The sequence below is a fragment of the Lonchura striata genome, chromosome 6 (genome assembly GCF_050655825.1).
Source record: "Lonchura striata isolate lonStrDom1 chromosome 6, ASM5065582v1, whole genome shotgun sequence".
NCBI classification, from domain to species: domain Eukaryota; kingdom Metazoa; phylum Chordata; class Aves; order Passeriformes; family Estrildidae; genus Lonchura; species Lonchura striata.
The window spans coordinates 34,369,949-34,505,047 of NC_140708.1; the positions used below are offsets into that span (position 1 = coordinate 34,369,949).

General features: G+C 41.7%; 3 protein-coding genes across 7 annotated transcripts; 1 reads left to right on the forward strand and 2 right to left on the reverse strand.

The window, feature by feature from the left end:
• The first annotated feature begins 559 nt into the window (after positions 1-559).
• On the forward strand, positions 560-18,561 carry ENO4 (enolase 4). Of its 4 annotated transcripts, none has more exons than XR_014956184.1 (14): positions 560-710; positions 1,791-1,919; positions 3,094-3,284; positions 4,131-4,285; positions 5,907-6,076; positions 6,289-6,420; positions 7,819-7,884; positions 8,739-8,786; positions 10,595-10,762; positions 11,947-12,072; positions 14,340-14,535; positions 15,461-15,528; positions 16,061-16,647; positions 17,982-18,561. XR_014956184.1 is itself a non-coding variant. In XM_077784510.2 (14 exons), exons 1-14 carry the CDS (start codon positions 576-578, stop codon positions 18,068-18,070), a joined length of 1,791 nt encoding a protein of 596 aa, XP_077640636.2. In that variant the 5' UTR covers positions 560-575; the 3' UTR covers positions 18,071-18,561. The 4 variants fall into 4 exon arrangements, 3 of the variants coding, with proteins under 3 accessions (XP_077640636.2, XP_085439023.1, XP_085439024.1); XM_077784510.2 differs by having other exon boundaries at positions 16,061-16,178; XM_085582897.1 differs by lacking the exon at positions 8,739-8,786 and having other exon boundaries at positions 16,061-16,178.
• A 235-nt stretch (positions 18,562-18,796) lies between these two features.
• On the reverse strand, positions 18,797-73,817 carry SHTN1 (shootin 1). Of its 2 annotated transcripts, none has more exons than XM_021537277.3 (17): positions 73,643-73,817; positions 66,915-66,967; positions 60,455-60,515; positions 56,386-56,480; positions 54,164-54,332; positions 51,623-51,720; positions 50,606-50,687; positions 48,781-48,875; positions 39,872-40,018; positions 38,418-38,571; positions 37,281-37,386; positions 35,438-35,520; positions 32,432-32,544; positions 31,749-31,802; positions 28,917-29,037; positions 27,892-28,075; positions 18,797-20,713 (listed from the first exon to the last, which is right to left on the reverse strand). In XM_021537277.3, the coding sequence occupies exons 1-17, from the start codon at positions 73,698-73,700 to the stop codon at positions 20,503-20,505; spliced, it is 1,884 nt and encodes a 627-aa protein (XP_021392952.3). In that variant the 5' UTR covers positions 73,701-73,817; the 3' UTR covers positions 18,797-20,502. The 2 variants fall into 2 exon arrangements, with proteins under 2 accessions (XP_021392952.3, XP_085439021.1); XM_085582895.1 differs by having other exon boundaries at positions 32,432-32,541; positions 73,643-73,802.
• A 44,115-nt stretch (positions 73,818-117,932) lies between these two features.
• On the reverse strand, positions 117,933-122,779 carry VAX1 (ventral anterior homeobox 1). The gene is made up of 3 exons (XM_021537268.4): positions 121,992-122,779; positions 120,077-120,264; positions 117,933-118,569 (listed from the first exon to the last, which is right to left on the reverse strand). Exons 1-3 carry the CDS (start codon positions 122,227-122,229, stop codon positions 118,033-118,035), a joined length of 963 nt encoding a protein of 320 aa, XP_021392943.1. The 5' UTR covers positions 122,230-122,779; the 3' UTR covers positions 117,933-118,032.
• Between the last annotated feature and the right edge of the window lie 12,320 nt (positions 122,780-135,099).

Consider the following 135,099-nt stretch of genomic DNA (forward strand, 5'->3'; position numbering starts at 1 on the left):
AAAATGGAGGCCTTTCAAACGTAGGAGTTACTGCGGGCGCTTTGCAGCGTCGTCTTCACCAGACATTTACCAAACCACAGCCTGTCCCTCTTTCAGGACCGTAATCTTACAGAGCTTTGTCGCTCGAGGGCTTTTAAAAGCGAGGAGCGCTCGGTCGGGGCGTCCTGACTGGGAAAGCGGTGACAGAGCTGAGGGCGAAGAGCGAGAACGACGGGGCATGAGGAGCCACAGCGGGACAAAGCGAGCCAGCTGTGCCCCAACCCGGGCTGCTCCAGGGACCAAAGTGGGCCAGACCGAGCCAGCTCTGCCCCAACCCGGGCTGCTCCAGGGACCAAAGTGGGCCAGACCGAGCCAGCTCTGCCCCAACCCGGGCTGCTCCAGAGGGAGCAGAGCCTCGGGAATGCGGGGCCGGGCAGAGCGTCCTGAGGCGCCGCTGCCCGCCCCTCGCCCCGCCGCCCGCCCCTCGCCCCACCGCCAGCCCCGAGGCGCCTCCGCCCGCCCCGAGGCTGGCGGGCAGCGGGGCGAGGGGCGGGCGCTCCCCGGCTCCGTTGCCCGGCAGCGGCCGCAGCGCCGCGATGGAGGCGGGCGAGCGGCGGCGGCTGCGGCGGGAGGCGGCTGAGTATTACCGAGGGCAGCGGGTGCCGGAGCGGATGGAGGACGTGCTGAACGCCCTGTTCCCGCTGCCCCCCGCGGATCTCTACGGGGAGCTGGTAGCGCGGGGTGCGGGAGCCGCCGGGCGGGGCCGGAGCTGTGAGGGCGCCCGCCGTGCCCGCTCCGGGCTCTGCCCTCAGCCCGGGCCTCAGTGTCTCTGTGGTGGCAATTCAGGGGTTGTCCCCTGGCCCGGGCAAGCATTGCCGTGGTTCTGGGTTTGTGGCCGTGGCAGCTGGGTGCTGTGCTGGCCGGGCTTCACAAAAACAAAGTATTGCACAGACGGAGTGCTGTTTGTCCCTAACAAAAGTGCTGCTCGGCAGCGATGACTCCCTGGCCAGCGGCTGTTCACTCTGCGGCTGCTCCTGGCTAGCAAATGGGCCCCACTGGAAGGGTCAAGAATCAGACCAATTTTATCTGTTCCCACTTGGCAAGGTGTTGTTGATAGTAGTCATAATGAAACTTCATCTGGAATTGCCAATACTAGAAATAGTGAGCAGAAAAAAAAAAAAAAAGAAAAAAGATTTCTAGTATGGTCTTTGATGGGAGAGCAGCTGTGGAATGGAAATATTTAATTCCATTTTACACTGTTTCCCATCTCCCAGTGTTTTGCATCATCAGTGGAAGGGGCTGGAACTGGTAACACCTTTCCTTGCTTTGCTTGGTAGTTGACGTGTTCCCCTTCTTCATAGCCCCAAGGGTTTCGTACTTTCCCCATTTGGTAACCTGTGGTTTGGTGACTCTCCAATTACCAGATTAAATAATGAAACTAGTAAGGAAGTATGTAGAAACCTCAGGTAAAAACATAATCTTTTTTCTAAATCAACATTAGATCATTAAATCATCATTTATTAACTACGAACACAGACCCAAATATGATATAATATTATGATAGTTCATCAGGCCAAATAAAGACCATGGTGGAAGAAGAATGAGGACTCTGCCTACCAGAAGTCATGGTTTCCACTTCCTCTCAAAGCTTGCTGGAACATATCAATAATAGAATAATAGAATATCCTGGGTTGGAAGAGATCCATAATGGATTTGTTTAGTGGTGGATTTTATTGTAAGGTATTTCATAGAATAAAAGCCTCATTGCCTGGAAATTGACTTTTAATTGAGTTCTTTCTCTTTCATTTAAGGCTAACTACTTTTCTAAATTTTCAAAAGCTCCCGTAATATGCAAATTAGTTGGAAGAAAAGTTCTTGATGGAGTTGGTCAGCCAACACTAGAAGTGGAAATATACTGTACAGTTAAAAACTATGAGAAGGTATGAGCTGCTTTTGTTTTATTTATTTTATTAGGACAATATCCAGGAGAGGTACTATTCTTCTCACGTCCTAAGGAACATTTTATTTTCCATCTTTATGACAAGGCATAAATCCCAGTTGAGTGTTGTAACTTGGGAAAAAAAAGTGTTGTGAAAAGTTAGACAGTGGCAGCAGCTATGAAAGCTTTATTTTCTAGGAATTAGACAATATTTTGTGAGTAGGATCTGATAGATATCTCTGTATATTAATTTTTTTTATCTTAATGATCATGTAGGTTTTCCTTATACTCCATTTCACTTTCATTTCACCTTTTTCTTTAATTTTCAGATTTTTCTATTTCTCTTTGTGACACTTTCAGAAAAATACAAGTGAAAAACAGTATAGATAGAGGCACTTCTTTTACACTGAGCTAATAGGGTGACAGTAAAGTCAAACATACTCATTTAGTACCTGCAGTGCAGAATTGATGGCTCATCTCTTCCCCAACCTGAAATATTCAAACTACATCTTTGCAGCTCTAGCTATTGTGGAGTAATTATTTCTACTTTCCCTCAGCTGAACTCTGGTTCACTTAATTCTTGAATTACATAGATATTCACAGGAAATAAAGTTAATACTGTTAGTGCAGGCAACTGTGGGAAATTTGTAAATTGTGTCTTCCTTAAGTGAATTTTCTTAATATCATTTGTTGTTAATCAGTACAGAAAGATAGGTCTGAATTATCTAAGCAAGACAAAAGTAATTGATTATGAGGGATGGCATTAAGCATGAATGCTGAAGAATCATGGTACAACAGGCTACCAACAGCTGCAATAAAAGGTGTCCTAATGATTGTATGGTCCTTAAAATAACTCCATTCTGTTCTGATAGCATAATATGTGTATAAAGCAGACCTGTCAGAGGGTTTTTGCCTATGTAGTTATAATTTTAGGTCAAAAAGCTTGAATAATGTCTGCAATTACTAAAGTGTAAGAGCCTAAAAAGAAGGTGCTGGATGAAAAAAGACAAGTGGAGCAAATAGATTTGGAGATATGTACTTGTAGAGTTGGTAAGGGGATACCTCTTAGTCTTTCAAATGTCATTTCCAAGTTAGAAATTAAATAGTATTTTTAATCTTTTACATTGTTTTGGTTTTGGTGGTATTTTTTTGTTGGGTTATTTTTTTTTCCCCAGAGGATTTGTTCAACTGTAATGGCTACTCATTCTCAAATACCTGAAAATGCTTTACCTGAAACAATTGAAGCTGATGCAAAAGAAAGAAATGACTCTGTTCATACTGCTGTGCAATGGGTCAATGAAGCACTGAACACAATGTTAAGGGACTTGGACCCTACTGACCAGTGTCAAGCAGATAAGATGCTTGGGTAGGTCTTGCATATTATGAAAATGATTTCATTTGAATATTTTAAATATTCACCATTAATTTATATTGTAATGAAAGACATATCTAATATTAACTGTTTTCTAATTTTTAAAAAGCTATTTTTAGGCTATAATGTCTGTCTCAGACTCATTTCACTACATTATTGGCTGCTATTCATAATTATGATATAAAAAGCATGCTGTTTTGGGCTGCAACACTGAACACAGACTGTAGCACACAGACCTAATTGCTTTCCACGTGGATTTGGGGAAACCTTGGTAATGGGAATAAGGACTCAGTTGGAAAGTGGGTCTAAATAAGATTTTAATGCATTGTTTGCACTACTTTATGTATCTCACTCAGTTTGCCTGGATTGGCTTTATGTGATCCATGGGTGAAGATTTCACTTCATGCATGTAATTGAAATTCAGCCACCTCTGAGTTTGCAGCCACACAATAGCCACTGTACAACTCACCTATTGTCTTAACCCAGGCCAGGCTGAAGGATGTCATGAAGCTATGACAGCATCTGTTAGTACCCATGCAAAGGAAATAAATCCTTCATGCTCAGCTGACCTTCAAACCAGAGTGATTTACAAAGCTTGTACCAAGGTTTGAGATCGTTGTGGTCCTTTTTATTTACTCAGTGCTGCAGATGGCTACCAAAAAAGAATGATGTGATAAAAGTATGGACTTCTCCAGCTCCACACAGGGAATCTATGGCAGAAGCTCAAACACAAGCACTTAATCTACCTCCTAGCATGTTCTTTAGCCTGCATCACATCTACCTATTTGTCATGTGTCTAACAAATTTTTGACCCAGTAATTTTTATGCATCCTCCCTCAGTGAATATTTTGCAAACAAGATAGAAGAAAAAAAGAAAATTGAAAAGGAAGAAGAAGAAAAAAAAAAGGCAGAAGAAGAAGCAGCGAAAGCCACTCATGCCTCTCCTTCGTGCCCTTCAGCCTCACCACCTAAGCAAAAAAAGGGAGGAAAAACAGGTTTTACTTCATTTAATTTTAATATCTTTTGCAATATAGATATTGGTAAAGGTCCTAAAAGACATCCTGTCTCATCTTCAAAGGGTTTGGTTACTCTCTCCTGACCTTTTTGATCACAGTAGTTTCTGCAGTAAAATGAGGGAGGGGAAAAATACAGTTTCCTCATCGTTCACAAGCATTGGTTGAACAGTTTCTGCCTTTGTTTTACAGTTGGTTTAGACAGGAGGTTATTATTCTTCAGAGTGAGGAATAAGAATGGAGGAGGATGCAAATGAAGAATGAAAATGATAAGGAAAGAAAAGGAAATCATAGAACTGAGTAGTAAAAATGAAATAGAATTAAGATAGAAGATGAAAACAATTGAAAGAAGAAAGTTCCTTCTAACACTGAGAAAAGGAGGAAATACAGAGAAAAGAAAAAAGAAAAAAGAAGAGGGTGAGATGGGAGTGAGGGGTAGTATAGATTAAAAGGAAGTAAGCAAACATTTTACTAGAGGAAGAAGGAAAAAATGGTGTGAGACTAGAAAAACAGGTGAGACTACACAGCCAAAACCAAACAACCCAAAGAAAAAGACACCATATGTTATCTACATCTATACATTAAACTCAGACAAAAAAGGGTGGTTGTCATTTGTTGGAAGGGCAGAAAATGTTGGCAAATTATTATTTCTTATAAGTTTAGCTGCAACTATCATATACTGTCAGTAAAAAAACCTCCCACTTCATATGTTGGATGTGTGCACAGTAAGTTCACCTTTCGCCTGAAATTTAACTTCTGCAGTTGTCAGGTACTTGCAGATATCATCATGGTGTCTTTGATATTTGAGACAAGCTTCTGCTGATACATCTATTATGTGTTTTTACTAATTGTGGCATTGACTGTAACATTATTGTTATACTCATATATATATATTGTTATACCTGACAATTTGGAGCAAATATCAAACAGTCCCCTGTGCATTGGTTCTTGGGAATCAGATCAATTATTGCAGCTTCAGCAGGTGCTCCCTGTAAGTGTTCATGTAAGCACTATAGGCAATAAATATGGTAGTGGGAACTGCTTGGTTTAAAGCATTTTGTACAAAGTTATTGTATCTGAAAGGGAAAGAAATCCTTATGAAAATGTAATGTGTAATAATTAAAAGACTGTTTTCCCTTTGGGAATTCCAATTGTAATACACCTGAGTTTTTCTCACATTATTAGAAGAAAACAAGTATTTGTACTCCCAATCAGGTTATAATGTTGTCTTTCATTTTTTATACAAAATCTGAGCATTTGAAGAGTGTAATCAAGAAAACATGCTTTTGAAAAGAGCCTGAAAATGATATACTGTTGTTGGATTCAAACACAGACAAATAAAAATACATATTTCAGTGACTGAAAGATCTCAAAAAGAAACAGACTTGAAATGCGTTTGAAACTAGAGTGAGGACAGGTGCTCTTCTTACTTGTAAGGTCATTCCATATAAAACAGCTGACACAATTACGTTTTAAAAAATAAATTATTTTTAGTGCATTGAGTACACACTGAAATGACAATACCATATTTACTCACATAACTCTGATCCACAAGCATATATTTAGAACCAAGAAAATGTTTAGCTCCTACTCTGTGTTGTAGGAAAGAAGGTGTCAGCAGAAGTGAATCCCATCCCACCTGCAGAACCTGCTGAACCAGTGCTGCGTGGCAGCTTGGCCATTGGGGGAACATCACTTGCCATAGCAAAGGCTGGGGCCACCATTAGCCGTGTCCCGTTGTACTTACATACTGCACTGCTGAAACACAATCAGGTACGTGTGGCTTTTGCCATTTGGTTTATTTCATCCCATTACCATAATTATTGCAGCCACTTGTGACAATTTTATTAAATTTGCCTCATGGAATGTACCCATAACACCATTGCCTGTGTTAACAGCTTCTGAGCCCTGTAAAATAACTAAACTATATAAGAAATTATTTTAATTTTTACATTTTTATTTTCACCTGCCACTCCCAATTACAGGAGTCACCTAAAGAAATGACTCTACCACTCCCAATGGTAACTGTGTTGAACTGTGAGAAAAAATTACCTACAAAACTGAAATTAGTCAAAGAAGTTATGCTTATACCACCAGTTGAGTTATCACTCCAGCAGGTACTGTTTCCTTTTTTTAAATAGATGTATTCTATAGACACCACACTAACTACATTTGTACATAAGTATATAAGTCTTTTCAATATAGTCCTTACAAACTATATTTTTCATTTTTTGTTAGCTTACAAGGCCAAAGTTTTAACAGATGTTAATGCAGAATTATAACACTAATAACATTATATTAAATAAAAATATGATTTAAAAGAAGAACCATGAAGACTTAAGTTTAAAATGGATGTTTGTATAGAGGAAAAAATCAGTGCATTGACGAAGATGTCAAGGAATTGTGTTACACAATAATTGATCTTGCATGAATAGATTATACGTATTAGCAGTTGTTTGATACAGCATAGAAAACAACAAAGCCCATAACAAATTCACAGGAAAGAAGGAAATATTTGGGAGTAAGTTGCTTTAAAATGAAATTGTGATGCTAGAAGGGAATACAAAGAGCGAGAAGGATGGGTGAGACAGATGGGATCAGCCCTCTCTCTTTTTGTTTAGCCATGCGTTGCATTAAAGAATGTATCTGCACAAGATGCCTCCATTAGGGCTGTGATTTCTAATTTGTGTGCTGCTGACCTGAACAAATAGCTGAGCTCGATTCTCTTTCTTTTTGCTTTTCCTTTAACTTTCCTGGATTGTCCCCCGGAGCTGTTAACAAGGTCACTAATTCTGCCCCATTCAAAGCCAGGATGCCTCCCAGTGCCCATGGGAGAGGAGCAAGGTGTGCACTGCAGTGCAGAGCTCGAAGCTGTTTGTCCTGTGCTGTTGCCAGCTGTGACAGACTTCTGCCCCCTTCAGTATTCCTTTACTGGCTCAATTTGAGAAAATCTGAAATGTCCTTTACAAAGTTCACGCTCAACATTTACTAGCTCAGCTGAAGAGGAAAAAGAGCCTTGCATTAAAAGCAATGAATTCATTTAATTGGAGTGTTGCCCAATGTTTAAAATCAAGACAGTGACTTTTTTTTCCTGCTCCTTGGAAGTATTCTGAAGGTAAATGCACTCAGTCTTGTAAGAGTTTAGGAAGTCTTAAGCAGAGCCACAATTAGGAACAGAGATTATCACCTTCCCACTTCTTAGATATAAATGCAGACCCAGATATTTTTTACTCGTTAGGTATCTGAAGGGATACTTTTGAGGTGGGGACTGCTTTCCTTGACATCCCATAATCAAATACTCCTGCTCATTCCAGTGCTAGTAACCCTTTATAGTTGGACGTGACTGCATTTTGTGGATGGAGAGATTGTGTTAAGGAATCTGTTATGGTTTGGGCTTTTTTGAAGACTTTATATTTAAATTTGCATTTTGAATAAGGGTTGTCTCTCTTCTGATTCAAGCTGCTAAAATGTATTAATATAACTTTCTTTTGAAGTTGACTGTTATTTAATTTCAGGGCATAGAAAGAGTTCTGGATATTCAGAAAGAAATCACAAGACTGTTTGAGTCTCCAGCCAAAAGGGTACAGTAAGAAATGTGTTCTTACAATGAGACATACTTCATTTGATCTTTTTACTACTCTTATCCTTTCAAACATCCACATGGAACACTTAGCCTGTTACAAGTTCATGACACAGAACAGAGAATGTATTTCTCTGACAGATTAATAAAACATTGGCCATTTGGTGATACTAAACTAGAAAATGTAGAACAAATCATTGTTCTAAGCATAAGGCTTTCTGTTTACCTGAAGAAATATACTGGGAGTGAATGGTATCAGTGGCCATATACAATACATATTGTGACCTTGCTACACCTCTCACATAGAACATATTTTATTCCAGGTACTACTGCTGTAGCAGTAAATCAGTCTTGATGTGTGCATCTGCTTTTTGGAAAGCAATGTTGTTGTGTTTGTCCAAGTACAGAGTCTAGATTCTCATTTTTGAGATCCACTGTATTTTTGATGGGCTGGAGAATGTCTTAAAAAACAAATGATGGTTGGACAGATGTCCACATAGAAACAAACATTTTAAATTAGTAATCACCACAAAATAAAATTATTTCCTAACTGAAATATTTGGTCTCTTTTGACCAAATTTCAGTCAACTTTCCTTTCCTTTCCTTTCCTTTCCTTTCCTTTCCTTTCCTTTCCTTTCCTTTCCTTTCCTTTCCTTTCCTTTCCTTTCCTTTCCTTTCCTTTCCTTTCCTTTCCTTTCCTTTCCTTTCCTTTCCTTTCCTTTCCTTTCCTTTCCTTTCCTTTCCTTTCCTTTCCTTTCCTTTCCTTTCCTTTCCTTTTCTCTTTTCTTTTTTCTTTACTTTGTCATCTTTGTATTTTTCCATTGAATTTATTTCTATATTCTTTCACTCCAACAGCTTGGTTCACAAGGAGACACTAGGAAAGGAAAACCACAAAAAGCTCCGGTAAGAAAAGAGATTTTAACTCTAAGTTTTCAACAAGGTATTAAGAGCAGCAGGAAACTTAAAATGTTTTTAAGAAAGGAAGCATTAATCTACATCACCATTTTGGAAAGGTCAAAGCAAGACTTAAATGTTCCAAATGCTCATATTCTACATAATAAATTCTTCTGACTATACCTTCCCTTTGGGGCAGTAGAGGAAATAGGGGGAAATTTCTGGGATCTGATAATTTTTCTCATCTAGAAATCCTGGTAATTTATCCAAATGAACATTTTTCAGGCCTGTAGCACCAGCAGAGAACTTTTGATCATGTAGACCATAAAACTGTTACCTGGTAGATTTGTGGATTGTGCTGTTTCCTAACCCTTGGAGCAAACTCCCCTCTGGATCCTGCTGCATTCAGTGCCCAGGCCCAGTCTGAGGTTATAGATAATGGCAGATACAAACCAGTAGCTAAAGGGCAGCACTCACAATATAGCACAGGACATTATTTTGTATGGCTCAAATGATCTTTTTTATCCCTTCAAAATTGGTAGTTTGTTGATAAGTTTTCCAAGTAGTGGGATCAAATGCCATGCAGGTTTTCCTCTTCATTCTGAGGTGATTTAAATATTATCAGATGAGAATCATTACTGTTGTGAAGTATAAAAAAGAAAGGATCAACAAAAGCTTTCCTATTTTATTGTTGCTAGAACAACAAAAACTCATCATCATTAAGATGCTGGCCAATGTTTTCCTGGTGGGTAGTTTCCATATCAGTACCACAATATGTACTGCAATCATAAGGTACAATATTTCTGTAAGATTTACACAAGGAAACAAAGCATTAGATTCTCTGGAAAAAAATTCCATTTATTTCAGTAGGAGAAAACTACAGGAGACAGTAATGAAACTGAATTTAAAACTGATGAAGGCACCATGTTACTTTGAACTTTTTTGTGAGGGGAAAAAAGGAGAAATTACAAAGTAGGCAGTGAAAAATAACTTATTTAGGTTAAGGAAGTGAAAACTAAACAGAGAAAAAAAATTTTTATACAGATAGACAATGCTTTTAATAGAATATATCAAGGCACAGCATATGGACATCTTGAAAACCACATGAAACTTCAGATTTAACCTCTATCTGAAGTGCAGGAAGACTGCAGCATCTTTTGCTGTCTATTGGTGCATCTTTATAATCCAAAATTCCCAGACTTCACAATTAAAAACCATTGTTTGGAAAACCTACAGAAATACTGACAACAGAAGAAAATACATGAAATATTTGCTCAATATTTGCAAACATAGCTGATGGCCAGTAATACTGTCCCTGAAGCAGACGACAGTGTGCAGCTGGGCTGGAGGTATTTCCCCTCTATGAAATTTGTTCCTTCTGGAAGTCTTGGGGTATTCTTGAGGTTTCTTGAATCCTCCCCAGAGTCAATATCAATGTTGTAGTTGAGGATTAAAAGCTATTTAGAAGTGGAGGATATGTTTTTGTGGAAAAGGTTGGTCCATAGTACCACAGCATTTATGGCAACCCAGTGGTTGTTAAGAGTGCCTTTAATACAATTTTTTAAACCAATGCTAGCCCTACAAGACTGAGATCTGCATGACTAGACCTACTTCCAAGGACTATTGCTCTCTACTCATTAGCACTTTCCTAATTCCTCTTTCCTAGGGAATTGTCCTTACAGCTGCTAAGGAGATTTCTGAGAACAAATCTATAATTTGATGACTAAATGCAAACTGAAATGACAATGAAAGAAACCTCTTAAATATGTATAAAATACAGGTGTGTAAATAAAATGAATATTTTGTTCTGCTTTCAGCCACCACCCTTAAAAAGAATATCACATTTAGGCTGCCTGACAATAGGATATGATAATCTAGAACAACTACTACTCCAATTGCAAACAGCTTGCAACAATATAGGTCTGGAGCTGGGAATAGACATGTACTTAGCAATAAATTTTGCTGCTCATGAATTAATGGATTATGTAAGTTATTTTTCAATTTTTATTTTCTTGGGTTTTAAAATAAATGTAGCTGTTTGTTAACATCATTAATATGTTGCAAACTCACCTACAAGCTCCTAACTCTTTTTTTTAAGGTAGCAATCAAGCAAACAGAAAAAATTATCTCTGCATTTATAAATTCTGGCTGAATCTGCTTGGTTTTCCATTATATTAAGCTACATCTCTTTTTTTCTTCAAGCTATCCTAACATCTGCTTGTATTTTTACTATGATAGCTTTATATACACATTAGTGCCCATCTCATTGTGCATCAACATTAATTTTTTAACTTCAGTTTTTTAATGTTTTTATTTGACAAAATCTATCTCCTGACAAAGTCTTACAGTTCTTGCCCCTTATTCCAAGATCAAGCAGGTTTTTCTCTAAGCAGAAAAAGAAACTTCCAATTCTATTTAGTACCTCATGAGCTTTTGTGTGTTTGGGTGTTCTGTAGTGCCAAAGCTTCCATTACCAATATATTTTGTGAAAGCAGTTGCTCTCCTGGCTGTGATATCTGTATCCTGTACCAGAATGTGCAAAATCTTAACTATTGAATTACCAGTAATTCTGTAACTTTCTGTTAAAGCCACTAAAGCAGTGGATATCCTGGCACAGTCTCACAGCTTGCTCTTAAAATTCCTCCCAGGCTGCAGTTTGTGCTTCCCAGAATGATGAGTCTATTTTTTATTTTTTTTTGAAAGGGAAAAGAAGCAAGGAAAGGCAGTATCTTGCTTTTGGGCACTGAAGGTGCACCCTTTGCCCCAGCAATATTTTCTTTATGAAAGCGAGGGGAAAAAAACACCTTTTTTTTTAAGAGAAAAATTGTATTTTTTTCACACGAGACTCAATAAAAATGTCGAATATTGCTAACTTCATGCTGCAATGGTGTCAAACTGGCAGCGTTGCCTAGAAAATGCTGAAATAGATCTCTCTTCCTTTGGCAGTGGCATTGTTCAGAGACTTTGGCAGGAGCCCACTGGAACCCACGGTGTCATTTTAGGTAGAGTTTTCTGTAACAATGTGCTGACAACTCAAACACAGAGTGAGGCAGATGAGTGAATGCCTCCTGATTGAAGCACACACAGCCCACTGCCTTTACAGAGATGCATACACTCTGCTTTTTGGGCTCCTACCTTCCCTGTTCATGCTTTTTACTTTGCTTTCTAGGGTAAAGGAAAATACGAAATACTCACTGGAACATTCAAAACTCCTGATGAAATGGTTGCCATGTATGTGGAAATGATTGATAATTTTCCTTTTATTATTGCATTAATAGATCCCTTAAGAAAAGAGGTAAGATACCAAGTGCAGTCCTCTAAAGACTGGTGGTACTCTTCAGTGGCATATCACTGACCTTTTCTCATTTTTACAAAACATATAAAATTAAAAGCTTCTGATTTACAAGTTTTTAAGCACAAAAATATCACTAGAAAATGCATCTAACAATTTCTTTGAATCTATTTTATTGGTAATGTCTAATTTTTTTAGTATTTTTTACGTAATTTCAGATGGAAAATCCTGGCATTGACAGAATATGGTCAGTACACATACCTTAAAGAATTACAAGAATTTGCATTTTTTTATCTGATTCTACTTGTTAAACCACTGTTATTTTGATTACATTTTTGTCTTTACGTACACTATTAAATTATAAGGTGAAATTATAAGGTAAATTTCGAGTGTATTACAAAAAATTGATGTGTAATGCAATATTAATATTAGGCTGGAGAAGCAAACATTTGAACATTCTTGTATATTCAGCCAAAAAATCACCAGAATATGTTATTGCTGCAGTTCTTTGTGATGGATATTTATAACCAAAGTCCTCTCACTGGCAGAATTGCTCGGCAGAATTTTTCAAGTGGGAGTAAGACACACTGCATTTACCTCTGTTATCAAAGTTGGAGGAGTTAATTAGTGTGGCCAATCAACTACAACAATAAAGCACAATAATATTAAGCATGTTATCAAGCTATAGATGAATAAAAGAGATTGTATAACCTTAAATATTCACATTTATACATGAGGTTAAATTTCCATGTGTTAAAAAAAGAATAAAAACTTAATTGCTGGAGAACCTACAGTTGTAGACTGAGATTCTGCAGTTGCACAACTTAATACAAAATTTGCTTTTGGTGTCAAATTTCGCTTTATCTTCTTAAAAATAAACACAGGGAGTTCATTTTCATGAACAAAACACAAAGACTGTGATTGAAGGGAGAAGCAAAGTGATGTTGGCTCTGTGAGTCTGCCCAGTGCCTGCATGAATAATTCTAAAAAAACAATGTACTGCAAAATCCATCTGATTTTGTCCTTAACTGGAACTTTAAATATTCGTTTTTTGCATAACTGTGTTTAGTATTACCTCACTCTGGTTAGCCTTGCCTCCCTGTGTTGTTTCAGTCTGACTCTCTGAATTACCATGTTCCAAAACACCAGGTCATTCTCCACTCCTGCTAGGGCTGCAAACTTCCTTGTGAATTCTTATGAAGGAAAATATTGCAAGATGAGAATCAGCAGGAGAATTACAGCACACAGTGAAGTGCAGTTGGGAACAGAGTACAGAGTTAAGGGAAATGCCTTTTCTTCTCCTCCTCCTCCTCCTCCTCCTCCCAAATCTCCAAGGTTTACCCATGCCACATCTTTGCCCTGATAATTAGATCCTTGAGGATTAGCTCTGGTACCAATTCAATAATTCGTTGCCAGACACCAGACCACTTTGGTGCTTAAATTTTAACATTTGCTCTGGTGTCAAAAACTTCATTTTCTCTTATGCACAGGATTGAAATCCATACAGGAATGGCACCTAATGTTGATTGCAAGCACATAAGTACAAAAAACTGATCCACAGACCAAGAATAACCACTGGCAGAATGATGAAGTAGACATGTTTTTAGTGTGAGAAATTTGCATTCTGTGGATACAAAGCAAGCAAATTAATTTGTAAATTTCTTCTTTAAAATTCTTTACATATCCTTGTCCTTTATTTAGCCTGGACCATGTACCATGTGGACAATACATTAAATAAAGAAAGACACAAAGACCCTGAAAAATGGAGCTTTGCTAGAAAAGAGAGCATTGTATTCTTCTGTTCCCTATGGGTCTTGCCATTGAGCCCATGTCTCCTGTTCATTATTTTATGTTCAAACAACTATGACACTTGAAATACTAACACAAAAATGAGTCATTTGAATAAAACAAGGAAAAATTATTTTATGTTCTATCAAAATGAAGTAAATTTCAAGAGGGAAATCAAAATAGCAGACCCGTACACTTAATTTAATTTAAATATTTTAACTATATTTTTTGCAGATAGTGTTGATTAATTTCAGATTAAAATTTTTGTTTTCTAGCAAAATCTTAAAACTCAAGGAATATCCAAGTGGCATGTTTTTCTTAGGCAGACAGATTTAAAATACAGTATAAAATGTAACATGTTTGTATGAAGGGCATATTTAGGATTAAACCCAGATTATTATTTAATTTTTATCTCCTCAGTTAGAGTTTCCATTCAGTTTAGTTTTTTAAACTCCAGTTGTTTGCTCAATTTGTTTGTGCAGGACAGAGACCAGTGGAGTAGCATCTGTTGTGCCCTTGGTTCCAAATGCTACCTGATTGCTGAAGATGCTGCCACACAAATTTCCAAACTCACAACCGACCAAAACATAAACATAGCAATGTGCAGTGGTGTTGTCCTAAAATACACGAACCAAACCAAGGTGTCAGACCTCATAGAACTCACTGGAGTTCTGCACGGTGAGTCGAGGGGGAAAGGCTGAAACCAAACTCTGCAAGCCACACCTGTAAATATTACGTGTTTTCATTTAATTATCCTAATTAAATAAATTATAATTTAGAAAGCACTTGCCAGAAGAAACTGAAATTCATGTTTTGATTCACAAATCCCTGTCAAGGGCCTTAAACAGCAGTCAAGGCTTCAAGTGCTGTCAGTTAATACACTGTGAATGGTTTGTACGTGGGTGCCCTTTGACACTGCAGCTAAGTGTCATGCAGTTAGATATCAGAATTAAAGAAAATAGGAGAGATGCGAGTAATTAATCTCAATTTTGAATAATTTTAGCATTAATAATTTAAAAATTCAGATGTGCAAACTGTTTAAAATTGAATTTAGATTATTGACTATATATTGTTGAGCCTTTGTTGTAAGTATGAAAAGCCTGTGCAGCTTCATATGTAAAATTTCTCTTTGTATCAGATTTTCTTTATTAATTTTTATACCTGAGGAATAGATGGACAAATTTAATATAGCTTAGTTTTTTTCTTATTCCTTAAAAACACCGACACTCAGTGTATCAAAGCGAGTAAATGGCAACTAAAGATTCCATTCAGTCAGGATGGTAAATTCTCTTTTGAATAGAAGAAAAATAATTACTATAGTGAGGATCACATTTAATATAAATAGCACAGTCTGATCAGACAGATCAGTGAGAGGCAGAGACCAGGACAGGATGTTAGATATTCCCTTATCCATCTGAAAATAAAACAGAACACTAATGTAGCAAACTAAAACAGTTTACATTTTTATCAGGTGGGGTTTACTCCTGTTTTTATTTAAGCTTGGATAGCCCAGGGGTAAAAAAAGAATGAGACATCCAAACAATTTCTGTGTCAAATATATAAAATATACTCTAATGAAGGTGTTCCCTCCCGTTATGTATAGGTCAAAGACGTGTTACCATATTAGGAAGTCCAGATAGAGAATCTTCAGATGAGAGCCTCGTGGATCTGGTAAGTATTGAAAGCTGTTCAATTGCAGAATTGCAAAAATACTGCTTTTAACATGTACTATTTTTTAAGGAGAAAGCCTTTTTGTGCTTGAGAAAGAAACATTTTACAAAATAGGCTTTTTCTAGCGGGTTGGTTTTTTTCCCCACAGAGAGTTGTTATTCTTTTGCGTTTAAAGAGAGCACAGAGGAAATTTGCCAAAGCAGGGAGTATATTCAAAAGTGTGTATGATCCATTTGCTTGCATTAGTTTATAAAAAAACTGTGAGTTACTTACAACATTCCTGCGTAGTAACAACATTTTAAACAAATATCCTTAACACTATTATATTTAATACTCTGCAAATAAAATTTCACTTCATATGCCAGCGAAAATTACTGTTTGCATCCGGCAAGTCTTTCACGGAGAGGTTTTATTTCCCCGTTTTTCTCTGCGGAGAGACGAGGGTGTTAAATCAGACTTGGGACACGGTGTTTAATTTTTGGGAATGACTTCAGTTGGCCGAGTGAGGAGTTTCACCACTCTCTCGTTGCAGGCTGTGGGCCTGGGTGCCAGGTTCCTCAAGTTGGGAGGTCTCTCCCGCGGAGAAAGGGTGGCCAAATACAACCGGCTGCTGGCTATAGAGGAGGAACTGGCCGCGAATGGAGCGCTGCGTACGAGCTTCTTTCTTACTTTGTTTTCAGCCTGCCATGAATACGGGCACAAAGATTGGAGGGAGAATGATTGAAACTGCACCCCAGGAGGGAAGCGGAATCAAAAGGCTATAAATAAGGGCTGACAAAAAAAGCCTAGGATAGCACTTGCCACAATGTATATTGTTGTCCTAATGGATTATCTGTTTACTGAATGTTAAAATAGACCCCTTCTTGAGGAGTAGCCTACATTAAGCTTTTTTTTCCCAGAATTAATTGGTTGGAGTCTTGAAGCCCACGGTGCAAAAGGAACAAAACAAAAAACCGTGCATATAATGTGTCGAAAAGCTGCCAAAATGGAATTTTAGGCCAAATACCCCACCTCCCTCGAGGCCCAGAAACATATATTGCTAACAAAACTTCATTTCACTACCCTCTTTTGTACGTTACATTTCCAGCAAAATGTGTTTGGAAAGCTACAATTGCGTGGGTAAGCCTTAAATAAAATCCAAGAAAACCCCAAGTTGACGATGCACATTCAGCCTTAGCCACTTGTATGCATCTGCCTGCCCGTTTCAGGATCTGCATCTTCTTTTTACACGGTACCAAGGCACTGTTAAATGCTTAACAGTTCATTAGAGCCACTTCTCACTTGCTCAGGTATCAATCAAGCCAGAATAAAGACATGCAGTCTAAAGGGGAGGCAGAGAGACAAGGAGAGGAAGAAAGGAAGGAAAGGGTTTGCAGGAATTGCATTATTCCTAAGAAAAGGAAACACGAAGAAGAATTAAGTCATTTTACCCTCTTGTTTGTTATAATTTCCAGTGCTCTACACATAGGGTAGCAGCACTTGACATGCACACTATAGAACAAAGTTTTTAGTTGAAATGTTTTTAAAATTGAATGTATGTTGAGCTTTTTGAAATCTTCCCCTTGCTCATAACCATTGTAAAACACAGAAACATAGAAATTTTTTTTGTGCTAATAGTTTTGCAGAATGCACTTTTCAAAAATAAGATGATTACAGAACTATGAATTTTAACTGCCTCAGCAGTATTAATATACTGCCTCCTCAAATAATATAGTCTAAGCAAAGGCTCTCGAGTCTGACAAATATTTAGACCTATATCTGATGAAATGAAACGTCAACAATCCCCGACACCGTTAATCACTTGGCAGAAATAAGATCCAGTAGCTAAATCAACAGCAGGGCAGCAGTGAGAGCAGCTCTGAGCTGCATACCAAGCTCCTCATTTGCGGGCTGGAGCTGGGAATAGCCGGGAGAGCCCGAGCCAGGGCACCCGGGGCCATCAGGAGAGCCCCGGGGCCGTGCGGGGCCAGCTCCGGGCTCGGGAGACCGAACCTGGGCTCGGCATTGCCCGCTCGGCTGGGCACACACAGCGGCACCGGCACCGGCACCGGCACCGTGTGTGCGGTGCTAAGGGCAGGGCTGGGGAACGAGTCACAGCTGGGAAAAAGCAGAGAGCTGCTGGTGGCAGGAACAGGGAACTGCTGGTTATGGGACCAACGCTGGGACAGCAGAGTCAGCTGATGGGAACCTGGCAAGAGACCAGTGCAGGGGGAAAACAGAAGGCAGCACGGTGAGATGGTCACTGGAGAAAGGGATGCAGTAAATATCCCAGCTCAGGCTGCAGTGCACCATAAAATCACAGTGTTCCTTCATTTCTAAGCAAAGACCGGACTTTTAAAGGTGTGTCCGGTCTTGTAACCATCATGTGGCATTTTCAAAACATCTCTGTGCACCAGAGCACAACAAACCCCATTACAGCAAACATGAGCTGTTTTTTCCTTCTTCTATTTCAGGTGAAGCAAAACTTGAATTTGTTGATTTTGCTGAAGACTCACAGCCAGAACAACTTCCTGATGTGCTTCCTGCCCCAGAGCAGGATTAGCTGCCTCCACAGCTCTCAGCCAGCCCTGCAGATTCACAGCCTGCCTGCCCAGCTCCCAGAAAACAGCACATTAACTAGGCTGTCATCATTACTTTGGGATAAATTTCTAAGAAAAAAATATTTTACTAAAAAAAGTTACATATTAACATTTGTCACATATTAACTATTTAATAGTTAATATTTATGTCACATATTAACTATTCCTAAATCAATTTCTTTTCAAGCAGTTCAGCCAAATATCTCCAAGAGATTTCAAATACTGGCTTCTCTTTTCCCAGGGCCCATTGCCTTCAGCTGAAACCAAATTAACTGAGCAGTGACTATAGTGTGAAAATACCACAAAATTCTGTGCTGCATTTACAAATTGACAAAACAAACACTGCTGTGTTAAGTCCAAAACTAAATGTTTGTTTTGAGAAAATCAGAATCTCCCTCCATACAAAGAGCAAGCTGTTGACAAACAGTAAAAAAAAAACAAAACAAAACAAAACAAACACCACAAAACAAACAAAAAAAACCACAGACCACCACATTTTACAAAAAAAAGAAGAAAAGGTCTTGAGTGTTATGCTGCTCCATCCCCCCAACCCCTCAGTGCTGCTCTGAGATCCAGCCTGAAAAGAAGATTTTGCTCCATTTGTAGCCCTCAAGACAAGTGCAAACCCCAAATGTTGGGCACAGAGCTGTGACTGGCATCAGTGAGTAACAAGTCAATTCCACAAGGTCTGGGAAACTTGTCAGGAGTCTTTTTAATAAGCAACAATGAAAAGTTGAAGAAATAATTTATGTTCTAGGTAACAAAACAGTTTAAGTAAAAGAAATGCTTCTTGAAAAACTTCTGGGTTTTGCATAATTTGAAAATCTGAACATATAATACAGCAGCAATAATTTCAGGAAAAAATACATATAAGAAATTTTGCATTTTAAGTTCAGTGTAACAGACAACTAAGTAAAAAAATTAACAGCCAGAACCAACTGCCCCCAAGAAATGAAAATATCAGTGAGAGACAAATTTCCCCAAGTTTATGAACTGTATGCAATCCAGTCATTAGATCAAGTCCAAGGTTTTCGTAGCAAACATGCAAAAACCACCAAAATAGATGTGAAGCCACCACACTCATTACTATCATTTTATTTTTAGGAAAAGCACCAGACAGTTGCATGCAGAGCCAAACCAACAAACTCAGAACATTCATCCTTCAATACTATCACTGTTTCAAATAATTAAATAAAAAAGAATCCAAGTGCATTCAAGTACGTGCCCACCCAATTTCAGTTACACCAATCTTTAGGTAAATCCCTGATTCCATTTGTTGATTATAAAAGAATGAGATACTGTGCTGAATTTAAAGAGACTGCAATGGAATGTGAATTGGCAGTGGAGCAAATCAATGATGTTCCTATCTCACCGTTGTCATAGGGAATAAGGGTGGAGGGACACTGGGATTTGTGTTATCAAATACAGACACCTGAAGTGTCACCTCATAAAGAAATTAATGCCACCAGTGTGTGCCAGGTCCAAAGCAAGGGCTCATTTGCTAGCACTGTGAGCTTTCAGCTGGGAGTTCTCAGAATGTTGATGATTCCCAATAACTTGCAGTCCTAGAATGAATCCCAAATGCAGCCCATATCCACTGGAGCCTAAGACAAGTTATTTTTGTGCAGTAAAACAGACTCCAACTGCAGCAGTTCCAAAAGCTGCTGTGTAACATTAAAACAAAACCCAGGAGCAAGTCCTCCTTTGCAAAGCTTTTAACCCAAATGAGTCCCAGTCCCCAAACCCCTGACTCTGGCTATCACTGCCAAAAATCTTGGTACCAGAATGAGATGCTGCACTGCCTCTGCAATTTAGTCTCTGTCCCCTGACAATCTGAGACAGAAGGGTTGTCCTTGTGCTTTTCATTTCCTCCCTATGTGGGGACAGCAGGCAGGGGACCAACAAGATCTTGGTTTAAGCAGGTATCAAAACATTTTTGGAGCAATGTGTCTAAACACATTTTTATTAATAATTAGTAACACCCCCATACTGAAGCTTATGAGGGTGTAATCACTTACAGGGTCTAACCCAAACCTGTCCAGCTCAAGAGGGATGGATGCAAGGGTCTTCTGGCAAGCTTTGGAACAGACCTTCAACAAGGCATCTTCTCAATAAAATAAGAGTTTAAAAAGCCTCTTCAAATCCATTTTTAAAGGTAACTGTCACTATCTAAGAAATTAATACCCATACCTGCAAAATTAAAATGGGAAAGGGATTTTGAGTGACACACAGTTATTTAACACTTCAGTGCATGTAACAAAAGCTGCATACAAAAGACCATTTCAATCTGTAATATTTCTGTCTGGAGTACAGACCGTGGCCCCTAGTAGCACACCTAAGCAATTCACATGTTCAGATAATGATTCCCAAAAGTTACAGCCTTGCAAAGTAACAATTAACAGCTAGAACTATCTGTTTCTTTTATTTTCCCAACGTTAGTTTCTTTATGCTGTGGCTTGCTTTTTTCTTCTTTCACTTTGTTCTGGTTCATGGCATTTTCAGACATTTGATCCCCACTGGTGGACACAGGATCTAAAACTACCACGGATTCTGTCTCTTTTTCACTGCTAGAAGCTTTTCTTGTCAATTCTGTGTGACTAGTTGATCTAGAAGAAAAAGAATAAATATATAAATACAAATGACAGTTCACATAGGCAGAAGAGCATAGAAACACAGAAAAGCATTTCTATTAGTAGCACACATGACTAAGACAGGTCCGCTAAGCTAATAAATAGATGTATGGATTTAACAGCTGTTATATACAGATAGCAGTGCACAAAATCAAACAGTCACATTCCCTCTCCTGGATCATTTGTTAAACCAGGCATGGAAGATAAAAAATGAACTCACAAGGCACTGAAAAATGGCTTCTCCACTTCTCTATCCCAGAGCCACCTGCCTGGGGCTGCACTGCAGGACTGAGGCACAGCATAACCAGGTGCTCCCTGGGCTGCTGCTGGTCTCACTGGGAGCAAGTGCTGATGATTTCTGGAAATTCACCTACTGGCTCTGCTGAACTATCAAGGGTGTTTGACCCACGCTCTGTGCTGCAGAAATGGGGTTACACCACCATTGTTTGCAGTACAGGGATTCGTGTGGATAAAAAGCCTTTGAGCAGGGAGGAAGGAAAGGTCAGAGACACCTGGGTTATTTGTCAAAGCTGGCATCAGCCTATAAACACTAAAAGCACTTGTGTGTATTCAGCAGCTTTGTACTGGTGTTGAAAACATGCAGGCAAATCCTTAGATTAGCTGGAATGCACCAGCAGAGAACATGGCAAACACTGGGACTGCTCAATGTGAACAAGAGGCAGATGGGGGTGTTCCCACTGCCACCTTAATTCTGCTGGGTGGGCAGAGAGCCTGAGAGCACAGCTTGTGCCTCCTGCACCCTGCATTCCAGAGCCTGTGCCCCCCAGAGCCTGATCCCCAAGAGCCTGATCCCCAAGAGCCTGATCCCCCAGAGCCTGATCCCCCCAGAGCCTGATCCCCCCAGAGCCTGATCCCCCAGAGCCTGTGCCCCCCAGAGCCTGATCCCCCAGAGCCTGATCCCCCAGAGCCTGAGCCCCCCAGAGCCTGAGCCCCCCAGAGCCTGATCCCCCAGAGCCTGAGCCCCCAGAGCCTGATCCCCCAGAGCCTGTGCCCCCCAGAGCCTGAGCCCCCCAGAGCCTGAGCCCCCAGAGCCTGATCCCCCAGAGCCTGATCCCCCAGAGCCTGAGCCCCCCAGAGCCTGAGCCCCCAGAGCCTGAGCCCCCCAGAGCCTGATCCCCCAGAGCCTGAGCCCCCCCAGAGCCTGATCCCCCAGAGCCTGAGCCCCCCAGAGCCTGAGCCCCCAGAGCCTGATCCCCCCAGAGCCTGATCCCCCCAGAGCCTGAGCCCCCCAGAGCCTGAGCCCCCAGAGCCTGAGCCCCCCAGAGCCTGAGCCCCCAGAGCCTGATCCCCCAGAGCCTGAGCCCCCCAGAGCCTGTGCCCCCCAAGAGCCTGAGCCCCCCAGAGCCTGATCCCCCAGAGCCCCCAGCCCAGGGGCTGTGGGCTCGGAGCCCTGCAGGCTCAGGGATGGCAGCTGCACTGCACTGCACTGGCCCATCCTTAGGCTCAGCCTTACAGGCCACTATGGATGCACAGACCACACCCACAGAGCCCAAACTGGGCAGGTGCTGAAATCCCTCAAGCTCCTACGTGCACTGTAGGCTTGTCCAGAGCTTTTTTTTCTCCCCACTTTTCCTTTTTTTGAGTTCTAAATTGTCATGTTTATTTTTAAGGAACAGTCTTCCATTCTGACAAGGTAACACCCTTGAGAGGAAAAGGCAGAATAACTGGAGGCCAGAGAAAGAAATTCAGCTACAGGATCCATCTAACATGAACTGCCCTTTATTTTGACAGTCTTTGTCCTAAAGAAAATGACAAAGAAAAAAGAGGTCACCTCACTCAACAATTAGAACACTGGGTGGGGACTGCACCAGCTCCCACCTGATGGGAAGAGAGTAAATGAACAGGTTAAAACAAAAAAATAATCACAGAAACAACAGTTGCTGCACTTTCCATTTCAGAAAGAATTTACTCAGCTCGCTGCTGCAGCACTGGATAGAACAAATGAAATTCCACGTTCAAGCTTTAATTACAAGAATTGCCTCTAACATTAGAATTTTGGTATAAGTTAATTAATGCAGAAATTGGCACTAATAGATACAGTTTCAGACTCATTTGATTATCATCAGAAGCTAGTGATTTCAAAAGGAAAATAATGCTTATTTTATGCAAAAGTTGTCAATCATTCCAGAAAAATACAAGGTGGAGTATTTTTAACGTTACAGCAAATTAAACTTTTTAAAGCAGTGTAACCAGAAGAGGGTTATTTTAAAAAGTGCTACTTTTGAAAAGCTGATTGCCCAACACTATAAAAATGGTCAAAGCCATAAATGCCAAGTTCATTTTTATTTCACTTTGGAGGTAACTATCTTTCAAATCCCAACAGCTGGACTATTTAATACAATCTGGTGAATCAAAGTATAATTCTTCACTGGGCTCACAGTGGGGAGTCTGCATTAGTGTATGGCAGCATTCCAACAACTGATGCACAGCCAAACGCTCTGAAGTCTCTTTCATTTATAACAAAAATGGATAAAATGGCAATCATATTTACCACCTTCAAAGGACAGAAAAATGAAAGATGTCGATATAAAGTAGTTTAATGGAGAAAACCGGTGATTAAATCAGTGTTTGCAGCATAAAAATAAGAATTACTATCCGAATTTGTTGTACCAGTATTGCCTTCTTCAAATCCTTCACACTGGTGCAGCACCAGCTTGACAATGCTGCTATTACAGCTGAGGCATTGTTAAAAATTATTAACCCTATTTATCAGTTATTCACAGTTTACTTTCAACAGTTTGTCAAGAGCAGAATGTTTCAGTGTGAAGAATGAACATAATTTTGGTGCTCCTTTTCAAAAAACAGCATCTACTTGTACAAATAAAGCTGGAAAAAGCAATGAGCAAAGACAGAGCTTGCCACAGTTCTGGAAAACTCAATTTTGTCCAGCCAAGGTATTTGCATTTTGTTCTGTGCATAGCTCTTCCCTCACTGAGATTGTGAATGCTGTTACCAATATTCTTGTTTTTGTCCAGCTATATATTTAAACCAGAAATTGAGACCCTAGCTCCATTGTACTCATTCACACACAGTTGCTCACAAGTCTGCATGTATTTTTTTTAGGACTAAACACATCAAATCTGTACTGTGAAATATGGATTTAGATGATAAATGCATTTGAGGTTAATTCTATGGGATATATAATATTCCATGCTTTGTTATGTAAGATTATCAGAAGCAATCTGTTCTGTTTATATAGTTACAGAACCCACAGAAGGTGTAAATACTAAAGGGTTACTAAAGCCTGTAATGTAGTACTGCTGTGACCTTTGCATAAAATTTACAATAGGAGTACAAAAGGACAAACTAAGGATCAGATTGTCAACTGAGACTTGGATTTTCTTTGTTTTCTCTGGTAATATTAGAATCTTGGCATTATTTAACCTGGGTCGGTGTTCTATTCATGAAATCATTGTAAAATCATAGTAATATGTATCCATTAGAAAACAGAATTTTATGTCAGTATTCATTGACAATAAAAGCAAAAACTGCTTATATGTCTATAATTTCAGAATTCTTAACAAGGTAGGAGAATAAACCAGAAGAGCACAGGCTAATACTGAGCAACAGTAAAAAACATACCAATTCCAAGTTTGGAAAGTCTGAGATGAACAAAGAATTCCATCACAGCACTACCAGTATTTGTCCAGCAGTGATTACAGGGAATATAAACAGTGGCACTGGTGAATTAGCCCTCTGTTCCCTACTGAAATACCAGTGCTATCTGCAACACCAGACATCTGTGAAGAAAGTGCAAGAAAACTTCTCCATTTCAGAATGCCCCTGCTAAACCCAGCTGAGTACAAAGGTGGTCAGCATAGCAGCCAGCAGGACAGAACTGCAATCTTTAGCATGGAGATTGTTCCCACTTTCAGGTGCTTCTTTTGAAAAAGCTCAAAAAGATCAGAAAATTTACTTAAATGAAGAATCTTGGAGAGCTTCTGCCTGCACTGAGACGGCACACGAAGAGTACAAGCTAAGAAAAATGCCTCAGTAGCTTTTAAAACACTTAAAACTGAGGAGGCCTCCAACTTGCAGAACATCCCATTGTTTTCTTCATCTGTTGTTTAAACTAAATTTCCCATGTTCAAGCCTCAGCTCATTCCAGCTGAGGCTGAGCTGCTCCCTGCAGAGCTGGTAGATGATTTGGGGTACTAAGATTACAGCTGGGAGAGGGAGGACAAATCCTTTAATTGTATAAAATCATCAGATTAAGACTAACCCTCTCTGTAGTGCACTGTGTCAGCAGAGAACTCTGCACCCCAGAAACACAATGTTTACCAAGTGCTGAAAAAAAACCTCACCAAACAACCAAAAAACCTGGGGGTCGAGCCAGACACACCTTTCCCTTCTGTGCCCTACACACTGCAGGGGGTCACGAGAACTCGCTTTGCTGCCAAGGAAGGTAAATTGTCACCTCTTCTATGCAGTTGTCCCAGAATTACACTCAATGCTGGGTTAAATACTGGGGAAGAGATCTGCACAGGAAGTTACCTGCACACTGAGGTGAGGCCTCAGTTTCTCTGCAGGACAAACATTACTGATGTCTCCCCCATAAGAACCACCTGAGCAAAATTTCACATTCCAAACCATCTCCTTAATGGCTTCAGACACACAATAACCTCTTGCACTGAAATAACACCTCACCTAGGGGCTCTAAACTCAGGTTTTCTATAGCAAGCTGTATATTAAAATCTAGGTGAAGAAAACAGAATAAACCATGCTCTGCAAGAGACACCTGGCAATTATGAGACATGCAGTGCTCCCCTGTGATGGGAAAGGTTTGCTCAGCTGCTGCAAACAGATTAAGAAGTCACACCTTGGTTAGATTCCAAGGAATTGCAAATGATGGGAGCTGCTGATTCCATCCTTCAACCTCAGGTGGGAATAAGGAGAAGAGGATTTCTCATGCAGGGTATCCAGTCCAGGCAGGGCACTGTTTGTCCAGTTAACACAGGCCCCTTCAGGGAATGGAGTGGTGCAACAGGAGCAGAGTGTGGAGGGAAGCAGCCCCTGCTGCAGAGCTCAGGGTGATTCACTGTGTGGCCCCCAGGACATCCAAAACCATGGATGGATCACATGCCCTGGTTTAGCTTCACTCATGCAATGAATCCAGGGATCCAGGATGCACTAAGGGCACTCCAGATTACAAATCAAAGCATAGCAAACAATAGTGAGATTTGCTTCAGAAGTGCTCTGCTGATCCAAACTAAGCTGCTTGCAGGGCAGGCCAGGAAAGTGCCTAATGACAGAGCTGAGTTGTCAGAGCTGCTGGCCAGAGGAGCTCCCCTCTGCTGCCAGCTTCCAAGGAGCCCTGCTCCAGCACTGCTTTCACACCCCAGAGTCTGGAGGGCTGCTTCTACCAACCCCTGCTGCAAACAGCACCCTGGAGAGAAAAGAAAAGCAATTTCTGTAACGTGGTGTGGGGCCTGCAGGTTATCCCTGCTCCTCCTGCCAGCCTGGCACAAGGGTAGGAGAGCCCCAGCACCTCCTCTCCTGCTGGAAATCCATCCCTGAGGATGAGTGTACACCAGTGACTCAGGGCAAGGAAGCCCTGCAGCACTAAGGACTCTGGCCCACCACATTTGTTTTAATGCTTTAAACAGATAAATTAAAGTGAAATGTGTCTTTCGGGATGTCACTGAATAAGGCAAGCTGAGAAATAAATTGAGCTTCACATATGCTTTTATAACACATAACAACTGTGACTGTCAACACAAGATCCTTTCCACAGTCAATTCACCACGCATTCTGTGAGACCTTGGGGCCTGCAATTATTTAATTTCCTTTCTTGTAAATGCGATTTCCACTTAGTTTGGCGGAATAAAGGTACACAAAAGGTGGTGGGAGTTGCTTGTATTTTCTGGTTTGTTCAAAATCACAGAAATCCACAGACTACAAACACAATTTTCAGGAACAACCTCACCTTTCTCTCAAGGGTATGTGTTCAAGAAAATGCAATGTCATTGTTCCTGCCTAAACAACTGCTGAAAATATCTTCATCTTTCTGATTAAATGAAAATGACGATCATTTTTCTTCTAAGGATACTTAAATGAAATAAAAGGGGGAAATACATATGATTGAAAATGGCATTCTGCTTTTAATTCTCTGTGGGAATTAAATACAACTGTAGAGCACAAAAGGAAATTGGGTTCTTTATGCACTCTAAAATAAATGATGAAAGTAACTGCATAAGAGTGAAATATCAGTTCATAAAAACAGATGCAAACTCAATATTCAGCTCATTTGTCATGACTTCCTCCTCTAAACAAAGCAATGGAGACCTGCTAGAATTGGTACTGGTGGTATTTTCTAACTGACAGAGCAGGAAATCAGAAGTTTAATTAGCCATAACTACATAATTTTGCCAATTTGATTTGTCTCATCTCTTTCCTTTTCTTGAAATGACAAACTGACAAGCAACCTGGCAAGGCAACAGAAGCAAGTGCACATCCTTTTTCCAAAAGGAGCCTGGTATCATTGGAGAACAAACCAATCCTCCAGGGAATCTCAAATGAATATTGCTGAAGTAGGTTTAACTCTGATGCTGGTTTCAGGTCTTCAATTTGCTGTGATGAAATATTCTGCTGCCCATCTGTCCAAACACAGCACCTTTTTTTTTTTTTTAAACTTGAGATTTCAAGGTAATTCAAAATTTTTACCAACAAATTTTTAAGAGTAATAGTCAGGACTTGTTTTTGTTCAACAGAAACTGCCCTGCACACCAGCAAGATGTATAGATCAAGATGACTCACATGACTGCATGTTTTAAAGTATTTCCAGAACTACTTTTAATCAAGAGTTAACAATATAACTATCATCCCTCTTCACGATATGGAAAAAACTCTCAACCTTGTTATTCTTCAAAATCTCTTGAGGGCTTTTTTTTTGACAGAGAAAATGAGCGTTTTTTTGAAGAATGTTCACAGGTTTTAGAGGAAAAGAACTTTATTAAAGAGAATTTAATTTCTCCTTTCACATGAGACTGCAAATTATTTGAGGAGTCAGTGGTAACCATCTGCAGACTGTACATGTATCTTGTTAACCAAAACTGATATTAAATCACTTTCCAAACACACCAGCTAAACACATCTTGTACTACAATATATCTAGAAATCCATATTCTACTTACTGTAAAGTAGGCTTGGAGCCTGTAGCACCCTTAGGCTGGCTGGGGACAGGACCTGAGTTGGGTAATTTGGAAGTGAAATCTGTCTCCACATCTTTCTTGTTTGGTGCTGCCTGTGGGGCACTGGCTCCTGAACCCAGCACAGGCAGAGACTTTGATTCTGATGTGGCCAAAATTCCAGTGGGACCTAAAATCCAAAGAAAGTTTAATGCTTCTGTTACCCAGATTGGCCTAGAAACAACACAAGAGCAGAGCAGAATTCAAGCTAACTGCAGAAATCAAAATGGAATTTTAATGAACAGCATCCAGTGCAAGGGAATATCAAATACTGCACTTGCAGCTCCTGCTCTCCCCACTGAGATTTTCCCTTTCTTGTACCACAGGCAGCACTTGCTGTGTTGACCCTCCTGCCTTCTGGGGGCCAAGTCCTGCTGCCCACCAGCCTTACCCAGGCACAGCTTTGCTGCTCTCCCAGCCTGACTGCAGAAAAGCCTGCTCTCAGTTCTGATGAGTCAGGGAGCTGTCTGCAATGTCCAAGATAAAACTCTACAGATGCATTCAAACCAGCCACATCTGCACCAGCTATGGCATGGACTTACACTTGCACAAACTCAATAGTTTCTTACAGAAAAGATGACAGAAAAGGACAGCATAAAACCTGGAGACCCCCTGCAGAGGAGGGTAATTCAAATCACCTATCCTACATCTCCTTTCTCTGGCTAGCATTACTTTCAAGAATATTTTCACAGTAGATTCAAGCAGTAAGTCCAGCAATAACATCTGAGCTCTCCAGATAGAAAGAGCAATCTGAGTGTATGTGTCTGTGTTTGCAGAAAATCCAGACAGAAGCATCTCTTGGAGAAAACGGGATGAAAAGCAACAGGTGAGACAGGGAAGAGGGTCACTGTAGAAGAAAGTGAAGTTCTCCATAATGGCTGCAATGGCAGTGGTCTGGGAGAGAATGTAAAGCTTCAAGAGTCACTTAAAGCAGGGAGAGGAAGAGGACTCCTCTGGAGTGCAGCACTTACTGCCACTGTCCTGGTCAGTGGTGACTTTCCGGCGTCGCAGGACTCGCTCCAGCTCTGTTTCACCACTGTCTGTCTCAAGGGACTTCAAGCTTCGGGAACTGGTGGATTTATTCAGTGTTTCCTACAGCAAGAGAAAGGCATGAGAAACTCTTTGAGGACAGATTATGCCAAGCAGCTGATGTGCACAACTTCAGAATCTTCCACACTGCAGTTCCAGAGCAGCGTGCCAAGCTCTCCATGGGGACAACAGGAGCAGCTGGGATCCACTCACCATCCCACCTGTACCTGGATTCATGATGTAGGGCTAAACCACACTCACTACACATGAGGGGGCTGATATCAGGCTGAAAAGAGATGCCCTGATCCTGCCACTGATGAACAAATTCTGATGTTTGAGGCAAACTGCCAATTTCCTCTATCTTAACATGTGAAGGATCTTAAGACACTGCTAGAGAGTTACCATGCACATTAATTAACCTCCGTTAACAAAAAGCCAAAGATTCATCTTTCACTTCTCCAGTGGGATTTATATTTTAGTATGGTCCTGTGTTGCTGCATCCTAGTATATACATGTATCTGCAGAAGTCAGTATTTATCAGCTACAACTGCAGCATATTATATCCTATAAGGTAGCTGATCTGCCATTAACCTGACCCTATGTCTACAGGGTTTCTCTTTTGCACAGAGTTAGACCTCAAGCTGAAACACTTTTTTATACATACAGAACATAAATAAATGCTATTACTGCCTTATGCCAAGGCTAGCATGTGGTATCAGTGAAGCTGCAAGTCCATGAGCACTTTTCTTAAAGTGGGAGGAAAATGCCTGAAACATCACAAACTTGCCTACAGGAATTTAAACATGCATTTAGTGCTTACTGCATGCATTTCCCAACTTGTGACAATCAGTTGCTGGATTGGAACCTACTTGATTGTAAAATTTGCCCAAATGTTTATAACACAACTGGAAATTTGGTACCCATATACTATTTCATTCTCCCTCTGAGTCTTCCCATAAATCTTGTTTATTCAGCCTTCCAAAACATGTCAGACTCATACAACATTTTTCCAGACCATAAATAACATTCTATTGACATATTTTGTTGATAAGCACATAACTTTTGACCAGAAATAGCCAAGGAAAAAGGAAATAGCACTGCAAGATGCAAAAGCTGTGCTATTTTCAGGAGCCATGCAAAGAAGCTCTTAATTCTTCACTCCTGCCTAGAAGTTAAAAAATTTTCTTTCAAAACTATTTGGAATTTAACTGAGCAGGTTATTCATTAGTAGTATGCTCCAGATCTGTAAAAATGTACATGTACAAAAGCAACTTAAAAAAGGGAGTCACTCAAACTCTGGAATTTGCACAACATAAATGTGTTTTGTTTGTAACAATTATATGGAGGTCTACACAAAATGCATAATTAGCATGGTAACAACAAATGTTTACTCCATCACATTCCACCCCCATGTTTGTTGTCTGACTGTGCATAATCACTGCTCTCAAGAATAGACTGGAGCTGCATTTTATACAGTTTGTCTTGCACTGCAAACACCCTGAAAGGCTCAAAATCAACGAGCCTGACACAGGAGTGCAGAGCCTGCAGTTCCTCCCTGCTCCCTGTGAGTGCACAATCAAGTGTCCCCTGATGTCAGTGACACAGCTGAAGGAATAAAACAGCTATTAGAAAATGAAAGGGTGCTGGGCAGGATAGCCCTGTCCAACCCTCACTGCTGCAAACAGCACACCACATCCCACTACTCCTGTAATTATGGAATTCTGCTTAAAGCACTGTCTCAGTGTTGCATTTTCTCCCTTTCCTATTTACTGCTAGATTTAATTAAGTGTCCCTCTAATTAGGGCTCAGTATTAGGGTCCGGTGACTCTCTAGACCATTTCTTTCCTTCTTCCCCTGCTTTCACATGACTGGAGAACAGCACCTTTAACACATCACTGGTGATTTTAAATCACAGCACAGGCTGTGGCTACACTCTGCTGCACTGCCTTGCATCCCCCCAAACACCACAGAACTGGTTTTTGCACAGGCTGTTTAACCACAGGATGATGAGAATGATTAGTTTCACCTTCTGTAAAGTCAAAGTGAAGCACTTTGCTTCAATACTGACAGAATTTCATCTGATGTGCCAAAGTGGCACTTCAAAAGTTTCAGGGTTACAGAAGTCAGGGAGCAAGAACTACAGCTCCTTCTGACACAATTTTAGTTCTTGTGCCAAAGAAGCAACCAGTTAAAAACAAACAATGCAACACTTGAACAAAGAACACAACAGGAGCAAACCCAGCACATTGCTCTCAGCTGGACCAAACATGTCTAATGTTTTCATTTTGTGATAAGGGGTTACATGGACAGCTATTCAGAATCCATTATTTCTACATATAAATGCAGACAGACCAGAGTTATTGCTTTATTTAAACTTCACCTATGCTAACAAGAAATCTGCTGCCACAGGAAAAAGACCAGTTGATGAGGACAACTCTACATCTACTGTATGTGCAGTCCAGGGGCTTTGCTTTGGACAAGGTACAGATACTCAGCTGCCTCTCCAACCCTAAGCATCCCCACTGGGAGTATTTGGAATGTTTCCAAAGAATCTATGGCAGACATAGACCACAAAATCCCCTCTAGTGGCAGGAGCACACAAACCCAGAGAAAAGTGCAAAAACAAATTCTCCTAGCTTAAGTCAAACCAAAGTCAAAGGTGGAATTGGGGGATTTGTTTCTATGGCTTCAACCCAAAATGCAGAAGTTTCCACAGAAGGCCCCGTCAGCTCAATGAGAAGAAAATGAAATATAATATGAAAGTTTCCTCTTACCAGAATCCCTTTTAGTTCTTTCATTGCACTTTCAGAGGGCTTTGGTGTTTCTGGCTGTAAGCAAACACAACACATAAATGTTAAAAGACACATGAAATGGCCCAGGACAGACTCTGTGGCTGCAGGCAGACCTCACACAGGGGCTGCTGCCCAGGCCTGTGGCTGTGTGACATTCCTCTGTCCCCTCCTCCTGTGGCACAGGGCTAACATTCCATCTATTGCCTTACTCAGATGAAGAGAAGAGCCTCAGCTCTCAGCACCGTGAATCACAGACTACAAATAAAGATTATGCTCTTGTGGAGGTAAGCAATGCTCTATAGTAGCCACATTCAGGTATTAGGTGTAAGTGTTGCATAAAAGAAAAAAAGTGTTAATGCAGTCTACTTGTTGATCATCCCCTTTAACCACTTCAGGTATTCTCTCTGTACTTTTTGTTTCTCAGCAGCTGCTTGTTTACAAGCTTCTTTTCTGTGTCAAAGAAACTGGCCTTTATTTACGTACTGCTGCCTTCTTTTTTTTTCCTGTTCTTCAGGTATATGCTGCTCTAATTAATTTTATCCAAAATCAAGTAAAGTAAATGAGGGGAGGAAAATGTATTATTCTCAACATCTAACAGAAAAGGTTTTTTTCAGTGTAAATTACTGTACTTAGCTAAAATTAATGGTCTGCTACTTATTCCAAACCTTTGTTCTAGGCCTGCTTGACTGGTTGACTGGTCTCAGGTGAACACCCTTTTTAATCCTGTCCATCATTTCTTCCACAGCTTGCCTCTTCAGATCTGTAACTTCTTCGCCTGCTAAAAAAGTCAAAGAACAGATCACATTTCAGACAGGAACTGCAGAGAAATGGTACAAGGTAAAAACCACATTCTCATTCTGGATACAGGGATCTCTGCTATCAGCTCAGCTGTCCCCAGCTCCTCAAGGATAAAATGCCACTCTGCACTGAGGATCCTGACTTTGCAAAGCCCAGCTGCAGAAATTTGGACAGAAGCAGAGTCCTCATCCTGAAAACCACAAAAGTTCCCAGGAACTGCTTGGGAATTGCAAAAGCTCAGTGCTCTAGGCTGAAGCAGCAGGGACTGAAAGAACACAGCTCTGCTTCCACTGTGGCTCAGCAGAAATTTCCACAGCTGCACTGACACAGGAGAAGCTGATAATGCCCCATGACAGGGACTCCCAGGCACATCTCTCATTTCCCAGAGGTTTGAGAACCTGGCAGGAAGAGCACACCAACACCTCAGCCTGGACTAAACCCACCCTTCACAAAACACTGCATCAAGTTAAAGGGAAAAACTGAAATACTATGATAGGAAGTGGCTGCTTTTTCAAGAGATTTGGTATCAGGACTGGGAAATATTCAGATGACATGGGAAGCCCTGTGATGGACCTAAATAATACCTGTTAACGTATCAGCATTCTGGATAACAAAAGAAAAGACCCTCAACATACCAGAAAGGGGAGGGGGGTAAGAGCACTTAAAGCAAATACTTGGAGAAATAGTCTTGATGCTATTCAAAGCTGCAACTTTGTACCTTATGTAATAGGAATTTTGACAAGACTTTTGCTCTCTCACTTGTCAGGGTACTATTGATGATTCATACAGAAATGTGGTTTCTGTATTCTAAGCTGATTTAATGTCAGGCTTTAATTTCATAAATAGGCTGTTTCAAATATAAAAGCTTAATTGGTGGCATGGGATAGAAACCACTCATTCTAAGTCCTTGACAGGGATTAAAACAAGCCTCAAGTTTGATATAATAACTAGATCAAGAAAGAACTTTCTCCCTTTTTTTTTATTTTTATTTTAAGAACAGCTCAACTAAAACAGTTTATATGTAATCGAAGAAAGGTCAGAACTGTTAGTTTAGTAATAAATTATGAAAGAATGGGGAGTAGAGAACTTAAGAGTGAATTTCACAGTATTTCCTGCAATCACTGCTTGTGACAGTCTCAACAAAAAGGTGTAATCAAAACATCTAGGATGCTTCAAGGTAAGGAACTCTGACAAATCAAGGCACCATAATTGGACTTCTTCTGAAAGATAAGATTGACCCTTCATCAGAGATCTCAGACAAGGTCATCTCTCTAACTATTCCATCCAGACCAACAACCTTCTTTCTCTCAGACTGGTAACCAGTTCCCAGAAATTCCCCCAGGGACCTGCCCAAGTCACTCCATTCCCCAGTTCCCCACCTGAAAATGGGAGGAGTAATACTCTCTTTCCCCCACTTCCTGCCTGTTGGTTCCATGCAACAATCCAGCCTGACTTACATACCATTAGTCTGCTAACAGCAGGGGGGTTTTTAACAGTTATATCCTGTAATTTCAGCCAGGTTCCCTTCTTTGTTTAAGTGGCAGCAAATGAGTTAAGCAATTCACTAAAAACAAACTCCTGCTGTTTCAGAAGGAAGAGAGAAACAGCAAGAAAACCCTTGGTTATTTAACTGGCAATGCCTGTCTAACTAGCTCTGACTCCTCAGGCACTCACAGTCATTTGCAAATCTGTACTTAACTCCTGTTCTCAACCTACTAAGTTTCCAGCTTCCATTAACAACAATAAAATGCAATTTCAGCTGTTACTTTGCATGCAGAGCCACCTTAATGCAAGACTGTTTTGTTTTAGGTTTTCAGTGTTATTAAAGGATTAGAATTACAGTCAACTCTGAGTGGTAATTTCACAAGATATGAATTGAGGGACGAAAACTGAAGTATTTAACAAACAAGCTCTGTGGAGAGGCTCTGGACAGAAGAAATTGCCATGTGGAAGTTCAGAAATTTCCCTGTATTATGCTGAATATAACCTGCTCTCTGTTTAGTGCTCATAGGTTTGGACTTCTGCCTCTTCCAGGTAACCTGTGGAAGCACAAAGCTCTGCACAAGCTGCAGCTCAAGCAGGAAGATTAGAACTTTTCTCCAGTTACAGCAAGTGCTAGGTGTTCCCTTGAGCTTTTTGACCTGCAGCCTCCAAGAATGTTCATACTCAAATCCTTTTGGAAGAAGTAAATTGGATGCTGATGACCAGCTCAGTTGTGGAGGCAGAGGTGCCTATGAGTGCCACACAAATTTACTTGGGATCTCAAGAAGTTTGCAGTAGAATAGAACAAAATGTTTCAGCTGGAAGAGACCTGCAGAGACCATCTGGTCTGACAGTCTGACCACTTCACAAGTTAGAGCATGTTCTTATGGGCCTCAAAAAATTACAAACTTGGGGCACCAGCCACCTCTCTGGGAGGCCTTTTCTAGTGTCTGACCATTCTCACCATAAATAAATTCTTCCTTATGTCCAGTCTAAGCATTCCTTGATGCAGTTTTAAACACCCTCATGTGTTCTGTTTCTGGATCCCAGGGAGAAGAGCTCAGCACCTCCCTCTCCCTGTCCCTTCCTCAGCAGCTGTAGAGAGCAATAAAGTCACTCCTCAGCCTCCTTTCTCTGAGCCCAGAGTCCTCAGCCGCCCCCCTTCTAGGAATACCAAATCTGTAGTACCAAAGATGCTACTTCCCATCTTGGTGCACATATTCCTGGGCTGCAATCCCATTTCTGGCGTGCAAGGCAGAGGAATGTGCTGGACATGAAGAGCTCTGTTCATGCTGACAATCAAAAGCATCTGAACCACCACCTTCCTCCCCAGCTCCTTTCCTGCAGTCCCAGTGGAGAACCTCCATGGCCTGAGGAGGGAAGAGCCATACCTGACTCCTGCTGAGGAGGTTTCTCCTTCTTGCTCACGTTGGTGTTGGAATGAGATCTCTTCCGAATCATTGACATGAGAGACCTTGGGGGGAAATGAAAGTGCACATTGTCACTCTGTCCTGGGTCCCCACTGTCACTCTGTCCTGGGTCCCACTGTCACTCTGTCCTGGGTCCCCAATGTCACTCTGTCCTGGGTCCCCCAATGTCACTCTGTCCTGGGTCCCCACTTCAAAATGAGCCTGAACATGACACACTACCAGCCTGCTTACACCTGATTATACAGCCACTTACAAAAGACTCATTTAATGGTTCTTGAATGCAGATGCACTGAATTACCCCCCACAATGCCTCCCATCAAAATGCACCAGAGAAATTTATTTCTTTTTAACAGACATTAGGCACAAATCAAAACATTCCAGATTTGAATATTAAAAGCCAGGGTCTCATTGTGACACACGACAAACAGAAGCTGCTCTGGCATAATAAACAGAAAGAATTGTAGATGTTGAAGTATTGTTCTCCAGAGGACACTTAAATATGGTGATCAGTATCTCCTCACCATTTCCAAGTTTGTAACCTCTTACAGTGTCAAATAATTATCCCCTCACTATATTCACAATGTACAAGTCCACATCAGCAAATGATTCATCTTCAAGAACAAGTACAAGCTCCTGTGCACATCTCACGTGTCAGTAAGGCCAGTCACTCCCTACTGAACATCATCCCTTACACAGCAGAGTGACATCCCTGCCTAAAATGTCAAAACTCTGTCCCAGAAAAATGCAGCATCCAGTGCCTATGTTCAAAAACAACTTCTATCCACAAACATATCACAGTGCATGAGAAAATAGCCCTGTGCTACGACAGGGCTCAAAATTAATAGTTTCACCTATTCCAAACAGTAAAGGGCACATATTTAAACAAAAAAATCCCACAACACTCCTACACAGTTAATTCATGCTATCCATCAGTGAGAATGGAGCAAACAGGCCAAACGAGTTAATGGACATAAAAGAAGCAAAAGGCCAAACACAATCTTTCTGAACATGTTTTGTTTCTAAAAACAGTGTAAGATGCACAAAGGGATGAATTCTCCCCAGTAATCACATCTATTCATATGTTTAACAGAGTAGTTAACAAGACTCCTGGATGTCATTTCTATTACAGAAGGTTGCAAGCTGTCATCAAAGTCCATTTATTTTTAAAACCAAGCAGACAACATGAAGAATAGCTGAGTTTTTAAAATTAACTAAGCACCCTTTAGTGTTTAGTTAATTCATTTGGGTCTAATGCCTGATACATCAGCATAGACTGGTCATCCTCTTTCATAGTCCTTTGCAGAAATCAAGCCAAATTTTGATAATTTTGCCCAGAAATGCTTGATGACTGGGTGGTGGTTTTCGTTTGTTATTTTTTTTTTCCTCCTTTTAAACTTATGAAAGTCATTGAATGGAGTCTGCATTTTCATCATCAGTATCTGACATGAAGGGACACACAATAATCTAACATATCCTTTGGTTCAAAGGAGTTTTCTTGGCAATAGAAAGCATTTCACCACTCTATAATTACAGCTATCAGGTGAATAGAAAAAAAAAAACCAATCTCCTAAATGTAGAGGAGACAGGTATCCCTCCTCCTCCAAAGTCACAGTCTAGACAATCTCTTAGGCTTGGCAAGGCAGGCACTGCTCAGAATTGCTCAGGGTGTTAAGTCTGGGGGCACCGAGCGTGTCCTGCAGCTCAGGAGCCCCAGACAGGTGGAAAAAGCCTTTTTTCCTTTAAAGCCACTCTTCCTGCTTGGATGGCAGTGAGTAAGGACTCTGCCCTGGCTGTGGGCACTCACCGAATGGGGTTGGGAGGAGGAGGAGGAGGCAGAGGCGGCGGCGGAGGCGGCGGAGGCGGCGGGGCAGGATTTGCCGACTGCTGGATCCGCTTCTGAAGTTCATCAACTGCACAGGAGCAACAGAACAAACCACAGTCAGCTCTTGGGCTCTCTCATCCCCTCTAAAAACCAACTTCGATGCTTTGAGAAAAAAAACTCTAATTAACTAAAGAACAACAAGACTAAACCACAAAACTGCCAGAAGTCCACTTTTTACCAAGAACAATGCACATGATTCCCATTAAAACAGCTACCTCCAACATGAGTTACTACTCTCCCTCACACAGGATTCTTCATATAAAATGACAGGGCATTGAAAACTTGATCCCATTTCTGCAACAGTCTATCTAAGGTTGTATTTGAAAATGAACTAACAAGAGATGAAAAACTGACAATTACAACCTCCAGACCCATCTCCATCTTCTTGATGGTGTGGGCTTTCCCCATGAAAGTGGTCGAAATTTGGTCATGGCAGAATGGATTTTTTTTCTCTCCTGTTTCATCTCAGATTTAAAATGAGGAAATTGCTTTTCTACACTTGAAATGCTGTCAAATATAATTAAATGGGGAGGGGCAGAAACAGAGAAAAAAAAAATTCCCGAATTTCTTTTAGTTACAAAAATCCTTAGCAACTGTTTTGTGTGCAGTAGGTTATAGCAGAAGTAAGAGTATGAATGCCAAAGTGGATATGGTTCTTGCAATGATGGATTCAAATTCAAATTGAACTATTTTAAACTTGTTTTTAAAAATTAAAAGGTAAAAAGAATTAAAAATCAATGGAGTGACTTTGAAGTCCAGGTATAATCTTTTGTGTCTTTCCCACAGACACCTATTCCCATATATTTATCCATCTGTAACACTCAGGGCAACCTAACCACAGGATTTTTGTTCCTCACAGAAGTTTTACAAGGTTATTCATTCACACACATGTTGGACACAGTTGTTCTGTAGCTGAAGGCAGTTGCTGTACTTGGTCTAGTGAAGCAAAAGTCTGGATCACTGCTACACAAAATCTTCTAGGGTGTCAAATGTAGATGTGCACCAACCATCCCACACACACCCTTCACCCCTAAAATTAAAGTTATTACACAATTTTACCTGAATGCTTTAGGTCTCTAGCTTTTTCTTCTGCATGCTGACACTTCAGCTCCAGTTCTTTTTTATCTTCTTCCAAAAGTTCTAGTTGCTGTTTAAGGCGACTAATCTCCTTATGCAGTGACTGATTCTCTAGCTGCTCTTCTAATTCTTTAATCTGCAGTTGGCAAACAAGAGCATTCGTCACAATAAGAGGCATTTTCTGTCCCTCCTGTTGGCAAATAACCCACTAGGCACAGTTATGCCTGAAAACATCACATTACAGTACAGGAGTGAAGCACAAGTCCCAGAAAAAGGAAAATTTTTGAATGAGAGCTGGAAAGATTCTTCTGAGAGATGTCAGGATTTTCTGTTATGATCCCAACTTGCTTTCTCTCTTCTTTAAAATATGTCTTTAGCTCCAAAGTACTTAAGCTTTACGTTGTTCCCTTTTCTTTTTATAGAGTTTTTATCACATAATTAATTTCAGAACATTTCCTCATTTAATGCACAAGAACATTGACATTTTTGTTCTCTTACTGCTTCCACTGACAGGTTCATTATTTAAACTCCCTCGTCTCAACTCATGCAGATACCAGTGGGGAAATTATGGAATATGTGAATCAGAGGCAGCATTCAGATGCAGAGCAGCAGTAACTTCACAACTCCCTAAATCTATACATTTTGCTCTAGACTTTGAAGTAGCCAAAGATGCAGAGGTTTTCTATGAATTGGAAATGATTCTTCCAAAATACTCATTTAGAGCATCTGAGATTGCATAGTCCTAGTATTGCTGCACTGATGAAAGGACAGGAATTGTTTGCCTCTCCCTACTATTACTCTGCTAACAGTTTTAGGAACAGGCCTCAGGGCTAAAGCAAAACTCATTTTCAGGCTTTCCTGGGAAGCAATGGTGATTTCTTCCAGTAAAGAGATTGATCTAGTCTAGTTTCAGAGAATGAATTTGTCTATATCCTATCAGTTTAGACCCCCTCACAGCACTTTGAAGATTCACTTACCCCTCCCTGCTCCAGTGTGTCTGTCTGGCTTTCCCCCATCCATGTGTCCAGCAAGACCCAAACCACTAATGTGCAGTACCTAACTCTCACCCCCTGTTCTTTCCTTAAACCCCCAAGACACCCTTTGTATTGCTCAATGTCCAAAATATTCTCTTGCCATCTCTTCACTTAATGGAACCTGACTCACTGCTTGTAAATGCACTTCACTGGCACCCAGAATAAAATACTTGCCTAAACCAGAGCCTTGAGGCTCAGGAGGTTTTGAGTTCTGTACTCATATCTGAACAGTGACTCAGAAGAGGAGAATCACAACCTTCTCTGAAATGCAGTTCTTAAACTCAAAGCTCTTACAGGAGATATGATTTCAATTAATTCTGATCGTAATTAAGACACAGCACTCCTTAAATTCAGGAGGTTTTCAAAGTCTTCCAGATGAGATTATAAGAAATTCTGTTTTACCTTTTGCTGATGTTGAAGCCTCTCTTCTTCTAATGTATGGGTTAGCTTAGCATTGTCATCTAAAGCCTTCAAAAGCTGTTGATCAGGAGCAAAATTTTGAAGAAGCAACTGACTCTGCCTTTTCATCTTGTTTTGTTCAATAAACATCTGCCAAAACAAGCCCAAAAAAAAAAACAACAGTCAGGCAAGCACAGCCTAATGCTAAGATGGCAACTGGAAAGAAAATGAGATACTAACATCGTGTTAATGTGGTAGAGATAATGAGGAAGAAGTTGAGAAGGAAGGGGAAAGGAAATGGAAAGGAAGAGAAAAGGAAGTTTGAGAGCAAAATTCACAAGAGCTAAGCTCACACTGAAAGGAACCAGGTGTTTGCTCAGAACCACCCACTGCTACACCTCAATTACCCACATGTTGGCAGCATTCAGAATTTAAACAATTCTCTCAATTCTGTTTCCTGGAAATGGGAACAATCTGAGCCCTGTTCTGGGAGCTCTGGAAAGACTAAAAGAACTCTAGGTGGAAGATAAAATATCTATGAATTCATAGGCTATCTCCTCAAACACATCTGCAAGCCTTGGCATTAAGCCACACACTTGAGGGTTAGCTGGATATGTGAATGACAGAAATTAATTTCTTCTGAAAATTAATTTCAGTCCATGACTGTGTAATAAGTGCAGGCTCTTGCCCTGTGAAAAGGCTTTTTAGGACAATTTCAGCCATTTAGTTCTGATCCTTATGTTTCTTCCTCTTCCCAAGTTATACTTTTGATGTGGCAAATGAATACATTGCAGAGAGCACGCAAAAATCAAAAGGTCTAGAAACCTGACATTGACAAAAAAATCACACACACCACTAGGCTTCACTTAAGAGGTGCAGAAGCTGTCAGCATATGCAGTTTCCCTGAGAGGTCTGTTCCTCCCAGACTGTTTGGGAACTAGGAAAAAAAAAAAAAGATTGCTTCCCAACAAAAAAAAAAAAAAAAAAAAAATATCCTTGTGAATTTGTTCTGCAGCTTGCCATCTCTTTCAGGTAGATTTTTGCCCCCAGGCAACAAGGGTTTCCACCTGATGAACTCAGCTGTGCCTGTTCTTAGAGCAGAAACAGGGACTGGGTCATGCTGAGGTTTCACGTGGTGAGTGTGCACAGGTCAGCAGAGCCACTTCTGGCAGCAGAACAGAGAACAGCCTGAGAATGCAGGTACTCCCTCAGACTGCAAAAACACTGTTGTAGAGCTCAGCAAAAGCAAGGAGATATTTTAAGAATGAAGTATCAGAAGTACAAAAGTGCCATGACGTCTTTTCAGATTCCCATCCTGTTTATGCACAAACCAGAATTACAGATATGACATGTGGTTTCTTCCCCTCTGGTGCCACTGCAACGCTCTGTGATTTATTTCTTTTAATACAATTAGATATTAAGTACAAGCTGATGCTTGTGGCAAGCATTCTTTGCACAAACACTTCAGCTGAGCCTTGCCAGCAAGCAGCTCTGTGCATACAGAGCAAGAAAACCACTGACCGTGCTGAACTTTTACCTCCCCTGGCAGTCTGTGTGACCCTGCATGCCAGGAGGAGTCAAGTGATGCAGCCCTAAAACCAATAAAACCTGCAGTGAACACTCCACTGGGCAAAGCTCTGCCACGGGGGCAGGCAGCAAAGGTCTGGAAGCATTTGATGGAGAGGAAATGATGAATGGGGGCACTTTGTTATACAGCAAACGGGGACAAACTGCTGACAGTGCAAAGTCAAATGTGCACTGGACATCAGCTGTCTGTCCCCAAATCCTGCCAGTCAAACCAATTTATGCTCAGGTTATCTTTTACTAGTAGGGCTGTGGCAAAAACAATTCAAGGGCAAAAGAATTTTAGAATCAGAGCTACCCACAACAATCCATTAAGGTTTGCCTTTGTACTGCAACTCATTTATTTAACATTTCATATTCTTAAAAGAAACAGCATCTTTGAACATTATACTTGAGAAAGTACAATCTAAATCACTGCAAAACAACTCAATACTGTCTCAAAAGTTTTCTGTGTTCCTGTCAAGTCACTCACAGAAGTTATTTAACCCTGAGAGAAAGCAGCCTCTCTCAGAAGCCAACTTCAGCAAACATCACAGTTTACCCACTCCGAACTTTCTAAGCAAACTGAAAACCTGGATTTTTTTTTTAATCTGAAAAATAGTTGAAGGCGATCAATTTCAGATTTTTATTCACCGAGTTTCTGCCACTAAATCCAACCAGAGTTGTTCCAGCCTGAGGGAGCAGAAAGCTGCCAAAACAAGAAGAAATCAAGTAGAGCAACTTGATTTCTTCAACTTGAGCAGATACTTCACCAAGTGTAGAAAATTCATATTCACTTTGTTTCATGTTCTTCTGCAACAAAATGATAAGAAGCCTTTTGAAGACCTGGATGAAAACTTTTTTCATTTAGAAGCATTCACGTGAAGTCCTGCATTTTCAATTAGCTTTATAAATTGCTTTAGTGATATTGCAAATATTTTCCTGCTACCAATAGGAAAGCATGTTCAACATCACAGAAGAGTTAATTTTTACGAAGGCACATGGGAACCAAATTCTCACGAGGAGTCCAAACCATCTCGGAAGTTACTTACATAATTTCTCTAAGTGCCAACATATTAAAAGAGGAAGGAACAAAACCAGACAGGACAGTTGTGTCAAGCAAATTGGTGGCACTGATTCCAAGTTTTTGAGAGGCTGCACTGTTTGACATAGGACAAAAAAGACCCTTGCAAATTAATTCTAACTTAAAATTTAAAAAATCAATTCCTGCTTCAGCAGGGTGGAAACCTGACTGTCTGAACAACCCTGAATATTAATTAAAGTGACTGCTGAAAGGGCAAAACAGCTACTAACAAGATTATTTGGACTAGGTGGAATTTAACCAATTGATGGATTAGTTCCGACTTTGCCACCTGCTAGACAATTATCTGCAGAGCATCCCAATCAATGCTGGAAACACAAGTCGATAGTGCAGGAATCTACTGAAAACCACGTCTGCAGCTGAAGGCAGACCACAAAGAAAAACAGTTTGCTTACACCAATCAGTCTCATTTTTTAAATTGTTGTGCAAAGCAGTTATGTATCTTCCTCTCCCCTAGTTCAGACAGAGAAGCTGCAAAGTACAGGAAATCTGGGAGCTGGCCACTTTCCATCAGCAGAGTTTTCACAAGAGCTGGGGAGGTGGAAAGAAGGGGGTGAAAAGAAGAGAAGGTTTTCCCTCGACCTCACTGAGGCCATGGCTCATTCTCAGCCCCTTGCTCTAGGCCCTTACCCAACAGAGCGCTCACTGCAGCTGTTTTTTGTTTACAGCAGGGCTGAAAAAGGAATTCTTCCTCATTAAAAAACTTAGAAAGCAACTCTGTTAGTGTCAAATCCCTGGGAACACCAACCCTTGTTCAAGTAAGGTTCAGGATAAAACTGGATATTTTCCAACCAACCCTTCTCCCAGGAGCAAAACAACGACAAAGGAAATTCTTTAATATCCATATGGGCTGCACTTCCATTGCCATTCTTGGGTATTTTTGTCTTAGTTACAGTTTAAGGGAGAAAAATGTCCCAATACAGCAGGTGTTGTTCTAATAAGGTAATCAATGGTTGCATGAAGTAAAATAAAAATCAGTGGCATGCTGTCCATTATAAATAGAGTAAAAAAAAGGTAAGTAGCAAGGCAGAGTCAAACTTGGGAAGTGACAAAGAGGTGTCAGAAGAGAACATCACTCAACTGAGCATCTGGTCCTTTTTCCAATCCTCAGCAGCACTGCCCCATCCCTTCCACAACCCAGTGAGGAATCAGTGAGTCACAGGAGGGTTACCATTCACATCTGTCACAGGTTACACGAGCTGATGCCTTCTGCATTATGTGTACCCCAAAGCCTTACAGCTTGTGTTCAGACCTCAACTAAGTCCCAAGAGAGGAAGGACCAAGGTATTTGTATCTCCCGAAAAGAATAGGCTGTTTGAAAGATTTTATTTGATGGGCAGGACAGAGTGATCATGCCCAATTATGGCCTGACAGGGCACTAAATGGCTCTAAAATTAGGATTAAAATACAACTCCAGGCATGGTTTTTAGTTCAGTGGCTAATCAGGGGAAAAAATGAACTCTTTTAGCGGAGTCAAAGTCTAATCTAGCTGTATTAAGTGAGCAGTGTGACCATGAAAAAGGACATAGGCATAATATGGACAGCCAAGTCACTCATAGATGGTTCATAATATTTCTGACCAATAAAGATAAAATCCAGTTGATTTTAGTTACCAGGTTAATTGCCAGGCTGCTTCTGAAGGGACTGTTCTGTAAGAGCTCCAAGCTGCAGCATTTTTAAGTTTTGTGGCTCAAAAGAAGAGTTCTAATTCAGTCAGAATGGAAGAATTGGAGTAGATGAGTTAAGCCTATTTTTTGCCCATCATTTGCTTCTCACCACAAAGGTGCTTGGAGCATGTACTTCTGAGTGTGAGCAGACTGTACTCCCATCAACAATCCTTAAAAACAGAGCATTATTTATTTTACCAGCCTGTTCTGTACAAAAGGGTTTCTCAAACTGCAGCACTCTTCCTTCACTTATGAGGCATTACTGCATGAAATACAGAGGAAATACAATCTCTATTGTTATTTATTTCTTCATTTCCTGCAGTTTTCTTTTTGTCATGGTAGAAGCATAGTGATACATTCTATAATGCTCACAGCCTTACAGCATTTAGACACCATCTAATGGATTCAGAAGTAGATCATACACCACATGAAAAAAGAGGAAACATCTTCACTTTCTTTCCCCCATAGATTAATTGCCTGAACAAAAAGAGATGGGAGGGAAAGAGAAAGAGACCAAAGAGTTTCCTGGAGCATACATCTGTTACCATTCCCTAAGCCTCTTCCCAGGAAAAAAAGCTTGATGAAGCAAATTAGCATTACATCATGTTTCAAAAGTGGTAACATCCAAGCTCAGGAGAATTCAAGTACTAACTACTTATGTCTCTTTAATTATTAAATCCAGCTCAGTCAGCTGGACTGCAAATTAATTATCTTCAGATACCAGTTGCAGTTGAACTATCTTGGGTAAAGCACAGAGCGTGGCACTTGCAAACACAGAGTTGCTTCTCCAGTGCTGGTTTTGCAGTATCCACTCACAGATGTAATATGCTAATGCAAAAGTCCTCACAAATTAACCCAAAAGGTCACAAAGACATCTCAGGAAGAGGTCTTTGGGAGCTGATGTCATCAAGATAACCAAACCCATTGCATTCAACCTCATGAGTAGTGCAGACACCTCCTAAGAGTGACAATGATTTTCCCCAAGTTGACAGCTACCTTTTATCTTTCAACATGGGAAGATTCACTCCCAGAGTAAGTAAAGTCAGCTGTGCACTGGCCCAGGTATGGGACGTAGGTATTTTGAGGAAAAACAAGTTAAATACACACATTTTATTGTGCAATAGTTACTTAAAAGCACAAACAGCTGTAGGACAGTGTAAGCATTGAGGAGGGAAAGTCGATGAAAAGATGAAAGATGCACATTAGAGATTCACTGAATTGTTTTAATTCATCTGGGTCATATTTCCTCTCAATGCAGCCTTTCAACTTCATAACTGCAAATGGTTTTACAGGCTACCATAAACACTTGGGAACCTTTATTTTATTTTTCCAGTTGTGCATTTTGAGCAAAAAGCCTGCACGAGCCTCAGAAGTGAAAGGAACCCCAACAAACTGCTCAGCAGTCTGACACTTCATTTCTATTTGTCCAAGATACAGAGGGCAGGGAGAAAATCAGCTCAATGTCAACTTTGAGAGCACACTGCTTCTTCTCCATGAGATTTCCAGAGCACTTCAGGTGCAGGGATTCTCTCTCCACTAGCATACACTAATAATAAACTATTCACTTCTGCTGGTTTTGGCTGGAAGATTGAATTTTCTTCACAGCAGCTGGTATGGGGCTGCGTTTTGGATTTGTGCTGAAAACACCATTGATAACAGAAAGATATTTTCATTATTGTTGAGCAGTACTTGCATGGAGTCAAGGCCTTTTCTGCCCCTCACCCCACCCCACAGTGAGAGAGCTGGGGGTGCACAAGAAGCTGGGAGGGGACACAGCCAGGACAGCTGAGCCCAACTGCCCACAGGGATAGCCCAGACCACCTGGCATCATGCTCTGCATGTAAAGCAGGGGGAAGAAGAAGGAAGAGGGGGATACTCAGAGTGATGGTGTTTGTCTTCCCAAGTTGTACCTAATGGAGCCCGGCTTTCCTGGAGATTGAGCATCTGTCTGCCCACAGGAAGCAGTGCATTAATTTCTCTTTTTGCTTTGCTTTTGGGTGCAGCTTTAGCTTTACTTAGGAAACTGTCTTTATCACAACCCATGAGTTATCCCATTTTTAACTTCCAGTTTGCTCCTCCATCCTACCGGGGGAAAGTGAGCAAGCAGCCGTGTGGGGCTGAGTTGCCAAACTGGGCTTAAACACCAACATCACTTTACAAAATACTGTTTCAGGGCAGGATGTATGTTTAATAAATCACTTATGCAAGATTATTTTGTTAAACTCATGAGATTTTTGCATGGCTAGGAGTTTCAATTCGCTCTCACACTGTGTTCTTCTGCTTTTGGCTTGCTTTGGCTGTATGTACTGTATTTTGCTCATCTTTGTGGGAGAGTGCTTTTCAGGGCTACCTCTATATTATTGCAATGGCCTTCAAGATACTCTCTGCCTTCCTTTGTTTTCTTATAAACTGCTTCACAAACAACTGAGAGATCTTCAAGTGTCTCTTAAAACCTGACACTAGAATTCTGGTTAAGCTTGCCAAGATTCCTGTGTTAACAACCCTGTTTTATTCAGGTAGGTACAGATTTTTCCATGCCTCCGCCCCTTACACACTCTATTTATTTAGTTCTTTTATGCAGATTCCTGTACCTTTCACAATGGATTGTGACTCACTTCAAAACCTCTCTCCTTTTCCTTCCCCCTCTCCACACCACGGCTGACAATATTTACTCAGTTTCTTTAGAATCTCTAAAGAGCATGAATTCTAATGTTTGAAGTTGGATCACTTTTGATTAATTAAATATATATTATGGTGGTGCCAGCAGCATGACTATAATTAAAGCTGTATTGGGCTCTTTTTTTTTTTTTAAATTTTAATCAAAAGCTCTGATTTTCAAGTGTTCCCTCACTCCTATATGTGCCTGCTCCCTCCCTCTCTTGCTCCATGTCTCTGCTCTCCCCCATCTGTGCTCGCTTCTGCACACAGGCTCACCTGCCCTTCCCTCTCACACCTGCACTCCCAAGAGCTCCTGATCTGTGCAGAATCCTCCTCACCTGTCAGAAGGGCAGGAGGCCAAGGGCATCCTTTGAAAAGCAGCCCCCACCAGCCACTCCCCTGTCCCTCCCAGGCAGATGAAGCCATGCCATGGGGAAAGGGCTGAGTCTGAGTGCATGGGCTAACCACACCATGAAACTTAATGTGCTTCAGCCCCTTGGACAGACAACGTGCCCAGCACCACACAGACACCTCCACAGGCTGTAGTTCTCAATTTTACTGAGCTAAAACACACATTTGGTTGTTTGAGACATCACAAACACTAATACAATACACTAAGATGTGCCATTTCTCAGCTGCAGTGACAGCCACATTACTTGAAGCCTTTTTCCTTTCTCCAAGTGCTCCAAACAAATCAAGAACAAAGCACTGCACATGCAGTGTTGCTTTTTATTCAAAGCTCTTCCTTCTGTTGACACTGCACAGCTTATCACAAGCAACTACTGTGGCTTTTGCAAAATCCAAGCGAAGATCCAGCAGAAATTTTGAGGTTTAAAATAAACATTTTATAGAAACAGAGAAAACAGGCTAATGAAAGCAGGCAGAAAATCCCTGAATATCCTCAGCATAATCCAAACACAACTACTGTAAGCACATCCTAGAAAATTTAGCTCTCCAAACACAGCTGTGACCTTGCAGCACGATCCCTGTGAGATGAAGCTGACACGGCCTCACTCGAGCAGAAAGCTGTGCTGCTGTGGAGGCAGTTGTGGCCAGAGCCTGTCTAATGTCTCAGGTCACTCAAGGGACACCATCAGTGTGAAACTAGGCCAGTGATAACAGTTTTTTTAAGTAATTTTAAATATTGGTTCCCCAAACGTGAATCAGCAATGCCTTTGTTGTCACATGGTCATGTATTTTAAGAACTGTTCTAAAGCTCTGAGCAGCACAATACTACAGGAAGACAAGCAGGTACAGAAAGGAAAGAATAATGCAGACATTGAGTTCACTGCTGTAGTGATTTCATTTTGGATAATAGAACTTTAGGAATTAAAACCTTCCAACTGAACAGCTACACTGACAATCTGCACCAACAGTGGCCCATATTCTGGAAGAGGCAACAACTAAATAATGACAAAACCCAAGAAATAACTGTTTACAAATAATCAGCATTTCTTTGGCATTGTACATAAGTTGCCTGTCAGCTCATTAGTCAATTACAAAAAGTACTTTCCATATAATCTTTCAAAATGTGTCCCTCAATTGACACTGTAGTTTTCAACAGCTTTTCTAGGAGTTCACATGTTTTTCAGGAATAAAAAACAGTCCTTCAAATTATATCACTAGAAAGACAGCTAATCCCTCCCAGTTCCAACCAGTACATATTTCACACTGGGATGTTGTAGCAAACTAAACCCATGACAAATTTAAAGCCTTGCCTTGAAAGGGGGCATAGGTAACACTGTACAAATAATTCCAAAGTGCTTCATAAATGCTTGTTGAAACAGTAAACTCGTTTTTATGGATGAAATACAGACGTTACCTGAGAAGTCTCTGTGGCTGGACGAGAGCTGAAAACTGAAATCAAGTCATCCAAGCTGGTAAGGTTTTGCAATGTCCTAATTTTTCCCTTGACTACTCACCTCTTGTGCAAATGACTCTGCCTTCTTCCGCAGATTTTTTTCCAGCTCAAAGTTTTCATGAAGCTCTTCATATTCCTCTACTGCCAGCACAGACACTGTTTATATGAATTAAACAAGATCAGAAGGAGAAGTGGAACAGATCAAAAGATGAAGTACTGTTTGATTTACCCAGATAAGCTGCTATTCCCTAGTGCCATGGATCCTTGACTGACAGCATGACCTAGTTTTACATTTTCATATGCAATCTTCTTTGCAGTATTTGTCCTAAACCTCACCACTTATATACACAATTACTTATCTTCTAAATAGAGTAATACTCCTCTTCCTCCTCTTCTGACTCAAAATCTCCAGTAATGGGCATCAAGTACCACAGACCAGATTTTACTTCTCTTTGCCTCAAAAGAGCTTTGCTGAATCTATCAAAGATTATATTATTCTTGAGAAATTCATATTTCTCAAGAATAACATAATCTTGTTTTTACCTGGTTTGGAGATGAGCACAACATTTTTTAAAGGTAAGTACAGTAAGTGGTAATTTAGATAGTGGGATACACATCCCAGCATACCTGACTCTCACAAGTGATGCTAACTTAAAAAAGCAAATAAACAAAAAAAACACCACACACACAAAAATATCCAACAAACAACCCACATACTTAGAAAGATTTACAATCAATTCATCAACTCTGACTGAAATGCACTGGAGTGCACAGCTCCAACACAGTGCCACATAAACACAGGATACAGGAGGAATTGAATACTTTGGTATCTTACTTCATGCATACAAAAAAAAAATCTTGCTTTAATGTAACACTTCCTTCCAGGAAAACAAGCAAATGTAAAACTAAGGGTGGATCTTTCTATAATGCTTATTAAAAAGAAATTTTTTCAGAAAATTTCATCTGCCACACTATCCCATCAAAATCTTCAAGCTAATCTGTTTAATCAACTATTCCAAAGTTTTGTGTTGTAAGAGCCTTCAAGTACAGCCTATCACAGGTTAAGAAATGCAGACATATGGAAAGGTTAAGACATGGACACCTGGAGAAAGCTTACAGGATATGCCCAACCATATCTCAGCCACTTCATGAAAATGGAAAACACTCAATGAGGTTTTTTACCAAACAATTTTTAGTTTCTTAAGGTTCAGTAAGCAGCAAGAGGAAAGGGCAGAGTAATCTAAAAACTAAAAAATTTTCTCTCTCCTCTAAACTTCTTTGGGATCAACTATTACTTATGTAGAAGCAATCACCTTCATTAAGCAAAAGCTTTCCTTTTTTGAGCCATGTCTCTTTTTAGTCTTTCCCTGCCCTGGTTTTACCTCTCTTCTCTTCCAGTAAAGGAAAATCCATTATTTTCTTCCATAAGTTGGAAATCTTATTTCTCATTCTAGCACTCCTGCCTTTTTCTCATCATCCTTTGAACCTGAAACAAGTTTCTCCCAAGACCTTAGACATTCAAAATTAGAAGCTGCATCCCCACAAAAAGGAAGACTGGTGTAATGATTTAGGAAAGCAGGAGATTATGGTTCAAACTCCATTTCTGTGAAGGACTGTGCCCCTGCCCTGGTTTCCCACTTGTGGCACACAGGAAAAGGTTTCCATATTCTCACATAACACCTGCTATTCACACTGTCACATTTTCCTGGAGTACAGAGAGTGGAACAGTCCATGAGTTGATGGAGCGCCTGCAGCCATCAGGTCAAGTGTCAGATCTGGACCACAGTCACTGTGCTGTAACCTATTCTTTGTGCTGCAACAGAAAAGCTCTGCAGCTTCTGCAAAGGATGCAGCAAACTCTTAGAGAGCCTGCTGAGACTACACACCTCTGTTACATTTCTCCAACAGTTTTTGCTGCTTATTAACTTCAGTCGTCAAAACAGCCTTTTCTTCTTTCAACTTATTTACCTAGAAAATTATAAAGAGCACATGAGAACCAAGAGCATTTCAGTTAATGGCAAAAGGCACACAGCACATAGATAATTCAAGCAGTATTTTGCTGTTTCCTAGGTTTGGCTTGATGCTGGGGTTTCCAGTGGGATGGAAAGCATTTTTACTCCACCTTACAGATGTTGTAACAGATGTCATAAAAAGGTTATGAACTAATCCCCCATGGCACATTCCAGTCACAGCTGCAAATACATGATCTTTGGAACCTTTCAGGACCAAGTGCCGTAGCACCTGGCTGGAAAGTTACTTGATTGTTTGCATTTTAATATAGTCAGACCCCTGTTTTGGTTGTTTTTTTTTTCCCTGGGCTCTGTTTATTGTCCAAGTGCTGTCAGCTGTGTCTTTCTGAATGCAAGTGTTGCATAGACAGGAAGAGCCACTAAGTCCTGATTTGCATCAGTACATGGCTTATCCAGTTTTCAAGCAGGAATGAAACTCTGCTGGCTTGAAAAGCCAATTTGCTGGTCTAATTATCATGACACAGCACTGCCAATGGAACTTAAGGATATACTCAATGAAGTAGACCAGTGATTAAACTATGTATCCTACAGAAGTATTTCTTCCACATCTATGAGTTTAAGGAAATCCAAAAAAAACCCTGCAGGCTGTGACGGGTGAGGAGCTGTCAGGAAAGGGAGATAACAGTTGTAATATGGGCTTTAGAACAGATCAAACAGGTAAGGAGAAGTCATGTGCCAGCTGCAGTGGCAGACTGGACTGTGACCCTTCCCTTCCAGGGACGTGCCCTAAGTGATCCATCACTGGCAGGACTGGAGAATAGATAGTATTCAATTAACTTCACGACTGAGTGTTTTTAGCAAAATAAGCTAAAAGTTACAGAAAGCACAGACTCCACACTAACATGGTCTCGCCTTCCATGGTACAATACATACTTCTTCAATTACTTCTGCAAGTTTGCACCTCAGGTTTTCCAGTTCAATGGCCAAGGTCTTCTTTTCCTCATGAACAGATACGATTTGATCTCGCAGCTCTACAGTTTGAGGAAGGAAATGAAGAATATATTTTATTTGAAAAACAACAACAAAGGAAATGTCACAGCAATGCAAGTACAGCTCAGTATGAAACACCTGAACTACATATCAAGCATCATTTGTAATCAAGAAACATCCTCAATAATTTATGAGCTTTGCATAAGTGTCAGGTAACAGATCTGTAACTGGGCCACAGTTTCAGATTTACTCCATTGAGGTAAGCTCCTTGTTCAGTCCTGCTGCCTTTATTTGCATTTTGAATGATTCATTTCCTGCTATAACATGGCAAATCCTGCCACCACAGAGAGTCCTCAGTCCTGCTCTTGAGACTGTCACATCACAGTGACTCTGGTATGGAGGCAGCAGAAAGCAATTTTTAAGAAGCATCCTTTAAAACAAATTAATGCACTTCAATTCTTTTTGGATTGTGAGTTCTTGTCACAAGGGAAATAAACAAAACAACAGGCAGTTAATACTTGGGAGGTTTTCACAGAAGAAATTGTCCTAAACAGCTGCCAATTTATAGCCTTTGTAACATTATGTGAACAGAGTCAGAATATAACCTTTACTGATGGAAGAGCTAATGCTTGTAATTTTCCCCACAGAATTTTTGTTCCTTAATTATTAAAATATGAAATAAATTAAATTCACAATGGAATAAAACATTTGATTATAATCACTTCTTAACAGGAGATCAGTTTGCATACATAATATATCAAGGTTTAGGTTAACATAAAAACACCACAAAAATCAAAATTTATTGATGTATATTATCTTTAGTAAGTGCTCTCATTCCCCACCTGCTTCCAGTATTTCACAGCATTGCTGTTCATTGAATACCAGCCACAAGTTGAGAAAATTGTGGCTAATCAATTGCAGATGATGATGACATGCTGGATGCCATTCTGGGAGGTTTCACATCTTGAAAACGTCCATTCTACACCAGCATCCCCCCTCCCAGTTCTGGAGCCTCAGATTTATTTTCCTCTAAATTAAAAGCATACACTTTCTAAAGTAAATAAAAAGACCTGTTTTGCCAGAAGATTCTTGGTACACCTTGTCCATTTTATGGATTTGTGCTCTCCAGAGAAATTAACGGGGAAAAAAAGTCTCACTGAAATTTAAGGGACTTGGATTAATTCTGGTTTTACAATACATATACCAGCCTCACTATGCAGAGAAGAAAGCATATCCACATACCACAGAGAGCCTCAGGTTTTACTACCTTATTTGTGTATCCCTACAGAAAAGTGGTGGGAGGGAAGAAACATTCCAAGAAATATCCAATCCTTTCTTGAATGGTGAGAAGGCTAAAGGATCCCCAAAATACCACTTTTCATGCTTTAATGAATTGTTCATCAAGACAGAAAGCAGATACATCAAAACCTTTCTTCAAAATTTCTCTAATTTGACCCTGCTACCCTCCCATCTGATCTGCAGCCAGTGTTTATTCTCTAAATATATTCTTGACACCTTTCTCCAGTAAAGGCAGGTGGTACTCCAAAGTCTCATTTCCTATTCAGATGGGCTGCATGGTGTGCATCACACCCTTCACTGCCTTTTCCTACATCTAGAGGATGGAAAACTGATTACAGAAGGGTACTATGATGCCCTATTTCTTCAGTGGTATTGTTGCACAAGCATTTTTACAACACACCCCATTTTTCCTCAGTGATACTTTGTACCACTCCACTGTGGCTGCTGCATTCAAAAAGACAATTAACAAGGTCAAACTGAAAGCTCAAAGAAGTTGTTCTTAAACATTATGTGCTGCTCCAAGTTACAATCAAATAAAAAGTGAAAGCCTTTTTTTTTAAGAAGTTAAACATTTAATTTTGTCATAAATATGACACAATAATATAGAAAATCACAATGACTTCATCACAGGGATGAGAAATCAGGCTGATTTTGGACAATGGAAATATTAACTGTGTTTCAAAAAAGAACCAGAAATTTCAGGGGTGAAAAAAGAAAGCACAGATCTGTCTTATCAATATATTTCCATATTCTCCAGGTTTGCTTTTTTACCCAGTACAACAGTCCCTCTTTAGGCTGCTTGTTTGGTAATAGCTCTGGAACATGAATGAAGTTTGTGCATACAAAGGAACATCATAATGGAAACAGAAATGGAGAGTTCTGTCTGACAAGCTCTGAAATAATGACATGGCAGTTGAAGGTGACCTTGTCCTTCTACTTCACTTTTATTTTTTAAAGGGTTTTAGGAAATGTTTCTTTTACTGATTCAGTAGCATTGAAATCTCTTAGCTGGGTAGATGACATTTTCCTATTGCATTTAATGTCCTCTGCAGGCTATATATCCCCCACCATGACCACTCCCAGAAGCATGACTTGGAACAAGACCAGTCTCTGGTCCAAACCAACACTGCTGCTCTTCTGACAACTTCTGCCTTGCAGCTGGTGTAGGATCAGCAAAATGCTCACCTTTTATCTGCTGCTGACAGTGCACAGAATTGCATGACCCAGAGGTAGCTTCTGCATCTGTGGATGACTCATCCTCATCAATGTTAATCTCTTCAGTGATAATTTCTGGGCCCAGTTTGGCCATACAAAGCATACTAATTCTTTTCAAGGTTTTATTTTCTTTGTTCAGCTGAAAGGTGAGAAGTATAAACAGTAAGAAGTTAGTTAGGCTGCCTTTAAGCTGCTGGGCAAGAAAAAAAGTCAACTATTTTTTATCCTTTATCATTAAAAGACAAAAGAAACATTAGACTAAGTTCCATTCAACATTAGAATGGTCTGAAGATGGGGTGCTTATCCACTTTTTCCTCTGAGAAGCTTGAATGCAACCTGATACTTTATCCATGTCTTTTTTCCTCTCTGCTACTCCTGTTTAATAAGTATTGTGTAGGTTTAAATAAATTAAATCAACTATCAAGCTGACTTAATGCTACACAGGCTTTGTGATAGCTGCTTCAGCTCCTCACCTTTAAATGTGTGCCAGGAGTCCCAACTGAATGACCTGAAGAAGAGTTTGTGCCTCTGAAAGCTCATCTCGTTTTCCAAGTTGGATCAATTGGTTAAATAAAAATCCTTACCTTCTCCTATGCCCTATTTTGCTTATAAACTACTAATACTATCACTACTGTATTCCTAGTCACAACAGAATTATCTCAAAATACATTTGAGTTATTACTGTAGAGTCAACATACATAAGATGAGAGCCATCTCATGAGCCAATTGTTCATGGGTCAGAGCACAAGTCAGAAACCACTTTGGGCTGGATGCCTGAACACAAGACTGGTTGGTGGATGGTACAGAAGAGATTCTACAAGGTATCTCTGTCTTGATCAAGAAAAACTGAACAGAAGTCCCTGCAAATATTTAATTCTCATAATTTCTTTCACTGTCCTGCATCCAGACACCCCAGGGGTGTTCAGGTAAATGTCAGGGGGACTGCCCACCCTCCAGACAAGTATTCCCTATGCTCAGATTTAAGAATGAAATTCAATTTCCTGCTAATGACACATCACATTACAAAGTCAACACAGACTTCAGAACTCCAATATGCATCTTCAAAGAAAATGTACACTGCACAGTTCATCTGACCCTGAATTTTTACCTAAGCATTCATCTCTGATCCACTTTATCCTTAGCCCTTCAACCATGGGAGATTTATTCAAGAATTTCTTATCTCCTTCCCAAAGAATGAAAGTGAGAAAGTGGGGAGAGGTGCTGTGAGGAGCCCTACATGGTGCAGTCAGCTCACAAACAGCCCCACGGAGCAAAAGCAAGTCTTTGAACTGCCCTTGTCCCTGCATTACAGGGAAAGTGCAGAGAAGAAGACAAGTTGCATAAATGTGTTCATTTTCTTACTCATATGCTGATTGTCTATCTTATGAATTCTAATATAGTGTCATTATGCAAACAATTAAGTAAATACCTCCAGAAAGTACATTGCTAATGCATCTAAATTAAAGTGATTTCTTGCTGGTGTGATTTTTACCATGTCTAAGGATGTACTTTGGGCAGGGAATGGGGAGGGAGGGGGAAAAAAAAAAAAAGAAAAAAAAATGGCAGTCAGCATTGCTAATGAAATTTGGTTCAAAATTGCTGTAATCCATTTTCTGATGAAGTGGCTCAGATGCATTTTACACAACCAAAAATATATAAGAGAGATAAAAACATTCTTTAATAATAATGCACTTCTGATGAGATGGAATATAGAAAATTACACACTTGCTAAATTCATCAGACTAGACGCAATCAACAGAGCAGTGGAGGTCACCTTTCCCCTGCCCTTGCTTTGCTTTCATAAACAATCACCTGAAATGTAATGCAGTGGTTGACTTTTTCCATTTGATTTAGACGCTGAAATGCTCATTATTGTTTTCACACAGAGGAGTTCTAAAACTTATTTTCCATTTAACCTAAATGCATATGAAAACTAGAGATCAGAATGCTACTCCATGAAAATAGAAACTACATTAAAATGTTGTTTTTTTTTCTTAAATGGCAGGAATGGTATCTTGCATCTCACATCTGGCTGTTACGTTTTTTGCCACTTCCAAACTATTTCACAGCTCCACAAGATTATACAGAAACATATAAGGTCATGCATGCAATGTCAAGTTTTAAATAGATAAATAAATAACCAGGTGAGTAAACAGATTAAAAAAAACCAGCATCATTATAATTCTTCTCACCTTAGAAGCCAAAGCCTCAGCACTTTCACGGCATGTCTTCTCAATTTCAAGATGGTTCTGAATACAGTTCACTTCCTCAATAACCATGTGAGAAACTAAGGAAAGAGTTCAAAAATTAGTCAGTATTTTCCTGAGATTGACACATGCCTCCCATGATTAGAAATAGCATATCTCCTTTTGCTAACTTCCACTGTGAGCATTTCAAACACAGGGAAGTACATACTTAGATAATCTCCATAGACAGGAATTGTTCTGAGCATTGAATATTTGAGTTGTCCCTTTAAGCAATTCTCTCATGTTTGCAGCTTTAGAGGGGCAACTGTAGAAGGGAGCCTAAACTTATGGAAGCAGAAGACCAGCAAGAGCCTCCTTGAAAAACCTCACTCATCATCATCTTGAGGAATCAGAATGACACCTTTAGGATAATCCCTTAAGAGATGTATTATAAAGTTCCTTTTCACTTTCTGGTCTGTTTCTCATTCAGAGTCTCTCTGTGCTTGAGCAGGCCCCAAAATGAGCACCATGGTCTCACCTACCTCCAGTATTCACAACACAGATTTCAACACACTCACAAACTCTTCCCTGAAACCAAGACTGGGCTTACTGCAGCTGGAATGCATGGCTGTACATTTGATGTCACAGCTGGAAGAGCAAGTGACACATCTGTCCTCTGCACTTGGAGAATCCCTATTACAATTGTGGGTACACATCACTCTGTCAAAGACAGGCAAAAGTGTGACCAAAAAGTTCTGAAACAAATCTAATTTTGTAACATAGGAGACCAATGCAAATCTGAAAGAATTTAAAAGTACAGATACATTTTATCTTGCTATTCCACTCATCTTCCAGCAGTACATATGTACTTTAGTAGTGTTCAAAGTCTAAGGTATAGGTTTAAGGCTGCACAGTGGAGCAAAGCAGAAAACCCAAGAATGGGTTTCCATTTCTCAGGCTTATTGATGCAATTACCCCTTGGCTTCTGGCACCCTCATCCAAACCCAAACAGCAGCCTGAACCCTAATTCTGCAAATCATTGCATGGCACAATTTCCTTCTCAGCCCAGTGTCAGGATTTCAACACACAGAAGGGAACTACTTGAGCTGAACAACACTTTGGAGCAGGAAAAAGGCTGGAAAATACAGAGCACTTTCTTCCTAGTATTTCCTTTCCTTTTCATCAGGATAACCTTTAAAACCTAGGGATTTTATACCACTGGGTAGAAAACCCTCCTTGCCCTCTTCCAAGAGTTTTGACCAAAGACTGAAAAGAGATATTTAAGCCATCTTTGATATACAGAGGTCATCTTAATAACTACAAAACAGGACTTCATGATAGGAAAAAGAAGGTCATTAAAAAATGTTATTTATGTAGCTTTATATTTAATATCAACTGAAGTCTTCATTAGTGAAGTTTTGTTGTTACCAGAGGAAACTAGCAACAAGTTGTGTTGCTGTGCAGCTGCACAAAAGAGCCAAAATCTACAAAAAAGAAAAGGCAGGGCAGTGTCTGGTTGATCTTGATGTAAAAACTATATTCACATGAAGTCTTCTACCACCAGTGCAACGAGACTTCTTTCTTGGATTGTTTTTTTATTTCCATTTAACCTATGGAGAAATTATCCGCTCCAAATGTGTTGTACAAGCTGCTACATACAATACATACAATTTGAGAGAGGAAAAGTTTCAAGCAGTACATCTCCCTGTGTCTTCTGGTTTTATTCCACTGAGCCCTGGGAGCTTTGAGCAGTGAGATGCTTTGGGCTGGATGAGGGAGCAATGGAGATCCAGAGCTGCTCCCATTTTACAGACGGGAATCAAAGGGCCTCAAGCAAGGCCAAAGTTAGGAAACAAGGATCGGGCTCTTATGGCAGAACTAGGGATTACTCTTGGTTCATTTAAACTTAATTAACCTGCAATTATGATTAACTCAGGGGAAAAAAGTCTTTCCAAATTAAATACAAAAAATATATTATTTCCTAAGTCTGTCCAAAGTTCTTATTATGTTAATATTAATATTCATAAAGAAGCACTAAGTGGCCTGAAACATCTCTAACCTTGACAGTTTTTTTCAGGGGTAATAATAATCCGCAGCAAATGCAGGCCAACCAAAAACCACTTAACTAATTAGTAGTTGCAGTCACCGAGAAAACATGAATCAACACTGTTATTACAAGTGGCACATTTGAGTGGCATCTAATTATGACTTGATGAGCACGATACTTGCATTATCAACATTACTACTGCATCCCATCAGGGACTAAAAGCCGCTGATGGCATTGACTGCGAGAAACTCCCCCTCAATGGTACCGCAGCACCCAACAATCTCCTTGGCAGGGGCACCCTCACTAAATGACATGTTAAGCATAATTACTGGTAGACATTGTAAATAAACAGGATTGGAAGTGAAAATTGTACCAAGTGCATAAGACACAATCTGACACATTGGAAGTGGCAGCCTTAATTGAGAGTTTCTTTGACTGCTCAAGATCATTTCAACTGCATTTCTCGGAGGACAGTGATTATAACTGTGGAGACAGACGGCATAATGGTATCAGCACTGCTGACAGAGCAGTGAATTAAATTGTATCTGCTGTTGTGTGAAAGCCTTGATGAGAGGTACAGATCCTTAGTGGTCTTATCATTATAACACAATGGTCATGTTGTCATCAACCTTGCTGGCTCCAATTGAAAAGAAATGATTGTGTGTTGAAGCTTTCCCCCCCACCACCACCTTCTATCTCTTGTGCTCAATAGAACCAATTTTCAGAGAGCTATGAAATCACGCAATAGGGCCTAAAATGCAGCTGCTTGGCATACAAACGGGGCCCCATTAAACTGGAATCACACACAATATGTGTTTATGCCAGGAGAACAAATAGAAGCTGAGTACAGGCCAAGTTTATTCACAGACACAAAGCCAATGTAGCTCTTCATCAATATAATTGCCTTTTATATTGTCGTTTAAATAATGGGCTCTATTATTGCTTTAAAATCCTAATATTCCTGGCATTTTATCACTATGTTTACAAGGTATGTCCTTTAAAAATGTGAAAGGAAGATAAAAGAAACCTATAAAATCTTACAACATCAAATATTACCTCAAATTTTAAGTCTTAACTACTTGACATTTTCTGCCACACTCCAGTATTCCTCATATCATAACAAAAACAAAACAGGCAGCCATTTTCCAGAGGAATTGTACTTCTTAGAGAACATTCTTGGCTACCTAGGATCATTCAAGGTAGTAGACAATTCCTGTTGATTTCAGATTATCTTCCACAATTGTATCACACCAACTATTATAAAACAGAAATGAGCAAATTCCTCTTTAACACAATAACATAAAAGTGCAGACCATGTGATTTCCTTCTCCTGCATTAACTTCATACACATTTCTGATGCTCCATCGTGCAGTTCACTGTACTGGCACAAAGCAGACATAACAGACCACAGTCCCATTGTAATTGTCTCTTCTAAGGAGCTATTCCACTAGGATACTTCCACTCCCATTAGATGTGCTTTGCTGCTTCCAGACACCATAGGGTTTCAACAGAACCATTACCATAAAAGTGCAAAACTGAATATTGACGTTCTCACAGCCCAGGCAAGATAGAACTTGCTCTAAAAATTAGCACGTGAGAGCAGTTAGTCCTAAAAACTTTTCCTGGTATGTCTATGCTTACAGTGCTATTACTCCTTCATGAAAAGAATTGCCATTATTATAATTATTATTAATCTCAGCAACAGCATTAAATCCCACTCACTTCAAGCATGCATCATTCCAAAAGTCACTTGCAGAATCCAGGTGAGATACAGCCACATCTGCACCACTGTATTTTCACCACGTTTCACCTTAAGAATGACTACCCTTGCCAGAGAGTAGAAATGCTGTAACAGCATTTATTCTGACTGTGGGCAAAGTTTTACTGGATTAGCTCCTTAAAATCAGCTTTCAAGGAGAAACAGCAAGTGGACCTGAATCTCAGCATTCTTAACACTGCTGCAGAGTGTGCAGAACTATGTTTGTAATTGTCTACATCAAGAAAATCCCACTGACATTGTCAACTTACTTTTCTGAAACTCCTCCAGCTTTTTGACAGCCTCATCTCGTTCTTGCTTGATTTTGTCACACTGTAGGAGAAGAGAAAATTGAAATGAAACACTGATCCCAGTTATTTAATTAGCAGTCAGTCACAACATGGAAAATCAACCCAGATCAATTGCCAGCACAATAATGTACAGAAGCCTATCAAAGCATTTCTTTTTTCTTTCAGCAATGTAAGACCAATGGAAATTATGCATAAAAAATTCATTACTCAGAGTACTTCCTAGCCAAACTGGCACACTGTACTTGATTTAGGTTCTGATTCAGAACTACTCTGAAAATATTTTAAAGAGACACATTATCCAAAACTGATATAAGCAGTTATCCATGTTACACCAACAGGAGAACTACTCCTTTGCATGTCAAAAATAGGCTTTGAGTCTAGTTTCTTTAGCACAAATAGACTCAGCACAGAGGCCTACATTTCTCTACCCACCCTGTGCAGGGAAAACCTCAAAGCCAATCATCAGGGACATGCTGTTTAATTTCATTACATCATGAGTAAAGTTTCAGCTTTGTAGAGAGAAAGGCAGTCGTGTTCATGTTTTAAGGAGCTCCCATCACCTAGTTTTATTAATTTTGTGATTATTGCTAACACTGCACAGGCTTGCAATCACTGATCTTATGACGGAACAGTTTCTTCAAAAAGAAAAAATAAAACAGATGTTAAATAGATTTCTCTAAGAAAACCCATTTTGTAAGTAAACAAAAGAACTCAAAGAAATAAGTAAAATTCACAAGAGACACAGTCAGTGATTAACCACAGTGTGAAAGCACATGACCCAGGGGGAAGTATGACTGGCACACAAGGCGCCTTACACACACATCCTTCCTCACATGCGGCTGGGCATGTTCAGAGCAATAAATCAACCTAAGACCATGAGTTAACTTCTGGAAGAGATCTGTGTGACTGAGCTCCTTACAGTGCAACTCCAATTACAAGGATGCTGGCCACTGGAACAGAACTGGGTAAAAAAAAAAAAAGAAAAACCAACCCTGAAATGATTTTGCTCGATTTTCAGTTTTTCCACATGAGGAGCCACTTTGAGTTAGTTGGGAAAGGAGCCTGCTGTTAAGCAACAAGAAGGGGGAGAGTCTGATTCAAAGGCAGCCAAATTCAAGAGAACTCTTCTATCAGCTACAGAGGACCTTGGATGAGACCCAAAGAAGGATCTGCTCTTGGGCAAGGCAAGGATGCCACTGGTGCTGGCTCAGGGGCAGCTGATGGCTATCCGTGGGAGCAAAAGGAGCTGCCCTCAACAAGAATTCTCTCTTCCCGTGGCATGGCTGATGAGGCTTCAAGGGACAGAAGCTAAGTAGGAGGACAGGTCAGCACCAGCTGCTGTAAGGACTGTGAAACAAGGCAGAGCTGCAGAAAGAGCAAAGACATGCTGAGCAAGCAGCACCGGACGAGGACTCACCTGGGGCCCTGCTAGCAAAGAACCAGTGAAGAGAATCTTGCAGAGGAGAGGTGGGGAAGGGAAATCTCTGCATGAATCTTGCTGCCCGCTGCCCTCCCTCTGTTTCCTCAGCAAAAATTTGTGTAACCTTTGTGGCAGAAGTGCAGTCTTAGAGCAGAAGGCAGTGAAAGGTGCAGGAGGTGTTTCTGGCTGCTCTGCAGAGCACAGTTCTGCCACAAAAGGGGAACTGGTGGGAGCTGCTGCCTCCTTGGATTTTCCAAGAAAGACCCTGGAGCCACACTGACATATTTCACCCACACATGATTTTTCTGCACACTGCAAGCTTTCAGCCCACTGCACATTAAGTGAGCAATTTAAAAACCAGAACATTAGCATTTTAAGGATCTCATCTATTGCCTGTGGAAGTCAACAACTTTTCTACTGATGGAAACCTTGATGTAGAGGACATAGACACTCCCTTATCCCAAATGACAGGAAAAACTCCTTTTAAAATCCTCCAGGCAGCAGGCTGTAAGGCGAAGCAGCTTTCCCTGTGCAGTGAAAGGGGAAGTTAAATGACCTATTCCACTTCACCTCGAGTGCTATTTGCAGAGAGAGCTCCATTTGGACCACGGCAAGCTGACTATTCTCCTGTGACATTTCTCTGCACAATCAGGGTCTCTAGGCTTGGGTCTCTGCGGAGCAATTCCTGCTCCCAGTTGCAGTTCTCTCAATACCTTCCTTTTGCTGCTACTGTGCTTCAGAATGAAAGAAGAAGAAGAAAAGGAGAGTGGGAGATTGCTGCCCTTGCTGAAATGATCAATGGAAAGCACTTTGCCTTCTGTCTTGCAATCAGAGACATGCAAGCAGAGCTGTTACAGGTCCTTCCAAAAAACTCTAGTTTATCTTCTAGAATTAGAAAAAAATTGGTATTTTCTTTAACTACTTGAACTGTTTCAAATTTGAAATTTACATGAAAATAAAAAGCCTATAAACAATGTTTAACAATAAAAAATACTGTCATCTTTAAAATAAATTGACCTTACCTTTAAAACTGAAAACTTTAAAAATCAAAATTTAGACATGAGCTACTCATAAAATGCTCCACAGAAGTCTTAAAAGTTCATAACCATCTCCCTTTTCAAAAAGGCAATTTGAGGCATATACAATAGAATCATTAATAGACACAAGTATCACTATTCTTAAATATTAAAAGGCAAATAGCATAACATTACTATAAAATCTACTGTTCACTTTCCACATTCAAGCAACTACTGAGGAGAAACAGTTCTCATGTATTTACTAAACTTCCCCTTTTCAGTGTTAAGGGATAGCTCCAAACTAAAGAGTACCTTGAATAAAAATTAAAAAGTTTGTAGCTCCTGGATTGCCAGTCAATTTTCTGTTAATTTAATTAAGAGTTTCAGCTTCTCTGCAAAGTAAAATAAGCATTTATTCTATTTTATTTTATATATCTAGTAGTAGTAATCTAATATTTATACCACCATTATCTCACTTATAAAAACTTCAACAATATACACAACAATACTGCAGTCCTGAATTGGCTACAGGGCTCAGTGATAATCTCCTAGCAGTAAAAATACATTGCACCTGTATTTTTAGAAAGTAACAGTCCAGTTGCCAAATTTCATTTTGTGAATAACTCCATATATTTTTCATCTTTGCAGGCACAAGTTCAGAAGATTTGTCAATCTCATTCCTTTCAGATTTTAGCCTTCTAGGTAGCCAATACACAAGGAAATACTTTAATTTCTAGTTTCTTGTTTATGCTCTACTAACAGGCTTCTTTTTTGCCAACTATTTTGCACACAAGCTCCTACAGACTTCAATAAAAGGCCTTCAAAGGGCAAAAACAACAGGGAGATTGTTCAGTCCAGATATTAGATGCAAGAAGTTCACGTAGTAGTCATATAGTCAATTAAACCATTGCTAAGCAACACAAGAAACAATTCTTTCCCATTTACACAGATTGTGAAATGTATGCAGATTTAATGCTCCTTCTAAAACTGTGAGTTTGGTGCAGTGCTCAAAAGTAACCAGTGGCATTTGCAGTACTCTACTTAGAGAAACAATGAGGATGTCATCAAGGCAGAATCCCTTCCCCATTCCCACTCAGTGACAAAACATAAAATCCACTCCATCCATGTGCTTTAGCAGAGCACACACCATGAATGATGTATCAGAGATACAGTATTACACCTACTGTTTTGGATAGCTGTCTTGCTTTTTTTCCCCCTACTGGCAGCATGACAAAACACTGTCAAAACCAGCGTTCAGAGTCATTTCTGTCTGATTAGCAAGTAGTCAAATATTTATTCATGATCTGACTCTGAATATGTCAGAACTGCATATTAAGTTACCCACATTTGTGTGCAGCTGAACGTTAGTTATCCATTTTTTTGGGGCTGGTATGAGTGTTTTGTTGGCTACATCAATAAGAAAAGGTGACTTAAGAGACGTAATCTGCCAATATAATTTTGGCTCCATTGTTCCTAAAAGTATTTAAAAACACTAACAACAAATGTCTGGGGAAATGTCTGAGCCTCCACCAGTGTCTCCAAATTGGCAGTTTTGCAAGGCAATGAGGAAGAGACACTGTGGATAAAAGATCTTGTCTTTTGCTCCTGAATTTTCATGGTTATTAGCATCCCTTTCAAAGCAGCAGTGCTTTGAACAAAGTAACCCACATAAAAGTCAATTTACTTCCTAATTTTAAGAAAAAATAAGGAACAAAGAGCATACATTTTCAAAAATTAAAATGATATCTTATGTTAGCTGCCCATTATCCACTAAGTTTCATGTGTCTAATTGAAACTACGACAATTTCTGCATGCACAGCTCATCTTTCAGAGCCACACTAGCACAGGAGTGACTTAGGAAAGTATTCCAAGTGTACCAAAAGCACACAGACACAGACTGCTATTTAATCCTCTGTGGCACTTTCTACACACAGTCTGCAAGTCACCTGCTAAAAAAATTAACATCTCATTCTCCTGTTGATGCAATTGTGTGACCACAGTGGAAGCTATTCACAGTGACAGAAACAGGAACAGAAGCTCCCACACCCACAGGCAGAGAAAGCCTGTGCTATATTTTTCCAGCAGCAGGTTTGATCCTGCAAAACACAAACTAAGATACAAAGCAAGAGATGCTAAGGACCTTTAGGATTAAGATTACTCTGCCCTGCCATAACACAGGGAATAGTTTCTTCCAGTATTAGCACTGGAAGCAAATATAATCATGATCTCTCTATCAGTAGATTTTTTTTTTGTGGTTTTTTTGTTTGTTTGTTTGTTTGGTTTTTTTGTGGAAGAAATGCACTTAGAGCCTCACACTTAACCACTTGAGTCCAAGCACTTGAACAATGAACCATGACTGTTTAGACAAGCACACCAATTTGCAGGATGGAGTTTTTGGAGGGAGAAACCTTGCGTAACAACTGAAAATCCAACCCTGAGCACGTGTTTAACTGATTTGCTCAGCTGGGAATGTAATCCACATATGCTCAGGCTTGGGGGATTTTTGGGTGTTATGCAAGGATTCCAAAAAAGTTCAAAGCAGCCTCCAGGTGAAATACACAAGAGTAGTTATATATATGTAGCTGTAGGAAAGAAGCCTTGTAAGAAAGAGGAGCAAGGAGGCAAGAAGAGCAGAATGGAAAAAACAACCTCAGAACATCTCATTCCATCTCAATTTCAAAAATAAAATTTTTCATTGACATTCCCATTGAAGGAAAAAAAAATTAAATAAAAATGTAGCTCAAGGGAAGTCTCCCCATTCCTCCCCTTCCCAAGCTAAACAAAGCTTTGCTGAAGAAACACCAAAGCTGGTATGACTTGGGTTCAGGGCAAAGCTGGGGAGCCTGTTTTTCATGGGATGTACACATGTCCTGGCATGGCACTCCCTACATGTGACAGAAGCCAACAGCCAGCATGGGAAAAACTAAAGGAACAGAGCAGGGCAGGATGCTGAAACCACTCCCCAGGCTGCAAATGGTTTGGAGGCTGCAAGAGAAACCTGCCCAGGTGTAAAACATGCTCCCACACGCCTCCCTTTCTGCTGTCAGACACTGCATTATGGGCTGGATGGAGTCTTGGTCTAAGCCAGTTTTATTCTCATTTTCTTCTGAGCATTTCTTCCAAACAGCAAAGAGAGAGAGGACAGATTTCCTGGGATATCTGAGATGCTGGTGAAGGACAGAAGAACAGGAATGCAGCAACAACCAAAGTGAAAAGGACAAGGAGGTCAGAGGATAGGAAGGAATGAAGCACAATATGCTGACCTCAGTAGAAATACACATAATCTTTGCTGAAGCATACGTAAACATAAGTATCAAATTTTCTTCAACAATAAGAAAAGAGTTAAGGACAAGGTCTTCTCAATACAGCCTTGAATTGAAACATTTGTAACTAAAAATGGCCATTCCAAAATTATTTCAGAAGGAGCTGAATTAAATCTACATGTCTTGGCAGCTAACAGGGATTTAAAAACTAACAGATTTCTTACATCTTCAGCTCACTCGTACTGGAGAAAGGAGAATTTTGCTTACAATACAGTGTAGCACTGACTCCCCTGCATTCCTCCCTACCTTCAGAAATCATACTCCTACATTATGAATATTCAGAAGCTGAGGGAAGTTGTTGTCTTTTCTTTCTTTCCAGTAATTAAGTCCCATGTGCAAATGAAGTCATAATAAAACAAGGCTTACATCAAAGAGAAACAATTTTATCAGAACACGTGACTTGGTCTATGCTCCCACTGTTATCACGGGCAAACCTGGTAAAGCAGCAATCACTTATAATATATTTACAGGAACTTTTCTAGAGTGGGACAGCCAGAATAGTTGTGAGAGTTCATTCATTGCTCCATAAAACACATAGGTACAAGTAATATTAATATTAAGTAACAGTGAACTCAAAAAAGCAGTCAACAATCTGCCACAGTCCACAAGGTATTCTGGTACTTAGCATTTTAGTATTAAATTTATAATTGATTCATACAAACCTCTTCCTTCGTTTTCTTATTTTCTGCTCTAAGCTCTTCATATTCGCCAATAGCTACACAAGGGGAAAAAAAGTAAAAAAGTTAATATAGCAGTACCTCTCCCCAAATTAGCTCTCCATTTGATTAAATTGAAAACTCTTGTTTCTCTATGCAGATTTCTTAAATAACATGGATCATAAACTTCATTAATAGCCTATTAATATCCTATGAACTGGATAGCCTTCTAGAATTGAAGCAATTAGGAAGTGTCTGAAAAAGGTGGTAGCTCCCAAAACAATCAATTACTGATCAATGTAGAGCTAAACAACCTTATTGAATGAGTTCAAAAATTACAAGGTGAATAGGCTGGTTTGCAGTGACCATTTTAAACCCAGACTGGCTCAGGTTACAGATCTATCCTAGAAAGAATGGTTGGTGTGATATATGGGTACCTGCAGAGTAGCTGATCCGTACACCAGTAAAACCAAGGTCTCCCATCAATCCCTTTACTTTGTCCCCACTTCTTATGTACCCAAAATTCCTACCCACCACCCACACCCAAGAAGCAGAAAAAGTAAAAAAACCAACAAAAAACCAACAGGTAGATGAACAAACAAGAAAACACAGTGGTGAAATAATGTACTTCCTACAAAGGAGCACAAAGGCTGTGCCTCTTAAGAGGTCACTGCTCCACTGCCAAGCTATTCCCTGTTCCCCTAAAGAAAATATGAGAAGAGACTTCTACCATCCAGATGCAAGAACAGGAATGAAAACTGTACCAACAGATGTAATTCAAGTTTCTTCACACTTGAAAACTGCTCGTGTTAGCTCGCCTTTAAGGCGAAGTTATTCTTGACATTCTGTACTTTACAAATAACTGAAAAATGTAAATACAGATTTGTTCCACCCTCGACAGCTCTCTTCATATGCCTCATGAACAGAGAACTCTGACTCATTAGCCCTGAAGGAGAAAATAACAGAATATTCTGGGCTATAGCTCTTAACCTACCCAAAATGTATTCTCAGCCACCCCTGCTCTTTCTCACAGTAAAAGAGTAAAACCCCAAAACAGCCAACATGAGTGAACACAGCATGTTCCTTCACAACAGTGGTCTCACTTACTCACCAGCTACTCACTCCCCAGCTCAGCTGGCCAGAAGGGACTGTCTGGAAACATATCAATGCCCTTAACCAGCATTAAATTAAGCAGATAACTTTTATGCAGAAGGTCCTTTAATTATAAATTTTGATTTTCAGTTGTGGACCTGTGTCTCCTGAACCTGAATTTGCTAACAAAACGTAAGTATTACCTAAATTAGATATTTTATATATTAGGTACTTGCTATGGCTGAATAGGACTTATTACTAAAACAAGGCCATAAGGGTAGAAGTATATCATGATTATAATTCACAATGAACAACAGGGAAGACACCTTCATTTACACAGAGTGAGATGATGACTCTTCCTACTCTTTTTATTAAAAAATTAATCAACCCCTTTCCTAAAGCTGCATATTAAAAAACACAAATCAAAGAAAAAAACACCAAACTTTAAAAATGTTACATGCATATACTTCAATATTTATATTGCAAACCAGGGCAGCCAATTGAGAGTCAACTGAGAGCCATTCCATGCCAAATCAGTAGGTAATGCCACTTCAGGATTTAAAATCTACTTATTTACTAAAAAAAAATAAGTAGAACTGCCCAAGGAAGCAAGTGTCACTCCACTGTTTTTGCTTCCATACCATGGACCAGGCATGTCTTTACTGGTACAGGCAGGAGAAAGAGCTGACAGTGCAAGAAGTCCTCTGCTCCAGATGAAACAAGCTAGCCCAATTAAGTCATATTTTGTTGGTAGAAGTAAACTATCACCTGGCTTTTTGGATGTATCATTAGAGACAGAATTACCCCTGTCAGCACCAGAAGATTTAATGGAATTGCTGCCACCACATAGCTCCTCCCAATATACCTGAAATAGGAAGAATCAAGCCAAGAATGCTGTGAAAAATCTTGAACAACAGTGGCCTCCTACATGTACAACACGCACAAGACTGTGAAGTGCTGCCAAAAGGATAAAAAAAGCCAAAAGGGGTCATTTTTTCCCTTGTTCACCATTCTAGGCTCAAAGGTCTCTTCTGCTAAATCCAACTTATCAGTATTTCAACAGGATTCAGCAAGGCACCAGCAGCACCAGCCAGGTACAAACTATTTTCAAATACTGCAATTATTTTCAAATAATGCCTTGGGTAGCACTTTTAATCCCTCCTTCTGTTAAGGGGAATCTATGGGACAGCATTACACTCAGCACCTTACAATGACTCCAAATCTTCACACACAGTACACAAACCTATTATCAGGCCTAAAGCTTACATGGGCAAACCAAGCTTTGGTCAGGTATCAGTTGCATTTGCTGAAACCAGCACAGCTAAATTATCTTACAGTCCTTTAAAAAATAAATAAAAATCACCTGGGTAAGTACACAAAGATAAGTGTTAGGTACAAACACTGTAAGTCAGCTCCTGCATCTGTGTTCCCATATGCCTTAATTTTATTAAAATCTGTGAAAGTGTGTACAAGTAAATTGAATTAAACCCTGAATTTGCATCAAGTCTTAGAGCTTCCTTGAAAAAACAGGGCAGGAAAACTAAACACACCACTGCCTGATAAAGACCAGCTACTAAGTTCACACCGAAAGATTTCCCTTCACAAGTTTCTGAAAAAAAAATAGGGTTCAATACAAGAAACTGAAGTGGGAAAAACATCTGACCTCTAATACATTCAAGCAGGATGGGTTCTGCTTGGGAATAATGGCTGCTGTGTATTAAGATATACACACAGGTACACAGGGAACAAATAAATTATAGAGCAGGTGACTATAGAAGGGAAGACAGCAGCCAAGAAGGTGTCCTAAGAAATTCCACTGGCCATAAAAATTAACCATCTGTAGATTGAATTTGTCAGACCACATTAGGAGCTTGTCAATAGCATACATTTAAAAGGTACTTCTCTGAGATATTGCTGTCAGGTTGGCAGGCTAGTCTGTTCCTAAGAAGATACATGTATAAGATGTTCCCTTATTGAAAGGTGCTGACAGTATAAGAAAAAGTTTTTAGTGATCAAATAGATCATAATTTAAAAAAAAAGTATACAGACACATAGTGCTTAGGACTAGAGATTGGAAATCATCACACTTCATCAAATCCAGCCAACAAACACAGAGCAAAGTTAGACCTTTCAAAAATGAAGGGAAAAATCCAGGCAATATAAATACTTTTAGTATATGTGTGGTTAGCAGCAATTGTTAACCACTGTAATTTAGCAAAGTGACCAGAAATGTGGCTATGACAGTGGCAGTGCTGAAGTGTAATTTTACTTAGTTTATAACTCCAGACACTTTGACCACTGGCTCCTGTTTTCAGCTGAACAAAAAAGGGACTATTGCAGAAGCTGACTCTGTCTTTAAGGGCAAGGTACCAGTAGTACCAATAAAACCAAAGACAAACAAGGCAATCTTCCAGACAGGTAATCAACTATTGTTATGATTCAGCTGTTAGTCAAGTTTGCTACCATTCCTCAGGTTCTAAAACCAACCACTAATAATACAAAGTTTTACCAATTTGCTTTTTTTTTTCTTTTTTTAGCCATAGGAATATAAGGGCCAGTTGAATAGAAGTGTGCATCACTGGAAACATCACTTAAAATACAGTGAGGCAATAGTAATATTTATAGAGAGACAGCTTTATTAAACCATGACATTTCAGAAAACTATTTGAGGATTAAAACTCAAACAACACTTTTAAGTCCAAAATACCATCAATACAGAGATCCTGTTTCTTCATGATGCTCACCTTAAACTCACTAATGGAGCAAGCTGAAGAATGATCAGTATCAGGTATCTGAGTCTAACACACAGGACTTGGAAAATTCAGCATGGGTGAAAGATAAGAGTATCTTGCACACAGATGGCTTCAGTGTCCTTTTTGCTGCTCAGAGCTTTGCCAAACAGCCAAGCAGCTTTGCCCAAGCCCCAGAGAGCTTCACAGCTGCCACTGAGAATTGAGTGGGCAGCTACAAAACACCTGCCTCAGGTTCAGTCTCCCGACCTTGGTGAGGAGAGGTAAAAGCAGCAGTTGGAATGTGACAGCAGCCAGCCACAGACGCTGCTACCCCACCTACGGCACCACTTCTCAGACACTGCATTTACCTGGTGCCAGGCAAGCCTCTCAAGACTAAAAAAGCATATCCTGAAAAAGAAACCAAGCCAACAGCTACTGAATGAATGTCTTCTGAAACCTTTCCAAACCCATTTGCATTTTGCAGAAATCTGACTACACATCAGAATGTTACAAAAACCTGAAGACTTACACCACTCTGAAAAAATAAAGATAGGACGAGTCTGTGTAGCCATTACCCCAGATATTCAGATCCAGCAGATCCTTCCACCAACTGCATTTATTTCCAAGCAAATACTGATATCTGCATTTGGAAGCAATAAACAAGAAAATTAAGAGTCTATGTTCAACAGACCATCCTAAAATAACCTGAGGGAAGTTGGTAGTATCTAAAATAGCCTTGTTTTGCTATCAATTAGAATGGAGGGGACACTATTCCAAATTACAGTACATAAAGAGTTAGCAAATTTACTTATCTACAGTAACAATATCTTTTATTTTACAATTAGAATAATTTCATTTATCTCATTACCTTTTCACTGCTTGAGTTTTTCACTCTAGGAATCAGACTCAGTCAACACAACTACTGATTTGCGCTACCATATTTTTTGCATAGTTTTAGATGTAAAACAGAAAAGTATTTTAATTTTTTTCTACTAGGTAACTTTTTGCCTACATAAAACAACTTTCTCACCAGCCACAGCATCACAAAAGCGTATGTTAGCCTAACAACACCCCACTAAAACTCCTGTGTTTAAGGATGAGCATCCACCAAGAACAGAGCCTTATAGGACTGGGTCTGCCAAGTACAGCTTCTATTTCAACAGCTCAGGTGATCTGGGACAGCCAGTCCTCAAGTTACAGTAACTTTCCTTTGCACTAATTCCTCTAGTCCAGTAAAATTTCCTTAGACATTAAAGGATACCCAGCACATTGGAGGAGAAGACTTTCAGAAAGCAGAACTGAAGCCCTGCTCTAAACAATTTCAACAGGCTCAGTTTTCTCTAAAGAATAACACAAACTTCTCTTTTTTGCAACTGGTCATTGTCATTTTAACAAATGCTCTCTTGGAGGCAACAGTACTAGAGGGAAGCAGTCAGTCAGTATGAGAACCAGATTTTGAGCCTTAGTTTCAGATTCCCAAAACGCTCAGCTGTAAGATTATCATTTTACACCTAATGCATCCTTCCAAAGGAGAATCTATCTTGTGTCAATAGTAATCAGGAATTTCCTAAGCTGAGCGTACAGGAAAAACCCAAAAAGTGACAAAGGAGGTCATAAATAGTCCATTAATACTCAAATGAAACGCGGTTAGGAAAAGCTTCTGCTGTACAGCAAAAGTGATGGAGCACATTTTTGGTCAGAATGAATGACAGAAAAATGGGCACTGATCACAGCCCTGTAATTTCACTCTTTTACACAACTTTGCCCAATAGTTCCTTTCCAAATTGCCCCTCCCTGGCTCGAGGGAGATGAGGAAAGCTCAGCTGTGGGAACTGCCACATGTGAATTCCAGCGTGGCTCCTTCACACCTCCTGCACATGCAGCTGTGGTACAGGAGGCAACACGGACTGCTTGGTGCACGGAAGATGTTCACAATTCAAACAGATCTTCAAACATTTGAATGTGCCCACCTGACTAACTAAGGCTGCAGCTTTGCTGGGTCAACCTGGCTGAGAGGCAGACTGACCACAGGGGAGTTCAAAGTCGCTTATGAGCACCCCAGCTCTTTTCCATGTGCAATCTTGCAGAGGATTAAATATTACAGTGCTCTGGTTTCTGAGTCAGACTATGCAGTCCTGAAACGGAACATGCTGAAATTCTGGCCTTTCCTACTAAAGCACCGAAAGTGACTCACACACGAACCAAAGCAGCCCAGGATGCCACAGAAACCGAGAGCGTATCGGCACAGCCCTGAGCCATCAGCGGGAAGTTTGCCCGCTGATGGCGACTGGGACCGCAGGACGTGGACGGTCGGGCCAGGATCGGACCCTGCAGCACGGAGCGGGAGATGGGACAAGCTGACAGGCTCGGCACGGCCTGGCCCAGCTCCAGGTCAGGCCGAGCTGCTCGGACGGACAGCGAGGCGGACAGCCTGCCAGCCCTGGAGCTGTCCGGTCCCGCGGGCTCGGGGCTCCCCGCGCCCACGGCCCATGTGCGGCCCCGCCACCGCCATCGGCCCCCGCGACGGCCGCGCTGGCAGCGCCGCTCCAGCAGCCGGGCTGGAAAATCCCTCGGAGATCACCGGGACCAGCCCATCTGCAGCCACAGCGGGCACCTGCGGGGCGGCCAGGCAGCCGCGGCGGCGCCCACCTGGGGAACAGCCAACACGTTCCGCTGCCCTGCTTTATTCCATTAAGGCTTTTATTATCTCCCTCTGCACGGGCAGGACTAGGGGCCTGGCAGCGGGGTCGGGGACGCCCAGGCCGCGCCCGCCGCGCCGCGCCCCGTCCCCCCGGCGGGCGCGGAGCCCTCGCCCCGCGGCGGCCGCGCTCCGCCGGCCGAGCCCGGGCCCGCGGCGGAGCGGGGGGAGCCGCTTTCTCCAGCGCCGGAGGCGGCGCCGCCCGCCCCTACCTTGGTCCTTCAGGCTGGCGAGGAGCTCCAGCTGCTTCTCCTCGTCGGAGCTGTTCATCCTGCCCCGCCGCTGCCGCGCTGCGCTCCGCCCCGGCGAGCGCGGCTTCACCTGGCAGCGGGCGGGCGGCGGCGGCCGCGGCCCCGGGGCGCGGCGGGCGCGGCGAGCGGCCCGGCCCGCTCCGCTCTGCACATGCCCAGACTCCCGCGGCGCCCCAGTGAGCATGTGCGGGTGCGGGCACGGCGGCCCGGCCCGGCCGCTCCGCCGGGCGGGACGCGCCGGGAGCGGCGTCCCGGCTGCGCGGGGAGCCCCGGAGCCGCTCGGCTGGAATGGGCTCCTGAGGTCACCCAGCGCAGCCTGTGACCCAGCGCATCCGTGCCACCAGGCGCCACGTTCAGGCTTCCTTTGGACGCCTCCAGGGATGGTGACTCCACCACATCCCTGGGCAGCCCATTCCAATGTCTAACGACCCCTTCTGTGAAGAAATTCTTTCTAATGTCCAACCTACACCTCCCCTGCCTTAAGACTGTGCCCCCTTCTCCTGTCAGTGGTTGCCTGGGAGCAGAACCTGACCCCCATCTGGCTCCAACCTCTTTTCAGGGAAATGTAGAGTGAGAAGGTCTCCCTGGAGCATCCCCCAGGCTGAATACCCCTGCTCCCTCAACTTCTCGTCATGGGACATGTGCTCCTGACCCTCCAGTAGTTCGTTGCCCTTCCGTGGATTTGCTCCGTCACCTCAATGTCCTTCCTGAATTGGGGGGCTCGGAATTAGACACAGCGCTTACGGTGTGGCCTGACCAGTGCCGAGAACAGGGCAAGCATCACTTCCCTGGGCCTGCTGCCCTGCTGTTCCTGGCAGACCAGGACGCCTTCTTGGCTGCAGCACGGCCAGGTCCATTCCCCTGGGCCGCTTGCCAGCCGCCCTCCGCAGCGTTTACCCCAGCAGGGCTGGTGTGGCCCAAGTGCAGCGCTGCCCTTGGCCTTGCTGAGCCTCGTGCTGTTGCTCTCGGCCCATCGATCCAGCCTGTCCAGGTCCTGCTGCAGACCCCAGGCAAGGTCTCCCACAGCATCAGTCCCCCATGAGCTGGGATTAAGCCCTCCTGCTCCACTCCCACCCAGCTGCTGCTGTGTTGCTGCATTTTTAATGTGCCCTTTTGCACAGCTAGAATAGCACAGCTTTCCACTGAGGAGCCCTGACCCGGAGAGTGGTGGGACATTAAATGGCTGTTTGAGTGCCTTGATACAAAGAAAGCTAAAGGGGTTTTAAAAACCCCCGGAAGCTTTTTGCATTAGTGTTTGTAAGAATCCATGGGAAAACAGCTGCATTCCAGTGCCCAGCACTTGAAGGAAACTTTGGTAGAACATCAGGGCAGAGGGCTTTGACAGAGACCTGCTGTGCTCACCTCAGAAGAACACACTGCTATTCTCTGATGATCCCTTTCTGAAAAAGGAGGAGATCCAGTGATAATCTCTGTATTGAAATTGTTACCCTACCCAGCTTACACCAAGGCTGACAGTAAGTGCAATGCAGAGTTTGTCTCTGTTTATATATTTTGCTGAGCTCCAGCAGCAGTCAGCTGAGCAGCAACTATCTCCAGACTGGCATGGGCAAAGGTACACTTCATATGCCTCCCTCCCTCCCTCCTTCTTTGCAAACACTCATCAACCCCTGTGGCAGGCAGGTCAGAGCACACAGATGTGGCAACATTAGTTAGAAATATCAGAGTGAAAGGCAAAAGACCCTACTACAAACAGTTGCTCGGTCCTCCTGCCTCCTTCCTCCCGTACAGTATCCTCTAGTTTCCCCATTTTTTTCTAGTAAGCCTTTAAAACATGGAGAGACTCCATATGGATGATTTACAGCACTTTCTGTCCCACAGGTAGTTAATGACACGTGTAACATCCTGGAGAGAAGCCATAAGAACCATGTGAGCTGTGCTGATGTCTCAGAAGCATGGTATGCCTCCTGTAAGGCAAAAGAGGCAAGTTTATAAAAAAATAAGTCAGCTTATTTTGAATTAGTCAGCACAAAACACCTTTAACTGTATTAAATGCAAGGTTATGAATTTGTGCTCCGAGTCATATGCAAAGAATGGGAAATGACCTTGGAAAACGAAGGCTCTGCAGAGGAAGTGGGAGGCAAAGTGCAAGCAATGATGTAAGTGCTGTTGGAAAGTTACTGCTGCAAAAGAATGGGGGTATGCTGACAGCAGGGTAAAAAGTTTCTTCTGTAACACTGACAGGACCAAAATAAATTTTTGGTATCCAGGTCTTCAAAAAAAAAAAAAAAAAAAAAAAAAAAAAAAAATTAATTAATTTGGTACAAAAAATTTAAGGAGAAAGCACAAGAGAAAAAATATTACCCAAGGTCTGAGGGGAGTGCTTTGCAACGAGAGACCTCAAACCCTTGATCTTTTTAATTGAGCAAAAAGGAAACAAATTATTTGGTTTTGGCAGTTTCAATATTTGAGGGCTTTTCAGCCTAGTGGAAAAGAGTCAACCAGAATGTGTCTGTAACCAGAAGCTGAACGTAAAAGCTACAAATAAAGACACACATCAATAAATGCCTCCATTTGAAGGAACACAGAGGTCCTATTTAGGTCCTTGGAGTTCTGGGATGACCTTGATTTTGAATAGCCCCCACTTTAAGTCAGAGCAGTTTTGCCAGTGTTTTACTTTTTAGTGTCCTTTCTTGGGCTGCCTTTTTGGCTTCCCTTCAGCCACAGGTCTCCTTCCAAGTCGCTCTTCCCTCTGCTGATATCATTCCCTTTCATTTCCAAACCAATTTCCTTTATGCAGTGTAATAGCAGGATTTGCAAAAGAGTCATTGTAGGGTTGCTTATCCCTGCCCGGTGCCAAGGCACCAGACATTTTCATCCTCCAACAATGTTCTGTCTGTTGCATGCAGTCAGAACAGGGCATAAAATCCCTTTGATATCTGCAAAGGCTGCAAGTCCACTCTTCCATTATTTTATTTATTTACTCAAGTTAAAGTAATATGTCCACATCAAAAGGATTCACTTCCATAATTTCTATATTAGGGTTTCATAATTTTTCTTTTTGTTTATATTCACTTATATTTACATCCAGTTACAATGCCTTGAAAAGTCAGCATTAAAAACAAGGATCTCCTTGTTTCAGACCATGCTGATTGCAGGAGTAGGATGGCTGTCACTGCAGTAGTATTATTTATTATTACTATAGTAGTAGTAGTAATAATAATATTAGCCAATTGTTGCTAATATTTTTCTAAGTTAGGGGATAGCTGAAAAGTTAACTATATTACTAATAATCTATGTTCTTTGGGAGACCAAAATTCAGATGGATTCATCATACCTCTAGATTTTACCAGCTCATAGTTGCAATGAATGAGAATCTGTCTGCTGTTCTCAACTACACAGTAGCCACTAATCATATGAAGAAGGATAATTACAGAAAAAAAAAAAAAGAAGAAGAAAGAAAACAAAAAATACTGGAAGTTCTAACTTTGTCTTACTTTGGATAGATCTTAGTGAGATGTTGGACCCCTCCTGTTATTCTGACTAATGCTTGAACTTGATGCAAATTATCAGTACCCAACAGGTGTGTGCAACTCAGGCTCTTGTACCTTCTTGCAGATAATTTTTTCAACTTTTTTCATGGTTCATCTCTTGAATGAGACTTTGATGAGTAGTCAGATGATGGACTTGAAAATATTAATGACAACCTGGAGTACGTTGCAGTTCATTAGTCACATAAGTCCTAAATTAATGGGATTTAGAGTGAAGACCTAAGAATTCATAACATCATAGAGTTTTTGAAATTCAAAATTCTGAATAATAAAATTTAAAACAATTATTATGTGTATGAACAATTTTGTCCTGGGACTACCTAGAGACAGTAAATGTGAACTTTATCTATAAAATAAATGGGCATACAGAAGTAAAGATTTTGTTACCCTATCAAATAGATACAACAGTCAGGAATTTGATGTGGTTGTTATCTATCTATCTGTCTATCTATCTATCTATCTATCTATCTATCTATCTAAAATATGCATATTCCCATTCCTCATTTTGGGATAAAATTTCCTCAGACCTTCTAATGGATACCAAATCAGCTTTACCTCTCCCTCATAAATAAAGCCTCAATATCTGCAACGACAAAGAGCAAGGAAGGGAGCAGTGGGCCCCTCTGGCTGGGAGAGAAAGGCATTCCCTTGGGAAGCAGTGCAGTCCATCAGTCCCTGCAAAGTCTGAACTGACTCCTGAGGTTCATCACCCTCCTGTTGAGCAGAGCTACCTGGTGGAAAGAGCTGTGACTGCAGGCTGAGCATACCCTCAGGGCACGACCACAGCCATATGTTTACTACTTTCAGAACAGACAGATTTTTTGAGGAGTGGGGGGACAAGATAAAACAAACTACATAATCACTGCACAGATCAACGACTATCAATAAACCGAAAAAAAAAAAAAAAGTAGAAATGGCAGTAGCTATTTGAGCATCTAATTAACAGGATGAATAAGACTAAGCAGCTTGTCTTGCTGAGGTAATGTATATTTTTCCATCAAACCAATCAGTGCTGAATAATGGCCAGCATAATATATCAGGGTAAATATAAGCACTTCTTGTCTCCCTAGGACAGAAACTAACTAATCAGCACACATTCAAACTGGAGTATAAGTATGATTAAAGATAAAAACCCTCAGATAATACAGATTCATTTGAAAAACTTTAACCATTTGATTAGAGACACTAGCATGATCTTTGCTAGTCGTCTCCATCTAGGATGGCAAACATGTTTGTCTCTGCACAGCAAAAAGGCACAAATTGATTGGGAGATAAATCAGAGGAAGATTAAGTATTTATCATGGCATTTATAAATACTCTAATTGTACCATAATTGACAATCCTGGATATTAAATTTACGACTGTAAACTATAACTAGGCAAATTAAATCTACTTACCCTTCCCAGCAGTTCATTGTACTTTATGGATGCTCACCTCATACAATTTGGTTGTAATGGGTGCATCCTCTACCTTCAAGCACAGACGGGTGAGTGTGAACATCTGCCAGCACCTGCATGGACACACACTTAGAGATAACAAATAGCTCACTAGTGAGATCTCCCATGCTTCCAGCCTGACAGAGGCAAATACCATGCTTTTGGAGAGGTAGAAATTGAGTCACTTTTCAGACCCCTTTCCCAAAGTGGGGGACCCTGTTGCACCAGTCTCACTGGGGAGGTTGTTGTTGCAGTGGCTTTTATGAGTTCCTCTGGGGTTCTTTGCTTTGTTCTGCAGCAATTTGGATAACTGGGCTGCCAGAGCAAAGAATAAGAGAGGTTATATAGGAATCTTTAAATCACTAGGTGTTATGTGATGGTGAATGACAATAGCAAAAAAGTTCCTTTTCTTTTTTTCCCCAGGAGGAAGGGATGATCTATTAAAAAAAAAAACAAAAAACAAACAAACAAAAAAAAACCACAAACAAAACAAAAAAAACCACAACTTTAGCCATACAGGATCAAATATCTCTATGCTCATAATTTCATGGTGAAACATGGACATAATCTGATTTTGGTGTGGGCTGATGTTTGTGATGGGAGAAATCTTAGGGAAACAGCACACTGCAAGCTGATGAAGTGTCACTGAATACAAAAACTTATTCCTTAGTAAGTTATTCCTGGAGCTTGCAGTGCTATTTCTTTAATAAATAACTAACATAATGTCAAACTAAATAATAAAATCAGCTAGTTAGGAACTTAAATACATTACTATACAACAGTCAAGGTCATTTGGTACTGATCATAAGCATCTTAAAAGACCACTCATTATGCATAGCTTTTGAATTCAATGCCACTGTTATTTTGCCTACATCTTTATTATGCTGATCTGCAAAGTTGCCATCATAATTAATTTCTACAGAAAGGGCAAGTCATTTCACTTTTATTAAGCAATTTTGCAGCTTATGAAAAATAACCCATTGCCCTGCTTCCTCAACACACTTTCCATCTAGTATTTATGTGCAACTGGAGCCACTTTGTCTGTCTCTCTCTCCCTCTCAGTTGAACTTTGCATACATCTCAACAGCAGTTGATGCTTTTGTTCCTGTTGCAGAATTGTCCCTTTTCTGGTGCTTGCACTACCTCCATTTTTCCACATAATTAGGGTCAGATGCTAGTTCCCTGAATTAAAAGGCATTTGGGCTCTCCTTCCAGCAAGCCTTTCTACTCCCTTCTTGCAAAACAAAGCTGTCACATGCATTCTTTAGCTGGTGTTGGATTACATTACACCACTTGACCACACTTATTACACTAAGATAATTATGCCAGGTATTTTGCTGATAAAAATCACCATGGCGTTATTGTGTGCTGTGGAACTCTATCAGTTCATGTCAGCAGAAAATTGGATTCTTTGTAGGAATTTAGGGAAAAATCTCCAAGTTGCCCATAAGGATTCTCACCAGCTTAACCAGCATTTCTGGAAGTCCTTCAACAATGCAGAAGTAAAGGAACCAAGGAGTAAGCAAATTTATTTCCATAAAAACACCCCACAAACTTTCTGCCACTTGCCCAACTCTACATCATCAGGTATCAGACAAATACATCCTTTGCAACATTTGATTTTGCTGATTTGCAGTGCCACAGGCCAGCTCCTACAGCTGACAAAACCACTGCTCCTGGTTGTGCTATAAAAAGAGATGAAGAAATTCTGTAATGAACCTTGAACTAGAAATTCTGAGAAGCTTATAAAAGGCTGCTCAGGAAGAAGAAAAAAAACCTGCTCTCAGTGGAGTTTTGCTGGTACTAGACTTGACCCAAAATGTTAAAATTTAAAAGAACTCCTTGCTCTTGGAACCCATGCAGGACAATTCATTTATGTGAGGCTGAGCCATGGGTCAGCTGGACCTGGGGTTTGCCCGGTGGCTTCTCAGCATTGAATGGCCTTTCAAAAAGCTGCAAGTTCCCACCAGAGTTTGAAACCAAGAATCACAGACATTGAAAATGGAATAAGTGTGCCCATGGAGCCTTTTGGTCAACAGGACACTCCAGTGTGTCTTCTCTATCAAAGCAGGTGATACAATACCTCCTAAGAGTGACATTGAGGGAAAACATCCTGCTTGTCATGCTGGTTCCCATCTTGAGTTTAAAATTATTCCCAGTTCACCTCATTTTAACAAAACAAATTCCTTGGATGAAAGGATATACTACTTCTATCACCAGAAGTAGCATATATGATATTCTCACTCTGCCAGTGCTTTTGATTTGTATTATTTTTTCTACATTACGGTTTTTTAATTAAAATAGATGGCAAATCAGGCATTAGCCACATCTCTGGGTCTGATCAGTGAGTTATGTGCTGGCTTAATTGCATTACTTTTAACTGACTTGCTTCACATTCCAAGTATCAAGCATATCATTACTCATATATAATAAATATACAATAAATATACAATAAGTATAATAAAATACTCAAAAGCTATGTGAAAATTCTGCTTTTATGAGGTAGTCTCAGAGAAGAAAGCTATTTCCCACATAGTACAAAACTAGTGCAATAAAACAATCTAATAAATCAGAGTGTTCTCACAAGGTGAGTTGTTTTGTCAGTTGAGTACTTGAAATGCTATCTAATGTCTCTGTGGAAATGGCTGAAAGAAACAACAGATGTCTCAGATTTTTGCCTTTCATGTCTTATTAAAATCAAGCAAAGATGGAAAAGCAAACAAAGGGTTACTCATAATTTTTCTCTCCCTGGAAGAAGTTCCTACGAACATCACCTACAAAGAAGAGGCTGTGATAACTGAAAGCCAAAAAGCAATTTAGATAATGATGAACATTTGTGAAAGAAAAGATTCATTAAGAACACTATTCCCAAGGATAAAAGGTGGGAAGGAGACAAGAAATTCTGCAAGCAGCTGATGTGAATAACGTGGCAGTGCCACTGCAGCCTTCAGCAGAGCCATCTTGCGTTGTTCCCTGCCACTCACATTCAGCCGAGGAGCCCTGAAGGAGCTGGTGGTCTGATTTGTGCTGGAGATTTTTGACTTCACTCCCTCGCTCAGACTCACAGCCCTGGCCCCTGAGCCACATCCCTGCTCTGCAGGGGCTGAGCAGCTCTTACCTGAGTGAGGCTCAGTGGTTTGGAGCATCTCACTGGGTGTTTGCATCAGGCTGTTCCACTGAGGTCCCCAAGTCCTGCTTTCAGCCACTCCCCACGCTGCCTTATGTGTGAAGCAGCAATGTTTGCCATCGCTGATTATCTGCTAAATACAAGAAATATTAAAATCTTCTTCATATTGCTATGGTAGCCACTTACGCTTTGCGCTAAAAGCCGAAGTAAACACCCAATCCCATGTTCTGTTATTTTCTCCTTCTGTTTCTGCAGGAAGAGGAGTATGTAATTTGCATTGAAATAGAGTAAAAATTTAACAAAGTAGAAATCCATTTAAATGTAGGTAAAATGTGCCACTTTAAGCTTACTAAATATACTGTTTAATCTAATAACTACGACACTAACAAACCCCAGCTAAAGAAAAAAAATACAAATTTCCACACTAAAAGATAAAAAATAAAAAAGACTCCTCAAACCTTAAAACAGACAAACCAATGTAACCCAAGAGTTCTTTCTGTACTTTCTAACAAAAACTAAATACAAGTATAACTAGCTATAAATATAATGCAAAGTCAGCAAAATAAATATACATTAACACATTATAAAATTCTATACATATAACAATTAATAAAAGTAATGAAAAAATCAAAAATTCTCAAAAGCACACAAGCCCCCACATGCATCCAGCACTATAAATAAACATACCCATTCCCTACAAATCTTTATTAAAATTGTAGAGTTTAATTTTTCATCCGCGTTTCAGCATTGGCTATACCAAGCATCTCCTGATAAGATGAAAATCTTACCAGGCTATCTTAGAGAAAATGCATATGCAAAATGTGACCCGGGCAGTATTTCTGACCCACGTTTCAGCACAGCCTGGGGAGCACATGTCCAGCCACCAGGCTGTGTGTGTGTGTCACTGTGTGCTGGGTGTCACACAGCCCACCAGGATGGCTGGAGGACCTGCCATTCCCTGAGGAATGTCACTGCCACACCTCCACAGGCAAAGTTCTGAATCCATCCAGGCTGTGATTAGCAGCACTTGCTGAAGCTTTAGAGAAGAGGTACCACAGAAGAGATCAGACTGTTCTGCAGTAAAAGCCACTTATAGGAGATATGCAGAAATCCAACCAAGATGATTAAAAAAAATAAAATAATAATCCTGCTTTTGCATTCCTGAACCAAAATACTGCAGAGGAGTTCACACAGAATAGGTTGTCTTTGATCTTAAAATTTTTACTCTTCAAATAAAGACACTGAAGAAATGACATTTATTTCCCTAGTTATTTTCATTTAAGGCCTGATCCCAAGGTGTTGATACCAATGGGATGTGCTGATGCTAAGCGCCACTGAAAATTGACAAAAACAAGTTTTTAAACCATTCAGTGAATGATCTCATACATAATGCCAAAGGCCTCAGGCACTAGAAAAGATTGGGCTGGTGGGTGGTATATGTGAACTTGTCTTTAGAGAAGGCTGTCCTCAATTAGAGAACCATAGAACAAAAACCTCAAAACCTGTAATTAACTAAGTTTTGGACACTCTCAACAAAGATTCAGACTTTTTCTTTATATACAGATGCATGAGAATCAAAGCACTTCTGTATCTACTGTAAAAGTTTTTAGACTAACAGTAAAGCTGTGTCACAGACCTGTCTTTATAAGGTTTAATTTTGTTTATAGAATTGCCAAAATTTACTAATGTGGACTAAAGCATTCAGTGGCAAGTTTCTGAGTAAAACCAAATTTTGAGTTTGTTTCAGTGGTTACACTGCCACTAATTTTTCATTCCTTAAGAAAAAAAAAATCAAACCTAAACCAAAACAAATTATTGCTGCTTGGTTGGGAAGCTGTAGCACCTCACCACCTTGTGGCAGCTCTAAAAATCCAGCCAGGGATCCCTGTGGCAGCTAGGAGACTTCTTGGCCACACCGTTTGGTTTTGTAAAGGCAGAACTCTGGGAGAGATGGGGCAGGGACATCCTGGAGAGCACAGCCTGTGCCCTGCCTGAGTCAGAGCAACCCAGAGATGGGCTCTGGAAAATCCATCCTAAATGATCACTCATGTTGGGGGGAAGCTGGAGACAATCCTTACCTGCCTCCTGTCCTTCCTCCCTAGGTTTTAATATGCTATTAAATTAGGAAATACCTCTAGGAGATGTTATAAGACAAACCCAAAACAACTACCCTTTTGAAAATGACCTGTCAGGTGTTCCACTTGCCAAAGAAAAGATTTGGGCATGTGCGCCCTAAACAAAGGTTCTAATCTTGAACAATTCTTCAGTGGAGCAGGAATTTACAGCTGCAGGTGCAGGATGAAGGAAGGGAAAAGGGAATGCTGTGAAGGGGGCACTAACCCCTCTATTAGGCCAGGCTGCTGTAACACAAATTCCTGTCCCAGGACAGGATTACAGCTGCAAGTCCAAGCAGCTGCATCCCCTCCAGAGAGGGGAAGATACGGAGCCATTTCACTCTCTGCTGTTATTGAAATCAAGTCTCCCATGCCTGCGAGACAAGAGATTCCTCCCTACACTTTGTGCAACACCACCAGCTTCAAGATGTTTCCAGACAAGCTGTTGAAATAGGTATAGAATGGCTTTGTAGCAAAAATGCCACATGAACACATTTCCACCCTGGCTTTGGATCCTGACCTACAGCCACAGCAGCATTTGAAGAAACCATCCCTTCCACCAAATACATCCTCAGGCTTCCAGGCCACTCCAGAGGCATCAGAGGAGCCAAAACCAGGCAGTCTGTATTGAACAGCAGATTTCTTTGGAACAAATTCTTGGCAAAAAACTGCCTTTACATTTTTGCTTCCTGCAGTGCCTCAGAATGGTGTCTGTTTAACTAGCATGTGCTTATTAATCTAAGGAAGGCATTCTGGTGTGGTTAGTGAAAAACACAGGCAATTGTGTTTTGTGTGGGAGACAGTCCAGCTTGCCAAGCTTGTCTCAACAGCCTGTTCTGCCCTATCATTTATGAATAACTATTTTACTTCTCTGAAGGAACCGACTCTATTTTATGGAAGTAAGGGGGATCCTCTGACCAAATCCATCGGTAGAAAGGGTCTGAAAATGAAGGCAGCTTGCAGAAGTGAGAATTGCTGCCCATCTGGGGAGAGCTGGCACTGTGGGTCTATGAGATCTCCAGCCCTGGCTCTGGTGCCAGTGGCAGAGTCAGTAATGAGTCTCAGGCCCATCCAGACCTGATAAAGTCCTTGGCAAGCACCAATGGTGATTTAGTTCCCCTTCTTTCTGCTGAAGAACAACAGACTGCAGTCAAAAAACCCTCTAAATTGTCCCACTCACAAGTCATTCATACAATTTACTAGTGCTGGCAGATACTAATACCTTCTTGTCTCTTTCTAGAAGCTAGATTTATTTTATCAACAAATAAATCTTGAGCCAATCTGAGTTGGCAACCTAAAGATGAACAGTTTGAATTTCAATTTCCTCTCTTATGCAGTCTCACCAGATCACATTCCTGTGTGTCCAGAACTACTGAAAGCCAGCCACACTTTCAGTAAATATAAATTTTCTAACTCTGTTGTTTCTTATGCTCTACTGTCTTTGTCTCTGGTCTCTTAGTATCTCAGCAATATTTTTGAAATATGTCTTAGCCTTGAGTTCCAGGTTAAGAACCAACTGGATTTTATCAAACAATGGAAAATCATCTTCCCATCGGGAGCTCAGAAGGAAATATCTTGAAAATATCAACTGCTTTCCAGTTCTCTGATGTGTGGGAGGAAGCCAACTGCCTTAGTGGAGCTGCAGCAAGTTCGAGGTGTGTACAAATGGTTGAGTAATGCAAGTTGGACAGAAATGTATGAAAAAGGGAGTAGCAGGAGGAATATCAAACAAATAAAGATTAGGTCAAATCCCAGTAGGAATGAGAGTACAGTGAGTTGGGCTGTGTTCAGCATTGGAAATCAACCTTCTGGTGTGTACTTCATCTTTCCCTGCATTTCTGCCCTCTTCATTTCTTTCAGCTGCTCAGCCAATGGAAAACATTGGTCTCTTTAGGCTGCAGTTTCCCTCTGCTCATAAAGCCCACCACCCACCCTTTGGAGCTATGGAATTTCATACCTGGAATTGCTCAGGGCTGTATTCAGTCTGTTTGCACCACAATGACACCTGACCAACCCTAGCTGAACCTTGTGCTCATCATCCTAACTGATATAAAAACCCTTGCAGACACTGCACCAGCTAAACTTCTCCACCCTAATCCCCCCCCCAAAAAAAAAAAAATAATCAGCTTCAGTAGATAATGCAGAGACTGGTATAAAGGAAGAAATACCAGTGCTGTCATTAGACTGCCTCTGTTGCTGTTTTTTCCATTTCCTTTTGCCTGTCAGCAAGCCTTGAGCTCATGACTCTGGCCCTTTTGTCCTTGCTTTGGCACATTCAACATGTGGGATTCATCACCCTCATAAGGGTAGCACCTGCTTTTAACTATGCAGGAATTCTATAAAGCATTGTTGTCATTGGTCCAGGAGAGGAGAGCTATCAGCACAAATATCACAGATTAACTGAAATAAGGTTTTCAGGATATATAGGTCTGAAATATTTCTGACAGGTCAGCTAAAAGATGCATTAAGGCAGAATATAACACACATCAATCTCAAGAAATGCTTTTCTTTCCTTGACTTCTACCCATTGGAGCAAATCCTGAGCCTCTGAGTCAGCTTGTTGACACACTGGGGCAGAAATGACTGAAAAACACTTGTAAAAAAACATTGCAAAAGCTCTGTAATAAACCGTTGTATTTTAACATTATTGGTATATATACAGCAGTCATTCTTCACAGTTTGCTCAGTGTCCTGGGCAGCCAGGAACCACACTCATTTTAGATTATTAAAGTACAAGTGCATCTCTATTGACATAAACTTGGAGAAATATATCAAAGGAGCAAAAGTCAGGTTTGCCTCCCATGAAATTAAATCAAGAGAGATTAGTGTAGTAAAGGACAGTGACAGAGAGCCTGCTATGAAATACTGGTGTTATAACCAGCTCGATTGCCTTCCCACTTTGTTTTGCTAGGAGAGAATCTAATACTGTGTTTTCAAGTGGTTAGTGGACACCTTGGAGGAACCAGCAAGAAGTCCAACCCAGCCTGCAGTAGTGGAGGAGCTGTTCACAGCTCCTGGCACTGTGTGGATCAGGGAGGTTTGGGCTCTCAGCCCTCAGCCCCTGAGCTGCTGGGCTGCCTAAAGAGGCTGAAGCAAAGCAGCCCCAGGAGAGGCTTTTGGGCTGGTGGAGTCTTGCTGGACTGGAGTCAGGTTTGTGGTGTGATTGACTAATTAAAGGGCATCTTTATGTCTGTGGAGCAGCAGAGATGTCTGAGTGGGAGGTCTTCCTACCTGGGAACAGGGAATGACCCAAAAATGCCTTAAATAAGACAAATGTGTCTGGGCAACTCAGAGCTCAGAGCAGGAGCCACGTCTTAGCAGGTGTCTGTAGGTGGGCAGTGACACTGCAGTGCTCCAGCCTCCCTTTGCTCAAAGGCAGACCACAGTGAGGTTCTCAGTACTTCAGCTGCCCTAAATACCATTTATCCCATGCAGCTGAGTTTACTGTTATGGAATTATGGAACCCTGGACACTTACAAATATGAAGACTGCATTGGCTAATGCCTCAGTCAATATTACATAAATAAAGTTAACTGCATTACTGATTCAAGCTGAAGGATAGCCTAACACATCCCAGGGATAAATGTAAGTTCTGTATAAACTCACTTAGCTGCCAAATACAAACTGGAATAAGGCTTTTTTCTTATATGAATAAAATACCAACTGATGGTAAACAGGAGCAATATTTAAAGGACCGAAAGTACATGATAGGCAGTCTCAACTATTTTACAAAAGAAAATGTACTAATAGAGGAAAAAAGGGGTCTTATAAAAATATTATAATGAAAATGGCATTCAGAAATCCATTAGCTGTGCTTCATCACAGCACCAGGAAAGTATTTCAAATGTAAGCAAGGATCTTTGCTTTTAAAACCCTTAATGAAGATGTAAAGTACTAAAAGCCACTGGAAAATCTTAAAAAATGAAAGCAAGACCATGCAGCAAAGCCAACACCTTGGTTCATAATGGATTACAAGTCGATACTGTTGTGCTTGCATACATTACTGCAGACTGCCATTATCTGAGTGAATGAAACTGCAAAACTCACCTACATTTTTTTCCTTGACTTCCTTATTTCTACTAAGATTTGCTTCATTTATTGATCTTCCTGATGGGTACCATAGCAATGGATGAAATAGGGCCATTAATTGAAGCTTGTTTTATTAAGTTAAACAAAATGCAATCATGTGAAAATTGAATGGAAAGATAAAATAGGCACCGAAAATAGGTAAGAGCAGTACTTGTGGAGGATTGGGTTTTGAAACATAGCTTAAAATTTGTTCTTTTGATAGGAAGTTCAGTGTAATCTGTACATTGCAAAGATCCCAATAGGTTACTAAGGAGAACATTAGGATTTATTAGGTGCAGAAGCTCCTAGTTTCTGTATCCTGAAGCAACATCTAGAGATCAGATCTTCCCAAAACAGATGGTGAAGACACTGCTAAAGACTTCTTCAAAATGTCCTGCACTAAAAGGGACTTTTTTCCTGTAGATGTACACTTCAAACAAAGCCTGTGATTTTTTTTTTTTTTATGACCACATTTCCCAAGTGCTCACCCCCTGTCATTTTGTTGTCAGGTATGGCTACAGCAGGGTGTGTTGTGCAGCCACTGAATGTCTCTGAGGAATGCAAGGGTAGTTTATAAGGGCATAATTTCACTTCAAACAAGTCATTCAGTAGAACATTGGTTACTCTGCCACGACAAGGAAGAGAAAATGCCCTGGAAGTTACAAAGCCCTAAAGTTTATCCTTTGCCAGTAAATGAATTGAAGAAAACCAAGCTGATACCTCATATTTGTTAATGTAAACCACAATTAAAGGAATCCTGGCTTCCAAGGCAGGTGGTATCTGAGAAAAGGATAATTGGAATGTCTTCTGCAGCAAGAACAAATGTGCCTGGGCTAGTAATGCTGGGCAGCTCTGTTCAGTGAGCTGGTGCCCACTGCTGTGCTTTAAGCAGTGCATTTGTGCTGCAGACCCTGCTCATGCCCTGTTTGCTGTGCCACACAGGGAGCACTGGGGATGTCCCATGGTTTGTCAGCAAAGCACATGGGCCAGCACTTCTGCTGTATGACAAGTTCCAGCGCTCATCCCTGTAGTTCCAACTGCAGCAAACACATCAATGGGAGCTTTGTGTTCACTGCCAGATGCAGGGGCACGGCCTCAGCTCCCCTGGACACTCTGGGTTTGCTTTCAGCCATGCTCACCTTCACATTGCACTGCTGGGTATGTAGAGAAAAGCATCATGCAGCCAAGGACTGAAAATCACCTGCTTGGCTAGGACCAAACTCTAGCACATTTATAATGAGTAAAAAAACCCCAAATCCCTGAATGTAATCAGTTGTAGAATTGTCCCCAAGGTCTCACCTGTGGCTGTAATTCCATCAGAAGTCAAACAGACCCTGGACTCACTGGTCACTTTCTGCTACAGGCAGCATCTGCTCCTGGTTTGCACTTTCTGAGTAGCTCTGTGAGTAGCACAGCCTCCTTGCGTGCTCTTTGCAGTGCAGGAAAGGTTAGGGTCCAACCCTAGATTGAAGGAATCTGGCTTTGAACTCTCAATTATCTTAAATACAACCAAGTACACTTTTTTTAAAAGAAAGATGCTGTAAGAGTGCACAGCTGCATAAAGGATGAATGATTCTCTTCCTTATGCCTGATGGAAAAGAGAAATCAATATCTTAAGTGTAATAAAGTTGATAAATTATGGGTTTTAGGAGGCAGATCGTGCATTGGAATAAAGAGAATGCAGCAGGCAATCAGTGTTGTGAAACTACTGTTTATGCACTTCACAGCTTAACAAATAGCAAAACAATATATAGAGATTGATTTTATAATATAACATAATGATTTCATGCACAGTAGTTATTATAAAGTGATGTATTGTTTCTTTGTTCTGTCAATGCCCAGCAGTAACTGGTTATTTGCCTGCACAAGAAGGGATTTGGCAGAATCTTACCTTGAAGTCAGTGCTGGTGTCTAATGGTTGACCATTCAGAAGGTGTTACAAGGGCTGAATCTATGCTGATAAACAAGGAGGTCCAGGAGTAAATCACTGTCCCCAGGGTCAACAGGCTCAGCGTGACTTCTGACCATGCTGCTCAGGGTTAGGTCATCTTGATGAGCAATGGGGATGGGCCTTGGTATTTCTTAGGTACACCGTGGCTTGAGACAGAAATAATTGCAGTTTTAGGGCTTCTTTAACTTTCAAAATACATGAAAAGACATAAGGGCTGTGGTGCATCTCACTACTTTAGTGGTTTTGGGGTTTTATTTGGTTTACTTTTTTAAAATTAGTGTAAACCAGCCTGTGTGTTGGGCAGTGGGATTGAGACATGGGTGTCACTCAGCTATCACAGCCCCCTGCTCTTTTAAGCACTGAGATTTTAGGCACTCAGTATTACTTTGCTGACACAGGTTTTTCAAATGGATGTGCCTGATGATTTGGGGCTGGAAGTAAGAAAGAAGCTTCTCCCTGCAAAACCAGGGTGGGCACCAAGGGATGGCAGATTGGGAAAGAAAAGCAAAGCTCTTTCTGAGCACGAGAGCCTGGACATGCAGCTTTTGAATCCTTCACAGGGACTTGCACATTGCCATGTGTTCAGGCCTGGTGATGTGGCTGCTTGTTTCTCATGGGTCATGAGTATCAGACCCAGTTCTCTCCTGAGCTGGGTTCTGCAAGGCCCCAGCATGTGGTGAAAGTTGTGCAGCTCTCTGAGGATAATGGCTGTGTGGTGGGACAAAGACAAGGGAGAGATGTTAAGGAAACAAACATCCAAAGAATAAAATGTCATGTGCAGACTGACACAGTGCACATGTGTGTGCAGGTGTGTGCAGCACCTCTGTGGGCACGAGCACCACTTGGGCTCTCTCTGTTGCATTTGGTGCTTTGAGTCATACCTGTCAAACCCCAGGCCCGAACCTCATTCTTTCTTTGGACAATCTATTTCCTTTTTCTTTTAATTTTGCAAAAAAACTCTCTTCTAGACCTGGATAGTGGCAGAAGACTCACTGTTCCAAAGCATCTTTATTTGCATAATTTATTTCCTATCAAGCTGCCTACTCTTGTAGGCACTGGTAGAATCAGAGCTGTGTCTGTGCTTCTTCTGGAGGATTTCTATGTAAGATCTCAGTGCCAAAGGCTTTTAGCCATGCTGGTACCAGTGAAGATATTGAATCTTTGGTCTGATATTATTGGGTCAGCAAAGAGTTTGATGTTGCGTCCTCAATAGACAGTTTTTATTCTCATTATTTTTTCTGCGAGAAAATAAAGCTTTGAAACTACTCAAATGTTGTTGGCCTTGCCTTATTGCATGTAATTTTGAAGCATTTGTTCCAGGCACACTACAATTTTTGCCATTTAGCGATTACCTTTAAATTCCACTAAGCCTTTTCTCATGTGCCCTTGTGCAGTGCTTTGGGAGATTGTCTGATGTGAAAGGCACTATTACACATTGAACTGATTATTGTTGTTTGTTGCTGTTAACACAGACAAGAAACCCTCCTGGCAGGGAAACAACTTCTTTGCTAATAAGTATTCATAATTTGTATCTCAGCAAAAGATGTAAACATATATTATCATTAAATAGGCTGTAATTTTAATTGCCTATAAATGTTATTAATTCTGATTGTGATTATTCAATAGGTAATAAAGATAAAGGCTGTCAAAATTAATTAAGTACATATTCATTAAATTCAAGGTAGCTTCAGTTTCTTTATTGCACAAATACAATTAACACTTAATCTGAATCTCAGTAAGTTACATAATCATGTGACTCAAAATAAAGGGAGGATACAACCTTGGCCTTTTACTTTTTACATGGGAAAACATTAATGATGCTGACATTGGAGACAATTAGACAGTGTCGGCCAATTGTTTTTAGTCAGCTTTCTCTCACATCTGTGGTGTCTACAAGCAAGAAGGGCCATTGTTTCTGCAGGCCTCCGTCGCGCTTTGGCTCTTTGTGCTAACCGTCAATCTCTTGCTGAATATCAAAGCTGTGAGGAAATTAGAACAGACCAGCTCTACTGCACCACACTAAAGCTTAGCAGGGTGCATCCACTATGCTACTAATTAGGCAGTGGCCAACAAAATAACCTGTCAATGTGTGCTTGCCATTTCCCACACACCTGCATTTCATACACTAATAAGCGTACAGCCGTGGAGAGAAAGGAATAACTGCTGAAGTGTGAAAAATGAACAAAATATAACAATGTTTCTCTCCCCACCTATACTACTGCCAATTACCATTTACCATTAGGTAGAATCAACATGTCGGAAGAAATACAATACAGTATCTGAGACTAAGGAGGGGGTAGGAAGGAGCAAAGCCACACATAGCGAGTGTATTAATGTTTGCTGCAGAACATCGCGGTAAGTGGAATCTCCCTTTATTTGTATAAACCAGGAGGTTGAAAATGATCGTGATTAGGGTTTTTCTATTCACGTCAGCCCAGAGAGAAATCCATATTTTTTTGTTGTTTACCAAAAAATATGGGAATAAAAGCAGTGGAGAATGACTACTCCAGTGCTGTTCTAGCAGACTGCGTCCTTCGTGTGCAGCAGTGCAGCCAAGCCAGCACAGGCTGACTGAAGTTCTCATCTCCCTCTGATTTACTTTCAGCCAGTCAGTTGCAAGCCTCTCTAAAGCTTCTGTGCACCATCCTTCCACCTTACAATTCCTTCATTTGAAATCATATCAATCAGGATGTCAGTACCCGCTTGCCCACTGAACTTATTACATTTGTGCTGTTATTTCCTGTCATGAATCTTTCACCTACACACACTTAGAAAACTCCTAGAAATTACTTTTCTATCTGAGTGATAAAAGTACACAGAAGTGTCCTGTTATAGCTGTTATGAAAGTGGGAGGAGGAATGCTTGTGCAGTGATTAGAAATGTTGTGTTTGGAAGCGGCTCATCCTCGAAACACAGAAATCAGTTTTATTACAAGCGGTACGGCATCGCTGCAAGCTCGCACAACTCCCACTTACGAGCCCTTGTAAATTGCTAGGTTTCGTACCACAGTAATTCTCACACCATATATTTCTTTCCCTTTCCCTTTGCTTTAATGCCTGATCAGATTGCAGGAGTGATGATTTAGAAGTGATATGCACTGAAAACAAAGCAGAGCAGAAGTAAAGATATTAAGTCAGGTGCAAAGCACCCAGGACCAAGATGACCAAAGGCCATTACCTTTGCCAAAGGCCTGATTCAGCTGAATTTAGCACTTCAGACGTGGAGGTCTTTATTTTTTCTTCCCTCTTTGCACAAGCCTAAGGGTTATAAATGCAAATTTACTCATATGAAACACTGTGATTCCCTGTAGAACTCCCTCCCCCTCCGTCCTGCTGCATATACTTAAATTCTCTCTTTTTTTTGTTTCTTCCATGGACTTGAGCTTTGGTGGATGAGGTAAATGAAGGGCAGAATTCCCTTCAAAACCAGATTTATGGAAATGTATCACTCCTGAGTAGCCATCCTACCAGGCATCTTCAATATAAAGCTGAATTTAAAACGTGAAATGAAAACCAGAAGGGCCGACACTATGTGTGGATGAAGCTGTTTTCCTCTACAAGAAAAATCACTTCATCTCAATATGTAGGAGAAATGACTATATTGTTATGCTATCCTTGATGGAAATCATACAATAAAGGCCAATATTCAAATGGTATTTGTTAGATACTTTTGAACACCACTCTGCCTTTCATTAGACTTTATCCAGGAGCAGCATTTTCAATTATAAATAAAAACTTTCTCCGCCTCTTCCCACTTGAGCTCAAGTACAGAAGGCCCCTATTTAAAATGCAGCTCCCGAGCAGGCCACCAGGCCGCCTGTTCAGCTGCCAGTGGCTTTTGTGTACAAAGATGTTAATTGGTCCTAATCCCCTCCTAGAAGCTGTTTTGGTAGCCTGACCTGGCACCCCAAAGGACACCTTGGTGTGAAAAACTAAAGGGCCCATTGAAAAGAGAGTGAAAAGCAGCACTGAGCATTCCAACACATTTTAATTTCAGGAATTAAAAAAAAAAAAAGCAAAAAAAAAAAAAAAAAAGCAAAAGCGAGGGGAGGGGAGGGTGTAGCCAGAGGGGTTAGGGCAGAGGGGGGGATGGCACACATCATCTTGCTGATTCTGAATTGGTCATACAAAGCTTTAGTAACCATGAAGTTCCACAAACACCCTTTACACACACACACACACACACATATCCAAAATGAAAAAAAAAAAAAAAAAAAAAAAGATAAGAAATCCTTATATTTCAGCTTCAGGTTTGGATCTTTATTCCATTTTGTTGTTCCCAATGCACAAACTCTGTTTCGGAGAGCTGAAGGAACCCAAATGCAACCCAAGGGTCTAACATCCCTTTTTCTGTCCTCCTTGGGAGGAGCTGGGTATATCCAGCCCAAAATTAGTTTCCCTATGGATTCTGTTGGCCCATGATGTGGTACAAGTAAACATCCAGGACCTGAAGTAGAGAGGACATTTTTTTATTAGGTACTTCCAGAGCAACCGGGGCGGGGGCAGGGGTGGAGGGGGAGGACGAGAAGGACAGGGAAAGGGGAAAAAGGCAGCTATTATGGCAAATTTATAATCAACTGTACACAAGAAATGTTAGATATAAACACTCCCCCTTAAGAAGTTGTAAAATGCTATCTGTTCAGCATGCCATTGTGAAAAATGTACATTTACAGCTTGGGTGGTAAATTATGCTAATAGAATGCACAAACCTCAACCGTGAGGTTTTGAATTTTTTGACACAGTTCACAGATCAACTTCATAGGGTCAAAGGAGTTTGCCTCCCACAGCCTGATAAAGTAGAGAGATATACAGTCTGTGTGTATTATTATAATCTTGCTGAATGCAAGTTTTTGGGTAGGATATATTTGGTATATTTTAATCTCAGAATTCATTCATAATGATTATTTTTCATTAGACACTGCTCTAGGCAAGGACAAAACACTTAGGAGACTCTTTTCATGGAAGCGTTTCAAGGTGTTGAATGCAAAAACCCAGTAATAAAAGCTTCCATAGCACACCAATGTACACAGAAAAAAAGCTACAGTAGCAATTCTTTCACCAAAGAACAACTACTCAGATGTACTTTTTCATGAGCTTTTGCAGTACAAGGAGAAAAAAAGGGCATATAAAATGTTGGATTCCTTAATCAGCAGAGATTTTCTGTTCAAAGAACAGGGGCCCATGGTTAGAGTTGGAAGGTAAGACAAAGACACGATTCTTGCACAATTATTGTAAAACAAACAAACCAACCCCCCGAACACAAAGCACCTAAGAAATGTGGAGTATCCATTTGGAGAGAACAGCAAAAAGTGCTTCATTCACCTGCTGACCTCCTAAAGCGCTTCTAAAGTTTGCAAATCACACTGTAAGCATTTTCCAGACTCATATAAAAAATTTTAAGTAAGTATATTTTAATGCCAGATTAGGAAAGGGTAGCTATCAGAATTTAATCTTGGTCAGTTATCTCAAGGTGCCTTTTTGATTTGAATGCCTGATACACTGTTGTCATCATGATAAAATTACTCTGTCTCTGGCATGGCATTTTCTGGATCAGCTGCTTTAGTATTGTATTAAGGTATATTCTAGAAATATACCTTGTGTGGGACCACAGAAGCACCTTAAAAATGGATGAAAATGAAGATAATCAAGCTAAAAATAATTCCCTTGGAAGCTGAAAAGTTAAATGAAGGGAAATGTTAAAACCTCAATGCAGAGTAAAAAGACTGATAACCTTCCTTTTCCCAAAATGTATTTGTCTTTTTAAAGTATACAGACATATTTTAATCATTTTGGATGTTTTATGGGTTTATTTCTGCTTCAAATCACTTCTTTGCAGTGAATGCAAGGACAGGAAAAATTCAAAGAGATGCAGGGAGACAGGGTTTGGGTCAGTGTTTCCATGTGCACCCCCTAAGATGTGCTGGAGGAGCTGCTCAGCAAGCACAGAGCATCTGCTAGTTGAAAAGGTGGCATGTTTGAGGAGTTTTAATTTAAAAAATCAGACTCAGAATCTGACCTAGAGCTCAGTCTGTGAGTGATCTGCAGGTGAATCGTGCTCTGTCTCCTGAACTGAGCTGATTATTCACATGAGTAAGGTGAGCAGGGCTTGTTCCAGTGTCATCCATGTGAGTCCTCATTATAGAACAACCCTGAAGTTGCCTGAACTGAGGCAGCAGAAGTGACTGGACAAACTAACCCAAAAACTCCTGCTGCAAACCCCACTCTGTCTCCCCCAGCTCTGCAAGCTTCTCTGGCAGTGCACAGGGTCAGAGCAGAAGACAAACCTTACCTCAAAGCAAGGGCTGTCCCTGGAAAACACAGCGGGTCATTAGAAATGTTTTTAAAAAATATTTATTTATTTAAAAATTTATTTTCAAGGGGATTGAAAAGTAACTGCTCCAAGGGCACCAAATGGTTCTTGTTTTTCACTGGACTTTTCAGATGAAGCCTTGCATATGAGCTGCTGCTGGTGTGTGTCAATCTGTACTTTCCCCTCAGTATTCCTACACTTAAAAAAAAAATAAAAGCGAGAGAAGCAGCTTCTGAAAAACACTCCTTCCTCTTTTGGGAGGTGAGTGTATGGTGAATATGTCAAACTTTTTTTTCTCCCCATTCTAGTCATTTCCCTCCACTCCCCCTCACATTTACAGCTCTAGTGGTATTTCAATCCAGTTAATGTTGTAAACCAGTGTTGTAAATGTCACAGAGGTTAATCTCCACCAAGCTTTTAAGAAAATAAATCAGCATTTTGACTGATTTGATACTTTAAAAAAGTTTCCACCCACTCCTCTTTTCTTTTCCTGATGTGGCAGGAGGGGTATTAAACTCTGGGTGAGCCTATAAGACACTGTTGGATATTTTATGTTATCCCTGCCAGGTGGCAGAGAACCACAAGAGTATACAACTCCTTTTTGCAGGAGAGTAGTAAAATAGAAGGATTCCTAAATGAGGGCCTAATCCTTATGGGCACCCATCTGTCCTTGTATTCTGTAATAACTGAGGGGAAAAAAGATGAAGCAAAGAATTTGAACAAAAGGAAAAAAAAAATCTAAAAAGGAGTGAGAGCATGCAGTGGCATTCCTTGCACCCACAAAACTTTGAGCTGTCTGCTGCAGAGCTTCCAGGAATTTCCAAAGTTGCATCTTTTGCTTTTGTATTTACATCTGCGGATTTGAGGGGCATTGGTGGAAATCACAACCACGCTCACACATGTTCATGTGGGCACTCAAAGGATGCTGCTCACTCTGAACACCTCTCTGGCATGGAGGGAGAACAGAGCTGGGGAGGGCAGCACATTTCCAGGGTGTGAAAAATGTCCTTGTTCCTCTTTTTGTCAATGTCAGCAGCCAGCAAACGCTGGGCTGGGAAGGAAGGGCCAGCTGCTGTGGTGGGGGAAGAAAGGCACACCAGGAGCAGCAGCCAGAGAATCAGCCAGCTCAGAGCTCCAGGGTCCTCCCCCAGCCCCAGCCAGGAACCCCCAGTGCCCCCACCCCTTGGCCAGATTTGGAGAGCCATGGCAGGGACCAAAACAGAGGCAGCAGGACTGCAAAGCTAACCTGATCTCCTCAGAAGGATGCAGATATTACTGCCATGATTTCACAGTCAGGAATGCCTAGAAAGATGAAGCAATTAAATATTACAGGTGTTCCCTGCACACTCTGGGTATATCAACAAGATAAACTTCTACCATCCTGCTCCAAATGGAAAACACTGGTATCTGTGTTTTAGAAATGAGGAGGTTCAATACAAAAGCTGGCACATGGCTTTCAGAGATAATCTGTCACATAATCAGGAACAGAACACAAATATAATGTTTAAAATCTCAGAGGGCTGTTGGGGGGGCTTGACCCTACAGCACACCCTCTGAAACTTGCTGGCCTTGAACCCAGGGTTGAGAAACCTCCTAAAGCAGGACTTACAAAACTCCAGAATGCTTAACCTCTCACACGGGATACACCATCCCCAGCTCAAATTCAGATTATCACTGGAGTTTTGTGAATCAATTAATTCCTTCTCCAAAAAATCTCTATTCACTTTACCTTTTTCTGCAAAAGTCTGGCATCAAAACGTGTAGTTTTTCTAAAACTGCTTAACAATGAAGTACCAAAAAACCCACCCTTGTTCTCTCTAAATAACCTACATGCCTAGAAAACAGTGAATACCCAGTGAATACACAATTTAAGGAAAATCAATCTACATCTGTCCCCAAAAGCACAGCAAAGGTAGCGGATGTGGATTGGCTTCCTGTATTTGCATTTCCTTCACACAATGAGTGGATCTAGTTACATTTGTTTCACCTTTCAGCTATTTCTCCAATTTTCCTTTCTGAATGGAGGAATTTATCCCTTTTTTTTTCTCCCAGAGTCAATGCTGGGGAGGGAAGCAAGGAAGTTATCAAAGGGGGGAGGGTGGGGAGAACAGCCTAGCCAGAGCTAAGGCTGTAATTACCTTAGAAACATAAAGGTCTATTCTCTCATTGCTGAAAAAGGGGAATTACACACATAACTTCCATTAACATTAATGGGGCTCACCTACATAAATCCCTGGCACATCAATGGGAGAATAGATCCTGTATAACTATAGGTACTGTTTACTCAAAGGAAGTGTGTACCAAAGCATGCTGCCTAAATCAGGATAGAGTGGGTGAAAGCTCTACCTTACTCATTTCATTGCCATTTGCTCTTGAAGGGCAATTATCAAGAAATTATTAGGTAGTGGCATCTTAATATCATGCTCTCCTGCCTTTTTACTTCTTCCCTGACAAAGGCAAAAGCTGACAGAATGTAAAATATTTTCATAATGGATTTTTTCCTGGTTGTTTTTCTGGTACTCCCCCTTTTCTACAAACAGAGACACACATCACTTGTGCTTATCCCTCTCTGCTCTGTCTCTGTGTGTGATTATGAAGGCTGGGCTGGTTTACAGCCAGTAACATGAAATAAAAGGACTTCATCTCTTTCTTTTCATGGATACAGGAAAGAAAGTATTTGCCTTTTTTTTTTTCAAGTTGATCTGCTGTTCAAAATGGCTATTGCATGAATGCCACTCCAGATACTGCATGTAGCAAAGGGTTTAGTGCTCACCATCACTGCTGAACACAGTGCAAAAACATCCCATTGAGTCAGTGCAATCATAAGGGAGGAAACTGGGAGCTCCAGCTTTGAGTTGCTCCAGATTTTGGAGTGGTAGGACAAGAATAAAGGATGTTTAGAGCAATCCTGAAACTGCAAATCACCATCTGACACTTCATGGCTATAAAAGTTAAGCTCCAGTAGTTGTGCAGGCTTACCTTGGCAGGCTGTGTCAAGGCACTGCCAGCACCAGCACAGTGACAGGGGTGAAATGTTGGGTCCAGGCAGCCTTGTCATGGAACACAATGTCCCATTCCCTGTATTCCTAAAATACAGGCCTCAAAGTACCAAATGGTTGGTTCTTATTTAAATCTCACATCATTTACTGTTGATTCTGGAAGGGTTTTCTACTGGTTTGTTTGTTTGTTTTGTTGGGGTTTTTGTTTTGATTTATTGTTTCGTTTGGGGTTTTTTATGGGGTTTTTGGGTTTCTTTGTTTGTTTGTTTGTTTGTTTTAATTCAGAAAGTGTAAAATTCATCCACGGAAAAGCACTGATTTTTGGATGGGGAGATATCACCCTCACAGAGGAGCTGGATGAAAGGGAAATATCCTCCAGGCCATGCAGAGCAGGACCCCTGGCAGACCTGCCCTGCCAGTGAGCTGCCTGGTCTGAGCCACTCCTTCCTGGTTTGCTCTTCCCTGGTTCACAGGAGGCTCTCTTACTGCTCAGAGGCTGTATGAGCTTGGGAAGGAATGCTTTTCCCTACTGTTCCAAGGGAAATTTCTCTCTTTAAGGGGCTCTTTAGCCATCTTATGGTGCTCTGCATCCCATGCACTGTCAACAAAAAAACCCAGAATGAAAGCAAAATATTGTGTAGCAGAATGTAACTGAGAAAAATGTAGATGGTGATTAATCAGAATCCCCTGTTTAAAGTCTGGAAGCACTGCATCAAGGTCATTGTTTGGTCTGGGAGTTGTCAGTGTCTATTCTAAATGCAAAGATAAATGTAGGAACAGAAAATAAAATCCAGACCTGTTCTGGTCTAATATATATACCAGGGACATGAATGGGAAGATTGGATTTGTGAAGAAACACAGCTAATGTGGGTGGCATGAGTCTGCTCAATATATCATATTCAGAGAGGGAAGTAATTTGCTATGGTCTTGCAGCTCTTCTAGGCATCTGCAGAGATCATATTAAATCTATTTAAAACATTAAATTTCTGGTTCTGTACGTCATAGTCAATTATGTCCCTGGCTTTGAAGAGGGCAGAGTTTCACTCCCTATAAATACAGAAGGATAGAAGTTCTCACTGTTGGCTTCTTTGGAGAGGCTCCTTCAGTGATTCCCTTTTTATGGGAACTGGCTTTGAGGAAAAGCCATGTTCTTTGAGGAACTCTGGCTTTGAGGAAAAGCCAGGTTCTGCAGACCTTATTTCTATGAAGTGTGGATGAGCCAATGTGAGTTTTGCCTGAGTAGGGGCTGCAGATGTGACCCTGTGCTTTGATAAGCCAGCCCCCAAGAGAATTGTTTTATAAGCAGCAAAAGTAGGCAGAGCAGGACCAGCCAGTCAGAACCAGGGAATAACTTTGGAAAACTTGCGAAAACAGGTTTTAAAACCAAAAAGATATTTTAGTTATAAACAGGTGTCCTCTAAAGCTCTTCAAATTTACCTACTCAGCACAGTATGCACCAAGTTGAAGTATAATGTATTGACTTTTCTTGGGAAAATTAACTTCTCTTTTGTATTTAGCTGTATTTTGTGCTGAGCTTTTGCCTTTCCTGGAAGTTCCTCATATGAGCACTTGTAACCAGATTTGACCTACCTGTGTAATGGCCAGGCAGGAAGGTTTTCTTGGCATGCTGTTTTCATTTTCTCATGTCTTAAGCATAGAAGAGTTCTGTATCAGTCAAGCCTGATAATAGGCCCTGAACACAAAATCAAGTAACTAGCTCAGCATCATCTAAATGTACCTCCTCATAAAAAAGCAGCAATGCCCTGGACCACTTGGCCTTTTTGATTTGTTGCCATCTATTAAATCCTATTGATAGGATAAACCTTGGCTAGAACTGCCAGTACATCTCTTCTCTGAGAATGGCTCCTGACACCCTATTATCCCTGGTGCCAGCTTGGGGCTTTTGATTCTTCCTCAAAATGCATGTTTGCACCCTGTGCATGCTACTCACTTCTTACTCTTTCTTCCAAGAGAACACAACCACCTTGATTTGGGGGTTTAACTTGTGCAGGCAAAGAAATGCTGCCATATTTCAGCAACAAAGACTGTGATGCCAGTTGCTGATCTCAGCCATAATTATTGAACCTTTTTTTTTCTTTGGAAACACACAATTATCGAATTCATTGTAGACATACTGTATGCACTAACTTAATTTTAGCTGTATAATCTTATAATGGACATCAATGAATAGAGGATTAGTCAAAACCTATTAATAAAGAGATAAAAGAGGCCCTCAGATATTTTCTTTCAAAAGGCACGGTAAGCTTCAAGTTCTCTTCTAGAGCCCAGCTTGCACAGTGGGCAGCACAGTAGGTCAAGAAGGAGAAATCACTCCCTTTAAATTATGGATTAAAAGCAAATCTACCTTGCAGGTCTGACTTTAGTTTTCATTTATCAGTAAATGCCTGGTCTCAGCATCTCTCTCCTTTGAGGTCCCTGAGAACCCCTCAAGGGGTGGTAGTCTGCAGTGTCCCAAACCCATGAGTGTTTCTCTTTGCTTTTGCATAAAAATCTAGGCTCCCGCAAGGACTGTGATGGTGTGGGGCTGAGCTGGGGCTAGCAAAGTATGGCACCAGCAAAGGGAGCAGCAGGGCAACCTCCTTCCCACACTGCTTCAGCTCTGAGCTTGCAGCAGAGCAAGGGTAGCCCAGTGTGCAAAATATCCAAATGTGATCTGTTGTAAGGTGGATCAGACAGAGCACAGGATATTTTTTTCTGCATGTGTGAACACATACCTTATCTGTTTCAAACCTTAGGAGGAATAAAAGCTTCAAGTGGTTCACATAGTGGTAATGTCTTGCAGTTGGCCTAATTCCATGCACCTGAACTTGATAGAAACTTTCTGCTGCCAGCAGTGGAGGCTGGAGTGAAGTTTAGGTGAGCTGTATTTAAAAATTTATTTCAACACACATTGGAAAATTGTTTGGAAAATGTGGACTAGCATCAGAGGAGTAACTAGAAGAAGAGGTTAGCTGAACATCATCTCTGTGCCACTGGGAGTATTTTAGCTGCTTGACTTTTAGAAATTTGGTAAGGACAGAGTGCCACATCCTGAGAACTATCCAGTACAATAGATCATTGTAATTTCTTTTACTGCTTGGAGAGCAGACTATCCCAAGGCTGTTCCTGCAGGGTTTGTAATTTCCTTCTCAGAACCCAGAGAGGTAATGGACAACGTCACCAAAAAGAAAAACAATATTACCATTCCTCCCCAGAAAACCCTTAAACCATGAGATGATGACCATGGTAGTCCTATGCCTCTATTGTCTGAGGCTTTCTCAGATGAAAAATTTCAAGGACATTTTTCAGGACACCCAAATCCACCTTTGAGCACCATTTTCAGTTTCAAAGCTCTGTCAAAGTATTCCTCTCCTAAAAAAGTTATGAGCACACCAAGATTGCACTATTACCATTGTTCTTACTTTCATGTTACGACAGCTCATTGTGAGACTGGAGACAGGAGTCTTAAAAACACCCTACATGGTATTAGAGCAGAGGGACTGTGCTGTTCCCCAGAGTCCAGTGGCACTGAAGCACCAAGAATTGCTGGCTGGACCTTAAGGACTGTTGGCAGAGCTGAGGGGCAATAGCTGTCACTTTATTCTGCACACTTAACTCCTATTAGTATTAATGGAGCAGCACATAAACAGTTGAGAGCAGATCATGGCCTGCAGCTATTTATGTATTTCTGTCTCATGTCTTACATTTTATGGCATTGTTCAGTGGTGTCACCCATAAGCTTGCAGTCCTTGTGTTTCTATTTTGACATATATAGGAATGTGCATGTGAAATTTGCAATGGTGAAAAAGGAGGCGTGCATTTTGAATTGAAGTGTATCTTTCAACGAGGGAAGTAATTTCCTTACATAAATGCTCCTGCTGCACAACCCCCCACTCCAAGACTTCGTGTGGCCCCCAAGAGCTGCTTTTTGTAGGCAGCTGGTGCCCTCACCATCTTGTGCAGGACTTGTTTATTTTTATTTCAGTGGCACTTAGAGCTTCCCGAGGAGTGAGGTCCATTGTGTTATGTGCTGGGCACACAGCTGAATTGGAGCGAGCACAGCTTTCTCTGTGAGTGCTCTAGAGAGAGAATAGATCATTAAGGTCACTTGTTTTCCTTACAGAGGCCAAGGCAGGATTGATTCCTACATTATATTCTATCCGTGTATGTATTTTTCCTTCCCAGTTTCAAACAGCCAAGGTACCAAGATATACTTACTTCCCTTAGGAGAGTCTTCTGCAACCCAGACATCTTCTTCAGACAAAGTTATGCCTGAATTTTTTAAGCCCACATTTTTAAAAATTTCATTCTATTATTTCTAGGTGGAGATTGTTCATGCAGGGAAGGGCACTTGTCACAGAGGGAAAGGGGAAGGAAACTGTGGCCCCTGCCAGGGCAAAGAAAGGGTTGGAGGGGGCAGCCTGAGCCAACCATAAGAAGAGTCCCACTAGCTCTTTCTACCTCCACCCACTTCCAGACACTCCTGGCCATGTTTGAGACAGCACTATTGAATCCATTCAGCACTACAGCATTGTATCTGTTCAGAGAAATGCACTTCAGCAGGCCAACCACCCTTAAAACCAGCCCCATTGTTTCTCCTAAAAGCCTCATTGAAATCTGTATATATAACTGGCTGCTGTTTTGTGAGTTAGCCATACTTGTGTGTTATTGATTTGAAAATGCAAGCTCCTTGGAGGGTTATTTACCTTGAAATACCTCTTCTCGAAAAAATGTTCCTCCTTCCTTCAACAATATCATTGTGGAAATTCCACCCTTTAGAAAGATGATCAATATTGCTTTGTGGACTGGGATCTGATAGGAATTGGTGTTGGCAAGGGCATCAGAGCAGTGGTTTTACAAATCTGTGTCTCTTTACTGAGGAACAGTGTTACCTGCCTTGCCCACCAGAGAGAGACACAGTCACTCATGCTGTCATTGAAGCAGTAAAAGCAGCTGGACTAGAAGGAGCTGAGAGGAGTACAGACTGCATTTTTCACTATCAAGATACCTTGCAGTAAAAGATTTGTTTGAATTCTTAACAACAAAAGCACAGGCTGGGAGCACTGGCAGATCCAGCAAGCAAATCCAGGGACACCTGTTCCTGCAGGTGATGGTGCAAAGCAGGGCAGGGTGAAAAGCATGATAGATCTGTGAAGCAAACATTCACAGCTGGGTGTGACAAAACTCTGTTTTGTTTCATTAATCACACCTAGAAACCCCTCAAAGCTATAGAAATGCACTGTCAGATGTTCTAAATGAAAACCAGCAAATAACACCTGATGTCTAAATATCCAAAATGGTGTGCCAGCCTTCACCCTGCCAGCCTTCACCCCTTTTGAGATGTGAGCCCCATGTTGGTGATCAGCAACTCAGCAGCTTGCTCGGAGCTGTGTTGAGGTAGGTGCCTCTTCCAAGGTGCAGCTGTAGTTACCTGCCCACCAATGCAGCCACCAATGCAGCAGCAGTCATGCCATCACAGACTGGTTTGGGTTGGGAGGGCTCTTTAAAGACCATCTAGTCCAACCCCCTGGGAATAAGCAGAAACACTTTTTTTTGGACCAGGGTGCTCAAAGCCTCATCCAACCTGGTCCTGAATGTTTGCAGGGACAGGGCATCCCCCATCCCTGTGCCAATATTTGACCACCCTCATTGTAAAAAAATGTATTCAGTATATTTAAAATAATTATCCCTTGCTGTATCTCTACTAGCACTATGAAAAAGTCTGTCCTCACCTCTCCTTAAGATCAGGTGCACCTGCAACCCCACTTCATTCAGCTCCTGGCTGGATGAGGATTTTTCCTGCAGTTGCTTGTGTACAGCACTGAGGTGCATGCTAAGACTGGCTTCCAGGTGCATTAAGACACATTCAGCTCTGGGTGAAGGGAAAAAAAAATCTCCATCTCCACTTTGAAATGAGGGGTTAAACAAACCTGTGGCAAATTGGGCTGCTTCACAGAGTGTGGTAATGGAGTTGATGCCATGTGGATGGCAGAAAGTGTACACGATATTGGCCAGTTGTTTGATACTGCCACTCTAAAGGCCCCAAGAATTAGACCAATTTCACACTAGAAGAGGTGCTTGTTTCTCACATTTTCTTTCACAGTTGGAGTCCTGGTCACTTGTTGATCTTCTGTCCTCATAAAATCTTTCCAGTTCATTTAAAAGTTGGCTCTCTTGTGCATTTCTTAAATTCTTTCTGAAGCTCAAGGTTTGAAATGCTTCCTTACTTCTGAGACTCCAAGGGCAAAACTGCAAAGTGAGCACCCTGACCCAAAAAGCCTTATGTTGCCAAATACAGTCAGCAAGAATTTGTGGTAAATGGGGCTGTGGGATCATGCTCCACTATTAAGTACTGATTAAATGGTATCTTGTACTTGAAGGCTTCAAAATCCTTTGTTTTGTCTCCAGCCTTCTGCAAGGCATCTCTGTGATACAGAGTAAGTTCTCCAATGAGAGATTTTCAAACTGCTCTTTATAAAATTTTACTCTCCCCATAAGAAAAACAGGTGGTCATATAAGACTGGTAAGTTATTTCCTTTAAGTTAAGGACATCTCTTTTTCTCCCATAATTTTAGAAAATACTACTCTTGAGTCCTTTCAATGTGGTTGTTTGCAAGATAACTCATGAAAACGTGGTGCTGCCTGTGCTGTTCTCTTTCCCTCTCTCAATGCACACTCTGTACATGGAGATTAATATTTTTTACATAACACAGAACAAGTAGCATTATATTAATTAGCAATTGTACACAGTTATAGCTATGGAAAGAATTTAAGTCCTGCACTGTTTTGTGGTACAAAACTCACCAGCTCTAGAAAATTACTGAAGGAGATCACCAGTAGATTAACTCTTGAATTAGTCAAGTCTGAAGGTGTTACCTACTAGCATTGTTGCAAAATATATTTTTGGTTCATCTGCAATCCCAATCCCAGAGTTAATAGACTCAGTATTTACCCATACACACTTGGGTAACCCCCACACTACCACCCACCAAAGCACACCTTGAAAGTACAGAAGTCCCTTGTCCTCTTATTATGATGCAGACCTATTTATTTTACATAAGTTGAATGGGTTTTTCTTCTTTTTCTGGTGCTTGTTACCTCTTCACATCAAGAACTTTCAATGAAAGACCTGATAGTTCTTTATGAAGATGTCATAAAACCCCTGGTCTGGATGTTTAGATTAGTCTCTTCTTTTACATCTTAAGCACTAAATTTCAGAGTAATAAAGCAAAAAAGATTCAGCTTTACACCAGAGATTGCTTCCTGGATTTGCTCTTCTCTTGGGATAATCTCTGTTTTAGCCTGCACAAACAGACATTGCAAAATCTTCTCTGCCACTGAATTTTTTCTATGTTATCTGCATATCCACAAAAATTACCTACAGAGTGCAGGCTGTTTCAAGGATTGTTCTTAGCAGAAGCATATTTGTGTTTCCATATAACCAAATATTAAACTCCTTGGAAGCTCTAGATAGGTGAACTCTGGATTATTTTTTTCAATAAATAGTCCCACAGGTATTAGCAGGAATATTTTTTGGTGCTAATGTACTCACATGCATCTAGAGAGGAGTATATCTGCCCTCTAAACTGTGAAAACAAATGATCAGGTAGAAGATTATAATTTATCTTGAGTTTAATATAAACTATCATTACAGGGTTTGAACTTGTGGCTGAAGACTTTCCACTGTTTACTGTATTCTTAAGGACTGACAAAGCAATTTATTATTGTTACTCATATGAAAGACGTGCTGATCACTGGCCTAATTATGCAAATGCACAGCAGGGGAGAATTTCTACCTGCAAATATTACAGATAAACTAAATAAGGGTGGGAGCAGAACAGAAAGGGAAAGCAAATGAGCAAAGTGGTAGAACTGGAGCTCTCTGATTACCAGCCAAGGTCTGCACATTCTGTCCCCACTGAACTTCTGTAATGTTGTACTTTCTCATAGAAGTTTGCCAGACACTAAACCATAGTTCTGGAAAGAGCATTTAATGCTTTTAAATGAGGATCCTGATCACCTGTGGATCTTAGAAATATATTTTAAATGATGTCAAGAAAATTATCTTGCTCCTGTTAACTGTGACAAGACAAAATTGTGTTTCATGTACATTTGGACATGAAGGAGGTTATTTCATGGGGGCCATGAAACATGGTGTGCTGATTTTGGCTGTGGTAGACTCAATTTTCTTCACAGTAGCTGCTGTGGGACTGTGTTTTGGATGTGTGGTGAAAACAGTGTCTGTAATTCAGGGATGTTTTTGTTACTGCTGAGCAGTGCTTGCACAGAATCAAAGCCTTTTCTGCTCCTCAGCCCACCCCACCAGTGAGCTGGCTGGGGGACAGCTGGGACAGCTGATCCCAGGGGTATTTCCAACCTGTGGCATCATGCTCAGCACACAAAGCTGCAGGAAGAAGATCACTCTGTGGTTAGAGTTGCAGGGCTGAACCGAGCAGGCAAACCTGCCAAAGGATGATGCACACTGTGGTATCAAAAGGGAGTTGCAGCAACCAAGTCTTTCATTTGAAACCATTTTGCGTTTCCTGAGTTCTCTTTCCTGATTAAAGAAATTCATGGCATGGCACCTCATCCCTGGCATGTAATTTTGGTTTTATCAAAACCTGCCTTAAAATTACGGATGTGTTTTGTGAGACGTCCAGATCTATTCATTTAAACTCCTTCCTTGTGAGTTTGCAGGCCCCACGCTGGGCAACTCCCTGAGGATTCCCCTGACAGGGGAAAACCCTCCTGAAGCAGTTCTTTGTCAGGAAAAGCAGACACGCAGGACTTTTTCAGTCTTCAGGTTATTGTTTTATTGTTATCTTATCATGACTTCAGCACACTGTCTGCACCCAAACCTTGCATGCAGGAAAACAGCATAAAAATGGCCAACTACCTTGTGTTGCAAGGCCTTTTAAGTCTAATCAAAAACTAAACTACCCAATTAAGAAGTGACACATAGATTATTTCCCTTTCTAACCCAATAAGTGATCCCTAAAGACCCGCAATGCAGATTTTCCTACCAAATTACAAGATACCACCCAAACTCAAGAAGAAGAAAGAAGAAGGAACTCGAGACAACACCCTATATCCTCTATTTTGAACCCATTTACAATATGCTAAAAATCCTAAAACCTAAATTTCTCACCCATGTGACATACTAAACTACTCTCTACAATCTCTACAACCTATTTCACACTTCTGTGGCGTCTAGTTTGCTTTAAAGCTTTGGACGCCTTCTCCATGAATGATGGTCAGTGTTTTCCTGGGAGTCAGAGCACCCCAGGGCAGACAGGGGGATACTCCCCTTGCCCCGGCTTCTCACGCTCGCTGTGCCGGTGTCGGTGCCAGGCGTGCCCTGCAGGGCTGGTTGCGGTTCCCGGAGCCCCGGGCGGGTCCCGCGTCCCCGCGGTGCGGCCGCCGCTGTCCGCGGTGCTGAGCGCCCGGCCCGGCTCCGCCTCCCTCGGGCACACGGCGAGCTCCCACACGGGCAGCAGCATCCCCTCCATGAGCAGCCATACACAAAAGCGACCCAGCCATCGTGTTGATATTTCTATTAATTCGTTTTTGGTAATGTCGTTGGTGCTTAGGGCACTCTTGCAGAAAAAGACCATTTGCCTGAAATTTTATGGCTAAGCTGGTGCTCTGGAGCGTTGCATTGTATTTTTCCTTTTTGATTAATGTGTCTGATTGCCTGAAAACAACATGCCAAAAATGTCACTAAAACATTAACATACTTGCCTTAGCTGTGGATAAAAAGATAAAGCTCAACCTTATATTTCATACTAATTATATCCAGAGAGATGCAAGGTTTGGCTCACAAAGAAGTTTTAAGACAGTAACACCTTATCACAGAAACAGTGCTAACTGGCCCACAGAGCCCATAGAAGGTAAATACATGCTCAAAATTCCTATTTGCAGGGAGAGATTTCTATAGACATATCTGGGCAGCTGGATTTGAACATCTTCCAACAGAGTGAAAGTATTTTTTCTTTAGTTGGTTCCTTTTTTATAATTGTGTTTGATGATAAATACTGTATTCCTTGATTTTTCATCTTTTCCCCATTTATCCACTCTTCTCAAATAACCTTCACATATTTGTTCTCAGCATTGAACATACTTCTAAGAAACTTGAGATGTGCCATAGAAGAGTTTTTACTACATTATTAGATGGCCATTTCTTATTTTATATACTCAATTTAGCCCTTGCTTCTGTGAAAGTCTGTGCACAGAGTACAAGGCATTTCCCTGAGGAGCATTAAATCAGGTTGCCACATTTCTACTTAGAAACTTCGGGAGCTCAAATTTGTAATGAAATACAGACGAACAGATGAACTGGAAATGCAGCTTACAAGTCTGGTGCTTTCCCTTTGCAACAGACTAATTCCATTTATAAAACTTTTAATCAATTCCTTTGGTTTTTCCCACTTGGCTCTTCTGATAAAAGAGAAAATTATTCTGAACACAAATGGTCTATACTAAGACTGAAGGCAGTCCCTCTATGGTGATCATCTTCTCACAAAATACCATTTAAACTCTACCAAATAATGTTGGTAACAAAATGATAAAGGATCTGATTTCATCAGGTAAAAGGCAGTAGGACACTTGGCAAGTGGATGAGAAGCAAACTCACCAAGTTTCTTAGGATCTTAATCTTAACAAAGTGCATGAGATACAATTTCATGTATCTCATGTTATTTTCCCTACAACCACATTCAAATTGCACCAATGAAAGAAAGTATTAAATGTACATGCAAACATGGTTAAGCATGTGTATGTATCAATTAATTAGGTAAATAATAATAATGGCAGTAAAAATATCTAAGAAAACACAATGCACTGAGAAATAATAAACATAATCCCTTCCATTCAAAATGTTTCACTCTATGGGGCCAGTAATCCAAGACTGTTTCCATAAGGCTCTGCTGTTTTAACAGCTGTGACATGGTATAAAGTTTCCCATTTGGAGCCTGAGCACAATTAAAGTCCTCCTCAACACCTGATGTAATGGGCTCTTATTTGCTAATTCATCTCAGTAATCAGCTGATCTTGAGGATGTTCACAATGCTGTGTCCAGAGAAATATAGAGATTATCTTGGAGCATGCACTCAGGATGCCTTGGATTGACTATTTATCCTCCTTAGCTCTTTATGGCAACAGACACTTCATTCTCCTGTCTGTTTCTAATTTCCATTTAGGATTTGGTTTATGAAATTGTTTAGAGACCTCAAGGAGATTATAACTGTCGAGTGGTAGATGCTCTTTGGAGGTTTAAATTAGAGACCAGGCAAGAAAATAAAGAAAGGAAGAAAGATAAGGGCTAACAAGAGGCAATAAGTGCTAACATTGAGTTGGAGTCAACTATGGTGGCTGTTAAATTTTTGATCACAATTTTGCCTTAACTTTATTTCAATACAAATAGACACTCATACCTCCTTCTGGATAGGTTTAGATGAGAATCAGCATCCCTATTTCAGAGGAAGAGCAGATAGAAACTCACTGACCAATGACTAACAGTGTTCTCAGAATCAGACAAATTCTGGCAAAAATGAGAATTAATCATCTTAATATTCTTAATTTTTCTTCTTAATTTTCATGGCTTTTGAATTAAGTCATGAGGGCATCCTTCCATATTTCTGTACACACACCAGGTTGTCCTTCACTTGCTTTTCTCTCTAACAGCATTTTCATAGCCAGGTATGACCTCAGTAACCTTTTTCTCTCTTTTGTGTCTTGGCTGGTGTTCTTCCCAATATCCAGTCTGAATCCCTGGAGCCACAGCTCATGACTTGCCAACTCGTTGCTTGCCAGGATGAGTTTCCTTCTACTTTTTGTCCACTACAATGAGAAAAAAAAAAAAAAAAGTGGAAGGGAATTAAGGAGAACAAGAACCATGCAAGGTTTCCCATGCAATTTTTTTGCTGGATTGATCTCTGTGCAGCTAGGCTAATAAAAATTATTCTAATATGTGAAAGATATCAACCTTAGGAAAAATTTAAGTTCATGTTAATTTTTTAAATGTTTGAGACAAAATTGGAAAACGAGTTTCCATTTGGTTTTCCATCTCACAGACTGGTTTTCATTCACCTTCAGTGATGTGCTTCTGGATTGTTGTGGTGGTGCATCTGCTATCCTCCTCATCCTTGGGCCTGCTCCGTGATCTCAGGAGCTCCTGATACCCCTTGATGGAACCAGCTGAGTGGTGAAGTGTCCCTTGACCACACCACTCCAGCCATAAAACACTCCCTGGTTGTACCAGGAGCTCTTGCATGGTAGAGGTGGAAAGTGGAAACATCAGTGGAAATATCAGCTTCCCAAAAAGGTGGGTAACAAAGGATAAGTAATTCTCCTTTGTAACCTTAGTAAACCACTCACCTGAAGTGTGGCCTGAGTGGAGTGGCACCAGTGTGAATTGTAGCCTGGCTGGAATGGTACCATTGTTACAGCACTCTGGGAAGCTGCAAAAAAAGCACAGTAGTTATTGGTTTGGGTTGTGGTCAGGAGGGAAACTCTCTGATGGCAAAGTCAGTCATCTTGTGACCCTTTAAATGGTGGTCCTAAGTGAGACCCTTTGGGTTCTGCTGGACTGCAGCAGCTGCACCAGCACCTCCCTGTGGCTGGGGCACCTCTCAGAGGTCCCAAGCCAAGCCTGTGCTACTCAAGGGACTGTTTCTGACAAGGCTGAGGCTGATTCCCCATCCCACCACATCTCTACATTCCTCAAAGTGAAATCCTTGCCTTTCAAGAAATGCAAAGGGATTTGGTGTGAGTATTTCATTGAACCTGAGGGGAAATTTTGATAGAAACCTTTACACCCATAGAAATCTGTACACATCATTTTACCTGTGTGCCTGTGAATTGATTATGAATGTTACTGTCTCAAATCTATGGTTAAGTCATTGTTGTAGTGAGCCTTACTGAATCACTGTTGTAAATGTTAAAGAATTCAATAATTAAGTGCTGCTAAACTCTTTTACACCCTTATCTTTGCATCCATATCCTTTACATTTTTACCTGTTTTTGTACTCCCAGCTTCTATACAAATAGTTTCAAATTGCTTCTAATTTGATCTTCCTTTTTTGCTTTAACCTGTGTAGTAAATAGTAGAGTGAACCTTGCCATCAAACTCTGTCAAGTTGCATTTCCACAAATTCATACTAAACTCTTCTTTTGCACATACCTTTGAAGGTGTTTCTTTAAGCAGCCAAACCACTCATTTGTGAGAAGTGTAAGAAGAGGTTTCTACCAGGTATGTGTGCTGGTTCTGTGACAAACTTTGTGAATCCACCTTGTGTGGATAAGACTGTTTTATTTGCCCTCTGCTACATCTGGTTCCTTGGTTTTCTGCTTCAGCTGAAATATAAAATACTAATTTATTTGCCCAGGCTGCAGCATCTCATCAGATGAGGCCTGTGATCCAGTTTTCTTGCACTGGCAATGACACCAAGTGCCAACTAAAGGTTTGTGTTCTGGGGAAATCCTAACACTGGTGTGACGTTTTCATTCTTGCTCACAGCAGGGAGATCAAACAGAAGAATGGGTTGCAGATAGCTGAAGAGAAAAAAGCTCTGGGAATTTATTACTTTATTTTTTCCACAGGGAGAATAAGAAAAAAAAAGGCAGCACCTCTTGGCAAACAGTTGTATTAAGTACAATTTACAAGAACTGTGTATGAAAATAAGTTAAAATTATTTTGATTGTTCAAGAGAAAGAAGACAAAGAAAAGGTAAGATGGTAAAAGAATTAAAAAGGACGTGGTTGCAGAGGGTGGGAACATCTGCTACTTCTAATAACAGAGCTTGGGACAATTCATGTTAGCAAGAAGTAGAAAACATATACAAAATACAATAGTTTTTGTTCTGTGTGTGATTGACTGCAGAACTCACTAAACTAGAAAAGTTTTAGACTTAACCGTGCTCAAGTTGCTCAGCAATTATTAGAAGCAGAAAGATGGGGAGTAAAGTGCTTGTTAGAGAGTTCTTACACCTGAGGCAGAAATGTTTCAGGTCAGCCCCTGCCAGCCACCCTCTGGCCACAGCTATGGCCCAGGGTCACAGTTTATATTGTGGCTGTTGCATAGACAGCATCACATCAATTGATTTCATTTTAGCTTCCCTGGTAATTTTGTTAAACCCTTGCTAGTGGCTGTGACTTGCTTCTGTTCAAGAGTTATTCTTTGGAAGTGTTTTTCTTTCCTTAAAAGTAATTAAATACTCTGAAGTTAATCAGAGACCTCGTGTGCTTTTTTACATGTCACAGGGTCATGTATCTGGGGCTGATGGCAGGATTGCAAATGGAGACAGAGTGGTCAGAGGCTGCACTAATCCCTGGCATGAGGGATATGGAGGAGCAGCAAATAAAGTGTGATCTATGTTAAGTGAGTGGGCAAATGCTTTTGAAAAAATCCTCTAAATAGACTGATTCCTCTTTTCCCTATGTGTACCCGGCTAGCAATGTTTTGTGTCTTCCCTGGGTGCTCTGGAGCTGATCCTGGGAGTTTTTCCTTCCTGAGAGCCACAGGAAGAGAGACATTGTCCCTGTACCTATGAAAATATTCCTTGAGTTTAGATGAACAAATTTAAATAGCCCATGCTGCACTCCATCTTTTTAAATCCTTGCTCACTCTAAGTCCTATGTATAGCTGCTGCTAAGGGAAAGTTTGGGAAGTCCACCTGCCACAGAAACCCTTTTGTGATTTCCTTTAAAAATTCATGCCAAATGTAGATTTATACTTTGTTTATTTGCTTTCCTACTAAATATTCCTGTCTCTCACACTCACACATGCTCCCTCTGCATAAGCCAAATATTTCTCTGTTTGAGCTCTAATGCCCCAGTGATGGCCACAAATAAAAATACAGCACAAAATGCAGCAAAACCTTTCGGCAGCAAATAGCTTCAGGAAGGTGGCTTGTGTTCATTGCTCCAGTAGGATGAAACTCAGCATTTCAGTGCAAACAAGCAAGTAGTGTCTCTGGGCAGCACACAGCTGCAGAACAGCCTTGGTGTGGTTGGGAAAAAAAACAAAAAGGAAAAAAAAAAAAAAAAAACAAAAAAAACCAAACCAAACCAAAACAAACCTAACCAAACCAAAACCAAACCAAAACCAAACCAAACCAAACCAAACCAAACCAAACCAAACCAACCAAAAACCAAACCAGCTTTTATGTTCAGACTCACTGTATATGTAGATGTGTGTATGGATGATTTTTAAGTTGTCCTACGCAATGACACAGGTGGTATTCTTTTTTTTTTTTACAGAAATGCAGAGGAATATATTTTATATATCTGTTTTGTAGAAAGCAGGGTGTTTCAGCTCTCAGGGACCCCATGCTTTTGAAATGCTGAAAATTTCAAAGGAAATGATAGCTTGCCTCCCTCCCTATGGGGCTCCAAGGTTCACAAGCAGAGACTGAAACAGGACTGTGGCAGACCTGCACAGGACTGGAGAGCCTCTGGTTTTTGCTCTGACCCCAGCCCAGAAACAGCCTCTGATACAGGGGTGAGACAGGTGGAATTTGAAGGAGACAAGGAAAAAAAAAATAAAGGAAAATTTCCTGAAGTATTTATTTTACCTGAATGCTTAGACAAGACTCCTTCACACTTCAAGGCACATCCTTTTAATTTTTTTTCTTTTAAATATTCAGAAATCATGAATAATAATAGTAATAAAAATAAAAATGTCTAGCTCTTCTCATGTATACTGAAGGCTGCAAAGCTGTAAAATAAAGACTTCTGCTATTGTGTCAGCAATTTAGCCTGATGCTGTCTTAAACTGCTTTACAAGAGGAGCAAAGAGCTTACACTGACCACAGCTCCAACCCTGAGAGTGCAGATCAAGGCAGCAACCAGGGAAAAAGAGCCTCATGGCACCTGTGTGAGGGGACAGGAATGCTCCTGCATTCTCCAGTTAAACAGAGGAGCAGGGAAATCCTCTTTTCAGCTGAGGGCACCTGAGACAGCTGTGTAAGAACACATTTGTGCTGTTGTTCCCATGGCTTAAAATGCAGCAGCAAATTTGGGCACTGAAATGGCCCCATCTCAGCTGCAGGAAGGTCCTGCAGAACAGGGCAAATTCATCACACAGCTCAGCCTCACATTTGGCAGGGGAGCCCAGGGAGGGTTTGAGTGGTGATAATTCCCTCCTTGGCAAAGGCAGCCCAGGCCAGGGCTCCCCTCTGGCCAGGAGTCTGGGTGATTCTGTGCAGTCCAGGCAAGGCAGAAACTGAAAACCACCCTCTCCCTCCAGATCTCCCTGGCAGCTCTGTTCTGTCACATTCAGCTCTTTTTAGCAATGCTTTTCCCACCCCTCCCCTTGAAGTTTTCCAGTCTTGACCAGCAGTTTCAATGTCACCTCTTCAAATGTCACCTGTGATCCCCTCCTTCACCCAGGCTGCCCTTCCCCAGATCATTTATACACTCTTCATAAAAAACCCAACCAAATCAGCATCACCACTGCATCTTTCCCTCCAAATCTGGAGCAGTGCATCTGCCCTGGCTGGGACAGGCTCATGGCAGAGCCCACTGGGGGCCACAGCAGGGACCCGTGGGCAGGGCAAAGGCGTGGGGACAGCAGGTGCCACAGTGCCAGGTGGCTTGGCCTGGGGAGCCGGGGCACCGGGGGCTCCTGGAACCAGGGGTTAGCAAAATCCCTCAGGGCTGGGCTGCCAAGCAGACTGAAAGCAAGAGCTGTTCAGAAAACACCTCTAAATATCCGTATTTGTGCCCACAAGCTGTGCCTGTGCAGTTCGATGTGCCCGTGTGCTGTCACACGCGCTCGGGTGTGCGCCCAGCCCGGCCCGGCGCTGGCAGGGGAGGTTTGGGGGAGCAGTGCCCTGCACGGGCTGGCACCTGGCGGGGTGGGCACCTCCGGGGCACCGGCAGCACCACGGGCACGGACACGGGCACGGACACGGGCACGGGCACGGGCACGGGCACGGGCACGGGCACGGACACGGGCGGGATCAGCCCCGCCGGCCCAGGGAGCGCTACAGGGGCTGATCACAAGGGACTGGGAACACCCCAAACTGCCCCAGGAGGGAAATCATCCTCTAGGAAGTGCCCCCCATTCAAAATTAAACATTAAACTAAATTTTTAAAAAGTAAAACTCCCGCAGGTTATGTAGGGATAGGGGTTTGTTGCTCTTTTTTTTTTTTTTTTTTTCTTGCAGTGAATGTACAAATGAAGTCAATTTGAGTGCTACAAATATAAGACGAAAATACACCTAATTCCATCATCATATAGATATAATATATTTCACTCTCACCACATAAATACAAAACATCCAAATATCCAAAACATTCAGAACAAAAGTTAGTAGCAAGGGCTCAGCGCTCGATTCATTCATTATTTTTTCGACTAGTTGCCTAGAAACTTCAGACGTAAATAATTTACAATAAAATTACTATTTTCTTTTCATCCAGCTCCTTCTGTCCAGTTCTGGTCTATAGTTAATTCTATTTTCTACAGCAACCATTCCACTTTTTGTAATTTTTTTTTCTTTTTTGGTTACAGTTTGGTGGCACGTATTTATACAGTTTGTAAACGCCATGTGTTAAAGTTCAAAGAAAGAAAATAAACTCAAAACCAAAGTAAATAATTTTTCCCCCGAAGAACTACCTAAGTACAGCATCCCTTTTGTGGCAAATTCAAGTACCGAAATTGAACAGAAAATATTCGATCCAGAATACTAGAAGGTGAAATACATGTTTGTGGAGAAAATAGCAGTAAGAATTATGAAAAAAAAAGAGTTTGTTACATAGATGTGTTTTAAAGTACAAAAATAACAATAAAAGATACGCTTTTTATATTTTACGTTCAATTTAAATGAAGTGTGAGCGATATGCGAGAGGATTGTTTTAGGAGGAAGGAAGGCTACAGGGTTCTTTTTGTGTTTAGATGAACATAGAAATTATTTGGAAAAATCAAATAGAGCAATAAAAATTAAAATTACGATCGCAACAGATCTAGATACAAATAGATTTGTGAGTTCCATGATTTATCTGCAGACTTGTTTTTGCAGATAAACTGCGCGGGACAGGCCCGTCGCAATTTAAATTTTAAAAAAGAAAAAAAGGAAAAAAGGGGAAAAAAAAAAGAGGGGGACGTTGTGTTATCTCGAAGGAAGAGACAATTTGATGCAAAATTTCTGCAGCCACTGGTTTCTGTCTCCCCTGTTCGTGACTGTACGTTCAGTCCGTTTCGGCCCTTCCCACGTTGAAGATTTACCGTGAAAAAGAAAAGTTGCTGGAGGATTTCCTGACTGGCGCTAAGGGCTCGGTCGGGGCTGTAGTGCAGCGAGTGCGGGGGTAAACGGGGGCCACGGGTGGGGCCCCAAAACCGTTGTGCTTAGAAATTACTGAGTCCGGGAGACACAAAAAAACCACCCCAAAACGGGCATCACCTGGCAGCTCCATCTTCCTCTCTCCGAAAGGCCGCTCCCTCGCTCGGCATTGGCTAAAGCCGATCGAAGGGAGCCCGGCCGACCCTCGCCCCGGCCGCTGACCCTCTGCGTCCCTTCCCGAACGAAGGAGCAGCGCGATCGCCCCTCCCGCACGGACAGACGGCCCGCGGGGCCGGGCGAGCGCACCGGGAGGCGCCCGCAGCCCCTCGCCGCGCCCGGCCCCGGCCCCGGCCGCCGCCTCGCCCGGCCCCGCGGGCTCCGGGCCCCGCTCCGCCCCGGCCCCGCTCCGCCCCGGCCCGCGGACGGAGCCGCGCCGCGGGGCTCGGGGGCGGCGGGGAGCGGGGGGACACGGCTGCCGGCGGCCGCCGCGCCGCCCGTCCCATAAATACCGCCACAAATAGAGACTATAAATATAAATAGGGGGAAGGTACTTAGAGTCAGTCCAGTGCTTTTTTCTCAGCGCTCTCTTTATTGTTGGTCCGGGAGTAGGGCTCGAAGGCGGACGAGCTCAGGTAGCGGGCCGACAGTTCCTGCAAGTTGCCCGCCAGCGAGCCGGCCACGGCCAGGGGCGCGGAGGAGAGGCGGCCGGCCACCGAGCCCAGCAGCGCGGGCACCGGCAGCCCGAACAGCCCGTGCCCCGCGGCCGCCGCCCCGTGCAGCGCCGCGGGCGGGGGCGGCCCGGCCGCGCCGCTGGCGGCCGGAGGGTGCGGGGAGCCGCCGCCGCCCGGGGCCGCCGCCGCGCTGCCGCCGCCCGCCGCGGCCAGGCCGGGCCCGCGCAGCGCCGAGCCCAGCGCGCCCGTGGCGCAGGGCGGCAGCAGCCCGGGCAGCCCCGGCGGGGACAGCAGCCGGCCTTGCTCCAGCAGCCGCAGGACGCTGCAGGTGGCGGCGGTCTCGGACACCACCGATCGCAGCTCGGAGTCCTTGCCCTGGTCCTTCTTCTGCTTGGTGCGCCGGTTCTGGAACCAGACCTTGACCTGCAGGCCGGGGAGAGAGGCAGGGTCAGCGGGGCGGGAGGAGCGGTGCCCCCCGCCAGGTGCCCCGGGACCCCGGCGCGGCTCGGCGGGGCGGGGGGAGGCTGCGGGGGACGGCCCACTGACACTTGGCAGCGGGGAGCGCTTCCAAAACGCACAAAGCCACGCTCACAGAGCACAACCCCCCACACCCTCTGTCTGCTCCCGGTTTCGGGGTGACCCCGGGGCCTTTCGTTCTGCATCTTTAACCAGACCTCTCACTTCGTCCTAGTTTACTACAGGCCGGGAATTCTCCGGGAGACGGAGCCGGCCCTTTCTCACCGCTTTATTCTAAGCCGGCTCAGCCGGAGACCCGGGCGCTCTGCGGCTCCCAGCAGCCGCTGCCCGCTCCGACTGCCCTTCCTGGGGGCAACAGCAGCAATGAGCTTCTTTCCCCGTATTCCAAACTGGACGCTCTCTCTCTACTCCCAAATAATTTTAAATATTCAACTTTAAAAAGGAATCCTGGAAGTCGCTCAAAAAACAACAAATAGAACCAAAACCAAAACAAAACACAACAACCACTCGTGGCAGGTTCTGTAACCTACGAGCTGTTGAACTTGCCATTCCTATCCGGCTAAGAAACAAAAAAAGCTAATTAACGTCTCAGGGGAATTTACTATTATATAATGTTTTGCGGAAATATGAAACCGACTTTAAGAAGTTTGGACTTTTTGGATGCTTCCCCACGCTCTCACACAGTTTTAGGCCTTCTGTCAGTCCCCGGCCTTTCTGCATTAGAGGGTGGAGGAGCGATTCTGCCCCTCGGACATACAAGGACTCAAAATACGGCCCAAACTTCAGCCCTGTCCCCGGATCTCTCATACCCAGGAAAACCCAGGCCGAACGTCTCCAGCCCGGCAATCCCAGGGGAAGGCGCCCGTGTCCCTCGGCTGGTTTGAGCGCCTGTATCCCGCTTGCTGCGGGCTGGGAGGGCTCGGCCTCCCCTCGCTTCTCCGGGGCAGCAGGAGTGAAACTCCGCGCCCGGGGGCGCCGGCTCCGCGCAGCCGGGCACACCGAGCCCCGGCGGGGCCGGAGCGGGGCCGGGGGAGCCGCTCCCGGCCCGCCAGGAGTTTGGCTTCGTGCGAGACCCTCCGGCCGTGGCCTTGTCCACGGGGAGAGCCCACTGGGGCTGGGTGCGGGGACACGAGGGACGGCCAGCAGCTCCTCTTCCCTAGACACACGCAGCTAGGGACACACGCAGCTAGGGACACACGCAGTTAAGGGTCCCCAGCCGGGACTCCTCAGCCACGATGCCCTCAGCTCCATCCCGCCGGCGGGATGCATCCACCCGATCAGACACGCGTGGGCACCTCGGGGGCTGCCTCGCCCCTCGCCCCCGCGGGGAAGGCGCGCAGGGCCGCGTCCTTGGGGCCCGCAGGGCGCGGAGAAGGCCGGGCCGGGAAGGGGGTCCCGCGGAGCAGGGCAGGGCAGGGCAGGGCAGCCGGGCTCCCCGTCCTTCAGGCGCTACCTGAGTCTCGGAGAGATTGAGCTGGCGGGCGAGCTCGGTGCGCTCCCGCCCCACGACGTACTGGCAGCGCTGAAACTCCATCTCCAGGCGGTAGAGCTGCTCGGCCGTGAAGGAGGTGCGGGTCCGCTTGGGACGGTCCAGATCAAGCCCTTTAGGCAGAATAATCTCTCGGATTGAACCTTTGGCATCTGGCAAAGAAAGGCGCAGTCAGCTTCATACCCAGGCAAACCTCCGCTGCTTTCCCCCCTCCCTTTTTATACTTTCTGATTTTCCAAGGGAAAGAGCCGTCCCCAGCGCCTTCAGGACCAGACACGAGTCGGGGTGGAGCAGGGTGCCTGCGACTGAGGCTCTGCACCTGGCCACTGCACCCACGGAAGGAAAAAAACCACAACAGAGAAGGAGGGAGGGGGCGATGGGGGCCCAGGCCTCTCTAATTAATCCCCTCAGCCCATTTAAAAATTACTTTGAATATATTGCGCTCACAGTACGACACTGCGGCATCACCCACGGCCCCTCAGGGAAGCTGGGGAGAGAGAGATCCTTCAGGCCAGGCTTTGTGCCTGGAGTGCAGGGCTACTCTTTGTTCCCCTTGGGCTCCGGGCTAGGACTTGCTGGTAGCCACCATACACATTCCCTCTCTCACCCCAAAATATAAACCCTTCTTATTATTTTTTTAATAACAATTTTCTCGTGATTACAAAAAAAAAAAAAATAAAAAAATAGCTTTCCGAGGCAGCAGTGCCCCGACCTGGCTGCCTGCCACTGTGAACGTGGGGACACCTCCAGCCCACCCTGCACCGCTGCCGCTGCCGCTTTGGGGTTTTGGCAACGAGGAGAAGCAGGAGGGGGGGGGGAAAAAGGAGGGGGGGGAGGAGGGAAAGAAACCAAGGCACCAACCAGCCCGCAGAAACCTCACTTTTCTGGTAGCCCCGACTGAAGGAAAGCGGGACAAATCTCATTAACACGACTGTCAAGCTAGAGCCAGATTCAGGTTACCTTAAAGCCTTCCCAACCTTACTTGCCGTAATTTTACCTCCTCGGTACGTTTTAAATCAGAGACAATCACATCATTTTAATCTGACCCTTCTCTGGGTCAACCAGTGGCGTAAGAATTAATTGTGGCTTTCAAGGCCTGCTTCCCACATATTTTGTTCCGATTCTCTTCCCTCCCTCCTCCCCCAAAGCACCAAAACGCACCTTAATAAAACTGAATTTTCTTCAGGTAATTTTTCTTTTCTTTTTTTTTTTTTTTTTTTTTTTTTGGAGGGAGTAAAAATAAGACCGATTTAGCTATTTTAGCCTGGAGAAGAGACGAAGATTGAGGGAAATTAAACGTATAACTATTAAAAAGTAATAATCAAAAAACCCTTCGTCATTCCTCCATTTAGTTTTAAGGCTGGTAGTTATTTTAAAGCAGCCCTTTCCTATGAGCTGCCGGGAGGGGGTACGGAAGGAACCTCTGCCCGCAGCCCCACGCCATCGCCCGCGGCCGGCTGCGGGCGGGATGCGCGGGCGCGGAAGGAGCGCGCCCGGCCCGGGGCAGAGCCGCGGCCCCCGAGGGAACGCTGTCCCCGCAGGGCTCCCCGCGGGGACGGGCACCCCGGGAAAGCTGCAAAGCAGGAAAGAAAAAACAAAACAACAGCGAGAGGGGCTGGTCCGTTCCGGGGCAGCGCCGGGGAGGAACGACCGCGGCTTAACTTTCCGCCGAGCCGGTGGCGGAAATTCCCCGGGCTAAAGCCGGAGGGAGCGGGGTCCAGCGCAAAGCCCGGCCCGGAGCGGGGTCTCTCCCCCGGAGCCGTAGGAAGGGCTTCCAACCCGGGGTCAGACCCAAAGCAAAGCGACAAAATAAACCCATCTCCCGGGCGTGAGCGCAGCTCACCTTCCCCCACCCTCGCCAAACACCTCAAACTCATACCTCTAACTAGGATCCTCCTGCAATAGTCCGGATCAGCCGAACTAGATTTACTTTTATTACAACCTTCCGTAGCTGCAGAGGCAGAAAAAGTCCCTTGCTGATCCTTCAAAAAAGAAGTAGAAATATTTCCTTCAGACCCTTTGCTTTCCTTGCCCTCTTTATGTCCGTTCTTCGAGACCCGGTTAGCTTCAGTCTCTGAACTGCATCTAACGTCCATTTTGTCTTGTTTCCCAAACATGTAGTGCAATAAAAACAAAACAAAAAAACCAAAAAAAAGCGCCAACAACGATAACAAAAAAATTATAGAAGAGTAGAAGAAGAAGAAGAAGACGAAGTCTATGCTGGATATTGCACGACTTAGGGTGAGATCGGTGGGGATCTGTAAAGCACCTTGAGTAAGGAAGATCGGGTTTTATCCCACTGGAAAAGCAGCGGCTTCCTCAGTCCCAGCGTCCTAATGTGACTGTCCAGCTTCCCAGAGCGCCCAGTGATCAGGTACTCAACAGTACAACTCTAAAATGATTTAATGTCTGCCTTATTACAGAGACATGTAGTTGTTAGACACACAGAGGGACGCGCACTCGCTGTTTCAATTGATTACGGGTAATTTTGCAGCCTCCACATTTAGGTTACCTCATGAATACACTAAATTGTTTGGATAATATATCAGATCGTAATGGATGGTTTGTGTGCTTGTCCCCAATCAAGTAGAGTTTAGCCAGTGAATAAACTGAAATGATTGGTCTTGCTTTCAGGAAACACACAATCAAAAGACTGAGACTTCCAGAAAAAAAAAAAAAAAAAAAAAAAAAAAAAAAAGGAGCGAGGAAAAAAAGGGTGGGGGAGAGGGAAAAAAAAAAACCAACTTTTGACAAGATTCACCCTGAATTGTTAGCACCATTAGCAGCCATTATTAACTTTCTTCAGTCTGCCTTTGACCTCCCGATTATATAGTGGCTTTCTCCAAAGCACGCCAAATAAATCTGAATAAAGCTGCTAGGAAAGGCTGAAAAAATGTAGTTGCAGGGGGGGTGAAGAAAAAGCAAAAAAAAAAAAGCAGCCCCCTGAATTGTAAACAAACAAACAGATCCCCAGAACGTACACACATAAAAAGTTCTTCCTTCAAGCAGATCTCTCCAAGGAAGCAGGTTATCTTGGCCAGCAGAAATCCTCGTTAACACATCTCCCCACAGACAGCCATCTTAAACTCCTACCTCTCCTTATTTCAGTCCCGATACTTGCTTTTTGTGCTTCTCCCTCTGTGTGTGTGTGTATGTGTGCATGCATGTGTGTCTGCTAATTCTGCACCTTCGCAAACACTGAACCTATTCGCAGAGCCTGCTCATTGGAAAAAAAAAAAAAAAAAAAAAAAAAAAAAAAAAAAAAAAGCCAGCTTTGTGTGCAGTGGATCCAGGAGGGGGGAGAAAGAGAGAGGGGGAGAAAGAGGGAGAGAGAGAGAGCGAGGGAGGGAGGGAAGGAGGGAGAGGGAGAGAGAGAGAGAGAGATAGCCCGTGAAAAATCTCAACTGCGTGATCCACTAAAGGAGAAAAAAGTTTTACTCTAGCTATTTCATTGTCTCTGCTACAATATCTTTGAGAACCGCAACAGCCAGTAATCCAATAAGACCATTGATTAGGCTACAATGATTCAATTCAAGCAAATGGCCTTGTGCAAAGAGCATGCTCCAGTCCTTCTTGTCACCTTGCAGGGCAGAAGCCCTCTTCATGCTTCTCTCCTTATTCATTCCTTTATGGGAAATGTAGAGCAAAAGGAGTGAAAGATGGCAATTATCTAATTGGACTATTAACAAACAATTCTCCGAGTGTGGCTGTCTGGCAGTGGTTCTTGGGCGAGGTGAAAGGCCACATGTTGCACTGGCCCCATTCACAAAGAGTTTAGGGGCCTGAGAGGGAGAGAAAGAATTTTCCCTGAGAATTTTTCACACAAATGGCGGTGTATCCACCAGGCTGGCTGTTCCCTGCCTCGTCCTCTGCCTGCCTGGGAATTCCACCCACCTGAAGCAGGCAGGGCCAGCCCTGTGCCTTGGTGCAGATGATGCCAGCAGGGAGAAGCAGAACGCAGCGCCCTTGCTCAGCTCCATGGGTCTCATCCTGCCTCTGCTGGGGGAAGAACCACCCACCCTCATCCCATGGGACACAATCTTTGTCCAGGGTGGTGAAATGGAGAAAAGGATCCAGTGCTGGGGCCCGACCGCCAGAAACAGGAAATCCTTGAGGCAAAGAAAGAATGGGGGGCAGGGGGGTGGGAAGGAAAGGAAAGGAAAGGAAAGGAAAGGAAAGGAAAGGAAAGGAAAGGAAAGGAAAGGAAAGGAAAGGAAAGGAAAGGAAAGGAAAGGAAAGGAAAGGAAAGGAAAGGAAAGGAAAGGAAAGGAAAGGAAAGGAAAGGAAAGGAAAGGAAAGGAAAGGAAAGGAAAGGAAAGGAATAAGAAAATAAGAATAAGATAAAAAAGAAAAGGAAAAAAGAAAACTAAGATGGCAGTTCATAGGTACATTTCAGTGAGTTGTCTTTAGTGGAAATCTCAAACCTTTGCCATTTTCCAACAAATCTCCATAATTTATTTATATTGACATTGTCTGAAAAGTCTTATTGAGATTAGTGAGGTGTACCTCAGATCTTCATCAAACCCTCTCATTTCAACAGTATTTATAAATACAACCACACATGGAACACCCTCATTGTGGACCAGGTTTTGTTTTTTCCTTGCATCTCAGTGATCTGTGGTGCTCTGCTGTTATTAGCTCCTACTTGTATGGCAGCTGTACCCAAATAAACCACAAATAAAATGGGGCCTCAAATAAACCACAGCCCCCCTGTGCAAGGCTTCGTGCAGCTACAGAGAGAGGGTGGAAGGAGTTCATTTCCTCCATGGATTTGCAGTGCTGTTCAAAGGTCTGTTAGGTGACAGAATACCAGGAAACAGTAAATTTCAGAGAGATTTAGTCTTTCAAAAGGAAATGCAACAAGTGGATGCCGATTAGGGAAATTTTTAATGTAGATGAAGCATAGGCTGGGCTTAGCAGGCCAGCTTTGTTGTGTGATATAGATAAACATACACATGTGCGTGCACAGGCAAGGCACCAACAACAGTCCCAGCTGGACATGTCTGTTTAATGCTAAACAAAACAAAGTTCTGCTAGAAACATTTTTACCTGACAGATTTTATTTTAGACAGACTAGGCGTAGTGATTCCCATAAAAGGTTTACTTGAAATACAGAGGCAATTATAATTATATTTGCATAGGTGTGTGGGTGTATGTATGACATTTCCCCCCATAGTTTTCTTTATGCTAATCTCTATGCACAGGCCATAATAATAAACATGGAGCTATTGAACTCAATTACACTGTTTGAAGCAGAATATCCGGAGATTAAATATTATGTTTGTGTGATAATCTGGCTTCTTTTTTTTTTTTTTTTTTTTACAAGCCCCTGATCTAAAGCTCAGTAAAGACCAGAGGAATTTTGCTCTACTTGTGCCATATTATGATAAATACATTTCAAGCATCTTTTTCTCTATAGAATTCAGAGATATAAAGAGAATTTTCCCAATTGAATCAGTTAAATTTGCTTTCACACATTATGAACATAGCACTGTTGAAGGTCTGGAAATTCAAATAATGAGTCTAATCCTGCAGGAAACTTGTAGTGAGCAGACAAGCCTGTCCAAACACAGCTCAGTTACTTTAATTGAGGCCCGCTCATCTGCAACAAATAGCAACATCCAGAAGAGCACTGGAAAATCAGAATTTTACCCGTTACAAAAGCAACATTTTCTTTAGTCCAGCAGTCACTAAATTTCCTTTCATCTATCCTCATTCATTTTTTTTCCCCCCACAATATGCTTAAATAATTCTTGGATGTTCTTTCATGGGGAGGGATATTATTATAGCCCTCTCTTACTGTCATAACTTCAGGGATGTCTGTAGCTTCAGCACTCTCACATCCACACCTGTGTGTCACTGGATAAGCAGATTAAAGGTTCCTTCTTTTCCCTTCAAAAAATGCTTAAAATGTCTTAGCACACTACACAGGTGCTCCCTGGCTGTGCTTTGCTGTGTAGACCTTGCTGTTTTTCAAATACAGTTTTATTAGTTTGCATTAACATGTAGAAGACTGAAAAATCTGTTTCTCATTGACTGCCACTATTTATGTTATTTTTATCTCTGTTTCATGTACAGAAGAGATGTACATTATAGCTACTACTTCTTATGCTCTACTTTGTTGATGAAAATAAAAATACCAAGCTGAAAAGCATGGTTCAGAGATCTTTTGACTCAAAGATTTTTCTCAGGGTTTAGTAGCCGTAAGCAGATTTTTATTCCATTAATTTTTCTGATTATTTTGGTTCAAATTATTTGCTTTTGAATCTACAGATGCCTTTGGCAAGGAGCTGCTAGGCCTTTTTTTGGATACTTATTTAGCACAGGGGATGTGAACTGGTACCTTGGGGCTGAACAACTTCCTGGTTATTTCCAATTAACAGAGAGTAGGGTGGTTACTCATAATGATACATGTGGTAATGTCAAGGAATCACTATGAAGAGACAAGAAAAACCTCATTATTATGTGCATTTCTCTTGGACAGGGCATTCCTGTCCCGTGTGAGTGATTGTGTCAGTGCAGAAGAAGAAGATCTTTATCAAGATGAAGGTTCACCAGAAGGTTCTTTCCCACAAGTCTCAGAAATATGTTTACCATCAGGAACATTGAGCACCTCCTCAAAACAAAGTGCACAGCATAATTAACAACTCTTTTGCAGTTACTTGCTGCTGTTGAAGAAATTTCCTTACAACAGAAGATGAACTCTGGACATTTCAAAATGTTCATATTACTGTGTATTTAGGGGACATTTGGAAGGCACCTGCTAAGCCCTCTGTTTCAGATAGAGATTTGTTCTAGTGTGAATTGCCTTCAATCCAGCTTGGAAAATGGACTCCTCTCACACAGGGGAGCAGGATCCTTGAAGAACAGAAATGTGTTTCTATTTGGAAACTTTGCACTGCATTTGAAGGAAAGGATTGAAGTCTTTGACTCAGTTCAGCTCTCTGTGTGAAGTGGAAGGTAAGGCTGTCATATTTGTGGTAGTCTGCATGGCTAGGAACAGTTCTAATTCCACTTTCCCAGACTTTCCAATGACTGATTCTCAGGTACATTTGTGTTCTTCAATGGCATTTGGGTCCCTGGCTCATGACATAAAAGATGTACATGGTGTATTTTATGTGAAATTAAATGTCACAGGCTCACAAGAAATCTAATGGGTACAACAGCAAGAAGAAGAAAATTTCTCTCTGCCTTATAAGTGATCAACAACATCAAATATTGGTATGAAACTGGGATGTAGCTGTTTCCAAATAGGCTTCATCAGCTCCTGTGCAGGTGTTGTGTTCTTCATGCCAGTGCTCCATGCATGCCTTCTGTTCTGCAAGACAACTGTTTAAAATAAATGGGCATACCCAGAGACATATTTAAAATAAAGAATCAGATCCAGATAATCTAAGTTAGTCCTTGCAGCTCCTGCCTTCCCATGCTTTGCTGTGCACCACTGCCAGCCTGGTGCAGAATCACCAACCAGCTGCTTCTACATTTTCCTGCATACTTTGGCAGTAATTGCAGTATTGTCTCTTCCAGATACTAAACTGAACACATTGGCAGGACTCAGCAGTGCCGTTCTGGAGGCCAGTAATAATGAGCATGGCTATCACACATGTATCATGACTAATCATGTTGTGGTCATTATGAGATGCTCCTTACAGTTATCAATCTGGACAGAAGCTTGTTACAAAACTTTATTGCCTGTATCATGCCCGTGGCATAGGCAACCCATCTCAACAGGGCTGAGACAGGATTCTTTCCATGAGGGAAAACTCTGATTTGAGAGGAAATGCTGTTTGTTCTGTGACAGCAGGTTGAGAGCTTTGGTTTCAGCCTCCCCCATGTCAGTGACTCCCTCTGTAATCACCAGTACCTGAGCACTCCAACTCCCTCTGCCTTCATTTCACCCTCTCCTGAGAGAGCAGTGAGCTTTACCAGCTCGCCTGGAGCACTCATGAGTATTTACCACCTCAAAAGCTGTTAGACCATGAGCCTTTACTATTGGTGCTAAAACTCTCACAAGCATATTTTTTCACAGAGCCAATAAAAGCAAGCTTGAAGGTTTAAACAAGAGGAGATGTTTGCAAAGGTGACGTGTCCAGAACAGTAGATGTAAATTGTACTCTTTCCAATGCTTGGTGTTTTAACACTAAAGACCTTTGCATCAAATTAAAAAAAAAAAAAAAAAAAAAGGTCACATTTTGGGTTTAAACCATTTAGTTTTTGATTTTGAAAGCTTAAGTCAAGTCAGATCAAACACAAAGAAAAGAGTGTCTCAAAAATTCATAAGCATGGTCCCAAGGATCCAGGGGAAGCTGCAGAGGACAGTCATGCTGGAATGATGTGAGAGATTAGAAACTGTCCCTTCACTCTGGGGTGAGATAAATTCTGACATCATCCTCTGCTATTCTCACCCATAAGGCATCCAGGAGACTTGGTTAAAATCTTCCTGAAATGTTTTAAGTTTGTTTTTTTGCTATTTTTATTTTATTATCATGTGATTACTTTATTTCCCATATGGAAATGGAAAATTTCCATTTCCATGGAAAATTTCCAACAGCAACCACAAGTACAAACAACAAACAAAATCAAATCTCTTCTGGAAAAGTTTGTCTACCTGGATCTTTTGGTTACATTCAACAAATAAGATCCTAAACAGAAAATTATTGAACTATGGGTCTTGAAAGTTCATTCATAACATAAAGGGAAACAGAGATACATTTAGATGAAATTTTTGGGCTGAATTTGTAGCTTGAATGCTGGCAGGATTTTGTCACCCAGAAGATAGCAGTATTTCAGAGGGACCCCTGAAAATAATGATTCAGTATACTTCCAAATATTTTGTAATGGAAAGTTACGGAAAAGATAGGCCAAAAAATCAGTGCACTTTGGTTTCTTAAAACCCATAGGAGATTGTGGGTCATCTTGGGATGAGTTCACTTTATGGTGAATACTTCACCTAATGGATTTAAGCATGTTGGGAGGGTGAGCAGCACGATGGCAGACAGCTCTGAGCGTGGCTGAATGAAAAGTAATGTAAATCATCAGTGATTAACTGTATAGCTCGAATAATCTGAAAAGCTCTGAATTTCCTGCAATCTCTGAGGGAAAAGAACCTGTACCAGAAGTCACTAGTGTCTGATTTACCTCAATCTGTAGCAGCAGCTTTAAAAACAAAAAAAAAAAAAACCCAAATAAAAAGGAGACAATTTGGTTTTGTTGTATAAAGATAGAGCAGAATGCCAAAAAACCATCAGCATAGCTGCTTTATGCCATACAGCAGGATTATGCCATAATTACACATTAAATCTGTGTTCATTCTTTTTATCCTCTTCTCTCTTGATGTACATAGTAGACTCAAAAAATGTTCAAGAAATTCAAATAAAGAATAGTTACAGAGCTGCTATGATTAATACACAAGACATGGCAAAGACTGGAATTAATTTGATGAGAAAAAGATGAAAATTCAGCTGATTGTGGAAGTCAAAATTCTCAAGCACTGAACATTGGACTCTTATTTTGTCACATAAGAATAAGCATCAGGTTAAATTTAAGACCAGAAAATTTAGAATGAAAAATAAATGCCCAGACACGTCTCATCACCTACAGGAGCTGCTCTTTCAGGAGATCACTGAGGCAAATACCTTGGTCTGATTGTAAAGTGAGTTGGACATTGTTAGGATTAAGTCATTACACAAAGTTGAAAACGATGATCAGCCTGATGGAATCTTACACCCAGGGCTGGGCACTGCTCACACTGGGGAGTGAGGCAGAAGTTCATCTCTTTGGGATTTAGCTTGCTCTTCCTACCAGGAGTAGGGTACTCCATAACGTACCTGAAGGACTGGTGGCACTGGGTAGGAAAAAGCTAGAGCACTACATTTGGGATAGCAGTTAACATTAATCCTGAATGTGAAAGACAGCTCAGAAGAGAGGTTCTGTAAAGCCAAGCTTGTCAAAGTTTGGTGTGCTTTAGGTTTCTGCAGAGCAAGGCAAGGACAAGGAGGAGAGAGCAATAATAAGAAGAGAGCTTTCATGCTGGTGCACTCCCACAGATTGACAAAGGGATATGCAAAATTTGGAAGCCAAACTCCTTGGGCATCTCTGTGGCAGAAGGTGCATTCCCCCACTGGGTGCACAAGAGGGATGATTTATTATGTTTTCCAGTTCCTAGAAGGAAATAATCTAGGTAATTTAAGTTGATTCCACCATCTCTAGAAGAGTTCACAAAAATGTGGATGTGGCACTTGAGGACATGGTTTGATGATGAACATTGTGCTGGTGCTGGGTTGGTGGTTGAAGATCTTAAAGGTCTTTAACAATTCTATGATTTTAAGACATCCTGGAGTCCAGATCTTGCTGCCTGAATTGCAAGGCTCACTTTTGTGTCAAAGGAGCAGTAGTGGGCACATAGCAGCTTCATTGTTAGGCAGAAACACTTTGGTTAGAAGTATGGTAATTTTTACCAAACTCCCATAGTTTCCTATTTATGAATAGAAAGGAGTTTAGGTGAAGTTACAGTTTTGCTTAGTCATTTAAATAACAGAGAGCTACAAATCTCAAATAATAATGTGTCTGAAGACTTGGTATTACTAATATATTGATTGTCTATTTTGTTGCTAGGATGTTTCTACCATTGAATAGCACAAAAAAAGTGATTTTACATTAAAAACATCAGGAATACCCATATCTGTGCTCTTGATATATTAGATGACATAAAGAAAATAAAAGAGTATTCTTTAAGTTTTTAACAACCTGAAACATACTAATAAGAAATATGATTTCTTTTATTTTTACAGATGGAAGAAATTATTTATTTTATTTTATTTTATTTTATTTTATTTTATTTTATTGGTGGAAAAAAGAGAAAGAAGCCCAGAGAATGCTATGCTTTCCCAGAGAGATGGAGTGAGTTCTTCAGGGAAGTGCTCCAACTACAAGACTATCCACAAAGAAAAGAAAAAATATTCAGAGAAGAGAGGTGTTAAACAGCAGGGAAGCTGAGTAACTGCCAAGACCCATTGTTGAATTCTCAGGTGTACAAATGATGCCACCCACTCCCTGCCTTTAAATGTGGCACAGACAACATCCATGTGATGTCTGGCAGTGAAGGACAAACTTTTGGCAAGATGTTAAGATGTTCTTGAAGCTCTGACTCAGATGCCCACGTGCCAGAGGAGGCAGGTAAGGTCCAGCTGTACCAGCCTTTCCCAGCTCGGGGGAAGGCACAGCTCTGAGGCTGATTCCAAGCTTTTCCATAGGGATGAGGTGCTACTGACATCATTAAATTTCTCTTGACTCACACTCCTGCCATATTAGGGTCAGTTCCAATGACTTCTTAGTTAGCAACCTATTGCCTGGCTAGTATGAAGGGGTTTCATGCAGTTTTGTGTCTTGGTTTCATCTTTTTTTTGTCTGCTCTACCTTCATTTCCTCCTAATGAAGAGCAGAATTGGACCTTTTGGTGTCTGCATCTTTTTTTCATGGGAACTAATTCACCATTGTGTTGGCAGTGCTCCCACTGCTGTCAATGGAAATTATGTACTTTGAAGGAGAATGAGGCCATAACTGTTTAAGAATTAGGCTATTAAGACAGGACAAGGTTTTTTATTTTTATATAGCGCATTACATATGAAAATTCAAAACCGCTTTGTGGAGAAAAGGGATAATAGACTGTACTTCACAGGGTTGTTTGGAGTGGTGCTCTGATTCAGAAGGAAAAGGAAAAATGACTGTACAGATGTGAAAAGAATAGCAGAAGAGCTGGACATTCAAGGCAATAAAGCAGCCAGCAAGTTTCCTGGCAGAATAGACGTGGCAAAGGGGAAATGGAAAGCTGAGCTACTGAGAGGAGCTAAATGTCAGCTGGGAAAAAATAAAAACATGTTGTAGAACCTCAGTCTAGAGTAATCACTCAGTACTTCTCCTGCCAAACTCGGGCCAGTGCCTAGCCTTGAATTAAGCAGCACAGGTGTACATCCTGTGTAAACAGGACGAGTTTTCTCTCAGATCCTGCCAGTCCATGCCTCTGTCACCTCAAGGCATGAGGTGTGGTGGGGAGATGCTGTGTGGCACATGGGGCCACCTTGTCACATCTGTTCCTGTAAAGTCTTTTCAGGTGAGGAGGAGGACATCACCCACTTGCCCAGGCTTGTTGATAGTGCCACGCTGGCAGGTGCTGTCGGGTTCTGCTGCAAACCTGGATGCCACGGGCAGCCCTGTGCCGTGCCGTGGGAAGAGGGCTCCGTGTGAATAGCTGCTTCCTCAGCAGATGGAGTGGCAATTGTTGCACTGTGTGGGAAGGCCCAGGCAGCAGTCCTTTCAGGCATATGAACACCACATCTGGATTTCTTTTCATTTCATTATGTTCCCATTCTTTGAGTAGGTCCCTCCCATCCCCTTCCTTTTAAATGGGATCTACCCAGTTGCCTGCAATCTGACAGGAATAAAAGGCTGCTTGCCTTGCAGCCCTTTCCACACCCACAGCTCATGCAGCAGGATGTTCCCAGGAGCAGACACTGCAGCCTGCCCCTCCTGCTCTCAGGGGAGGTGGGAGCTGCAGGAAAAACCAGAGCAGTGCTGCTGAGTCTGACCACCAGCCATGACTCTGCAGGAGCCGCAGTCGCTGAAGTAGCTGAAATATAGATGAGCCCAAAGGCTGTCTCTCCCTCCAGGAGGAATCTCAGGAGAATCTGGAGATGTGATGCACCTCCCTGACTGCCTTCCACGCTCTGCCTCCTGGACACATCCCAGCAGCTCTGCAGGGCTGGGTGCTGACACTTCTGCTGTGCTGGGGGTTTCCAGCTGGGCGTGGAGCCCTGCCCGCAGCAGGGCAGGTGGGCCAGGCATAGCAGGCAGCACAGAGCCTGCCACAGGAGTCCTTTAAGCAGACAGTGCCCAAACAAAGCCATCCAACCCAAATGTGTTTCACAGAAAAGGCCATATAGATGATCATCCCTTAAAATGCATTGGGCAATAAAGCTCAGCTTCCTCTGTTTAATTCAAGGGGATGGTTTTGCTGCTGCACTTTCATCTGGAGCTCAGTCATCCAGAATAGCAGAGCTCATTCTCTGAAATGTTAAGAAACAGTTGCATAAAATTGCTTTTTGATCAATTTGATTGCTAGAGCATGTGGAAAACACAAAGAAACTTTTTTTTTTGCCCAAGCAGGTTTGCAATCAATATTTTTTTTCTTTTTTTTTTTTTTTTTTTTTCAATAGAAGCAGCTTTCAGCATTTTCTATTATCAAATCCTTGTCCAAGCATTTACTGAGCAACTGAAGTGAGATAAGGAAAATGTTAATAGTCTTCATTTCTGAAGAGGTGAGATGAAGCTTGAGCAGATGAAGCAACTTCCCTAAGGTGGGATATTGAACTTGTGGCACTGGAGTGGAGCCTTGAAAACTTTATGACTAAATTAATATTTGCAGTCCTGAAGCCCCGAGTAAAACAAGTCAAACAATACAGACTCATAACAGATGAACTAAAACATCTGAATAATTTAAAATTATTTCAACGATGTTGGGATTTCTCTATTCAACCTCTTTGAAAACAAAATTCTAACGTGCCATCCAGCAAGAATCCTCTGCCTCTATATACAAAATTTAAGGTCTACTATTGAAATTAAATGGAGATAAAACAGCCAAGGAGTTCCAATACAGCAAGGCACTTAAGTGTGTGTTTATCTTTAAACACATCTGGAGCCCCATTGACTTTGACAGGGCTACTCATATGCTTAAAGATAAGCCTGCTTTTGTTGGATTATGGCCCTGAGGATCTAAGTGCTGGGGGAATCATTTTCATGCTCTCCAGAAAGGGCTTCAAATCACTCTTGTTTAAGGAGAGCTAACTGGTTGGATGTAAACACACCTAACAAACCAATAGATCAAGATTAACTTTTATGCTGAGCCACTTGACACCTCTAGAAATTACTTGCTGTTGAAGTTTGGTCCTTATAGAAAATAACGATCCAATTAGTTTTTAAGTGAAATAGAGCTGTAGGAAAACCCTGATACCTCCACTTGGGAATTTTGTTTAAAAAAGAAAAGAACAAGAAGGAGAAGTGTGACCTAGCAATATTAAAGGGAGTGCAGTGTGCATGACTGAAGGACGGGAGAGTCAGGAGGATTATTAGATTTCAGCTCTTGAAAGGACAAGCAGTGTGGTACATACTAGGACTTTGCTGTTGGTTTTGCAGTATTGCTGGTGATGCTCTGAGATCAACAAAACAGATGGACAGCAGGGCAACATGGACCTAAAAACGAAGTTGTCTTGAGTACAGTATTTTTCATACTGTAGATGTTCAAGAGTATAATACAAGTCCTTGAAATCAGTGGAAATGCTCCCACTGACTCTGAAAAGCTTCACTTCCAGCTTGGCACTGCTCAACTTGCCACCCTACACAGGCACTCTGCTCTGCTCAAGGGTGTGGATCTGGACAGGTCAGCCCTGCCCATTCCCCTGGAAGGTGCATAGGCATCAGGGCTGAGATCTTCCTCCTGCCCCTGATACACACAGCTGTCTACTTGAGAAAAAAAAATGTGGAAGCAGCAGTTGTGTCCCAGGGTCTTTGCATTTTTTCACTTCCTGACAATCCATTGCAGGTTGTGGGGCTCTGCCACCTTGGTGTGGTCTCCACAAGTGGGACCCACTTGGTCCTCAGGGTCTCAGGACTGCAGTGTAGGTGCAACCCCTGCACTTCAATTCAGTCCTTCTCAACTGGCCTTGAAAACATAATAATAAACAGCAGTAGTCAGTGGGGGTTTTGTTGTCGAGGTTTTTTAAAGCAAAAACCAGAATTGCTAATACTCCACAAAAACATTGCTTTTTAAGTGTTGCCACCTCTGCTCTGTGCCACATTGGAAGCCTGGATGGGAAAAGCAATGGGAAATGCAGGATAAGAAAGCATCACCATCTAGGCCAAGCACAGCAATATAACATCACTCCAGCAGTAATGACAATGGAGAAGGAACAGAATGCTGTCAGGGAATAATGGTG

What these genes read in the sequence shown, in the direction of transcription:
- VAX1 (XM_021537268.4), bottom strand. Translation starts at nt 122,229, where the DNA reads ATGTTTGGGAAACAAGACAAAATGGACGTTAGATGCAGTTCAGAGACT. An exon ending in CAGGAGGATCCTAGTTAGAG is followed by an intron (nt 120,265 to 121,991) that starts GTATGAGTTTGA and finishes TTTCTTTGCCAG; the next exon opens with ATGCCAAAGGTTCAATCCGA. An exon ending in TCAATCTCTCCGAGACTCAG is followed by an intron (nt 118,570 to 120,076) that starts GTAGCGCCTGAA and finishes CCCGGCCTGCAG; the next exon opens with GTCAAGGTCTGGTTCCAGAA.
- SHTN1 (XM_021537277.3), bottom strand. Translation starts at nt 73,700, where the DNA reads ATGAACAGCTCCGACGAGGAGAAGCAGCTGGAGCTCCTCGCCAGCCTG. An exon ending in GGCTTCAACATCAGCAAAAG is followed by an intron (nt 38,572 to 39,871) that starts GTAAAACAGAAT and finishes TGCCAACTGCAG; the next exon opens with ATTAAAGAATTAGAAGAGCA. An exon ending in ACCTCCTCAGCAGGAGTCAG is followed by an intron (nt 32,545 to 35,437) that starts GTATGGCTCTTC and finishes TGACTTTTTTAG; the next exon opens with CAGGCGAAGAAGTTACAGAT.
- ENO4 (XM_077784510.2), top strand. Translation starts at nt 576, where the DNA reads ATGGAGGCGGGCGAGCGGCGGCGGCTGCGGCGGGAGGCGGCTGAGTAT. An exon ending in CAAGCAGATAAGATGCTTGG is followed by an intron (nt 3,285 to 4,130) that starts GTAGGTCTTGCA and finishes ATCCTCCCTCAG; the next exon opens with TGAATATTTTGCAAACAAGA. An exon ending in CACTGCTGAAACACAATCAG is followed by an intron (nt 6,077 to 6,288) that starts GTACGTGTGGCT and finishes TCCCAATTACAG; the next exon opens with GAGTCACCTAAAGAAATGAC.